The following is a 144,179-nucleotide window of genomic DNA, read 5'->3' on the forward strand; positions in this document are numbered from 1 at the left end:
TTTCCAACTGTATCTCCAGATCTCCATGATTTACCTCACAAACCCTAAGACACCTCCAGAGAAAATTATATGGTAAGAAAATCAACTTTGTTTCTTGGGAAAGTGGGCATGGAGATGTGTGGGTTAGAGATACACATTCAGAGGTAAATATATCTCTAATTCACATTCAGAGGCAAATGACTGGCCTATGCCAAGTGTTAGTAGAATAGTGGTTAAAGACACACACACACACACACACACACACACACACACACATTCTAGAAGCATGATGTAGCTACAGAACTGCTCTCAAGGAAGATTCTACTCTGCTAGCTGTGATATGCTGAAAGTACTTTTCTAATGGATCTGAAAATCTTTTTTCATAAAGTCTATTTGCTATTAATTCTGTATTGTAGCTTACACATAGGGCATATGAATCATTTTTGTGCTATACTTATTTTTCAACTGAATTTAATGTGCTTGACATGATAATAGGTTTCATACATCATTGGAATAAACTGTTATTCTAAGTTGCTTTTTGAACAAAATTTATTTTCCTCATTTTTCAAGTAGCTGTACTCAAAAATCTTAAGCTAATACTTAAGCAAATCCAAATAAAGAAATAAATTACATAAGAAAAGGATGTTTTTGAGAGAATTTCTCTGGTATCTTTAGAAACTAGAAACATGAAAAAGAAAATAATTCTTTTTTTTTTTTAATAATTTTTTAAAAGTAATCTCTACACCCAATGTGGGGCTCAAACTCACATACTGAGATCAAGAGTTGCATGCTCTACCAAATGAGCCAGCCAGGCACCTCAAAATAATTCTCGATCAATGTAAAATTAAATCAGAAAATGTACTAATACAATGGTATTATATAAAAACATAGTTCATTCTCATATGTAAACAAAATTGCACAGTTAATAAATAGTGGTTTAGAAATATGTCATCATGTTTAGAACTATGTCATCAATTTCTGGATCAGGTAGCTTTACAAACTTAGGTTGTTTGAAAAGTATATTACAATTTTCATTGAAAGTACCACATACTTGGCAAACTAAAAATGTCCTATTACAACTCATGTCATTTTGTAAGTTTCTTGGATACTTGCTTATTATAGTTGACAAAGCTTTGATATTAGATGTATTTCTATGTAAATGCACATATTTAGCTAATGATATTAATTATTCAGTGTGAAAGTTAAAAAAAAATTTCCTATACTTAAGTAGTCATAATATGGAAGTGGAACAAATATAATCACTAGATTGAAGGTGATTTGACAATATTAAGTCTAAGATACTCAGGCTTATTATAGTCAGGGCCTCCGGACTATATATTAGGCCCAGGGAAGACAAGACACCCAGCTGCCCTGGCAAGTGCTCTAGAAGGTCTAGATGTAACATTATTTCATCCATGACTCTTACCATGCCCCTCTCTACAGTATAAAAAATTTTAAGTACCAAGGAGATGATACTCCCACCTGAAATCCTGGCCCCTTTTTAAATCCACTCTATGGATGTCCAGAAACCTGGTTTCCTGTCCTAAGGACTGTTGTCAGCACACTCTGACTACTGCAAAGGAATGTATACCTCTGAACTTGAGAGTAGCTAGAGAGTAGCCATCTCTTGATGGGCAGAGGGGAATTGGGCATGGGGAGTAAAGCCTTGGGAATATAAAAATAGTGGGGGCATAGTAGAAGTTCAGAAGAATTTGGAAGCAGTTCTTTAGCATCACACTTTGGCATAGAATCCTGAAGAGTACCAAGCAGTATAAATTCAAGTGAGAACTTCCAGGTTTTTATCAATATATTTATCAAAGTAGAAGGATAAAATATATTTTATATTATAAATTGTTGCTTTAATTCATAACTTTCAAATATTGATAAATATAGTATGTGAACTTCTATGTGTACTCTGGCCTTAGGCACCCCAATATTGGACATGAACCTGATAATGATGAGTGTCTGCACAGTAAATAAAAGCAGGACAACATTGAGAATAAACCATCCTGACAACCAATTTGAATAATTTAGTTCCCAAATATTTATTTTTAGCTTGTTTTCCTCCTTTTGGGTGAGCTGAATTGGAAGTCCACATGGTCTAATAAAATCCACAAAATGGATACATTGTCCAATTTCTCATTCTATTTGAGAATGGATGACAATTAAGTGGAAACTACAAAATTATTCCTTATTCTTTTTAAATTTTATAGTCACATAAATATACATGTATGTCATGAGAGTTAAAACATTTGAGAATCTAGTATATTTTAGAATGAATTTTTCATAAATTTTGTAGTTTAAAATTCTGAATAAAATTATCTTGATCCAAGTGGTAAATGACACTGAGGAAAAAGTCACAATTTACATGAAGCCTTATATAAGAAAATAGAAGAGTCATAAAAGAAGATATTACTAATATATGTCCCAGTAGATACTGAGTTACTCTTTATAAAATAGGATTTTTAAGAATATTTTCTGAGAAATTATTCATGAGGTAATATTTTATTAATATAAGAATTCTGAATGATGATATAAACACTTCTAATCTCAAAGTATATATATAAAGTAATAAGATTTTATTGATCATGAATCATATATGATTATATTTTCATGGATATTGCCTGAGCACCAATTTCATGTATGAATGATTTTCAGAATGTGTTGAACAGAATACATTTTCAAGGTTCATTTATTCAAGATGAGGTTCAATTCACATAAAACATAATTTCTTATGAATTATAAAGACAAAAGAGTCCCCTAAAACACCAGAATTCATATGAATTCCTGTTAGTAGAGTTCCTTTATTAAACAATACAATATTTTAATCAGTTATTTTTATAGAGGTTAATACCCATTTTTTTAAAGTATACTCTATAATCTGATTATTCAACTTAGTTTCCTAAACCAGCATCTAAGAAAGGATTTTTTCCCTGAACTCTTCTTCATTGAATGGATATACCAAGCCCTCTCCATTTCATTCATTCATCTAGTCATGTATATATTCATTTATTGAACAAATTGTTAATTGAGACCCATATACCTGACACTGTGCTAGTGCTGGGATATAAAAACATGTATATACACACACATATAGATACACACACACACCAGATTATTACATAAGCTAAGAATATAGAAAGATAGATAAATATTATAGATCACTAAACCTTGGAAAAGAAGAAAGATTCCCCCCCCATAATGTCTATCTGCTAAAAGGAACCAAGGCAACCTCAATTCTCCCTTCAACATGGAAAAAATTATGCCTTTTGGTATATTAAATTTGCTTCATGGTTATATATGTTCTATACTTACATTCTGAACTTACATGCACATGCCACAACCCCAAAACAAATCAACTGAAACTAACTGACTCAGATTTGACATACATGTTAAATATTAACAAAGGACATTAAGCAGTTATAATAACTCTTTTCCATATTTTCAGAAATTTAGCAGAATATGGAAGGGTTTTTTTTTTAAAGATTGTGTATTTATTTTAGAGACAGAGCTAGAACATGAGCATGGGGAGGAGCAGAGGGACAGAGGAAGCAAACTCCCCACTGCAGGGAAGACTCAAAGCTTCATCTTACAACCCTGAGATCATGACCTGAGGTGAAACCCAGAGTCAGACACAACTGGCTGAGCCACTCGGGCAGCCCCATGGAAGATATTTTTTTAAAAACTAAGCTTACAAAGATGAAATTTTCAATGTCTGTTATTTAAAAAAAAATAAACTAAATGGGATTAATAGATTAGACATTTCAGAAGAAAGGAATTAACCTGAGGACATAGTAATCCAAAATGAAACAGATAGAAAAAACACTAAAAAAAGTTAATAAACACAGCATTTGTGAGTTCTGGGATAAATTGGTCTAAAAAGTGGCCTAAAAATTATGTAATTGGAATCCCTAAGGGACAAGGTAGGGGGAGAGAGATGTCAGAGAGGAAAATATATGAACAATCTTTTTAATATGAAGAAAATTATAAATTTAGAGATCTAAAAAATCCAACAAACCCCAAGCACAACAAATAGAAAGAAAACTATACCAAGGCACATCCTAATCAAATTAATAAAAAATGGTGATGCTGAGAAAAATCTTAAGGCAGGAAGAGAGAAAAAACATAAAGTTCATACATTAAACACAAAGATAAGAGTAGTGGCTGATTTCTTGTAGGAAACACTAAAATTGAGAAGACTGTAAAGCAGCATTTTTTAAATACTGAAAAAATTCCCATAAACTTAGAATTCTATATCCAAAGAAAATATCTTTCAAGAACAAAGCTGAACTAAGGTACACTTTTAGATATTCAAAGCTAAAGGAATTAATCTCTAGCAGGGATCCACTATAAGAAATAATAAAGGAAGTTCTCAAAGCAGAAAGAAAGTTATACCAGATAAAAATATAGATTAACACACAATAATGAAGAACACTGAAAATGATAACCATGGAGACACCATCCCGAGGTGGAAGGATTTTTTACTAATATATATATTTTTTTTTTTAATTTGAAGATGATTATTTAGCAAAAAATTTAACAATATATCATGGGAGATAAACATAGAAAGAATTAAAATGCATAACAAGAGCAAAAAGCTGGGAGAGAAGAAAGAGAAGTATACTGTCTTAAGACTTTCTAATATATATAAAGTTGGATAATATAATTTGAAGGTTGACTGCAGTAAGTTAAAGATACATAAGGTATACCTTAAAGCAACCACAAAAATAGCAAAACAAGAGTTATAGTTTATAAGCCAACAAAGGAGGTAAATGGAATCATAAAACATATTCAATTGATCCAGAAAAAAAGGAAACAATCTATAAGATGAATAGAAAACAAGTAATAAGACTATATATTTACTTTATATAGTTACTTTAAAGGAAAATTATCAACCCATCACATTTAAAAAGCAGATATGATCAGATCAGATAAAAAAGTACGGCCCATCTATATGCTGCCTAGGGAAAAAAGAAACATTAAATACACAATTATGTAAAAAGTAAAAGTGATATATATTGCTGGCTCCTCTGAATCTCAAATGTTTAATAAAATTTGCCCTACTTTCTAACAACAAAGGCAGAATCTGCAGCTCACCATAGAACCCATTCCCAGGGGTAAACATCAAGCACATAACTGGCAAGTAGGTACCATTGACCCTTTACCTATTGTTTGCTCCAGGTGAACTTAAATGTATTTATGCAATTCCAGGTTTGGCACTGAATATACCTAGTGAGTGAAGCCAATGTTCCAATATGCTTTAAAGCACCAGAACCAAAAATATTGTACCAGTTTGAGACTCTTGGGTACCTTTCATCAGATCCAGACACTTACTTTACTGTCTACTCAGTGCAGCATGGGAGAAGAAATATAACATTCGAAGGACTAATGCTATTCCTTATTACCCTCAAACCAATGGACTAAGAGGTAAGTGGAAGAGACAAGTGAATGCTATAATGGTGGTGCTATAAAGGGGTCAGGGGAGACAAAGGATTAAAGAAATGGCCTACAAACCTCTAGTGTTATGTGCTATAGTGTAACATGAAAGTAGCCGTGTCATACAAATTATAAGACAGACGTACATTATATGAATTGTTAGGCTCCTGTTGAAATTGGAGCACAGGGGATGAAAGATGATATAGGAATAAAGTAGAAATCTTCCTTATCTTACTATAATTTCTTTTTCAGTGCAGATCTAATATTCCCTGGACCGAGCTACCATTAAGGATCCCAGAGGCTAACAATTTGGAAAATAAGGTATTCTGTCAATTAAACTGAACTCCTAGCACTCTGGTTTTATCTTTATTGAGAAAATAAAGCAATTTTTAAAAAATGTTTGAACCTAAGTATCCACAATAAAGCAATTAATGCCAAGTGAAGAAATAATCTATTTCACAAAATATGTGACCCAAGTCATAACACTGAAAATCATATGGAAGTAAGTCTGCCTCCATAATACATATTAAGCATCTAATAAAATACAATCACATGGCTTTGGAATGAAAGAAGCAATGCTGGCAGTCCCAAGTCCTTTGCTCAGTAGCTCTTTTCATTCATTTGTAACAATTAAAATCATGATATTTAGTAAATTTTACTTTCCAAATGTGGTTACAACAGAACCTCGCATGGCATGTGCTCTTTTGCAGTATGATTTTGCCAGCTCCCCCTTCAGGAGGTAGGTGGAGATGCATCCCTCTCCCGTTGAATATTGGCTGGTCCTAATGACTTGCAGATAACCAAATCTTGCAACAGAGGTGATGCTATAAGACTCTTGAGACTGGGTCAGAGAGAGGCTTACAGCTTCTGTCTGGGTTCCTTGGAATGCTGGTTGCAGGCTTGTTAGAAACCTGTCTCATGAAGAGACCACACTTGGGCTCTTCAGTAAAGAACCCCAACTACCCCAGACTTTGATTCACCCTAGCCCAGGAGCCAGATAGTTTGAGCGAAGTCCCCGGGTGATTTGCCCCAGCAGTTAAAACCACTGCTGCTGCTCAAGTAGACAGCCACTGAGTCCTCAGACATCATACAATTGAGACAAGCCCACATCCATGCCCTGAATTCTTATTCCAGAGAATTTGTGAGCATAATATAATGGTTGTGGTTTTATATCATCAAGTTTGGAGTGGTTTTGAGGATTGAAAAATTAAAGATAAGGTGTGAAGACACCTAATTTATTAAACAGCCCAACTCTAAGCCTCATTATGGGTTAATTTCTTTCTTTTATTTTCCTTTAGAGCTAGAGCTCATATAGCCAACTTAGAATTCATAATACATTAAAAATGTGAAAAGTCCAGAAAAGAAATGATGACAAAATATAAGTCTTTGGATAAACTACTACACACATGAACCAAAAAGAAAAGAAAAGAAAGAAAAGAAAAGAAAAGAAAAAACTACTGTTTTAATAACTAATAAGACTGTTATTTTAAAGTATATAGAGTGAGGGAAATAAAAATTCAATTTAATGTATACTCAATTTTTCTATGTAGTTTTGCTCCCTTTTTTTTTAAGGACTTTGTTTTCTTTAGAATGTTAGAAGTCAGTAATAATGCCAACTTTGTTAGTTACACAGTTCAGAAAGTAGGCCTTGATTCATAGGAACAGTCACAAGCTAAGTTGGGAGTCTGCAGTTTTCTCAGCATGATCCTTGTGTAGTGAACTCCTTGGGACAACACGCCATTTCATTAAATCATTTCTCTTCTAACCAGCTTAACTACTACTTCCCCACACAGCTTTTCCTAAAACTGCAATCATTCTGTTACTTTCCACTGTACATACTTCTCAATATGCGTTTTGAATTTTCCTCAGAAAAAAAAGAAAAAAACAAATTCAGTGGCACCAATTCTGTTCAAGATGGAGTACCTGTTCTAAGACAAACATGAACCATCCTTTCTATAAGACAAAACATGACAGCCCACACTTACTCCACTTCTTATATTCTGGAGTCACAGTGAAGCTTGTACTTCTCAAGAGAATGTTATAGCAGATCTGAAATTATTGATGTTTATTGAGTTTGAATATTAACATGGATGCATGTTGGAAAAGACTCAACTTCCTAAACATAGGTAAAATGAAATCGTAAAAAGATCAAAACTTACCTTGAATAAAAGGAAAAATAGAGAAAAGACTTTTAACTAATTCTCAAGTTGGAGAATGAATACCTCCCTATAGTTTCTATAGACATCAAGTAATAACTTCTTAATATTATAAACAACTTTATACTGATAAATTTTGAATCTTTGGTGACTTGGACAAATTTCTTGGAAGACACAAATTCACTATGATGCATCAAGAAAAATCCAAAAATCTGAATAGCTTATATTAATAAAAAGTTTGAGGTTCATAATCAAACACCTCCTCAAAAAACAAGGCATGGATGTCTGTTTGCACTATTTCTATTCTGCTTTGTACTGAAGATGCTAGCAGAAATAATAGAGGAAACAAAAGACATGCAGAATGAGAAATAGTTAGTGTCTTGATTGACCAAATAATCACAAGGAAGCTACCAAAAAAAAAAAAAAAAAAGCCTCTACCACTAGGTATGAATTTAGGAAGATCACAATATACGCAATGACTGTCTGTTTTTATACTAGTTGAAAAACTGAAATACGATATTTAAGGGAAAAATGGCACTTACAATAACATCAGAAAGATATAATGGAATGAGTTTAACAGGCATGTGAGCCCAAAACTGAAAAAAATAACTTCGCTAAGGGAAATTAAAGAACATGTAAATGAATGGAAAGTTTTACTTTGTTCATAAATTGGAAGACTCCATCATTAATATATAAATTTTCTGCAAATTGATCTATAGTTTCAATACAATCTTGATTAAAATATCAATAGGCATATCTATAGACAAACAAATTCTAAAATGCATACGGCAGTGAGAAGGACCTAGAATAACCAAAATATACTTACCAAGTAAAAATGTTGAAAGACTTACACTATTTCACTTTTTAAAGATTTTTATCTGTTTGAGAGAGAGAGAGAGAGAAAGCAAGAGCAGGGCGGTGGGGTGGGGGAGGCACGGGTGAGAGGGTTTGAGGGAGAAGCAGATTCCCTGCTGAGCTGGGAGCCAGCTGCAAGACTCTATCCCTCTAACCCGGGACTCAGGAATCATCACCTGAGCCAAAGGCAGATGCTTAACTGCCTGAGCCACTCAGACGTCCCTACCTTATCTCATTTTAAAAATTTAATTAAAGCTACAATATTCAAGACAGTGTGATATTGATGAAAGGATAGATAGATAAATTGAACAGAACAGAGAGCCCCTAAACGAACCTATGTATATAAGGTAAGTAGATTTTGACAGACTCCAATGCAATGCAGTGGGGAAAGAAACCCTTTTCAACAAATGTTGCTGAACCTTCTGCATAAATGCAAGGTCATAAACTGTTCATCAAAAGTCAGTATTAAGGAAATTTTAAAAAATAAGTCACAAACTGAGAGAAATATTTATGATGCTTATAAATGACAAAATACTTTCATCCCACATATGTAAAGAACTTCAACAAAAATTTGAGCAAAATAATTGAAAAGATATTTCACAAAGAAATATATTTAAATGGGAAATAAGTATATGAAAAGGAGTTCTACATCTTCAGTCGTCAGTGAAAGGACATTAAAAATATAATGACATACAACTTCACACCTACTAGAAGAATTAAAATTGAATGTCAACACCCAAACTGGCAAAATTGTGGAGCAATTGGAGCATTTGAACGTTGCTGAAGCAATGTAAAATTCTAAGGTCACTTTCGAAAACTGGTGATTTTTGAATCAAATTAAACATGTATTTACCTTATGACCCAGCAATCCCAAAAAATAAAATATATATAAGTAAAATAATTGCATATAAAATATTCTACTAGCTTTATTATTAATTGCCAAAAAAAAACAAATGTCAATCAACAAGAGAATGGATAGACAAATCCTGATATGTTCACAAAATGAAATATTCAGAAAAAAAAAATGATCTGCTGAATTATGCAGGTGTGCATCTTAACATTGGATTAATATTATGTCGAGCATAGAAGCTTGATACAAAAAAGCACATACAGAATGATTACATTATACAAATTTTGAGAATTGGCAAAATTCATGTATTTAAATAGAATCAGAATGTGATTGCTCATAGAAGTTGAGATTAATTTGTGGAGACAAAAAGGAAAGTTCCTGGGATGAGAGAAATATTCTATATTGTAACATTTCTCAAATAGCATCATATTGTACAATTAAATATGCATTATCACTCAAAGTTAACACATAAAATTTCCCTCAAAAAGAAAAAAAAACATATCAAAAGTTCAGGTGTTGGTGAAGAAGATGAAAAGCTCTACTTCTCTACATTGCTGGTGAGAGTGTTAACTGAACAACCACTTTGGGCAGTCTTTGCTAATATCTACTGAAACTGAACATACACAGACCTTATAACCTAGCATTCCCATACCCATTTACCTAATAAATACAAATACATATGTCTCCCAAAGAGATCTAAAAAATGTTCAAACTACTTTCTTTATAATTAACATAAACATGAAGCAAGCCAAATACCCGCCCAGAGAGGGCTAGAATTTCTCAAGAGTAGCAATGTTGACATTTTAGACCAAATAATTCTGTGTTGTGGAAACTATCTTGTATATTGTAGCAGTATCAGTATTGCATTGTATTGTAGCAGTATTGTATTGTATTTAGCAGTATCCTTGGCCTTTTATCCATTAGGTGTCATTACTAACCCTGCTGTTAGTGACAATCAAAAATATCTTCAGACATTGCCACACATACCCTAATGGGAAATTACCTCATTTGAGAAGCTCTGAAATAAAGATAGCGTATTCACCAACTGGAATATTACTCAGCATTAAAAAGAAATGTAGTATTAATAAAAACAACATGCATGAATGGAAAACAGAGTAGTATATTGGTAAAATTTTAATAATTGCTCTCTAAGATGGGGTGAGGAGAGGCTGATTTGTAGCATTTGCCAATCTCCATGGTTTCCACAACTATTTCAAAATCTAGCTGTTTAGTGGTAGCAGAGTTGTGTTTTTAGGGAGAACATTTCTAAAAATTAGGCTATCCCAAAATATTTGGAAAGGTGGCATACCTTCATTAGTAATTTCACAGGTACTGTGTGATAAGTTACTGAGGATATTACACAAAAACTTATGAATCCATAAACTTTGGGGTCTTCTACTTTTGAAATTTTGTCATACCAATATTTGTCTTCAGTATCTACTGCCCGTTTCCTGTTTATGAAACTAAATGGACCTAAACTCTTAGTGATTTATATTTTTAAACATGTTCTCTTTATATTTATTTGTAAATTCAGTGTATATCTTTTCCTCTCAGAAGAAATTACTGTATATTTTCATAAAAGACATTTATTTTATATACTTTTATGTGTGTAAAAGAGGTCTTTTTGTACTCATAAGTAAGTAAAGGTCATAGGACAAAAGGGTCTCATTTAGAAGCCAAAGATAACATTGAGATCATGGTAATTACTTTTCCTTGAGGCTACAGTGCGGTGTTGCTGATAATAAGGATACAAAATGTGACACCAGATTCGACTACTTAGAGATGCACTAACAATAGTAATAAAGGATTCAAGAAAGATAACATAGCTTTTGACTCTAAAAGATTTGGCATCAATTCGTACCTCAAGTTGAAGGGCCAATAAGCCATTGAATATTCTGTAACATGGGTATCCTATTTAGATCTTAAGTAAATACCGCCTGTGAATTTTTTTTTTAAGATTTTATTTATTTATTTGACGGACAGAGATCACAAGTAGGCAGAGAGGCAGGCAGAGGGAGAGAGGAGGAAGCAGACTCCCCGATGAGCAGAGAGCCCAACGCGGGTCTCGATCCCAGGATTCTGGGATCACAACCTGAGCCGAAGGCAGAGGCTTAACCCACTGCGCCACCCAGGCGCCCCCCCCCTGTGAATTCTTGACATTTGACTACCACTGCTCCTGTCCAGTTCACTACTTTTTTCCCCCGCAGACTTAAGATGGATACAGCTTAACACTATGCTTAATCACTGAAGAATTATTTAGCACATTTGGGGATTTGAAAGGTTCCTGGATTGAATCTTTAGAACTTATCTCATAAACAGTCAATGAAGCTACGAATGTTAATTTCCAAACTGATGGTTATTTTGTTACATAACCTCACATCAATGTCTTTCAGTAATTAGGGGGAAATTCTTCTCTATAACTACATTCACCCACATCATACCATGTACAATTTCTTAGAAAACAAAGGAAATAGTGGGCTCTACCTTTTCTTCGTATTTGTTGGAAAATATAAATTAAACTAATATTAGTAAAATAGACTTCTGAATGACATTTGAACATCTATGTTACATCCTTCAGTAGAATTTAAAAATATTTCATTCCAAAACTATTTTATAAAATTTCTTTAAATTTCAATAATGGTTTGGGCAGTGATTGTGTATCTACTTTCATATACCATAATCTTTAAAATCCTCTAAAGTCTTCATCAGCCTCTCCAATTATATTAGCCTCTTGTGCACTGAATAATAATGTACAATGTTTCAAGTTTTTAAATTTTGAATATATTTTTATAATTGAAAAATATTGAATACAAGAAAATGTTTTTTTATAATTCACCCATAAATCAAAACAAAAGAAAACATAAGAAAAAGTCTGATGATTTGATTACACTGAAGTAAAGCTATCTTTATTATCTAGGATACCATAATCAGAATGAAAACTAGAAGGAAAAAAAATGCAAAGAAAAAATTCTCACAAATCTAATAGCAACTGCCCATAGCTATTTCCAAATCAGCTTTCAATTCTAATATTTTGTTTTACATTCAACAATATCATATGAGAATATGTGTTTAAGTCCTCACATTATTGAATATTCTCAAATTTGAAAAATTTTGTCACTCCAGTAAATGTTAACAGACATTTTTAGTATGCACAAAATTGGATATCTTTTCACCTTTTATTTGGCATCTGCCCTTTATCTTTAGGAAATATTTTTTTCATTTTGAGGTTTTAATTTCATGATTTCTTCAATGTACCTTTTGTTTCTAGATGAATAAAAAGCTATAATTAACAATGAAGTATATATTATAGGTATAATTGTAAACAATTGTATAGTTCAATAAGTATATTATTGGGAAAATTTTTAGAATTTGAATTTTATCTGAATTACAGGTAAATTATATATATATTTATTATATATATATATTTACTGTCCTTTAATTATTTTCTGTAACTTGAAATGAATTTGAAATAAGTAGTAAAAAAAGGAAAACAACAATACAAAATGTTTTTAATGGTCTGGAGGTAACACTTAATATTTATATGTGTATATGGATGTTTAAAGGTCTCAGTCACAGCAAAGCTAAGTTTATTGTATCATGAGAGCAAAGCATCAGCCCCTTCCAAACAAGGGAACATAGATTATTACACTTGCTTATAGATGTGACAGCATGCCCTTGACATGTGTTCAGATGACCATACTATAGCTGTAGCGAGTAGACTGACTTCTTTGAAAAACTTAGTGCCAGGTAATAAGAAATCTTATTTCATGTAGCTTATTATGCACTGTAAATACTAATTTGTACCTTTGCCATTACATGCCTAACATAGTTATTTAGCATTTATTCAAACTTTGTAAAACTCACAATATTAAAATCATCTCAAAACAGTCTCAAAGATACAAAGTTTCTTATAATTCAGCCCTAAATGCAATTTGCTTTTTTGGGGGTCTTTCTGCCTCAGTTCTTCAGAATATGACCATAATCTCCCATAATTATGAAGTATTTCATACATGGAGCAAGTTTTACAGCCCACTAAAAAGCTAATTAATGTTAAGTTCAAATTGGTTCTCTTACACTGACATTGCTATGAGTAGTTGGCTTGGCTCAAATATAAAGTGCACTTTGCTTTTTGACCTTATATAACTGAATGCAAGGGTAGCTCATTAAAGGAATTTTAGCATTCTGGTTGCATGGATATATTACTAATGCTTGGATTTCAGAAGCAAAAAAGAAAGTGGGGGCAGGGGTGCAAAACAGTGAAAGTTCAGACAAGGGCAAATACCACATGCAGTTTAATGTCTCTCTTAGTTTGCACTTGACATTGGGCGGGAAGCAACTTTAGAAGTCAGATGTCATAAAAGAAAGTGCTTATGCTCTCTTCCCTGTACTAATCTTTCTAATTTTGGTCTCAGTGTGTTCAATCTAAGGTTATTTAACCTTACCAAGAATTTACACAAAGCAGTATTCTTGCTGTGCCTTCTAGAGAAATATATTTAAATATATATACATATACGTATAGCCTCTGATGGCCCCTTCAAATTCTCCTGGTCCCAGCCCTTTCTCCAGCCTATTCCTGCTTACCATTTCTTCACAGGCTCTGACCAGCTTTGTGAAGATATACTGGCAAGCCCCTTGCTTCATACCTTTGCCCTGTATTTCTTCTGTCCTCCTCAAGGATGCATGGGTTACCTAGAACCGTGAGGAGTTAACATCCATAAACCACTCTACTTAATGAGGATAAATTATTCTCCTTTCCTTCCAGCTGTAGGGAGTCCTGAGCTAATGTAATAAGATTCTGGAGGAGGTTCACCTGGATAGAGTTCACGTGGCCAGGAGCAAATGCCAACTTAGTATGGCATCCTTGGATGGTTTTCCCATTCCCCGTTCTGTTTGTTTGTTTCTTTAACTTCCGTTCCCTGGGATCATGTTCCAAAAAAGCTATATACTCAACTTTCCCTCAGTTATAGTTTTCAGGAATTGCAGACAGGACATAGAGCAATAGACATATAGAGATATCTTATTAAATATAATTATCATGTGCTTTATTGTATGACAAATATTCTGAAAGTTGTTTCTAAGGTTTTTTTTTATTTCACTGAATGGTAATTTCTTCAAGTTAAGGACTAATATAGCATTGTCGACATTTTTTAACAGGTATGAATATTAAAAATAAATATCTGCTTAATATCCTAGGCTCTAAAATATTGCCTACGTGTGAATCTAAGAAATGCCATTTGCTAGAGGTGTGACTTTGGCAAGTTGTTAATGACTCTGAACCTCTGTTTCCTCATTGCGTAAAATGGGGACAGTAATAGAATGTTATACCACAGTATTCCCCCCTTTCCACAAGGCCTATGTTCCAAAACCACCACGGGATGTCTAAAACTACAGATAGTACTGAATCCTCTATAATACCAATTATAAGGTTTAATTTATGAATTAGGCACAGTAAGAGATTAACAATAATAACTAATAAAAAAGAACAATTATAACCTATACTATAATCAAAGTTATGTGAATGTGATGCTGCCTCTTAAAATATCTTATTGAACTGTACTCACCCTTCTTGTGACAATGTGAGGTGATAAAATGCCCACGGGATGAGATGATGTGAGGTCCATGTCTTAGGCGTCATGACGGAGAGTTAGGCTACCTTCTGAGGATAAGGTCAGAGGAGGATCACCTGCTTCCAGATCGCTGTTGGCCATGGGTAAACGAAACTGCAGAAAGCAAATCCACAGACAAGGGAGAACTGCTGTAGTGGGCACAGGAAATCATGAATGTATTATACAGCCCTTGTTGCATAACAAAACAACCCCATACTAAGTGGCTTGAAATAGTAACCATTCGGTTTGCTCAGGATCCTGCAATATGGGCTGGATTCAGCAAAAATATTTCTTCTGCTGCTGTCTTCGGGGATCATTCATGAAGTTCATCATGTCATCACTCACAGGTTGCAGAGGTGAGTAGTTCAAGATGACCCTACATCTCTGGTGGACCAGACATTGAGTTTCTGACATTGAGGTAAGCAGCATTTCAAATGATAGAGAGCGGAACCTATGTAAGGCTGAGGCTGAAAAGTAACAAAAATGTTACTTCTGCCACTTTCTGTTGGTCATAGCAAATCACAGCGATTGGAAGGAAAGAGAGTAAACTCCACATCTTAAAAAGAGAGGCAACAAATAGTATGTGGCCATTTTTAAAGTATCCACCTCCAGTTAGCATTTATAAAAAGCTAAGAACAGTGCCTGGTGCATAGTCTTTACTATTTAAAACAAAATGAAACAAACAAAAACAAAAACCAAAAAAACCCAGCTATTTCCACTACTTAATTTTTTACTACCATTTTATAAAAGAGTAATTTATTTTTCTTAAAATATAGGAAATTCATTATCTAAAACTAAAGAATAATTCTTATATTTAATAAATGTGAAAACAGTATATTTCCTTATCTCATTTCACACAAAATATTAAGTACATATTTACAGAAACAAATGTATATATGTTAATGCACGTGCACACATGCACACACACACACGCACACACACACACACACAAAACTAAGACTAGTCCCAGCACCAGTGTTCAGTAATTTCTGGTCAAAAGCATCATTTTTCCTTTTAAAAGCCAGTCTGTATGGAGCCCAGTTTGCCTAGTTTTTAAACAAAAGTTCTTATCACAACATGGCCATTCCCAGGATCCCCATATAATTTTCTGCCTCATCAGACCTAGAGCAGCCAAATATAAGAAGAGCACATCTATTCTGCTTGGGAATAGAAACAAATTACAGGGTTGGAATTGTGTGGTTTCCTGTCCCTCAAATGTTCCTGAGCTTCCTGTGTGAGTTCAGGCATTAACTCAATTCTAACGATGAGCATAAGACACATAAGCTTTTGCCTCAGAACACACAATCAAATGTCAAGCTCCATTCTTGTTCTGAATTCTTGCTTCTCCCCTCAGTGTAAGAATAACATCTTCCTTGGATGGTTTTAAATAATGGATGATAAAATTATCACAATGTGTGGTGTCTTTGAATACATTTAGTGGTATATGAAGTAATATATAGATGCAGATATCTGAATGCCAGCTCTTTTTACTATGCAGTAATAATATATACTCCATGCCTGCCTGTAAATGGCTGAATGCTCAGACTGTGACATGTGACATGAGCCTTTGACTAAACAGGGAATGTTGGTTCACCCAGGTTTCCCGTGGGCATTTGATTTCTGCATCCAACTTCCCTAATTTCACACTTCATCTCTATGTGCCTGAGTGCTTGATAACACCTTCCCGTCATGTAGATCCAACCTCTAGCTTAGATAACCTGTTTTACCTGCTAACTTCCCTTTGGTTAAGCTAAACACATCTTCCTGCCCTTTCCACTCCCACCAGATGAGCTGTGTATCATTTGTACTGTGGGAGGATTTCAGTGACTGTGGTACTCAGGGTGGCTGACCTTGCCACTGTACTGATATCTGTTGTATGTATGGTAGATGAGTAAGATTAACTATGAGAAAGATTGACTATAGATGGCAATAAAAATCCATCAGACACTCTAATTCCTATCCTAACACTGTGCATCTTATGGCTTTGGTAGGAATCAGTTGAAATCTATAATCTAAAGAACCCACCTTTTAATTATTTGTGATTCAGAATTTTTCCAGGGCACTTGTATCTGCCTTCCAAAATTGACAGAAAGCTGATAACATGAAAACTCCAAATAATATATGCCTAATCACCTGGTTCTTGCAAAAGAAATTGGAAGAATCATATGACTCTGACTCCAAATCCGCTATGATATTACCTAAGGTACACTGTACTTTTTTTGAGTGCTTATTTAGCAAGACTTGCTTATCCAAAAAGGTGGACTCTGTGAAAAGCATTTAGAATTCCTACAGTTTTTTTGATGACCCTTATTTTATCTGTCATGTATTTTCAAAATTTATAGAAAGGCATATGGCTCAGATTTTACCAAGTATAGTTTGTATTGATGAGGGAATTTTTTTAATATTTAGGGAGTTTTTATCAAATAATACCTATTTTTTTTTATGTCTTTGCAGAGAGAGCTGGGAAAGGAAATGAAAGAGCTAGCAATTCAAATCACTGAAGCACTCAGGTTAAGAAGTCCAGCGATTTATAGATTATTCCTGGTTGTACTAGTAAAGTCTTCCATGGGTGTAAGTTATTGAAAAAAAATTGTTGAAAGCTTTGTGTTATTTTTCAACCATCATTAACAAAGTAGGACAGATAATTGGTATCACGAATAGTCACATGGTCTTATGTAAGAAAGGTGAACAGATGTAAATGCAGGTGGATAACAGAGGATTAAAAGGAAAATTCACCAATTCACCATGCTGGCATTTCTGTCTAACAACCTTTCAACTCCTTATGTAAATGTTCTTGGAACAGAAGGTGGTTTAAATTTGAAGAGGAAAAAAGCCACATGAGGACAGTTGCACTGTTTTTGAGAATTTGTTTTCCTCGCTGGTCTTACTCAAGAATAAAATGTTTCCTTCTAAATATCGAGGTTTTTAAAGGAAAAGAAAAAATCCTTTACAAGAGGACTGGAAACAGAAAATAAAATACCATTACAGGAAGCAAAGTTATAGTGGGAGTGAATGACTGTGGAACAGAAAAGCAAGGAAAGAAAAGTGAATCCTAAGTTATATGGAAGAACAAGAGAGCAACCTTTAAGAGAGAGAGTGCAGAAGAGGTGGAAATCAGGAAAAAATGAATCTGGAGGACTATGTTGCAGCTGTAAGAAAACCTTAGAAATAGTGGCGATAATAGTGATAATAGTGAGATATTTGTGGAAGCAATATTTAAGCCCTCTGAAGCAAGCCAAGAAGAAAGGCTAGAGATAAATCAGGACTAGGTTCTTGAGGGACCATTACCACAGTCCCAGCGAGCAGCATTTGGAGGCCAAAATTTAACTCACCCCTCAGTACATCTGTAATTGGATTTGGAATATTTGCAGTGATATATACTCTACTAAAAATATTGATTGGAAGAATGGTGCAAAACGGAAAACCCTAGGAATGTACAATATGACCCAAAAAACTGGGGCTTAAATTCCAGCTCCAGCTTTTAATAGCAATGTGACCCTGGGCAAATTATTTCAACTCCATTGTGCCTTGATTTCTTTATCTGTGAAATGACATTTTAACTGTCTCATTCTGTTGTGAGTAAAATTATTAAGTCTAGTAAATTGAAATAATTAGAGATGCCCTATCTGGGCACTGCTTGGAAAAGAAATACCTATTCTTGAGGAAATACAATATTCCTTCAAATCAGTACAGTGTTATCCATCACAGTAGACTTCATCTTCCCTCATGTTTCTTAAAATTAGGAAAGTTTAAATAAAAATGATGGAAGTGATATCATTATCATTAGAATATATAAATTTTTAGAATGATAATTTTATTACAGAATTTAAAATAGATTTTTAGAAATGCTAGAGAAGAAAATACTTAAGTCTTTATTCCTTTTATAGTTTAGCCTATAATACAGCAATTTTCTTTTTTATTTTCTCTCCATTTTTTGTGGTATTCTTAAAAGACAAGTGAGCATAAAAAATCCTATTAAATAGTTGCATAATTAAATTTTTTAAAGATTTTATTTATTTATTTTATAGAGAGATCACAAGTAGGCAGAGAGGCAAGCAGAGAAGAGAGAGAGAGAGGAGGAAGCAGGCTCCCTGCTGAGCAGAGAGCCCGCCCGATGCGGGACTCCATCCCACGACCCTGAGATCATGATCTGAACTGAAGGTAGAAGCTTAACACACTGAGCCACCCAGGTACCCCTAATTTTTGAAGGTTATATTCCACTTTCTACTGTAAAACTTTTAGAATATACTACCTTAAAATAATTACAAAGAGACATGTTTTTCCAAATTCATAAACTAAATGTTAACCTTATGAAGAGCTCCTTAGGGTTTAGCTTTTCTTTTGAGTCATCAACGTTGGGTAATCAAGCGCAGAGAGTTTCCTCTATGAGAAAGTACTTCTGTTTTTCTTTACTCACCACCCAGCCCACAGCCCTTCCAGTGGAGAAAATAAGAACAACTTCTATACTATTTATTCATCCATAATGGAATTTTGGTAATTCAGGAAAGGTATATGTGAAAATTATTGTGTTGTGACATGATTAGATCTATATTAGGGGGCTGTCACTCTTGGCAGTCCTCAGGATAAACTACACTGTGTGAAGATGGGGAAAAGAGAGCCAGAAAAGAGGTGACAAAGTAGTCCAGGAGGGAGACAGATTAAGTCATGAGATCATTCATACCATGAGCAGCACATTACTCAGCCTTGTATTTCCCTGTACACAATCAATTTAACAGTTATTGCATTAATGTAATTAAAGACTGAACTAGAACTACTTGAGTGGGATTGCAAAGAATCTGAAATTTAAGAAATGGTAGACTGTTTGCCAAGTGGCACCTGAAAAAACAGTTGGCTATAAAACCTCATCAAACAGGAAAAACAGTTGAATATAAAGCTTCCAGAACGTATAACTAGGAGAATCAAATGAATGAAGAGACTAAGCTTAAGAAAAAATGGAAACGTAGGAGTAAGTTTGGGGGTGGAAATGAACTATTTTTACAGGTTGAATTTGAGGTACCAACACATTGAACAAAAGTGTCTGGCAGTAGGAGTGGGGAAAAGGTTAAGACTGCAGAATTGTCCTTTCAAAGTTAATTTATCTAGAGCTAGTTAGTGACTTAAGCTCCTTTGATCTGACTCAGTGCTCTTGGACAATCTCCTTATATGTCTTGGGATTAATGTCCCTGTTACCATGATTAGTTTCAAACTATCAGTTAATGGAGAAGTTGAAAGAAAAATGGGAACTTATTCTCAAATAATGTACTATGTGGATGGCCCTAAGCAACAGAAATTTCCCTCTGTTTTCTTCTTGTACTACACCCAAAATAGAAATATGATGTTTTCCTGACTGGCACTTTTAAATGTCTCACTCAAATAAAAAAATAAAAAAAAACTCTCCTGTATATTCCATTAATGATTTTTATGAATTTGGAAAGGTCCACTTTTCCCGTTTCTACACTTCTACTTCCTCAATCAATTATCCTTTATTAATAAAGTAAATTATAAAAGCAATATCATTCTCATGATTTCCCCTATTTTCTAAGATAACTTTTCTCAGAAAGATGAGTCATTTGATTTCTGCTTTTCCTAAGTATAAGTTCCAGTAGACACCTATGTGTGGTAGGGCATATTGTTTAAGACCATTGCCTTGGGAGCTAGATTGTCTGGGTTCAAACTTTGATTCCATCCTTTGCTTAGCAAGTTGGTGCTAGGAATTGTGCAATCTTCTGGAGTCAGTTTTTTCTCTGTACCTGAGCATAACAATAACTCTTCTTCCATAAAGTTTTGTGCTGTATATCTATCTTATGTTTGCCCACAAGTTTCCCCTCATCACTTATCCCAAGTCTACTCTGTGCTTAGAGAGGCCTACTCATATGAAGCAAATCATTGCACCCTCTTGCCTTCTCCCTTAGAGCAGAGATAGGGATGGTGGGGTGTGATGTAGGGCATTTATCTCTTCTTGCCAGGTTACTGTAGAATGGCTACAGTCACCTATCAAAGACCACAGCTCCTGGTTGGCAACACTCTTCATATAGTTACATGTACTAGGTCCAAGTAATTCCATTTGCCCCTTCAGACCTAGAGCTGGTAAAGACCCCCTGCTATGCTAGCTAGGATCAACACCCCTTCATGAGGTAGATACAACTATCCTTATATTACCTGTTTTGAATATGCCTTTACATTCCTCTTAGCACTCAGAAAGTAATTGAATGGATTAAATGAGTGCCTGGCACAGAGTAAGATCTACACAAAGTGTTGGGTATTATTAGTATTCCTGGGTATCTGAAGTGCTTCTGACATAATTACAACTATCATTTATATAGAACAGATAAGTTCTCAATGTTTAACATAAAATAAGTATTTTAATACTATAACCTGATGAGGTGCCTTCTATTATTATACTTTACCAATAGGGAAACAGAGGAACAGAGATACTAAGTCACTTGCCAAAGAATGTATCTCTAGTAAGTGGGCAAACCAGAATTTCACTTGTGAGTCAGGCTTCAAAGTAATTTCTCTTAACATGGTCTATTTTATTCCATCTATATCCTCTATGGAGCCAGTAATCCACTGAAATCAGAGTGTGGGCTATAGCAACCCCCTTACCAATCCCCACCCCAGAGATTCCCCTGTGATTCCTGCAGGATGAGAGTGGAGTCAGAGCTCCCAACAAGTAACCCACAACACTGAAGAAGCTGAATGTTTACCCTTGGCTCTCTTTACCCACTAGAGTACCTGTAAGCTTAGAGAAGACCTCAGCCTAGGGGAGGGGCAATGTGGTCAGGTGTAACTATTCCTCTTACCTTTCTTTTTTCTTTTTTAAAAAGATTTTATTTATTTGAGAGAGACAGCATAAGCAGGAGTGGGGGCAGAAGGAGAGGGACAAGCAAACTCCCTGCTGAGTGGGAAGCCTGATATTGGGGCAGTACAGAGTGACCCCAGGGGGACCAGAGGCAACATAGGGTTCAATCTCATGACTATCCTTATATGACCTGGGCCAAAGTCAGATGCTTAACTGCCTGAGCCACCCAGGAACCCCCACACACATACCTTTCTAATATAGTCTGCCTTGGTTTCTGCGTACCAGGAAGGTGCTTCAGCCTCATCTCCAGGTTCTAGGCTTCTCTCAGTGGTATCCATGAATAGTTGTTCTTTATTCTCCACCTAAAGGGGAGCCAATTCAGGAAAGAACTATGTCTTTCACCAACTTGGTGATATCACTGACTTCTGAGCCAGTTGTTCTAAAGTCTAATATCTCTCTGAGTGTCTTTAGTATCACTCTGTTCCTCCCTCATTTATCACCAAAAAAATAAATAAAAATACTTCTTTGTTTCCAGGAACCCTCAGAGTTAATAGTTGTGTGGTATAAAATTTCTTGAATAAATTCTAGATTATCTTGCCTTCTAAAAAATCAGTTGACATGAATGTATTCATACATGCACAGTGCAACAAAGAATAGAAGCAAGATTAAGAATTGTAAGTTCAGGGGCGCCTGGGTGGCTCAGTGGGTTAAAGCCTCTGCCTTTGGCTCAGGTCATGATCCCAGGGTCCTGGGATCGAGCCCCGCATCAGGCTCTCTGCTCCACGGAAAGCCTGCTTCCTCCTCTCCCTCTGCCTGCCTCCCTGCCTACTTGTGATCTCTGTCTGTCAAATAAATAAATCTTAAAAAAAAAAAAAGAATTGTAAGTTCATGTTTTAGTGATGGAGCTTGAACATAAAACAAAAATCATATAACCTTAAATGATGCTGGTACAGGAAAAAGAGATAGTTTTTGAGTTAATTCAAGCATCTTAGAGAAAAATATTGAAGAGAAATCTCCAAGTGCAGAGCACTTCTTGCCATTTCAAAATATTAAACATCCATAACGTGATTTTAGACACAATTCCAAAATTCAATCTAATATCTTACTGTTTTGAAATAAGGACTATCATTGAATTTGTATTGGATTTAGTTTAAATAAGATATAATTATCAAATAATAGCATATGTTTATAGTACATATTCAGCATGTTATTAATTCAAAAGTATAATCCTTCTACTTCCTATGTTGATTAGTGCTGTATTTGTCTTAATAATGTTACTTCTTATGTTTTTCTTAAGTGAAAACAACTTGACATTTTAGACATGAAGGAATACTTGCTCTTAGAAAATAACACTTTCCTTAAAATATAATTAATTTAATATTAATACACAAAGATTTATATCATTATAATTTTTAATGAAAATAAGTATTTATTAAAGGCCTGTCATATGCCAGGTATTTTGCTAATTAGGACTCTGAGATCATGACCTGAGTTGAAATCAAGAGTCCGACACTTAACTGACTGAGCTCCCCGGGTACCCCTCATGTGAGCTGTGTTTTGAAGTTTTAAAAGATTTCAAAAGGAGAGAGCATGGGGATGAAGACAGAAGCACTATAGTAGAAAGAACAGCTTAATTACAAGGACATTAAGGGCACATTCAGCCTAACCCAACTCCCCTTCTTCTGGGGTTTATGGTGTACTAAGTGGAACAGAGGAAAGTAAGCCATGAACAGCAGTGTGGTGACAAACCACCTAGATTCTTGAATGCTAGCCAAGAAGGTTAGGTTTCTTTGTTGAAACCTTGTTAGGTTTCCAGTTGAAAAACTGAGAGTTTCTGCTTTAGAAAAATGTGTAACATCATCAGTGTGTGGAATAAATTGAGGACAGGAGAAAATAGCAGCAGAGAGACCAGTGAGAAAGCTGCAATAAGCTCTTGAATTCTTATAATGTCTTTGTGAATGTAAAGTAGGGGAAATGTGTAAGAAACATTGATATGGCCTGTTCAAAGAGTGCCTAGGGACTGTATGGAATAGACCAGCAAATTCCCTCTCAATGAAGAAGTTGATTATTTGACTAGATGACTTTCTCCTTTTCACTGGAGAACCCTGATGAGTAATTAGTTTGTATTTACTAAGGCAAGAATGAAGAAAAACTGAATAAATAGAGAGCCAAGTTCTGGGAATAAAAGAGTTTCAAATAAAGGGGCAGGTATTACAAAGAATGACTGTAATGTACTTTACCCAAGCACTGAAGAGCTCCCTGAAGTGAGGCAAAGATGATGCTGTAGGAGGACCTATGAATTCATGAGTACCGACTCACCCTCAGGCACTTGAGCTCAGCAGCTTGGCTGTTGCCATTCAGACTCTCAGTATTTCCGCAGGACCACCACCTCATTTATTTTCTTTTTTCTTTTTTTTTTTAAGATTTTATTTATTTATTTGACAGAAAGTGAGAGCACAAATAGGGAGAGCAGCAGACAGAGGGACAGGGAGAAGCAGGCTTCCCACCCAGCAGGGAGCTCGATGAGGAGTTTGATCCCAGGATCCTGGGATCATGACCTGAGCTAAGGCAGCCACTTAAAGGACTGAGCCAACTAGGCACCCCAGCACCCCAGCCCCTCACTTCTTGACAACAGTTGTGACCCGAGTCCACATGCCCTGTATGAGCCCCAGTACGGGCTTCAGTACTGGGTGTCTGCTCTCAACACCTATCTAAAGTTATTTTTCTGGACATCCATCATCTTCCAGCTCTGAAGGAGTTGGGAGTTCTCATGATGCCAGCAGATAAGGAGGTGAAGTCTAGCTCTAGGCAAGTCCTACTAAGATGCTCCGATAAGAGCAAACCCACAATCCTTAAAACACAGAGAGCAAATAAAAATAGTCTTTAGTATGGTTAACAAACAAGTGCTTTCTTGGCATTCAGAACAAGTTTTTATTTCTTAGGAGGGGAGTATGCTTTGGGAGCTTAAAAACCTACTTTAAGAAAAAACCCACCAAGCTGTAGTGCTATTGTTTATTTTCCTATGCAAATGTTTAAAATCATCCAGAATTTTAATGTTTATGGAAAATTTGTTCTAATTTCTTTATATTCATAGTAATATGATGTATGCAGCTGTTTATTCATTAGAGATAGTTGGTTTATGATCAGTTTGGAAATAAATATGGTGATAAACCATAGTTTTAACAACAATAACAAAAAAAGAATATAACATATAAATTAAATTTATGATGAATGCATACTATGGTTTCTTTTGTAAGTAACTTATTTTAATTAGTTGTTCATAATACCAAGAGTATTTAACTTCCCTTTATTATGGAAATAGATGGAGGATAATTTCCATAATTTTGTAAATACTTAACTTCTTATTTTTTCTTCCAGTTATTACTTTATTTTTTATTTATTTTTAATACCTGGATTAAGTTTTACATACAATGTTATATCAGTTTCATGTGTACAACATAGTGATTCAACAATTCTATCCACTACTCAGTGTTCATCACAAGTGTAGTTACCATCTGCCACCATACCATGTTATTAGAATATTATTGACTATATTCCCTATACTGTACTTTTAAAAAAGATTTTATTGGGACACCTGGGTGGCTCAGTTGGTTGAGCAGCTGCCTTCAGCTCAGGTCATGATCCCAGCACCCTGGGATCGAGTCCCTCATTGGGCTCCTTACTCGGCAGGGAGCCTGCTTCTCCCTCTGCCTCTGCCTGCCACTCTGTCTGCCTGTGCTTGTTCTCTCTCCCTCTCTCTCTCTGACAAATAAATAAATAAAATATTTTTTAAAAAAAGATCTTATTTATTTGTTTGAGAGAGAGAGTGAGTAAGAAAGAGCACAAGTAGCGGGAGAGACAGAGGAAGAAAGAGCACAAGTAGCGGGAGGACAGACTCTCTGCTGTGTAGGGAGACCGATGTGGGGCTCGATCCCAGGACCGCAAGATCATGACCTGAGCCAAAGGCAGATGTTTAACTGATAGAGCCACCCAGTGCTCCTATACTGTACTTTTTGTCTCCATGGTTTATTTTATAATAATAAGTTTGTACTTCTTAATCTCCTTTATCTATTTTGCCTACTCCCTAGTCCCTTAACTTCTTATTCTTAAAAGTCTGACTACTCCCAATTGAGTTATTGTTCAAATAGAGTTTAGAATTCAAACACTTTTTTCTTAAAAAAATACAGATGTAGTGAAAAGAAGAGCTATCTGTACCCCAATGTTCATAGCAAAAATGGCCAGTCACCAAACTGTGGAAAGAACCAAGATTCTCTTCAATGGATGAATGGATAAAGAAGATATGGTCCATATATACTATAGAGTATTATGCTTCCATCAGAAAGGATGAATACCCAACTTTTGTATCAACATGTACAGGACTGGAAGAGATTATGCTAAGTGACATAAGTCAGGCAGAGAGAGTCAATTATCATATGGTTTTGCTTATTTGTGGAGCATAAGGAATAACATGGAAGACATGGGGAAATGGAGAGGAGAAGTGAGTTGGGGAAAACTGGTGAGGGGGACACGAACCATGAGAGACTGTGAACTCTGAGAAACAAACTGAGGGTTTTGGAGGGAAGGGTGGTGGGGGGTTGGGTGAGCCTGGTGGTGGGTATTATGGAGCTCACATATTGCATGGAGCACTGGGTGTGTGCATAAACAATGAATTCTGGAACACTGAAAAGAAATTTAAAAAAAAAGAAAAAATAGTTGTAATAATATTTTACTATTATCACCATTATCAAATGTAATTGCAGATATTAAGACAGATGAAAATAACATGTCTCAAATGATCACTTGAGTCAAAAAGCAGTCCCTCATTTGAAAAGAAAGATCAAAGCAAAGGTTTCCACCCACCAAAAGGGATATGTTTGCTTAAATGATAGAAATGAAAGAACAATAATTTTTACACTGATTTTCATTCATCATTCTCAAATTTATAGGAATTTGAGAGTGGAAAATGGAAAATAGAAATTGTATGTAAACAATGTAGACATAAGAAAAAAGAATAGTGTTTCCTAAAAAAGATTAATATAACTTACAGTAAAACCTATAATTTTCTTCAGAATCTTACACATCATATAAACATCCATACCTAATTAAAAACCTAAAAATGGGGGAGGGGTCAAGATGGCGGGGAAGTAGCAGGCTGAGACTACTTCAGGTAGCGGGAGATCAGCTAGATAGCTTATCTAAAGATTGCAAACACCTACAAATCCAATGGGAGATCGAAGAGAAGAAGAACAGCAATTCTAGAAACAGAAAATCAACCACTTTCTGAAAGGTAGGACTGGTGGAGAAGTGAATCCAAAGTGACGGGAAGATAGACCGTGGGGGGAGGGGCCAGCTCCCGGCAAGTGGCGGAGCAACAGAGCACAAAATCAGGACTTTTAAAAGTCTGTTCCACTGAGGGACATCGCTCCAGAGGCTTAACCGGGGTGAAGCCCACGCGGGGTCAGCATGGCCTCAGGTCCCGCAGGGTCACAGAGGATCGGGGGTGTCTGAGTGTCGCAGAGCTTACAGGTATTAGAACGGGGAAGCCGGCTACAGAGACAGAGCCAAGGAGTGAGCTCTCAGCTCGGGGTTACCTTGAACCGGTCAAAGGCTTGGTCAGCTCGGAGCGCAGCCAGCGGCAGGGTGACGGGAGGAATTGGGCACTGTTCTCTGAGGGTGCACTGAGGAGTGCGGACCCGGGATCTCGGCTCCTCTGGGCGGGAGACTGGGAGGCCGGTATCTTCATTCCTGTCCTCCGGAACTCTACGGAAAGTGCTCAGGGAACAAAAGCTCCTGAAAGCAAACCCGAGCGGATAATTCAGCCCGGCCCCTGGTAAGGGCGGTGCAACTCCACCTGGGGCAAAGACACTTGAGAATCACTACAACAGGCCCCTCCCCCAGAAGATCAACAAGAAATCCAGCCAGGACCAAGTTCACCTACCAAGGAGTGCAGTTTCAATACCAAGGAGAGCAGCAGAATTCCAGAGGAAGAGAAAGCAAAGCACAGAACTCATGGCTTTCTCCCCATGATTCTTTAGCCTTGCAGTTAATTTAATTTTTTTTCTTTTTCAATTTTTTTTCTATTCTTCTGCTAATTTTTTTAAACTTTTACCCTTTTCTTTTTTAACATTTTTTAACTAGTTTATCTAATATATATATATATATATATATGTATATATATATATATATATGTTTTCCTTTTTATATTTTTTCTTTATTGGTTTTCTTTTTTTAATTGTTTCTTTTTTTTTTTTTTTCTTTCTGAAGCTTTTTATCCCCTTTCTCCCCCCTCACGATTTGGGATCTCTTCTGATTTGGCTAAAGCATATTTTCCTGGGGTTGTTGCCACCGTTTTAGTATTTTACTTGCTCCTTCATATACTCTTATCTCGACAAAATGACAAGACAGAAAAATTCACCACAAAAAAAGAACAAGAGGCAGTACCAAAGACTAGGGACCTAATCAATACAGACATTGGTAATATGTCAGATCTAGAGTTCAGAATGACGATTCTCAAGGTTCTAGCTGGGCCCGAAAAAGGCATGGAAGATATTAGAGAAACCCTCTTGGGAGATATAAAAGCCCTTTCTGGAGAAATAAAAGAACTAAAATCTAACCAAGTTGAAATTAAAAAAAAAGCTATTAATGAGGTGCAATCAAAAATGGAGGCTCTCACTGCTAGGATAAATGAGGCAGAAGAAAGAATTAGCGATATAGAAGACCAAATGACAGAGAATAAAGAAGCTGTGCAAAAGAGGGACAAATAGCTACTGGACCACGAGGGGAGAATTTGAGAGATAAGTGACACCATAAGATGAAACAACATTAGAATAATTGGGATTCCAGAAGAAGAAGAAAGAGAGAGGGGAGTAGAAGGTATATTGGAGAGAATTATTGGAGAGAATTTCCCCAGTATGGCAAAGGGAACAAGCATCAAAGTCCAGGAGGTTCAGAGAACCCCCCTCAAAATCAATAAGAATAGGTCCAAACCTCATCACCTAATAGTAAAACTTACAAGTCTTAGTGACAAAAAGAAAATCCTGAAAGCAGCCTGGGAAAAGAAGTCTGTAACATACAAGGGTAAAAATATTAGATTGGCAGCAGACTTATCCACAGAGACCTGGCAGGCCAGAAAGAGCTGGCATGATATATTCAGAGCACTAAATGAGAAAAACATGCAGCCAAGAATACTATATCCAGCTAGGCTATCATTGAAAATAGAAAGAGATTAAAAGCTTCCAGGACAAACAAAAACTGAAAGAATTTGCAATCACCAAACCAGCTCTACAGGAAATATTGAAAGGGGTCCTCTAAGCAAAGAGAGAGCCTAAAAGTAGTAGATCAGAAAGGAACAGAAACAATATACAATAACAGTCACCTTACAGGCAATACAATGGCACTAAATTCATATCTCTCAATAGTTACCCTGAATGTTAATGGGGCTAAATGGCCCAATCAAAAGACACAGGGTATTAGAATGGATAAAAAACCAAAACCATCTATATGTTGCCTACAAGAAACTCATTTTAAACCCGAAGACACCTCCAGATTTAAAGTGAGGGGGTGGAAAACAATTTACCATGCTAATGGACATCAGAAGAAAGCAGGAGTGGCAATCCTTATATCAGATCAATTAGATTTTAAGCCAAAGACTATAATTCATGATGAGGAAGGACACTATATCATACTCAAAGGATCTGTCCAACAAGAAGATCTAACAATTGTCAATATCTATGCCCCTAACGTGGGAGCAGCCAACTATATAAACCAATTAATAACAAAATCAAAGAAACACATCAACAATAATACAATAATAGTAGGGGACTTTAACACTCCCCTCACTGAAATGGACAGATCATCCAAGCAAAAGATCTACAAGGAAATAAAGGCCTTAAATGACACACTGGACCAGATGGACATCACAGATATATTCAGAACATTTCATCCCAAAGCAACAGAATACACATTCTTCTCTAGTGCACATGGAATGTTCTCCAGAATAGATCACATCCTCGGTCCTAAATCAGGTCTCAACCGGTATCAAAAGATTGGGATCATTCCCTGCATATTTTCAGACCACAATGCTCTGAAGCTAGAACTCAATCACAAGAGGAAATTTGGAAAGAACCCAAATACATGGAGACTAAACAGCATCCTTCTAAAGAATGAATGGGTCAACCAGGAAATTAAAGAAGAATTGAAAAAAGTCATGGAAACAAATGATAATGAAAATACAATGGTTCAAAATCTGTGGGACACAACAAAGGCAGTCCTGAGAGGAAAATATATAGTGGTACAAGCCTTTCTCAAGAAACAAGAAAGGTCTCAAGTACACAACCTAACCCTACACCTAAAGGAGCTGGAGAAAGAACAAGAAAGAAACCCTAAACCCAGCAGGAGAAGAGAAATCATAAACACCAGAGCAGAAATCAATGAAATAGAAACCAAAAAAACAATAGAACAAATCAACGAAACCAGGAGCTGGTTCTTTGAAAGAATTAATAATAGTGATAAACCCCTGGCCAGACTTATCAAAAAGAAAAGAGAAAGGACCCAAATAAATAAAATCATGAATGAAAGAGGAGAGATCACAACTAACACCAAAGAAATACAGACAATTATAAGAACATACTATGAGCAACTCTACGGCAAACAAATTTGACAATCTGGGAGAAATGGATGCATTCCTAGAGACATATAAACTACCACAACTGAACCAGGAAGAAATAGAAAGCCTGAACAGACCCATAACCAGTAAGGAGATTGAAACAGTCATCAAAAATCTCCAAACAAACAAAAGCCCAAGGCCAGACGGCTTCGCAGGGGAATTCTACCAAACGTTTAAAGAAGAACTAATTCTTATTCTCCTGAGACTGTTCCAAAAAATAGAAATGGAAGGAAAACTTCCAAACTAATTTTATGAGGCCAGCATCACCTTGATCCCAAAACCAGACAAGGATCCCATCAAAAAAGAGAATGACAGACCAATATCCTTGATGAACACAGATGCAAAAATTCTCACCAAAATACTAGCCAATAGGATTCATCAGTACCTTAAAAGGATTATTCACCACGACCAAATGGGATTTATTCCAGGGCTGCAAGGTTGGTTCAACATCCACAAATCATTCCATGTGATACAACACATTAATAAAAGAAAGAACAAGAACCATATGATACTCTCCATAGATGCTGAAAAAGCATTTGACAAAGTACAGCATCCCTTCCTCATCAAAACTCTTCAAAGTGTAGGGATAGAGGGCACATACCTCAATATTATCAAAGCCATCTATGAAAAGCCCACCACGAATTTCATTCTCAATGGAGAAAAACTGAAAGCTTTTCCACTAAGGTCAGGAACACAGCAGGGATGTCCGTTATCACCACTGCTATTCAACATAGTACTAGAAGTTCTAGCCTCAGCAATCAGACAACAAAAGGAAATTAAAGGCATCCAAATTGGCAAAGAAGAAGTCAAACTATCACTCTTCGCAGATGATATGATACTATATGTGGAAAACCCAAAAGACTCCACTCCAAAACTGCTAGAACTTGTACAGGAATTCAGTAAAGTGTCAGGATATAAAATCAATGCACAGAAATCAGTTGCATTTCTCTACACCAACAACAAGACAAAAGAAAGAGAAATTAAGGAGTCATTCCCATTTGCAATTGCACCCAGAACTATAAGATACCTAGGAATAAACCTAACCAAAGAGGCTAAGAATCTATACACAGAAAACTAAAAAGTACTCATGAAAGAAATTGAGGAAGACACAAAGAAATGGAAAAATGTTCCATGCTCCTGGATTGGAAGAATAAATATTGTGAAAATGTCTATGCTACCTAAAGCAATCTACACATTTAATGCAATTCCTATCAAAGTACCATCCATTTTTTTTTCAAAGCAATTGAACAAATAATCCTAAAATTTATATGGAACCAGAAAAGACCTCAAATAGCCAAAGGAATATTGAAAAAGAAAGCAAAAGTTGGTGGCATCACAATCCCGGACTTCAAGCTCTATTACAAAGCTGTCATCATCAAGACAGCATGGTACTGGCACAAAAACAGACACATAGATCAATGGAACAGAATAGAGAGCCCAGAAATAGACCCTCAACTCTATGGTCAACTAATCTTCGACAAAGCAGGAAAGGATGTCCAATGGAAAAAAGACAGCCTCTTCAATAAGTGGTGTTGCGAAAATTGGACAGCCACATGCAGAAAAATGAAATTGGATCATTTCCTTACACCATACATGAAAATAGACTCAAAATGAATGAAGGACCTCAATGTGAGAAAGGAATCCATCAAAATCCTTGAGGAGAACACAGGCAGCAACCTCTTCGACCTCAGCCGCAGCAACATCTTCCTAGGAACATCGCCAAAGGCAAGGGAAGCAAGGGCAAAAATGAACTATTGGGATTTTATCAAGATCAAAAGCTTTTGCACAGCAAAGGAAACAGTTAACAAAACCAAAAGACAACTGACAGAATGGGAGAAGATATTTGCAAATGACATATCAGATAAAGGGCTAGTGTCCAAAATCTATAAAGAACTTAGCAAACTCAACACCCAAAGAACCAATAATCCAATCAAGGAATGGGCAGAAGACATGAACAGACATTTCTGCAAAGAAGACATCCAGATGGCCAACAGACACATGAAAAAGTTCTCCACATCACTCGGCATCAGGGAAATACAAATCAAAACCACAATGAGATATCACCTCACACCAGTCAGAATGGCTAAAATTAACAAGTCAGGAAATGACAGATGCTGGCGAGGATGCGGAGAAAGGGGAACCCTCCTACACTGTTGGTGGGAATGCAAGCTGGTGCAACCACTCTGGAAAACAGCATGGAGGTTCCTCAAAATGTTGAAAATAGAACTACCCTATGACCCAGCAATTGCACTGCTGGTTATTTACCCTAAAGATACAAACGTAGTGATCCGAAGGGGCACATGCACCCGAATGTTTATAGCAGCAATGTCTACAAAAGCCAAACTATGGAAAGAACCTAGATGTTCATCAACAGACAAATGGATAAAGAAGATGTGGTATATATACACAATGGAATACTATGCAGCCATCAAAAGAAATGAAATCTTGCCATTTGCGACGACGTGGATGGAACTAGAGGGTATCATGCTTAGCGAAATAAGTCAATCGGAGAAAGACAACTATCATATGATCTCCCTGATATGAGGGAGAGGAGATGCAACATGGGGGGTTAAGGGGGTAGGAGAAGAGTAAATGAAACAAGATGGGATTGGGAGGGAGACAAACCATAAGTTCCATGCTCCTGGATTGGAAGAATAAATATTGTGAAAATGTCTATGCTACCTAAAGCAATCTACACATTTAATGCAATTAAATCTCTTAATCTCACAAAACAAACTGAGGGTTGATGGGGGGAGGGGGGTTGGGAGAGGGGTGTGGGGTTATGGACATTGGGGAGGGTATGTGCTATGACGAGTGCTGTGAAGTGTGTAAACCTGGCGATTCACAGACCTGTACCCCTGGGGATAAAAATATATTATATGTTTATAAAAAATAAAATTAAAAAAATAAATAAATAAAAATTAAAATTAAAAAAAAAAACCCTAAAAATAAAGTGATTCCTGAAGTCCAGTATACAAAAACAAAACAAAAAAATACTTCATAGTTTGTATTTCTCATTCTCCAGTGACATATTTTAGGACACTAGGCTGTATATAAAAGAATTTTATAAATATACATAATATAGCTCACTAAAATTCTTTGACTCTTTAAAGGGATCATATTATTACATAAAGTAGAGATCTTTGGTATGGCATTATTCAGGGGTAAGTATTTATTTCCATATTCTAATATAAGTATTCTGAGAAAATCCATCTATTAAGTCAACTTTTTCAAAATGCCCTTGTATGAGTTTGTCTAATGTATGAGACTTATGTGATGTCACTTTCTAGAAATAAGCTAGGAAGGGAAAAGTAATATATGATTTGATTTTTAAGAGAAAAAATTAGAAAAAAGTTCAATAATGATGTTTAAAAATAGCATAATGTGGCCACTAATAACATATCTTACAAATCATGAGACGATAAAATAGAAAAGGAAGTTAGAGAGGAAATGCAAGAAAATTAAAAAGTCAAATACTTGAAACAAAATGATAGAAGACCAAGAACAGTTACACCAATGAATGTAAATATGTCCTTTTTAAAAAGCAAAGCTCTCAGATTGATCTTAATACTCAAGTTGCACACATTATTTAAGAGGCAAACCTGAACACTACAGAGTTATTTTTTTTAAGATTTTATTTATTTATTTATTTGAGAGACACACAGAGAGAGAGAGAGCAAGCAGGCACAAGTGGGGGTAGGGGAAGGGTCAGGGAGAGAGAGAGAGAAGATCAGAAGCAGACTCCCTGCTGAGCAGGGAGCAGGAAACAGGGAACCACATGGGGCTCCATGACAGATCCAATGACACTGGGATCATGACTGAGCTGAAGTCAGAAATTTAACCAACTGAGCTTTCAGTGCCCCAATACAGAATTATATCACTATGAAACAAGTGTAAATGAAAATCTGATAAAATATCTAATATCTAATAAAAAGGAATTCATTAAATTATATCACCATAAGATATACTGATTAAAATCATGTCATTGAAGTAGATGTACATTTACAGGAAAATGCCCAAAATACAATGAGTTAAAAAAAAATCCTGTTATATATTATATTATGTAGAAAGAGTTTAACTAGAATATATATCAACATATTTCTAGATACTATAGATAGCTCAATATGTAGAGAGATATGAATGTAAATATTATATGTTTTTATAATAAGGAAAACAATAAAGATAAATACCAAAATATTAATGGTGATCATATCTGAATAATTTAGTAGTAGTCTTCCTCAAAGTTTTGGTAATTTCCAAATTATGCTTCCCACCAAATTTTGTTTTTATAACAGACTAAAAGGTGAGGAAGATACAACACAAGTTTTCTTTGTTTCTTTAAAAAGGAAAAAAAAACCCTAATCCTTAATAAAGAATTACACAGTTATCTCTTGGACTCAAAAATTTAGTGACACTACTTTGCTTTGTAGAAAAACATTAGCTAGGGCCACCTGTGTGGCTCAGCCAGTTAAGGGACTGCCTTAGGCTCAGGTCATGATTCCAGAGTCCTGGGATCAAGCCAGCTTTGTCATGCTCCCTGCTCTGCAGGAAGTCTGCTTCTCCCTCTTACCCTCCCCTCCCCCTGCTCATGCTTTCTCTAGCAAATGAATAAATAAAATCTTTAAAAAAGAGAGAGAGAGAAAGAAAAATATTAGCTAATGCTTAAAACAATTAGAAAGAAGAAATTACATGTTATTTTGCCCCAAATTTTTATTTGTTAATATTCAGGAATGTTAGATTCCATAATATAAGCTGTATTTTCTATTAGTGAGCTTAGATCGGTCATAACATATTTCTACTATTACTGGTCCCCAGTTATTTTCATCCATAAATATCACTTTAAATCAGAGTTTCTCAATACTGACACTACTGACATTATGGACTGAAAAATTCTTTGTCATGGGGTGCTGAGTTAAAGATAGAGTGATAAGTGGAAAGGGTTTCTTATACATAAAAGATTGTGAAAGGAGGATTTGAGAGGCAATGATTCATGTCATTTACTGAACTATGTAAGGGTTTCAAGGTCTCTAGAATTCTTACAACCATACTAGGGTTCAAATCTTGATTTAGGGGACTGAATTTGCCATGAAGATGGATTCTGATTCCAGACAGGGCTTCCATCTGAAAGATCACAAAGAAAGCCTGGTAATAATAGAGTATCATATGCACAGTGTATTTTAATAGAGACTATCTCCTTCAAAATTGCCTAGAGTGCAGGTAACAGTCATATATAAACATTAATGTTTGAGAACCATTACTTTAGAGTTTCCAAAGGTCTAAGCCTCTTTCTTAAGCATACCAAGGAGCTCCAATTTTATCCATTTGTCCTAAAATAATTTTAGAAGCCTTCGGAACACATAACAGGACCACTAAATAGATTTGGAGATGAACCTCATAAAAAAATACAGTTCACAATAATTTGTGTATATTTATTTTATTGCAACATCAGTTCGTTCAGTGATGTTTTGGTGTTATTTTGAAAGATCTAGGATTCAGAGCACCAAACAGCCTATCAGTGGTCCTGAATTTTAACTATGGAAACTTACCCCAAAAATAAAAAGTTACTCTATGCTACTTAACATTTGTACCAGAGAACAATCACTGCAAATGAAAACAATTTATAACAAAGTCTGGTAATAAGAGACCTCCTGATAGTTCACCATCTCTCTACCATCTCTACCAAAAGTAAAGTCTCCTTAAGAGCAGCACCATTATAAAAAGTAGGCCACGTGTCTATCTACTCCAGATAAGTTGGGAGGAATCACAACACCCCTTTTGAGCATCTAAATTCCTTTTGAGTCTTTTCTTTTTAGAGATTACAGAAAACTAATGTAGGCTTTTGGGTCCTTCATATCAGCCCTAAATATCCAATGTAAATAAGAAGACATTGATAGATAAATGAATAAAATGTTTTTCAGTGTGTATAAAAATGGGCAGCACAGAAAAGTTGGCTATTTATCCCAGATAAAAAATACTTGGGTGGATCTTTTAGTTGTCTTTTCCCTACATTTGCTAAGTAGGTCACTGCTTTTTTAAAAAATGGGCTGGTTGCTGTGATGGTTAATTTTATGTGTCAATGTGGCTAGGCTAATAGTACCCAATCATTTAGTCAAACACTAATCTAGGTGTTGCTGTGAAGACATTTTGTAGATTTGGTTAACATCTACAGTCAGTCAACATTAGTAGAAGAGATTACCCTCAATAATGCAGAAAAGTTTCACCCAATCAGTTGCAAGTCTTAAGAGGAAAAATTGAGGTTTCTTTGAGAAGAAGAGATTCTTCCTCAATATTGTAGTATCAGCTCCTGCCTGAGTTTCCAGCCTGCCCAAATGCCTCTACACATTGGACTGGCCAGCCTCCACCCCTCACAATCCCACAATTATGTAGCCAATTCTCTTTCTCTCTCTGTGTGTTTGTATATCTGTGTCTGTGTCTGTGTCTCTGCACAACAGTGTGTGACACCTAGTGATTCTGTAATTCTGGAGAACCCTGACTGATACAAAATTTGGTCCCAAGAGCAGTGTTTCTAGAAGAACAGAATCTTATAAATGAATTTTTCCTAATTTGTTCTGTGAATTCTGGAACTGGTTCTCATTCTGATTAAACGTAAAGGTACTAATGACTACGCTTCCAGTGGTAAAGAGAGCACTGATTAGAGAGAGGCAGATGGAGAGTTACAGGGATATATCCTATTCATTCTGTTTTTCTGGAGAACTCTGACTTGATGCAGTGGCCTAATATCAAGATTGCAATCAAGATTTGTTGGGATGGAAAAATGAATAAAATGATGCAGGCAGACCCAGTTGCCTTTGATAGGCCTTCCACATCCTCCTCCAGACTCTATAATCTGAGATACTAAAACCCTATGGAGAAAGCCTTACAGAAAAGAAGTTTCAGAGAAGAACAATGAGGAAATTCCATTAAAGACAGTGTCATGTGGATTATCAAAAATGAATAAGTATACCGTTCTCTTCCAGACTCTCACCACCTAATATGCTTTCCTCATTCACCATCTTCAATTCCAAACTTATGCAGAAATGCACCAACCAGAGATCAAACTTTAACTCATCTTTGTTCTTTTACTCAAAGGAATATAATCTAACCAGAAAAACTGAGACCTCTGAAGAATAAAACTTCTACAGAAGAAAGACAACAAACTGAGCAAAAATGAAAGGTGAAGAAAATCAATGAACGAGTAAGAATAAGAAGTTAAAATAAGTAAACAAAATATCCTCAAAAAGATCAGAAAAGTTATAATAACATGAAACAAGGTCAGATCTTTGTAAAAAGGGATAAAGTATTATATATAAAACACATAATAGCTGAAATGTAAATATCAAATATGAATTTAGTAGCAGAAAAAGCAAGTTACTAAGTTAAAAGATAGGGTCAAGAAATTCTCCTAGTGACTATCAGAAATAGTTAAAGATAAATAATATTTTAAAAAGGGTTAAGGATATAAATGATAGAAGTATAAGAAGAAAAAATATAAATGATAGAAGTATAAGAAGAAAAAATATAAAAGAGAAAGTATTTTAATTAATAAAAACTGGTGATTTCTAAGAATTAAAGAAAGATTAAAACTTCAAAAAGATTCTCATACACATTCACAAATCTAGATAAATTATAATGAAATTCAGAAATATCTAAAGTAATACGACAATTCTCCAGGTTCCCAGAGAGAGTGGATGTGCCTTAAAACAAGCATCAGACTGACATAGCAAATAATTGACACTGTCAGCAAGAAAGCAGTGTTACATTATTTTCAAATTACTGGAGACAAATAATTCAAATAAATTAATGCCATAATTTTATACTAGCAAATTCTCATTTAAAGAAACACAGAAAATAAAAATGTTTTCTAACACAAAATCTCAAGGTTTTAAAATAAAAGAACATACTTGATATTCTACATGAAATTCTACAGGAAATAGTCAGGAGGGGCAGAAATAAATCCAAGAGGATGTTGAGACATAAATGGTATGTAAGGGTGAGTAATTAACTTACTGAACTGACTACTATCTATATACAGTAAACAAAAAATATTCAAAAGAACACATACCTAAACTCAAAATAATACCAAATGTATGGTTTTGGGTATTGGGATAGAGAATGAGCAATCAGAAAATAAATTCATGCCAGGTTTATAGAGAAGAAAGAAAATTTTATGATGTCAAGAAAGTGATAGCAAAACTTTAAATGACCTTGATTAATTAGACACCAAGTGAAGCACACACACAAAAAAAAGAGGAATTTATAAATTCTGCATACCTGCAAAAGAAAATTGTATCTATTCAGTTATTTGAAATGAGAGGGAAATGGATTTTAAAAGCTTGATAGTAGAGACACCTGGGTGGCTCAACCACATAGGCCTCTGACTCTTGGTTTAGGCTCAGGTCATAATCTCAAGGGTCCTTGTCTCAAAGCCCTGTTTTGAGCTCCACACTCTTCGGGGAGTCTGGCTGGGATGCTTGCTCTCTGCCCCTCCCCCGCTCTCTCTCTCTCTCCCCCTCTCTTTAACATAAATAAATCTTTTTAAAAAAATCTTGATACTAAAGGAATGGAAGAAGACATGCAAGGAGAAATTAACCAAAGGAAGGCAAAGGTAGAAGTTTTACTATTAAACCATCATAAAAAGACCTATAATATAAAGAATCCTTAAATATAAAGCTTCTGTAAATAAACAGTGGAGAAATTTTTGGGACCTTCACTTGTGTAAACTGTAAAAGTTTTCTTACAGGCCACAAAAATCATGAATCATTAAAGTAAAAAGAGTATATAAAGAATTTTTATATTCAGAGTATATAAAGAATTCTTGCATTTCTCTAATAAAGAGACAGATCCAATCAAAATACATGGGGCAAAATCTTTAATGGACTTACCAAAAAAGAATATATAAAAATATCCAGTAAGCACATGAAGTACGTGCAACATCATTAGAAATCAGGGAAATCAATTAAACCACAAAGAGATGTTACTTCAGACCTAGTAAAATGGATAAAATTAAAAAGATTGACAACACCAACTGTTGGCAAGGATTTGGAGCAACCAGACTTTTAAACCACTATAATCCATACCACTTTGTAAAACTCTAGCAGCTAAACATCTATTATATGACCAAGCAGCTTCACTCCCGGATACTTATACAAGAGAAAAGAACGTATGAATCAGAAAACCTCAAAAGGATGTTAACAGCTGCCTTATTCATATTTCCGCAAACTGAAAGCAGACCAAATAAATGTCAACAGGAGAATGGATAAGTAATTTGTAGCATATTCATTTAATAGACAATAAAGGAGGCAGGTTACTACTTCGTGCAACAATATAGATGATTCTCAAAAATATTACCTTGAGTAACAAGACAGATATTTTAACAAACTGTGTGATATCCCTTTGTGTGTCAACTGCCTCTAGTGACAATTCCCAGTAAGGCAGAAGCAACTTCATCAGACAGGGAGCAGTTGCCTCTGTTGGCAAGAAAGGCTCACCAGACTTTTGACTGCAGATACTAAGAAATATCTGAATCTACTGAAACTTCTCAATTCACTTCGTACAATCCTGCTCTTTTTCCATAGACACCCTAAACTTAAATAAGACATTTAGGGAGGCTATGAATTCAACTTCCTTTGGAATTCAGCAACCCCGAGGATTAGACTCTTGTTTCTGGTGCTTCATGTTAACATAAGCCTTCAAGGATAAGATTCTATCACTGGGGATAGAAAATTTCTCATCTTCTGATAATTCAATGAGAAGAGATTTTTAAAGCTTTAAGCTTGTCATTTTTTTTTCTAAGTCTTCTAAAGGAGCTAAAAATATCCAGCCTATCCAATACACAGTCTTCATATTACTTAACAAACTCTTAATTCTAGATGATTCCAACCAGTAATATAAGTAAGTCATTCATAGCTGTGTACCATAAACAACCATTGCATCACTCGCTGATCGTAAATTCCAGAATCTAGAAGGATATTTACTATTGCAAAACCCTACCGGATTGGTTTAGCCATTTCAGCCCTCTATTTTCTTGAGACTTTCTGACCTCCAACATCTCCAGGTAATGTTTACTCTATGAGTCTGCTTTTAGTACAAGAAAGAAGATCCATTCTAAGCTATTTAAACAAAAAGGGATTTATTGCAGGGTATTAAGTGGCTTAGAACATTTTTGGAAGGGCTGATGAGAACTGAGTCTGAGCTGGTAGGAGTGAGCCAAAAGCCACCTCAAAGAATTAGACCTCCAAATGCTACTCTGGCCACGATCAGGTGGCTGCTTGTCAAACTGGAAAGCTGCCATAATATACCCTCTGCTACAAAGTGCGTTTCCATTACACAAATTAGCTTATATGCGAGTGTTCAATTAGGTAATAAGAAAAGTATAGTATAAACATTGCATTGGTTTATAAGTATTTTTCCCAGTTTATTAATCTTTCATACCAAATAACATCTGAAGGCCGAGTACACTAATACAGTCTGTGCAGCAAGCACCAATAGGTGGCACTCTCTCCCTGAACATACTCTTCACCCCACCTTCTTTCTTCTGGGCTCAGTTGGCCAGGTGTTCTTGGAAGGCCTTAACGTATAATTTTCTCCTGTCTGTGTATGTTGCCCTGACTTCAATAACGCAGCATAACACAAAGAATCTGAAGAACACATAGTCACCTTCTATCAGAAAATTCTGTTCAATAGCCTCTGTCAGAAGCCACGTTATTAAAATGAATGTCATTAGACCCGTCATTCTATTCATTTTTTTCAATGACACTTCTGATTGCTGGAACCTGAATCATGTTCAGAGCATGAGAAGTAAGAGAGCTGAGCTAAAGTCATTTTAGCTTTTTTTTTTTTCCCCCCACATACTAGAAAGCAGGGGAATGGTGCTGAACCAACCAACCTAAAATATCTATCAAAGAGGGGGCTGTTGCCAGCTGGAACCAAAGAAATACAGAAAGTCATAAGGAAATAACTTACCTGCCCCCCCAAAAAAATCCCCTAAAATCTTCACAATAAAATGAGCAGGAAAATCTGCATTTGCCTCACTAAAGAATCTGATGCCATATTACTACAATATTGGTTATTTTTAAATCTTTTCTGGCCTATTCCTTCTCCACAGCTTCCTTCAATCCTGAAAGAGCCCTTAAATCCAACAAACAAAGGTAGTTAGCAAGTAAGAGAAACTGGGCAAGAAAGAGAGATGTCAAACCAACTCCTTATACTGCAGACTTCTAAGTTCAAGGTGGTGTTTCTCTACTAAGGAAGGAGAAGATTTCAATTATATAAAGGGTTAAGTTTGCTGTTTTGGTATCTCATGTTAACCAAAAGAAGTGTGGGATATATCTGATACTTCAACCAGAGCCAGGAGAAAGGTTTCTACATATGGAAATCAGAAGACCTAGAGTGAGGGGAAAACATATCTTTTGCTTATACCCTAATGTTTACATCTCATTCAATAAATCTCTTAACTTACCTTAGATGATATTTATCTTAATGACAGAGTGTTTTCAATTCTTCACTTTTCTGTAATACAATTATGCCACTATGGCCATGATATAGCTTCCTTATGGGTACAGTCTACTTGCCTTCATCTTGACATTGGACTTGAGCATGGAATTTCTTTGGTCAATGGGATGTTAGTAGAAGATATACAACTAGAGACTTGAAATGTGGTTGTGGAGTTTGGCTACCTTTCTAACACTGGTGATGAACCATGAAGAAAATGCCTTTAGCAACCCATTTTCTTTCAAGCGGGATCACAGAACAGGATACACAGTGATAGCCACATGCACTGGGTAATTGCTGGAGCCAGAAGACTGAGCATCATGAGGAACAGACCTGAACCCAGTCTGTCTGGAGTTGGGATCCTGAAGCCTAGCTTCTGGTATACAGCCCTACCCAGACTCAATGTTGTCAATCCATGACTCATGCATATGAAAATTATTTTTTCTATCTTTAAACCATGGAGTAGTTTGTTATATAGCATTGTTGTAATAATAGCTGACTGATGCACATCAGTATTTTAATTAAATAATTTCATCTCTCACCATAATACATTGTTATGACTCATCTACTTTATAAAATTAACGTAATGTATTTGGGTAAGGAGCTGATGTTAAAATCACTGTGAGAGAAATAATCAGAAAATAACTTTTCATAAGTAAAAATGAGAGTAAGATTTTAGCACAACTGACAAAAAATATATTTTCTAACCTTGCACAAATTTTTCTTGCTTTTGCAGAGTATCTCATTTTTGTTAGTTTGAAGACCAAGTGTAAATGTCTTCACATATAGAAAAATATCTGAACTAATAGCAGTAAATTTATAGGCAGATTTATTGCTCACTGGGATGAATATTACCAAAAACAGTCTTTAACTAGAACTCATATTACTTATGCCAATCATCAAAAATATTTATGAAATAAAAATATATGCAAATTTCACATATAAGCTAAATTTCCTATATTTTTTGATCTGTTATTACAATGCTGAGAAATTCTTATTTTAATAATCATTCCTTTTACAGAGATAGGAAGACTGAGGTTAAATTTTTTGCTAAAAAATGTTAGTAAACAAAGTTTGTTTACTACTTGAATCAAATATGCTCTTAATATGTTTAATAGATAAAATTGAAAACATTTAAAGATTTTAAAACTGTTAATATTATCTTCCCCTCACCACTTTAAAACTAGCTATTTCAGCCACTTCCTAAACATCAGTACTCCACATGTGTCAAGGTGATGATGGGTAAAATGTAACCTAAAATTTCTATCAGAGAAGTTCTTAGAAAAATCCTTCAACGTAATAATACAATGGCTATCTTTTTTTTAAACATATAATGTATTATTTATTTCAGGGGTACAGGTCTGTGAATCATCAGTCTTACACAATTCACAGCGCTCACCATAGCACATACCCTCCCCAATGTCCATCACCCAGCCACCCTATCTTCCCCTCCCCACCCCTCCAGCAACCCTCAATTTGTTTCCAGAGATCATGAGTTTCTTATGGTTTGTCTCCCTCTCTGGTTTCGTTCTGGTTCATTTTTCCCTCCTTTCCCCCACGACACCCCCTTCCACCTCTCAAATTCCTCATATCAGTGAGATTATATGATAATTCTTTCTCTGATTGACTTATTTCACTTAGCATAATACTCTGCAATGACTATCTTTTTAAAATAAAAAACAACAAAACAGCCTAGAAAAATTAGTTCCTTCAAGAACATGAATGTTCTCTACTGTAAAGAAAATATTTTAAGGAAATTAATGCCGCTAACGCCTTTACTGCTGTCAATGAAACTGACCCAGGTGATCTAAAGAGAAAAAAATATTTAACTCAGAAATTTATAAGCAAGTCATAAAGCCTAACAGGCAAATGGCTCCATATAATAAGAGCAAAGTAAGAGCAAAGGGACACAAGAATGGCAAGTTTTGTAGGACCAGTGTAACTGGTGTGTGTGATCTGAAAATAGTGAGGTCCTTTCCCTTTGAGATGTAACTGCAGCCCTGTCATGCTCTAGTACTCCGCAAGGCAGTAGAATGATTGGAGCTAATATTGACTTGGACAGTTCTAGGGAGTCTCTATTTAGCAACAGCTGTATGACTAACACAAACCTAATATCGTACAACCAGATAGACAATGAAACAACACATGATCTTTTGGTCATGGGGCGCTTGTTAGATAAAAGCATCTATGTTGTTCATTTGAGTGCAGCCAGCAATTATTTATTAGATTAACAATAAAGGGCTAGAGTAGAAACTACACAACATGTGATTGTAATAATCTTCCTTTCGAGCCTACACAGATGTGTTAGTGTGGAGCATCCATCCATAGGTTAAAAGCCCATTTCTATTTCTTTGTGAGGTGGTGTATCAGTGCTTAGGATGAAAGAATTTAGGAACTAAAGGTCTGAGTGCAATTCTCCGCTTAGCTACTTACTACTGATCTGACCTAAGACAAATATCAACTTCCCCAGTCATAAAAGGAGAGAAACAATGTACTTTATTCAAGAGTGCTTTGCCATATGTCAACTAATAAATGTTAAGCCCTTCACAGAGTAACTCAGATGTGGTAAGTTCTTGAATATAGTTTTTCTTCTCTTTTCATTTTCAGTGCTATCATTAATCCATTTTCTTATGCTTTTTCTTAGTATTTGAAGTTTTTCTCACTTCATGTTTTAGACCACTTAATTAGAACACATAGCTGATGTGCTCAGAAAAAAACATGAGATAGTCAGAAATGATGACAAGAGGAGAGAGAGAGAAGGAGAAGTGAATAAAGAACATCAGTGTAAGAGCTGTTAAGGTTTTTGTTGTGTTCAGATTTGCACTGATGTAGTAGTTTAACAAGTCCAGAAATCAATCAGTGCAATTCTCTCATTAAAACCCAATAAAACATGTCTTGTTCTTCCTGCCACATACAGAAGAAAACCACCATTATTGCCTGATGTAGATCAGTGGCTCTAAACTACATAACAACTATTTTCTAAACTTATTTTATTGCCAAAAGACATTTATAGAAAACATAACCTAAAACCACACACTAGAATAATTCCAAAGTCACATGTTATTGATGCAAAATCATACGTTATATTGATTCAGGAGAATCAAAGTAATGCTTTAACTATAAAGGAAAGAAAACCTGATGTTCAGTAAAATAATTGGCTACAATGTTGGCTACTAATGAAGTACTTACATTTTTGTACCTCCTTACAGCACAATTGGTGCAGGGAAATAGAAGAACATGGGTGTGTGTGGACACTAAAATAAGGACTTTGTTAGGCTGACTAATAGTTGCTCTTTGTTGGTAAGAAAATAAGTAATAGTAATAACTAAAACTACAGACCAGTCATGTCCAATATGGTAACCAATAGCCCTGAGTGGCTATGGAGCCCTTGAAATATGGGTCGGTGCTACTGAAGAACTGAATTTTAATGTTATTTATTTAAATTAGACTTATATTAAAAGCTAAATCAGCATTAAGTACCTCCATAATGTTTACATTGATTATGGGTTGAAATAATAATTGGGAGATATAATATATTAAGTATATAATTAAAATTAGATTCCCCGGGGTTTGTTATTTTTTACTTCTTAAAATATGGTCACTAAAACTTTTTAAATCTATATTGCTCACATTTGTGGCTTGCATTATATTTCTATGGCACAGTGCCGCTATACAAACTGAATGGTAAACCCTTGAGGGTAGCAGCAGGATAAAATGAACAGTTAGGAATCTTCCTAATTTGTTTCAACATGTAATCTCTATAACCAAGATACAACATTTCAATAATTAATTTCTACAACCTAAATTTATTTCTGCATTACAAAAATTAAATTACATATATATAATTTTAAAACAATCTTTATTAATGAAATTCAGTGAGAACCTTGAATTTTATCTATACTATTGAAGTTCAAAGTATGTTAAAAGGAATCTCATGTTTCCTCCGTTCTATAGACACATTGGTGGTAACACTTTCGCCAGAATTTTTCCAAAATTACACTACAGACCTGTCAGCTGTCAAAATGTTACTGGAAATCTAGAGAAATTTGCTTCCAAAGAAGTGTATAGGAGTCTTAGCAATATCCACAATTTTTCCTAAGTAGATTGATTAAAGAGTCCTTTGGCCCCAACATTAGATTTCAGTTCAGTTAAAAAATTCTGAAAATTTTGGCTACATGTTCTTCATGTTAACTACTCAATCCAGTTTTATAAATTAAAAAAAATTCTTAAAAAATCTAATCATCCTCTCTTTAGTAGCCATTCAAATGAAAGCAACTTACTTGCATCTATCTAACTTCTGCAAAGATAAAAGCTGTAAAATGTTTGGTGCAAAAAATAGTTTTAAATAATACATGTTTGTTGACAAATCTTATAATTCTGTACACTATGAAATTGATCTTAAATTCTAGGATCCCATAAAAGATCCCATTTAACTTTGCAAATATATAAATACATCTGCAAGAAAAGTCATCATTTTGAGATATGTGAATTGTAATGCCCAATTTTTTGTTTAATGAATCAAAAAATCTTTATTTTAAATAAGAAAAAAATTAACACTGTATACTGAAAAGTCACCTTACTTCCTAGTACAAACTCTATTATCTATTGCAGCTTACTCCTAATTTTATTATTAACACTGAATACATTTACTAACTTTGAAGTATTTCTTCAGCACCCCTGATATCAGTAAAAAACACAAAGAATTATGAAAGCACCTTCAGCCATTAATGTCAACTTTAAACTCCCATTATACACTGATCACAGCTGCTATTGAAGCAGTGATATTTGGAAAGCTGATGTTTTCACATGAGATATTTTTAAGGGCTTTTTATTTGACAATCTCTGTGTATCCATTCTCAATAATTTTGAAAGTTCCATTCTCATCATGATTTTTTACTCTTTACAAACTCTACATATATATAAGCAGTAATGATTCATTTTCACATAGAATACTTCTATGCATTGTATGAAAATTTGCCCAATTGCCATTCATTACACAGATGATTTTCAAAACCTTTCACAATCTCATCAAGCTTTCTTGATAAAATATCATTGCTCAGTGAAACACAAAAATTTTTCCCATTTGAGCTTCTTTCTATAGATAAATATAACTTCTCAATCAGCTATAAAGATTTTCTTTAATATTTTTTATTTTACATATCTTGTGCTATTCTGTAAGAGATAATGAGACCTTTATTTCTCTGATTAGGGTATATTTAAAACAGTCTGGTCATGATAAGACAGTTTTCAAACTTTTCCTATAAATTTCAGTAGTATGACAGGTCCTTGCTAATTGAATCAATGTGTTCATGAAATTTGCACTAAATTTCAGTGGTTTAAAGGTTTCCTTTAAAAATGTGTTTTTAATATTAAAGTTATTGGGCTGCCTGGATGGGTCAGTTGATTAAGTGCCCTCTGTGCAGGTCATGATTCCAGGGTCCTAGGATCAAGCCCGCATCAGGCTCCTTGTTCAGTGGGGAGCCTGCTTCTCTTTTGCCCTCTCCCTCTTCCCTCAACCCCCCTCATGCTCTCTCTCAAATAAAATATTTTTAAAAATAAATAAAAAATAAGTAAAATGTGTTGTTATATTAGAAAGATGAGAAATTGTTCAGTTATCAGACAGACCATAAAACCCAATGTTAAATAATCAACCGAATACCATTGATATATTTCCTTTATATTGACATTTTAAAATAAGGATATTTTTAAATTTTTATTTTTTTTTAAGATTTTGTTTATTTGGGGCGCCTGGGTGGCTCAGTGGGTTAAAGCCTCTGCCTTCGGCTCGGGTCATGATCTCGGGGTCCTGGGATAGAGCCCTGCATCGGGATCTCTGCTCAGTGGGGAGACTGCTTCCTCCTCTCTCTGCCTTCCTCTCTGCCTACTTGTGATCTCTGTCTGTCAAATAAATAAATAAAATATTTAAATAAAAAAAGATTTTGTTTATTTGACAGAGAGCTATACAGCAAGAGAGGGAACACAAGCAGGGGGAATGGGAGAGGGAGAAGAAGGCTCTGCATGGAGCAAGTAGCCTGATGTGGGTCTTGACCCCAGGAACCTGGGATAATGACAGGATAAAGACAAAGGCAGATGCTTAATAACTAAGCCACCCAGGCACCCCTAAAATAGGGATTTTAAAAAATACAGTTATATAATTTCCATAAATGTAATAATTTTAAATACAAATTGACCCAAGTATTTTTACATTGGTGACTCAAATATCATAAGCAACATTGTCATTGTAACCTAATTTTCCAAAATGGAAAGCGACCTCTGGCAAAATTTGATCAGAACAATGGATAATGTCCCTTTAATTTATAAATGAATTCCAGAAACTTTTGGTATATATAAAACCATGGAAAATATTTTGTGTATACATATAATTGAGTTAGGTTTTAGACAATGAGAGACATTCAAAATGTGTCTTCAGATTGAAATTTTTTTATTATGCAGGACTTCTCTATGCTTTATAGCATGTATAACATTCTTGGTCTCTACCTACTAATGCAGCAGCACCTCCTAATAATTTAACAATGAAAGAAATGCCTGCTTCTCCTTCTCCCAGTCCCCTTACTTGTGCTCTCTCTGTCAAATAAATTAATAAAATCTTAAAATAAAAAAGAAAAGAAGAGAAGAGAAAAGAGAAAAGGAAAAAATGCCTCCAATAAGTTTCCAAAATGACCACAAGGGTTGTGCTTCTCCCAAAGAGAGCACTAAGCAATAAAACAGTGAAATCTGCTACCCATATGCAAACTGTTGCAAACCATGTCTTCCATCTGCTATTTAGTGTATTTATTTATTCATTTATTTGTTTGTCAGACAGAGAAAGAGCACAAGCAGGGGGAGTGGTAAGCAGAAGCAGAAGGAGAAGCAGGCTCTGCCATGAGCAGAGAGCCCTGACATGCGGTTCAATCTAAGGACTCTGAGATCACGACCTGAGCCGAAGGCAGATGCCTAATCAACTGATCCACCCAGACACCCCAGTGTCCTTTTATATTTATTGAGTAATCTTTGCTAAATCTCAATCCCTTTCATAAAAGCAGGGGTTATTAAAAATTTAGCATTTGAAAGAGACTTTTGGGTTTGTCACAAAAAGTTATGGGGGAACTTTTTTTTTTTTTAATTTTATTTATTTAAGAGAGAACATGAGCAAGAAAGCAGAGCAGGGGGAACAGCAGAGGGAAAGGGAGAAACAGATTCCCTACTGAACCTGAGGAGGGTGCTGGATGCAGGGCACGATATGGGGCTCTATCCCAGGCACTGGATTATGACCTGAGGATTATGACCTGAGCCAAAGGCAGATGCTTAATGGACTGAGCCACCCAGGTGCGCCTGTTACTGGGATACTTATAACAAGTTCATGAAAATGAATTTTCTTACATGTCTTACATGAAATCTGTAGTGCCAACTTCATATTTTTATACCATTATACAAAATACATAGACTCATCTTTATATATCTTTTAGACAAAGACAACAATTTTTAGCAAATTTTGCAGTGACCACTATGCATTTTAACATAAGAAAAATCAACATAGCCTTCTTCTATGATACACATATAAAAAGGAATCACAGATGTGCTTCTGCAGGAAATACTTATGTCTTTGCTTCAAACAGAGGAAGGAAGACTAACATTTAATGTGTACCTCATATTGGCAAAAATATTAAAATAGTTCCTTAATTCTTACAATAATCCCAAGTTGACATTTTTTTAAAATGGGGGAAAAAGTCTCAGCGAGTTAAATTAGAGTGATGAAGACATAATGAAAATCCAGTTTAGTTCAGTCTTTCTCCTCTACCATTCTGTCCTCCATCTTGAATGCCTAGGAAGTGCTCCAAACTTTTCCTTTTAAAAGGGCCCCTTATACTAGAATTCTTTTTTCCCAGAATATCAAAATACTTATAATACTAGAATTCTTTTTTCCCAGAATATCAAAATAATTTTGGAAGTGGTGTTTTAGTGTATTTAGTGGTGATGATGATGATGATGACTTGAATGTTCTGCCCCTTTACTTACTGTCCTTCCATTCAAGGTGCCCCCTGCTGAAGCATTCAGCCATCCTTAATTATGTCCTCTTCGATACAATGAACACTGAGGTTATAGAATAAGTGATATATGCATATACCCCCTAAATTATGTTTGGTATAGTCTCTGGATTAGCAATATGGATTTTGAAGACAAAGCTAAGATTACTGTGTTTTATATTTACATGTAAATATTGATTTTCCCTTAACAGGTAAATTTAAAAGTTGTACAACAATGGAAAGATTTTAAAGATCTCGATGATTTCATAATTAGGACTGTGGGAAAAATCCCCTTTAAAAAAAAAAAAAGATTTTATTTATTTATTTGAGAGAGAGTGAGCGAGAACATGAGAGGGGAGAAGGTCAGAGAGAGAAGCAGATTCCCCGGAGCTGGGAGCCCGATGCGGGACTCGATCCTGCAACTCCAGGATCATGACCTGAGCCAAAAGCAGTGGCTTCACCAACTAAGCCACCCAGGCACCCAAAAATCCCCTTTCTGAAGGCTCATCACAGCTATTCATGTCAACTAAATCTGTTTACTCTTTTTTAGACTATTGTTTCTCAGTATTTTTTTTTTCTCCTGAGATCCTGCCTATAGTATCTTATTGTCCTGAGATCCTGCCTATAGCCATGGTTACTTTTGAATACCCATAAATCGTCCATTCCATCCGCATTATTCTCATCAACAGGCACATTTATGATGGGATAATTTGGAAGGCTATTTCTCATTTTCCTGTGCTCACTCAAGCTTTCACCCCTCACTTACTCTGGCCGCATTTCTTCTTGCCTTTGCAGGACTGTCTCAGCCCAGCCAGGCTATTCATTAGTCCCCGTACAAACTAACATTTTTATGTGCTCGCTTCTGCAAAAATTTACCAATTTCTCTCACCATTTTACTTTGCTAATTGGTCCAGTCAGTGTTCCTTCCCACAGCTTCTTTCCTGATCATCTTCCTTTAAATTTCCCACCACAGAGTAATTTTCCAGTGTCACAGAATAATTAACAAATCCTCCCTCTGATTCCACAATGGGTTCTCTAGGACCTAAAATACTCCACATTCTATGCCTAAACAAAATTCTTATCCTTTAAGAAGGTAGAGCTAGATCCATTTCTGGGGCAGGGATTGTGGGAGATAAAATATTCCTGGCCTGGGCATGCTGGGATAAATACCTGCTGTCTGTCAGAGTTTAAGATCGTCTTCAAGCCGTGCCTGGCTGGCTCTGTTGGTGGAGCATGACTCTTGATCTCGGGATTGTAAGATTGAGCCCCACGTTGAGTATAGAGATTACTTAAGAAAAAATAAAATCTTAAGAATATTAAAAAGATTGTCTTCAAGATAACTGATTTTCTTCATTATCATGCTCTCTGGTTTCTCATTTTCCTTCCTTCCACAATTTCAACATTTCACCAGTCTCTCAAATCCATCGTGGGGGGAAAAAGGTTCTTAATATAAAGGGAGGAAAGCTGCATAAAATTGTCTTTTCCTCTCTCTTAGTATTGATACGCTTTAAAATTCTATTTGTGCATCTGAACATCATGAGGCTAGATAATTGCTTTTTGTTGATTCTTTATATAAAGTTCTTTCATTCAATGGATGGTCCATAAGTGTTTGATTTTTATTAAGAAATTAATTAGTGGTATAGTGGTAAAATTTCAAAACAGCTTCTGTTATTTTCTACCATAAAAATAAATACTTATAAATTGGATGCTGTGTGTATATTTTGGTTTATGTGACATTGGCTGATGAAAGAAGTGATGTGACAGGTAAAACGTGTAGGGGAAAAGGCAATACCTATGACTTTTAAAGATAAGAGGAAAAACTAATAGGAAGGAAATTAATACAGCCTATTTTGGCCATAACACAAAGCAATTAGCCTGGTTAAAAAAGGAGAAAAGAAGAAGAAAATCAGATTACTGACCTTATAAATTAGGTATAATATCAAATTCTTTAATAGGATCAAAGAGTCTCATTTAAGTTATATAGCAGAAAATAGGTATAAAATTCTTAAAATTAAACTCATTTTTATAATCAAAATCTAATGTAAGGAACTAAAGCAAGAATCAAGGAAAAAAAAGTTATATACATTATACAAGGGTAAATATTCCAAAAGGAAAAGACCTTAAATGTCAATTCATTTTATGTTTGCAAACACATACATTGGGATACTTGCTTTGGCATAATTAAAAATAATAACTGAAAGCAATTTTAAAACATTTTATACTGTAAACAAAGGGCTGTTCCTAAGAAAAGGACTGTAGGAAAATAAACATTCCAGAACAGATCCTCCACAAATACACCTTTTACTAAATCATTTCCAATCCTTGCATTCAGACCCCCTGCAGTTTTCATTGATTTCTGTGAAACAGAGAAAACATACATCTGCCTGTTAAGGAATACCTCATTACAGTGACTTCTGGAAAGAAATGTGCTTGAAAAACCAAACATATGCAATATATTCAATGTTTAACTTCATTAAAAACTAACAGAAAATGATTCAATATTACTAAAATAACCAAGATCTAAATGTTCAGTATCACAAGTAAACACATGTACATTTAAACGAGATAACATCATACCCTATAAAATTAACAAGACTTAAGATATAATTTATTTAGATTATTTAAATGAATTATTTTCTATACAACTCTAAGTAATGTTTATAAAGTATGATAGCACAATATTGCCATAGACATAACAAGTTAAACTGTCTATATTATCAGAGCAAAAAAAAAAGAAATTTTGTGTGAACCTACAAAATTGATGTCAATAAAAATAAATGAGTAACCAAGGAGACCATGCATTCTGGATGGTCTCTGAGTGGCTGTGAAGCACAGCCCCTTGATGATCCATTAGGAACATGTGTCCTCAGAGAAAATTCAGTGTGGTATCGACACACTGAAATTGTGGGGTCTTCAGACCCCTGAGAGTCTGAATGTATATGTGGATATGCAATACTTCCTGAGCCCCTCCAACCAGAATATCCTGTCCTCTCCTCTCAGAGTGAAAGAGCAGGGCTTTATTGAGATCATTGTTATTTCCAAGGAGTTAAAGTTAGGATTAGACATAAATTAAGGGTTTAAATTGAGTCTTACTTTAAGATTCTCACTACTTAATAGGCCCTCTGGGAACAACAGCCTAAGAGGTACCTACTTCTCTGAGTCTGAAGATGATTTAGGATATTGAAGAGAAGTAGAGCTGAGTAGATAGAAGAGTAAGTTTGGAAGTCAAGGACATCTAGATTTAAATACTTATCTCACCAGGTATTGGCCTTGGCCATGTAAACATGAACCAATTATGAAATGTCTGCAACCTCACTTTGCTCATCTGGAAAACAGGGATATTAAGTCTGTTTCTATACAGCTGTTCTTTGGATTGAGTGAAATACACTAGGAAAGCACTTGGCACAGTATCTAGCATGTAATAAGAATGGGTAGTTATCATATGCTTACTAAATAAATAGGAAGTATAGTATTACTAACACACCTTGATTCTTCCACAAAGATACTCTTTGATAATTCATAATTTATGTGTTGTAAAGAATCATTGTTTTACTTCCTGCTTTTCTATTCTCTTTTCCTTAAAAGTTTGAGATAATATTAATTTTTTCATGACATTCTAATCAATATTTTAAAATTTCAGACTTTTATAATTAGATTATTACATATTGGTGATTAAATATTTAATGTGGCCCAGCCATAGCAACTTCTTCCTAGAAACATAGCCAAAGGCAAGGGAAGCAAGGGCAAAAATGAACTATTAGAACTTCATCAAGATCAAAAGCTTTTGCACAGCAAAGGAAACAGTCAACAAAACCAAAAGACAACCTACAGAATGGGAGAAGATATTTGCAAATGACGTGTCAGATATAGGGCTAGTATCCAAAATCTATAAAGAACTTACCAAATTCAACCCAAAGAACAAAGAATCCAATCAGAAATGGGCAGAAGATGTGAACAGACATTTCCACAAAGACAACATCCAAATGGCCAACAGATACATGAAGAAGTGCTCAATATCACTCAGCATCAGGGAAATACAAATCAAAACCACAGTGAGATACCACCTCATACCAGTCAGAATGGCTAAAATTAACAAGTCAGGAAATGACAGGTGTTGGCAAGGATATGAAGAAAGGGGAACACTCCTACACTGTTGGTGGGCATGCAAGCTGGTGCAGCCACTTTGGAGAACAGTATGGAGGTTCCCCAAAAAGTTGAAAATAGAGCTACCCTACAACCCAGCAATTGCACTACTGGGTATTTACCCTAGAGATACAAATGTAGTGATCCAAAGGGGCACATGCACCCCAATGTTTATAGCAGCAATGTCCACAATACCCAAACTATGGAAAGAGCCTAGATGTCCATTAACAGATGAGGAGATAAAGATGTGGTATATATACACAATGGAATATTATGTAGCCATCAAAAAAGAAATCTTGCCATTTGCAACAACATGGATGGAACTAGAGGGTATTATGCTAAGTGAAATAAGTCAATCAGAGAAAGACAATTGTCATATGATATCACTGATATGAGCATTTGAGAAATAAGACAGAGGGTCATGGGGGAAGGGAGGGAAAAATGAAAGAAAAGACGAAACCAGAGAGGGAGATAAACCATAAGAGATTCTTAATCTCAGGAAACAAACTGGGGGTTGCTGGAGTGGAGGGAGGTGGGAGGGATAGGGTGGCTGTGTGATGGACATTGGGGAGGGTACGTGTTATGGTGATGACTGTGAATTGTGTAAGACTGATGATGCACAGACCTGTGCCCCTGAAACAAATAATACATTATATGTTAATAAAAAAAATTCAATGTGGCCAAAGGTTTTACAAAAATTAATCACTGTTTGACTTGTGAGTTTAATATGGTGCCTAGCCCATAGTAGGATTCAAAAAGGGTAGCTTTATAAACAAATCAATCAATATTTTACTTGATAAGCAATTTCAACACATTAACTGGAAAAATGTACATGATATCCTCTGGCTTTCACTATTCAGCATAACCTCAAGATCTCAGTCAAGCAAAACAATAAACCTCTGGATTTCAAGTGGGAGAGAGGGTCGAGCTAAGCAGGAGTGCTTTTTGAGAATTGAGAGGTAACTGAAAAAAATCCTATTGAGCATATCTGTAATCTTGAATCATTTCCTGTGTTGTCCAACAAATTTCTTTCACTGCTTGCCATTGATCTGTGACCTGCCCGAGACCTGCTTTACAACAAAGTGTGTCCAAGTCATTTGTGTCTTTCCCATTTTCCCATTTATGACAATTTTCTTTTTTTTTTAATTTTTTATTTATTTGTTTGACAGATAGATTACAAGTAGGCAGAGAGGCAGGCAGAGAGAGAGAGGACGAAGCAGGCTCCCCACTGAGTGGGGAGCCCGATGCGGGGCTCAATCCCAGGGCCCTGGGACCATGACCTGAGCTGAAGGCAGGGGCTTTAACCCACTGAGCCACCCAGGGGCCCCTATGACAATTTTCAATGAGCTATACATGTCACATACTCCATATGTTACAAAAACTAGCACACTTCACCTCCAGAGCTATTTAAATTCTCACATTATTCTAAAGAGTCTTAAATTTCACTTCCACAAAACACTTCCACAAAAAATATGAAATCTCATATTTCAAATGGGATCACTGAAAGGCAAAAGCACTCGTCACATTATTTTTTCCCTTTTTGTTTTTTTCTTTGTTCGTTTTGGGTTTTTTTTTTTTGGTTTGTTTTTTTTTTTTTTTGGTATAAGAGTGTAGTGGTTCTAGATGGCAGTGTGTTGTCTCTTGAAAATCTGCTGTGTATTGGAGGAGTTTAATGTCGAATGATTTTGTCAACAGAATCTGGCACTGCCCTGGGCTGTGCTGCATGTTTGTAGTGAAGTAGGGCTCTGAAACATTCTGGGAAAGCAATCACTTCTGCATTGTCTGGCCTGAGGAATTTACCCTTCTAGTTCCTCTAACTCACATCTCTTACCTGCTGGGTGTCATCTCAAGAAGGGCCTTGATTGCAAGTGGCCTTCGCTGCAGGATAGCTCTGGAGATAAATATTTTTCTGTTTCTCGTCTATTTTATCTATCTTCCAGTTTTTCTTCATGCTTTGGATTCCTGAGAAGGAATGAATGAATATATATATATACACATTTGCATGCTATGTTGTTGATAGGAAGTTAAATTATCATATCAAAGGTTTTACTTGTTTTTTTTTCCAATCTCATAAAATCAATCTTTTATTTTGACTGACCCTCTTCAATTTGAGTTATTTCACTTCTCTTGTAATACATTTAGAAATCACAAAGCTTCCCAAATCTCCCTTAACATTTTTTTAAGACTCCTATGTAGGAAACATACTCAACAATGTAGCAAATAGGTCAGCTGGAAACTCCCTGGAGGAAGTAGAAAACATATCTATCAGTTTTGTATGCTTATTACTAGGAGCCCATTTGAAATCTTATTAATGCCGAGTATGGGGATTTTTATTTCCCTTTCCCTTTGGCTAATGGTTTATTTACATATTGACTTATTCCATGGGATTTGGGAGGTACAGTGGGGGGGCACTAAATGGACATTCGTCTGGAGTATAAAACACTATTTAAGGGTATTCTTCTTATGAAAATCCTTCTTTTGTTGCATTAACAACTTTAAAACGATCATTGTGTCATGAAATAATCGCTAAATGACATATGGTTCCTTAATCAGCATTGTTCACTGCTGGCAGAATCATAGAATCATTGGACTTGCAAATGCAGGTTTTGACTTATGGTGGCTTAGTGTAATGTATGAAAATCGGTGATGGGGTGTTTCACCAACCAGGAAAATTCAACCCTGATTTTACATGCATGGATAGCACAGCCCTGCACAGCAAAATGAAATCCATTACCCATTTTATTGTTTTCTATTTTGTGTGAAGTTTGCTTCAGATTTTTGTGTGAGATGTTATATGAAATGAAAGATATATCTTAAACTTTTTTTAAAAAATTCTGTATATTTACAGATAATGCTGCTAATGACAGAGCTAACATCACCATAATGTCATTCTCCATTCTACATACATTCCTCATATGATTTATAGAAATGCCTCTCTCTAGGAAATACCAGCTCTCAATATTGGTCTGGCTAAGGTTATCACAAATAGAAACTTTTACTGAGATACAGTAAATATTACAATACATTGAAATATTATCTGTCCCTAATAACTTGGTACTAAATACAGGAACATTATAGGTTTTTTTTTTTTTTTTTTAGATTTTATTTATTTATTTATTTGTCAGATTGAGAGAGAAAGAGAGAGAGAACACAAGCAGGGAGAGGCAGGGAGAGAAGCAGGCTCTCTGTGGGACTCGATTTCAGGACCCTGGGCTCATGACCTGAGCCAAAGGTAGTGGCTTAACTCACTGAGCCACCCAGGAGTCCCTATAGTTTTACTTTTAAATGGCAACTGTATTACCGATATCAATAGCTTTTACAAGTAGATATTATTGATACACAATATATTAAAGATTATTTCAATAAAACAGCACTGCATATATATTTATACAGGTGAATAGAAACTGCCAAGCAAACACACATCAATTTTGTTTGTATTCGAGATACAACAAACAAGATGACAAAACCTCAAAGTTACCTCAATCAAATTGCAGTCATGAAACATTTTTTTTAGATAAACCATGCATTCCAAGTGTATGCTCATTTTCATGTGTTTATCTTGTTTAAATTTTAGTTATAACACCCGGAGATACTTTGTTTTTTAGAAAAATAAAGTAAGTCTCGCTGAGGTTAAGTGGCTTTCAGAAATTCAAACAACTAGTTAATGAGAGAGAGAACATTATCTTCTGTCCTCTTTTCTAGCACAGTTTCCATGAGTCTATTGCAAATTGAGGAGAGTAAAAAAAGCAATCCACGATAAGAATATATCAATTACATCTATATTAAACAAAGCCTATATTTCCATTATAATCTCTCAGAAAAATATCTTTGTGTAATGAGACAAATTGGGGCTTGCTGGCTTCCTGGATTACTTTGTTGGAATGGATCTTAAGAACTCCGTTTATTGCCATGGTTTAGAGTAAATATCTGGACACATATGCTGCTCCCTGGATTTGTTTCAGGGACACAGTTTGGCAGTCTGAGGCCTCGCTGGGAATGGTAACAAATTAAGAATGCCATTCTAGTAAGCTTTGCTCCTAAGCTTAGCACACAGAAAGAAATAAGAAGGCTGTGAATTTTTACCCTTACTATTCTTCTTATTTCTAACTGGTAATCTCTAAGACATCCTGGTTCAAAAATATTTGACATCATAGTTCAAAAAATATTGCTACTTATAAAACCTTTCTTCTGATTTGTTCTTTACCTCCTCAGTTAGAATAGGAGCTTTTTGATATCAGAGCAGTATTTCATGCCCTTTGCCCTTCATAGTACACCAAGACAGAGTCTTTACACAGATGTTGAAGTATTTCCTGATTTTTGATTATTTGATTCATTGGGTTTGACTTCACATTTGAAAATTTACCAATAGTTTAAAAACATTGTTATTTTATTATGTGTATCCAGATAAAATTGTTTAAATAATATTGCTTATTTTTTCCAATGATAATTATCTTTATCTGAACTAATTTCAGTATTTTTATTCTTAATTTTGTTAATTTTGATAATAAAACTTCAATTTACCATCCTTTTGCTTCACTAGGATTTCATTCATGTAACTATCAGAAATGTATTCTGTTAATAAACCAAAATTGTGTACATATCTTCAGAGATTCAATTTTAATTAAAGTCACTATTAACTTCTAAAATTATACTTTAGTGCATACTTTTATATATCATACCTATACATTTTCAAATCAGTATTCATAGTTTCTTTCATTAAATGGCTCCATGTTTATTTTTAAACCATTTCCTACAACTGTATTTTAGACATGGTTTTGAACAATTTGTGTCTTTTGGGATCTATTGTCCTGGAAGGCCCTCTCTTCTGTTATCTTGTTTCTATTTTATAAAACAATGAAGTATTTGGTTTAGGAAAGCAACATTTTGAGCTTCCACAAATAATGTTATAAACGTATTCTTTTTTTCCCCCCTCAGGCTTTTACTATTAGCTCTTGGGTTAGGTTATTCAATTTCTATTAATTTGTGAGAGTAGTGAGGTTGAAGTCAAGGTTCTATTTTTAACATATTGGTGGATTCAGAGTTGTTCTGGCACAATTTGTCGAAAAGAGTTTTGTTTCTACACTGACTTACCTGTTTTAGATACTATTGTATTTGAAGGTAGGCAGAAGCCTCTTTTACTTTTTCTTCTGTTCATTTATTCATCTATTCCTTCACCAGTTTCACACTATCATGATTAGTCTACTTTTATAGTTAATCTTGAAATCAATTAAAGTAAGTCTTTAAATCTGCCTTTTCTCAAAACTAATTTGCCCTTTCCTATATGAATTTCGGAAACAGTAAGTCAATATCTTCAAATGTGTTTACTAAGATATTGATTGAAATGGTGCTAAATCTATATAGCAATTTGGAGAAAATCAAAATGTTAAAATATAAATCCTTTCATCCATGTACATGGTATATCTATTTTATTAAGTCTTTTTTCATTTCTCTTCCATCCCTAAAATGTCTTATTAGAGTGTAAACAATGAGTTTTCAGGGAATAGGTCTTGCATATCTTTCATTAAATTTACAATGAAGTATTTTATGTTTTTGAATGATATTATAAATGATACTTAGTTTTTTGCTTTTTAATTAATCATTACTAATATATAGAAATTTAATTTATCTTTGGATATGTAATTGTTGACCTGAATTGCTGCTGAATTCACTTACTACTTCTAGTAGGTATTTCACAGATTTCTTTATTTTCCAATTAATTGCTTGCATTAAGAAATAGAATTAACTTTATGTATTCATACTGTGATCTGAAACACTGATAAATTCACTTTTAATTCTTCTAAGTATTTTTGTTATTTTTAGAGTTCTCAAGATTTCCTACATATGTAATAATAGGTCATGTAAGAAAGGCAATTTATTGTTTCTTTCTAATATCTGTATCTCATTTTTTTTCTTGACTTATACTAGCCAGTATTTCCTTACAGTGTTGAATTTAAAATCAAAAGAAAAATTCTTTGCTATGTTTCCAATTTCAGGAGGAAAGCATTTACGATTTTATATCAAGTAGGATATTAGTTCCAAAAGTTTTTAAACACTTCATTTAAGGATATCTCCTCATATTTATAGTTTGGTGAAACATTTTCCATGAGCAGATATTGAATTTTGTAATATTTTTAATCAGTTTCAGTAACTACATGACATTTTTCTTTTTTTAAATTGTGATGTTACATTCAATTATGCTTGAATACTTTTGTTCATTAGATGAATCTTACATTCTTGAGCTAAACCATATTTTCTTTTTTTTTATGATTTTTTTTTAATTTTATTTTTTATAAACATATATATATATTTTTTCCCCCAGGGGTACAGGTCTGTGAATCTCCAGGTTTACACACTTCACAGCACTCACCATAGCACATACCCTACCCAATGTCCATAACCCCACCCCCCCTCTCCCAACCCCCCTCCCCCCAGCAACCCTCAGTTTGTTTTGTGAGATTAAGAGTCACTTATGGTTTGTCTCCCTCCCAATCCCAACTTGTTTCATTTACTCTTCTCCTACTCCATTAACCCCCCATGTTGCATCTCCTCTCCCTCATATCAGGGAGATCATATGATAGTTGTCTTTCTCCGATTGACTTATTTCTAAGTCATGATACCCTCTAGTTCCATCCACGTTGTCGCAAATGGCAAGATTTCATTTCTTTTGATGGCTGCATAGTATTCCATTGTATATATATACCACATCTTCTTTATCCATTTGTCTGTTGATGGACATCTAGGTTCTTTCCATAGTTTGGCTATTGTAGACATTGCTGCTATAAACATTCGGGTGCACGTGCCCCTTTGGATCACTACGTTTGTATCTTTAGGGTATATACCCAGCAGTGCAATTGCTGGGTCATAGGGTAGTTCTATTTTCAACATTTTGAGGAACCTCCATGCTGTTTTCCAGAGTGGTTGCACCAGCTTGCATTCCCACCAACAGTGTAGGAGGGTTCCCCTTTCTCCGCATCCTCGCCAGCATCTGTCATTTCCTGACTTGTTAATTTTAGCCATTCTGACTGGTGTGAGGTGATATCTCATTGTGGTTTTGATTTGTATTTCCCTGATGCCGAGTGATATGGAGCACTTTTTCATGTGTCTGTTGGCCATCTGGATGTCTTCTTTGCAGAAATGTCTGTTCATGTCTTCTGCCCATTTCTTGATTGGATTATTTGTTCTTTGGGTGTTGAGTTTGCTAAGTTCTTTATAGATTCTGGACACTAGCCCTTTATCTGATATGTCGTTTGCAAATATCTTCTCCCATTCTGTCAGTTGTCTTTTGGTCTTGTTAACTCTTTCCTTTGCTGTGCAAAAGCTTTTGATCTTGATGAAATCCCAATAGTTCATTTTTGCCCTTGCTTCCCTTGCCTTTGGCGATGTTCCTAGGAAGATGTTGCTGCGGCTGAGGTCAAAGAGGTTGCTGCCTGTGTTCTCCTCAAGGATGTTGATGGATTCCTTTCTCACATTGAGGTCCTTCATCCATTTTGAGTCTATTTTCGTGTGTGGTGTAAGAAAATGATCCAATTTCATTTTTCTGCATGTGGCTGTCCAATTTTCGCAACACCATTTATTGAAGAGGCTGTTTTTTTTTTCCATTGGACATTCTTTCCTGCTTTGTCGAAGATTAGTTGACCATAGAGTTGAGGGTCTATTTCTGGGCTCTCTATTCTGTTCCATTGATCTATGTGTCTGTTTTTATGCCACTACCATGCTGTCTTGATGATGACAGCTTAGTAATAGAGCTTGAAGTCCGGAATTGTGATGGCACCAACTTTTGCTTTCTTTTTCAATATTCCTTTGGCTATTCGCGGTATTTTCTGGTTCCATATAAATTTTATGATTATTTGTTCCATTTCTTTGAAAAAAATGGATGGTACTTTGATAGGAATTGCATTAAATCTGTAGATTGCTTTAGGTAGCATAGACATTTTCACAATATTTATTCTTCCCATCCAGGAGCATGGAACATTTTTCCATTTCTTTGTGTCCTCCTCAATTTCTTTCATGAGTACTTTTTAGTTTTCTGTGTATAGATTCTTAGTCTCTTTGGTTAGGTTTATTCCTAGGTATCTTATAGTTTTGGATGCAATTGTAAATGGGATGGACTCCTTAATTTCTCTTTCTTCTGTCTTGTTGTTTGTGTAGAGAAATGCGACTGATTTCTGTGCATTGATTTTATATCCTGACACTTTACTGAATTCCTGTACAAGTTCTAGCAGTTTTGGAGTGGAGTCTTTTGGGTTTTCCACATATAGTATCATATCATCTGCGAAGAGTGATAGTTTGACTTCTTCTTTGCCGATTTGGATGCCTTTAGTTTCTTTTTGTTGTCTGATTGCTGAGGCTAGGACTTCTAGTACTATGTTGAATAGCAGTGGTGATAACGGACATCCCTGCCGTGTTCCTGACCTTAGCGGAAAAGCTTTCAGTTTTTCTCTATTGAGAAATATATTTGCGATGGGTTTTTCATAGATGGCTTTGATAATATTGAGGTATGTGCCCTCTATCCCTACACTTTGAAGAGTTTTGATGAGGAAGGGATGCTGTACTTTGTCAAATGCTTTTTCAGCATCTATGGAGAGTATCATATGGTTCTTGTTCTTTCTTTTATTAATGTGTTGTATCACATGGAATGATTTGTGGATGTTGAACCAACCTTGCAGCCCTGGAATAAATCCCATTTGGTCGTGGTGAATAATCCTTTTAAGGTACTGATGAATCCTATTGGCTAGTATTTTGGTGAGAATTTTTGCATCTGTGTTCATCAAGGATATTGGTCTGTCATTCTCTTTTTTGATGGGATCCTTGTCTGGTTTTGGAATCAAGGTGATGCTGGCCTCATAAAATTAGTTTGGAAGTTTTCCTTCCATTTCTATTTTTTGGAACAGTCTCAGGAGAATAGGAATTAGTTCTTCTTTAAATGTTTGGTAGAATTCCCCCGGGAAGCCATCTGGCCCTGGGCTTTTGTTTGTTTGGAGATTTTTGATGACTGTTTCAATCTCCTTACTGGTTATGGGTCTGTTCAGGCTTTCTATTTCTTCCTGGTTCAGTTGTGGTAGTTTATATGTCTCTAGGAATGCATCCATTTCTCCCAGATTGTCAAATTTGTTGGCATAGAGTTGCTCATAATATGTTCTTATGATTGTCTGTATTTCTTTGGTGTTAGTTGTGATCTCTCCTCTTTCATTCATGATTTTATTTATTTGGGTCCTTTCTTTTTTCCTTTTGATAAGTCTGGCCAGGGGCTTATCAATCTTATTAATTCTTTCAAAGAACCAGCTCCTGGTTTTGTTGATTTGTTCTATTGTGGTTTTTTTTTTTTGTTTGTTTCTATTTCATTGATTTCTGCTCTGATCTTTATGATTTCTCTTCTCCTGCTGGGTTTAGGGTTTCTTTCTTGTTCTTTCTCCAGCTCCTTTAGGTGTAGGGTTAGGTTGTGTACTTGAGACCTTTCTTGTTTCTTGAGAAAGGCTTGTACCGCTATATATTTTCCTCTCAGGACTACCTTTGTTGTGTCCCACAGATTTTGAACTGTTGTATTTTCATTATCATTTGTTTCCATGTATTTTTTCAATTCCTCTTTAATTTCCTGGTTGACCCATTCATTCTTTAGAAGGATGCTGTTTAGCCGCCATGTATTTAGGTTCTTTCCAAATTTCCTCTTGTGATTGAGTTCTAGCTTCAGAGCATTGTGGTCTGAAAATATGCAGGGAATGATCTCAATCTTTTGATACTGGTTGAGACCTGATTTAGAACCAAGGATGTGATCTGTTCTGGAGAATGTTCCATGTGCACTAGAGAAGAATGTGTATTCTGTTGCTTTGGGATGAAATGTTCTGAATATATCTGTGATGTCCATCTGGTCCAGTGTGTCATTTAAGGCCTTTATTTCCTTGTAGATCTTTTGCTTGGATGATCTGTCCATTTCAGTGAGGGGAGTGTTAAAGTCCCCTACTATTATTGTATTATTGTTGATGTGTTTCTTTGATTTTGTTATTAATTGGTTTATATAGTTGGCTGCTCCCACGTTAGGGGCATAGATATTGACAATTGTTAGATCTTCTTGTTGGACAGATCCTTTGAGTATGATATAGTGTCCTTCTTCATCTCTTATTAAAGTCTTTGGTTTAAAATCTAATTGATCTGATATAAGGATTGCCACTCCTGCTTTCTTCTGATGTCCATTAGCATGGTAAATTCTTTTCCACCCCCTCACTTTAAATCTGAAGGTGTCTTCGGGTTTAAAATGAGTTTCTTGTAGGCAACATATAGATGGGTTTTGTTTTTTTATCCATTCTGATACCCTGTGTCTTTTGATTGGGGCATTTAGCCCGTTAACATTCAGGGTAACTATTGAGAGATATGAATTTAGTGCCATTGTATTGCCTGTAAGGTGACTGTTATTGTATATTGTCTCTGTTCCTTTCTGATCTACTACTTTTAGGCTCTCTCTTTGCTTAGAGGACCCCTTTCAATATTTCCTGTAGAGCTGGCTTGGTGTTTGCAAATTCTTTCAGTTTTTGTTTGTCCTGGAAGCTTCTAATCTCTCCTTCTATTTTCAATGATAGCCTAGCTGGATATAGTATTCTTGGCTGCATGTTTTTCTCGTTTAGTACTCCGAATATATCATGCCAGCTCTTTCTGGCCTGCCAGGTCTCTGTGGATAAGTCTGCTGCCAATCTAATATTTTTACCATTGTATGTTACAGACTTCTTCTCCCGGGCTGCTTTCAGGATTTTCTCTTTGTCACTAAGACTTGTAAATTTGACTATTAGGTGACAGGGTGTGGACCTATTCTTATTGATTTTGAGTGGGGTTCTCTGAACCTCCTGGATTTTGATGCTTGTTCCCTTTGCCATATTGGGGAAATTCTCTATAATAATTCTCTCCAATATACCTTCTGCTCCCCTCTCTCTTTCTTCTTCTTCTGGAATCCCAATTATTCTAATGTTGTTTCGTCTTATGGTGTCACTTATCTCTCGAATTCTGCCCTCGTGGTCCAGTAGTTGTTTGTCCCTCTTTTGCTCAGCTTCTTTATTCTCTGTCATTTGGTCTTCTATATCGCTAATTCTTTCTTCTGCCTCATTTATCCTAGCAGTGAGAGCCTCCATTTTTGATTGCACCTCATTAATAGCTTTTTTTATTTCAACTTGATTAGATTTTAGATCTTTTATTTCTCCAGAAAGGGCTTTTATATCTCCCGAGAGGGTTTCTCTAATATCTTCCATGCCTTTTTCGAGCCCAGCTAGAACCTCGAGAATCGTCATTCTGAACTCTAGATCTGACATATTACCAATGTCTGTATTGATTAGGTCCCTAGCCTTTGGTACTGCCTCTTGTTCTTTTTTTTGTGGTGAATTTTTCCGCCTTGTCATTTTGTCTAGATAAGAGTATATGAAGGAGTAAGTAAAATACTAAAAGGGTGGCAACAACCCCAGGAAAATATGCTTTAGCCAAATCAGAAGAGATCCCAAATCGTGAGGGGGGGGAAGGGGATAAAAAGAGGTTCAGAAAGAAAAAAAGAAAAAAGAAAAAAGAAACAAAAAAAAAAAGAAAACCAATAATGAAAAACATATAAAAAGGAAAAAATATATATATATATTAGATAAACTAGTTAAAAAACGTTAAAAAAGAAAAGGGTAAAAGTTAAAAAAATTTAGCAGAAGAAGAGAAAAAAAATTGAAAAAAAAAATTAAATTAACTGCAAGGCTAAAGAATCATGGGGAGAAAGCCATGAGTTCTGTGCTTTGCTTTCTCCTCCTCTTGAATTCCGCTGCTCTCCTTGGTATTGAAACTGCACTCCTCGTAAGTGAACTTGGTCCCGGCTGGGTTTCTTGTTGATCTTCTGGGGGAGGGGCCTTTTGTAGTGATTCTCAAGTGTCTTTGCCCCAGGCGGAGTTGCACCGCCCTCACCAGGGGCCGGGCTGAGTAATCCGCTCGGGTTTGCTTTCGGGAGCTTTTGTTCCCTGAGCGCTTTCCGTAGAGTTCCGGAGGACGGGAATGAAGATGGCGGCCTCCCAGTCTCCAGCCCGGAGGAGCCAAGAGCTCGGGGCCCCACTCCTCAGTGCGCCCTCAGAGAACAGCGCCCAATTACTCCTGTCTGCCTGGCCTCCGGCCGCGCTCCGAGCTGACCAAGGCTGCGACCGGTTCAAGGTAAGCCCGAGCTGTGAGCTCACTCCTCAGCTCCGTCTCTGTAGCCGGCTTCCCCGTTCTGATACCTGCAAGCTCTGTGACACTCAGACACCCCGATCCTTCTGTGACCCTGCGGGACTTGAGGCCACACTGGCCCCGCGTGGGCTTCACCCCAGTTAAGCCTCTGGAGCGATGTCCCTCAGCGGAACAGACTTTTAAAAGTCCTGATTTTGTGCTCTGTTGCTCCGCCGCTTGCCGGGAGCCGGCCCCTCCCCCCCCGTCCAAAGGGACGGGTCTATCTTCCCATCCCTTTGGATTCACTTCTCCGCCAGTCCTACCTTTCAGAAAGTGGTTGATTTTCTGTTTCTAGAATTGCTGTTCTTCTTCTCTTCGATCTCCCGTTGGATTTGTAGGTGTTTGCAATCTTTAGATAAGCTATCTAGCTGATCTCCCGCAACCTGTAGTAGTCTCAGCTGCTACTTCTCCACCATCTTGACTCCTCCCTAAACCATATTTTCTAATAATATATCTTTTCATGTATAATGTGTCTTATTACACTCAATTTGCTAATTTTTTAAAACATTGGATCCTTAAAAAATGAAAAAGAATGTTTGCTCCATATTCAGGAGGGCTATTTGTCTGGAATTTTCTCTGTTGAACAGCCTTGTCTGGTTTTAAAAGCAAAGATAGACTTGTCTGATAATAAATTCGAAACACTCTTCCTCTTCTATTTTCTAAAATTATTTACATGTTATTATTATTGTTTCCTTAAATGTTTGAAATTCATTAATGAAGCCTAATGGCCTAGAGTTATATTAGCAAGAAACTTTCATAATTAAAAATTCTATTTCTTTAATATATGTAATGCTATTGAGATATTCAGTTTTTTCTTATGGCAATTATGTCTTTTAAGAATTATTCCATATCATCTATTTGAATTAATTTGCACAAAATTGTTTATTACATTTTCTTATTATCCTGTTAGTATACACAGAATTTGTGTTGGTATCCATAGTTTCATTCCTTATCTTTATAATTTATGGCTTCTTGCTATTTAGAGGACTCCAAATTTTATTAATTTTTTTAAGATCAGCTTTTCACTTCTCTACTATTTATTCATTTTTAGTTTCAGCTACTTCTACTTTTATCTTTATTTTTTCCAGCTCATATTTTTTTCCAGCTCATAAATTTCCAGCTCATAAGTACAGTGAATAAATTTTACATATTCTTAACTTTTTAAAAGATTTTATTTTTTTATTTGACAGAGAGATCACAAGCAGGCAAAGAAGCAGGCAGAGAGAGAAAGGAGGAAGCAGGCTCCCTGCTAAGCAGAGAGACCCACGTGGGGCTCGATCCCAGGACCCTGAGATCATGACCTGAGCAGAAGGCAGAGGCTTAACCCACTGAGCCATAAGAAATGCCTGATGCCCCTATTTTTAATTTTTAAACACAATTATTTAGAGCTTTAAATTACCCTGTAATGACTATCTTAGCCACATTCCACAAATTTTTATATTTATGTTATTCATATCTATTCATATCTAAATATGCTACTCCTATCTAAGTATTTTCTAAATTCCCTTGTGATTTTTCTTTCATATAGCATGTGGGTCATTTAGAGGGTTCCATCTAATTCCCCAAAAGTTGTAGTTTTTCAAAATATCTTTCTGTTACAGACTTCTATTTTAATTCCCTTGTGGTCAGAGAACATATTGTGTTTATTTCTGTTCTTTATAACTTATGTTGACATATTTTGTTAGATTTACATCCAAGCACCTCATTATTTGTACTTTTGTAAATGGTATTTCTTTTTCATTTCAAAATATATGATGGTATGCATTTGTCAAACTCCATAGAACATTAACAGCATAAAAGTAAACTAATATATGCAAATTTTTAAAAAATTGGCCAGAAGATTAAATCTAATGCAATAAATACCCTTACAAAAGATTCTAACTGCATTACAAATGTATGCATATCCTTACTAAAGTGGATAGGCAGAAAAGGAGCTGATCTCAGTAACTTTGGAAAATAGTGTTTGATGGAAACTATAGGACTTAAGATTAAAGGACCTGTACATAAATGTTATACTCCAGTGGTTTCTTTCAGGAGCATGGGTTAACTATTCTGAAAAAACTATATCTGTACAGTACGTTTGAACAAATAATAGATGCTGGATGCCAACTTTTAATAGTTTAATTAGAGAGCGAAGTTACATATAAGCAAGGAGATAGGTGACTAGAATGAACCATGTTGTAATGGACTAGTCAGAGACTAACATGAACCCATTCTTAGCTTAACATATATATACCGGAGTACAGAAAAATAATTGTATATATTTGTGTATACAGGAGTTAGAATACATACATGAGTTTTTTAATTCTGACAGGTGAGAGGCCTAGAAGCACCTCTATTTGAAAATTTGAAAATTGAACCACCCCAGAAAATCTGACTTCCAGGTCTTGCTTTCTAAAACCATTCTCTAATAAAATGTATTGGGACTTCTCAGAGAAATGGCTTAATCTGGGGATGGGGCAGGAAATATACAAAATGAACCTGGAACCTCTCATAGTACTGGAAAGTAAGGAAATGAGCAGAAAACCAATAGGATTAGTAACTGCCCAGAGGACACAGTCACCAACTTGAAGGAGCACCCAGTGACCAGAGCAACAAAATAAAAGCTTAGTACTTCAGTTAGATTTGTGATAACACAAAGTAGAAGATAAGTATCAGTGAGTCCATATCGATATAAATAAGTAATTTAATGAATGGAAGATAAGAGATAAATCTACTCAACCTAAGAATTCTAAATAATTTATGTAGATATTCTTCCCTCAAGACGGTGGAGCTTAACTCCTTGAATGCAGGTTGGACAAAACACTCACTCGCTTTCAAAAAAAGCAGAGTATGGAAGAGGAGGGAATACCTTTCTAGTGGAAAAACCTGCCAAACACTATTTTAATGAAGGTCAATATCAATACTAAGTCATGTTGCATGCGCCATTGTTGTGATGTGATATAAATGATACTTCACAATTGGAAGCTCCTTTTACTCAATTAATTTTCCTTTTATCTCTAGTTTTACTGGTATTAAACAAACTTTGGCAACATGAAGTCTTCTTGTGCTTATTCCTAATGACTCTCCCTTTCATTATTCACAGGTATTACCGTGGGTAAATATTTTGAGCTTCTAACTCTGTCTTGAGTAAATTTCCTGGAGGAACCAAATGACATTTGCTTCTAATGTAATAATTGATATGTTTGTGTTTAAGTCTACCAACTGGTATTTGTTTTCTATCGGCCTGTCTGCTCGCTCTTATTCTGTTCATCTTTTCCTGCCATCTCTAGAGTGAATGGATATTTTTAGTATCCCAATTTATACTGTTGACTTTTTAGTCACATCTTTTTGTGTTATTTATTTTGTAGTTTCTCTTATGCATTTTTAATTTATCAAGTCCACCTTCAAATATAATCTACTACTGGGGCACCTGTGTGGCTCAGATGGTTAAGCATCTGCCTTCAGTTCAGGTCATGATCTCCAGGTCCAGGAGTCGAGCCCCATGTTGGGCTCCCAGCTCAGCGGGGAGCTTGCTTCTCTCTCTCCCTCTTCCTCTCCCCCTGCTTGTGCTCTCTCTTTCTCTCTCTCTAATAAAAATAAATAAATAAAATCTTTTTAAAAATGTATAATGTATAATCTACTACTCTATAAAGAAACCAAGAATCTTAAGGAAGTATACTTCAAATCACCACCCTCCTGGGCTTTGTGACTTCATCATACATTTAACTCTACATATGCTCACAATCTATTGTTCTTTTACTTTAAAAAGTGGTGCCTTAAAGATACTGAAAGAGATGGATTAGATCAGATACATTATAGATAGAGATAGATTAATAAAAAGACATGGACATAAGTGTAGATATTTAGAAATAGCTTTAAATCTATGTTTTTTATATTTACTTATTTATTTTCTTTTTCTGGTGTTCTTTAGTGTTTCCTACAGCCTGAAGAACTTCTTTTAACTTTCCTTGTAGTGAAAATATGGAAGCGATAACTCTCTGAGCTTTTGTTTATCTGAACAAGTCTTTATTTTACCTCTATTTCAAAAGGATATTATCTCTGAATTCAGAAATCTCTGTGCATAATATTTATTTTTCTGACACTGAAAGGATGCCATTTCAACATCTGCTTTTAATCATTTCTAGTAAGAAATCAGCAACACTCTTATGTTGTTCCACCATAATGCCTTTTTTTCCCTCTAGGTGTTTTTACTATTTTTTTTTTCTTTTCTTTTGGTTTTAAGTACTTTGACTAGGATATGACTATGTGCAGTTTTGTCATATATATTATGCTTAACTTCTGAATTGAGGCCATGTCCATTTTGAAAAAAAAAAAATTTGCTATCATCTCTTTAAATCGTTTTTTTTACTTCATTCTTTTCTCCTGCTTGGGCTCCAAATAGAGATGTTTGACCACTTTACAGTCCCATAAAACTTGCAAGCTCTTTCTACTGATCTATATTTAAAGACCCTGATTCATGGACTCTTTTCTGCTGATAAGCTCATCATATGAATTATTTGTTTCTGTTACTGTATTTTTCATTTCTAATTTTCATTTTTGAGTCAATTTTATAATATCTATTCCTCTGACGATATACCCCATTTGTTCATGCTTGTCATCTGCCTTTGGTCTAGATCCTTTAATATATTTATCAGAGTTACTTTAGTATAGCTGGCCTTTTCCATGAGATCCTTTACCATTTTTATTAAGTAACTTTTAAATTGCTGATAGATGGGGTGCCTGGGTGTCTCATTGGGTTAAAGCCTCTGCCTTTAGCTCAGGTCATGATCCCAGGGTCCTGGGATTGAGCCCCACACCGGGCTCTCTGCTCAGCAGGGAGCCTGCTTCCCCCTCTCTCTGACTACTTGTGATCTCTCTCCCTCTGTCAAATAAATAAAATCTTTAAATAATAATAATAATAAATTGCTGATAGATAATCCCAACATCTTTTGACTGCTTCTTTGTTGGTTATGGGCCTCTTCTCTTTCTTCTTTATTTGTCTAATAAATATTTTGTTCTTTTTTTTTTTTAAGTGTTTTTATTATAAGAAAAGGACAGGACCTATGGCTAGAAAGAGGAAAGAGCTGCCTAAAGGGAATGAGTTTGTTTTATTCTGTTTTTTAAGCAGGCTCCATACCTAACATGGAGCCCCATTCTGGGCTTGAACTCATAACCCTGGGATGAAGACCGGAGCGGAGATCAAGAGTCAGACACTTAACCAACTGAGCCATCCAAGCACCCCATGTCTAATAAGTATTTCTTAACTGCCAGACAATTTTTGAAAAAAATATGGAAAAATAATATTTACACCTACGGAAGAATACTTTCCCCCTTTTGAGTCGATCTTATCTGTAGATGAGCTTGATCTAGAATCTGTTGCTTTAGTTAGATTTAGTTCACTGGCATTTCAAATGATTTCACACTGAGTTCAGAACCTTTCCTTTACTAGACGTGGAATCAGAGTGTCTTGCGCTATTTCTCTGTTCTGTCCTCAGACTTCAGCAGGCCCCACACTCGTGCACCCTGGGGAGTTCTATCTCCTCTCTCTTTCCCACACCCAGTCACACAGGACTGCTGCCTCATGCTCATCCTAAAACCTAGAGGGTTTGTAGAGATGCCCTCCATTGTTCAGCATGGAGAAATCTCTGTGCACCTACACCTTGAAAGTTACTCCAGCCCTCCCCCAGGCAGAGACAGATGCTTAGCCTGTCTGGGTATGAGGCGCAGAGGGGCTGGGGGCTTTCTCTCTGTTATGCTTCCCCAGCCTTCACATTTTAGTGAGACCTTCACACCACTGCCCAGGGAGTACCAAGTGCCTGGGGGTTTCTCGCAGTTCAATCATCCTCCCCTCAGACTTCAGCAGCCTCTACATACCTGACTCTCCCGTGAAATCTGTCTCAGCTCTCTTGTGCTGTTCTCAGTGTTTCCCAGGAGTGCTTGGTGAAGCTTGTGCAAAAGACTTGGCAGGTAGTTGCAGATTTTGTCTCTGCCTCCCTGGGATTCTAAACTGTCATACCAGCCCATTATCAGTCTTTAACAACTTATTATAAGTATAACTGTTTTCCCTTTAGTCATAGCTCTGATGGCTTCTTCCTCCTCCCTTTGTTTCACAAGACTTAAAGCAGCCATGGATCACTTCTTTTCTAGGACAGGCTAACCACTTAATGGGTTATAATTCTTCTCTCTCATGAGCTTAAGAAACTAGGACTTTAAGGTTCTTATTGCTAGGGTGGAGGGACATTCTCTTGCAACTCTATGTATCCCACGTGGAAGCAGAAATCTTCATTTATTTGGGGGGGGGTTCTGTTTTGTTTAAGACCTATTTGTTTAAGACCTATTTGAGAGGGTAGGGAGAGGATGAGCAGGGGGAGGGACAGAGGGAGAGAGAGAAACAGACTCCCCACTGAGCAGGGAGTCCAAGACACAGGTCTATCCCAGGACCCTGGGCCAAGACCTGAGCTAAAGGCTGACGCTTAACCAACTGAGCCACCCATGTGCCCCCGTAATTTGTTATTTTTTTAATGGACTAATTTCTTCAAAAATATCTTTGAACAATGATAAATAAAACATGTTTTAAATTTAAATATTTGCAATTAATTTATCTAACTCCTAGAAGTTTATCACTTTTAATTTCTCTGACAATATTATTGAGATGCCCACCATTTGGAATTTCTCAGAAAGATATACAATTTCTAGGTCCTGGGTTTATGAAGCCTTAAATCATAAATCCAATATACAGCAGCTGAGTAGCATACACGGCTAACTGCTAAGAGAATCTTTACGAGGGGTATTTCCCTATATGTAAAACTAGAACAATATTGTTATGGAACCAAGAGAAGATTATGAATTCTGAAGTGTAAGTACAAAAGTTCAGGTGAGATTAAGGTAATTGCAGAGACGTTAAAAGTCTTGTTAAATACAAAGATTTATTGCTTAAGTCTAATCCTAGGATAATAGAAAACTACTGTAATTCATTGAAATAATAAAGGGCCCATTTCTTAGACCTTATATAAAGTGATATGTAAAGCTTAAGGGAAGCAAGACAATATGCTTGACATAACCTGAATATAAAACATTGTCTGCATTTTTAGATACAGTCACCTTGAATAGAAGCTTGAAAGCTTCAAGTTGTTAAAAAAAATGCTAATAAATTATTTGGTCATCAAAATAAATGTTATTAAATAAATTTCAAAATGCATGTAATCATCCCAATATAATGACAAATTGATATTGCTGTATTTCAACAATGCATTTCTAGTTTTAAAGATGCATAACTATCCAATTAATCAGGAAAGTTCTGAGTTAACAAATTAACAACCAGGTAATCCAAAAACAAAGAGAAGAAACAAATACTTGATTCAATATGTGGATAAATATACAGTAAATGGTAACAGAAAATTGCATTTATTATTAAAAATCCCTGATGAATGAGTCCTTCAGTATAAAAGGACTAATTATAACTGCAATATGAGTAAAAGGAAAGTTAAAAAAAAATACTGAATTTGGAACACCTGGGTGGCTTGGGCAGTTAAGGGTCTGCCTTTGGCTCAGGTCATAATCCTGGGGTCCTGTGGGAGGCCTGCTTCTCCCTCTCCCCGTCCCCCTGCTCAAGCTCACTCTCTCTCAAATAAATAAATAAGATCTTTAAAAAAAAATACTGAGCTTTACTTAAGACATGTACACTGTGCCTGGCACAGTTACATCAGAGCTCAATGTACTAATCCTATTGTGCATTTTATAGAACTTGGGGCTTAGAAGCCAGTATCCTGGCTCAAGTTAAAGACAAACGGGGCTTAGTTTCAAAATCAAGGTTTATCCACTTTTAATTCCATGTCCTGAGAAAAAGAAAGTGGAGGTGATAGTATCAGAAGGAGCAGCAGAGAAGGCCTAAACTTCAAAGACAGGATGTTTCTGTGAAACCAGGGAAAGCAGACATCAGAATGGGGAAAGCCTTCAAACAATAAAATTCTCTCAGGAACCATTAAATCAACTTTTGGCCACAGAGAAAGGAATACAAATGTTGCAGCAGCTCTACGCACTGGTTATCTAATAGTGAAACAACTTGGGCAGATTTTAAAATATCACCAAATCACTGAGGGTTACGGCCAGAAGCATCCATCAAAAAGAGGCATAAAAATGCCTCTTCATGGAGTCTAGGGACTCTTTATAAAATAAAGTTTGGTTAAAACAGAGCTAGAAATCAGAAAACAACTTAAATATCCTCCAGCAATGCTCAAGGCAATGGAAGAGTTGACTCTGTTCATATACACAGCTCCAAGATATCCGAGTAGTAGTAAGGCTAGCAATTTAAAGACACAGAATGACCCTGAAATACAAATCACCTGGAAAAGAAAACGACCTTTTACTTTTCTGAATAACTGTCTTCCTCCTGCTACTTATTGCCCCCTGAACAGTCTTTATGAAATTAATTAAAAATTAACTTTATGCATATTAACTTTCTAAACTCAGTTCACTAGTCATTATCTTCATAATCCATAAAAGCTCAGAAGAATGCTCTACATTTGGATCACAGATTTTATTTATGCCATTAAAATGTAGATGTTTGAAAAAAATTAGGAGCTTTTTATCTGGCCTATAGCATAGGACAAAAGGCATAAATGACTGGAAGTAGAATTTTGTATATCAGAATTCAAGCATATAGATAAATACACATATGCATATATGAAGTCAAGGACCAAATAGAAAGGAAATTTTCCTGTGAAAGTTTACAACCCTTCCTGGAGATTTCCTGGTATAGTCTGAAAACAGGCCCCACATGCTAAGGGCAAGGAGAGCCTGAAGAAAGAGACAAGCCACTCACTCCATGTTGGTAGGTGGCAATTTTAATAACAGCAAAAGGGACTTACACACAAGGCTTGTCCTGAGCTGCAGCAAGAAGGCTGGATTCCCACACCTGTCCTCCAAATCTTAAAAGCTGATAAAGAGGCACTGACTGGGTTCAGTCACGTGTACTGCACAGGTGTTTCCAACACCACATCACTATCACAAGCCTGCATCCTTCAAGCAGCTTCTGGCTTCAAAAAAGGCAAGTGGAACCAGCATGCCAGCGAAAGAAGAGTGAGAAGCCTCCCAGGGCCGAGGCCTAGCTTGGGAGCCAATCAACCGTCATGATTTTTTTTGGCTAGGTTCCCCAACAAGCTATGAAATAGGGAAGTTTTATTTTTTTTTTTTAATTTTTAAAGATCTTATTTATTTATTTGACAGCAATCACAAGTAGGCAGAGAGGCAGGCAGAGAGAGAGATGGAGGAAGCTGGCTCCCTGCTGAGCAGAGAGCCCCATGTGGGGTTCGATCCTAGGACCCTGAGATCATGACCTAAGCCAAAGGCAGAGGCCTTAACCCACTGAGCCACCCAGGTGCCCCAAAATATGGAAGTTTAAAAACTATTTTGCAAGGAGGAGTATTCTCTTTATAAGCTTTGCCTAGGAAAATCAGCAATATAAATCAGTAAGTTTGTTTTCGAGTAGGGTGTTGTTTCAGAATGTATCCCAGCAGAATCAAACCTACTAAGTTATTGTCTCAGTTCTTTTTCTCACAGAAAAAAAATTGTTAATACAAATAATACTAATTATCAAAGTCAGTGGACATATATGTGAAGATCTTTTATTTTAAACCATGGTAAGTGATTTGCCTGCAAGTGACAGAAAAACCGACCAAGAAGCAAGAAAATATTTCGCTTGGTGAAAAACCGCTGTTAAGCAGTTACTCTTTCCATGATGTAACAAAAGTATCAGAAATCTGAGTCGGCATCAGTATTAGCTAAGATTCGTTTGGATTTAAAGGACAGGAAACACAAAATTAAAATGAGGTTAAAAATATGGCAAATCTTTATGACATAAAAGCTCAGGCACATGGTCTCTGGCCAGAAAAGTGCTTATGGAATTGGGACATCTAGCCTCCTCTTGTCTTGTTGTGCCATTTTTATATGGCTTTCATTCCCAATTCACCTTATAGACAGCTTGTTTGGGCTGGAACCATATAATCTGCATTCTAGACAACAATAGGAAAAAAGAGGACAAAAGAAAATAATCAAAAGCAGCCGATCTTTCGTCAGAGTTCAACGGTGTGACAGTGACAAGCATCAAGAAAAGTTGATAGAGGCTTTATTCCAAGCAGCCACGAGCACAGCTAAAATTCAGAAAATCTGTTATAAAGAAAAGTGTGGGATAGCGGTTCCTACAACAATATTTCAGCATTTTTCGTGTTTTTCCTGAGATAGTAAATGATTGTTCCAGAGGCACACATATGCACAAGATTTCACTTGGGCACTGCCATCACTCAACGGCAGGAGGCTGGAGAGGAAAGAGCTATCTTCGCATACCTCTCCCTCTGTTCTCTAAGCAGGGCAGAGGTATCCATTATCCTTTCTCAGTGCCCCCTCAGCAGACCTCCGATTGCAACTCATTTGGACCGAATGAGGTCACATGCTCATCTGTAACTGCAAGGACAGCCGGCAGAGCAAAGGTCTGTCCAGAGAATGAGGGGCCTGTTTGAGCAAGACCAGTGAGAGTTAATCCTATTAGACACTGGAGTCAAAATTAGAGCTTTGTTAATAAGCAATTTTGGAGAATAACTTTGGCTAAGTAAACCACAGTTTTTGCCATTATAATCTGGTGTTTTGTGTGTCCTGTTAAACATGAAGGTGGAACTTGGGGTGCCTGGGTGGCTCAGTCGGTTAAGCATCTGTCCGCCTTTGGCTCAGGTCATGATCTCAGGGTCCTAGGATCGAGCCCTGCATCCGGTTCCCTGCTCAGCAGAGTCTGCTTCTCCCTCTCCCTGCCTCCTGCTTCTGCTCACTCTCTCTCTTTCTCTCTCTCTCTCTCACTCTCTCTCTCTCTCTCTATATATATATATATAAAATTACAGTGGAATTTAAGACCAGATAATGTGAATGTTCTCCAGCTGCTTTTAAAAATTCAATGGCATAATAAAGCCAAGAATAAAAATACTCAGCACACATATTCAGTTTTGGAAAGTGGTATTAGAAAATGGAAGAGATCCAGACTCTTTCTATGAAGCCAGCATTGCCCTGATCCCCAAACCAGGCAAAAACCCTACCAAAAAGGAGAATTTCATATCACTGATGAATATGGATGCTAAGATTCTCAACAAGATCCTAGCAAACAGGATCCAACAGCACATTAAAAAGATTATCCACCATGACCAGGTGGGATTCATCCCTGGGTTACAAGGATGGTTCAACATTCGCAAACCAATCAATGTGATATAACAAATTAATAAGAGAAGAGAGAAGAACCACATGGTCCTGTCAATTGATGCAGAAAAAGCATTTGACAAAATCCAGCATCCGTTCCTGATTAAAATGCTTCAAAGTATAGGGATAGAGGAAACATTCTTGAACTTCATAAAATCTATCTATAAAAGACCCACAGCAAATATCATCCTCAATGGGAAAAGCTTGCAGCCTTCCCTTTGAGATCAGGAACACAACAAGGATGCCCACTCTCACCACTCTTGTTCAACATAGTATTAGAAGTCCTAGCAACAGCAATCAGACAACAAAGAGAAATAAAAGGTATCCAAATTGGCAATGAAGAAGTCAAACTTTTCTCTTCGCAGATGACATGATTCTTTATATGGAAAACCCAAAAGACTCCACCTCCAAACTACTAGAACTCATACAGCAATTCAGCAATGTGGCAGGATACAAAGTCAATGTACAGAAATCAGTGGCTTTCTTATACACTAACAATGAAGATACAGAAAGGGAAATTAGAGAATCGATTCCATTTACTATAGCACCAAGAACCATAAGATACCTGGGAATAAACCTAACCAAAGAGGTAAAGGATCTGTACTCGAGGAACTACAGAACACTCAAGAAAGAAATTGAAGAAGACACAAAAAGATGGAAGACCATTCCATGCTCTTGGATCGGAAGAATAAACATTGTTAAAATGTCTATACTGCCTAGAGCAATCTATACTTTTAATGCCATTCCGATCAAAATTGCACCAGTATTTTTCAAAGAGCTGGAGCAAATAATCCAAAAATTGGTATGGAATCAGAAGAGACCCCAAATCACTAAGGAAATGTTGAAAAACAAAAATAAAACTGGGGGCATCTCATTACCGGATTTCAAGCTTTACTACAAAGCTGTGATCACCAAAACAGCATGGTACTGGCATAAAAACAGACACATAGACCAGTGGAACAGAGTAGAGATATGGACCCTCAACTCTATGGTCAAATAATCTTCGACAAAACAGGAAAAAATATACAGTGGAAAAAAGACAGTCTCTTCAATAAATGGTGCTGGGAAAACTGGGCAGCCAAATGTAGAAGAATGAAACTCGACCATTCTCTTACACTGTACACAAAGATAAACTCAAAATGGATAAAAGACCTCAACGTGAGACAGGAATCCATCAGAATCCTAGAGGAGAACATAGGCAGTAACCTCTTCAATATCAGCCACAGCAACTTCTTTCAAGATATGTCTCCAAAGGCAAAGGAAACAAAAGCATAGATGAACTTTTGGGACTTCATCAAGATCTAAAGCTTCTGCACAGCAAAGGAAACAGTCAACAAAACAAAGAGGCAACCCACGGAATGGGAGAAGATATTTGCAAATGACAGTACAGACAAAAGTTTGATATCCAGGATCTATAAAGAACTCCTCAAACTCAACACACACAAAACAATCATATAAAAAAAAAATGGGCAGAAGATATGAACAGACACTTCTCCAATGAAGACATACAAATGGCTATCAGACACATGAAAAAATGTTCATCATCACTATCCATCAGGGAGATTCAAATTAAAACCACATTGAGATACCACCTTACACCAGTTAGAATGGCCAAAATTAGCAAGACAGGAAAAACGTGTGTTGGAGAGGATGTGGAGAAAGGGGAACCCTCTTACACTATTGGTGGGAATGCAAGTTGGTGCAGCCACTTCGGAAAACTGTGGAGATTCCTCAAGAAATTAAAAATAGAGCTTCCCTATGACCCTGCAATTGCACTACTGGGTATTTACCCCAAAGATACAGATGTAGTGAAAAGAAGGGCCATCTGTACCCTAATGTTTATAGCAGCAATGGCCACGGTCGCCAAACTGTGGAAAGAACCAAGATGCCCTTCAACAGACGAATGGATAAGGAAGATGTGGTCCATATACACTCTGCAGTATTATGCCTCCATCAGAAAGGATGAATACCCAATTTTTGTAGCAACATGGACGGGACTGGAAGAGATTATGCTGAGTGAAATAAGTCAAGCAGAGAGAGTCAATTATCATATGGTTTCACTTATTTGTGGAGCATAACAAATAGCATGGAGGACAAGGGGAGATGGAGAATAGAAGGGAGTTGAGGGAAATTGGAAGGGGAGGTGAACCATGAGAGACTATGGACTCTGAAAAACAATCTGAGAGTTTTGAAGGGGCGGGGGTATTATATATAATATAAAAAATATATATATTATATAATATATATATTTTTTATACATATATAATATATATATTATATATAATATAAAAAAGAGTATTATGAATTTGAAGAGGTTGGGGGAACCAGGTGGTGGGTATTAGAGAGGGCAACGGATTGCATGGAGCCCTGGGTGTGGTGCAAAAACAATGAATACTGTTACACTGAAAAGAAATTAAAAAAAAAAAAAAAGAAAATGTAAGAGAAATTTTTTAAAAAGAAAGAAAATAATTTTTTTTACAGTTCCTAAATATTGCTTGAGTTAAATAAGAAATCAAACCATATTGTAAACTATTAGAACTGAATGAAACTGGGACTGTAACATGCAAAAATACTACATGATGAGGCTGAAATTTTTCAGAAGAAAATTAGAAGTCTTAAATGTTATGAGAAAATAAGAAAGAATGACCAATAAACATTTCATTTTGGAAGTAATAATAACAATGTATCAAATCAAATTTTAAGAAGAGATACACAAAAGTGAAAGTGAAAATTTATTTAGGGGATAAAAGCCAAGAATGTTTTAGAACTAAACATCTATTAGCCTAATTTAATATATTACTAGGTCAAAAGGTAAAAATATTAAATGTATCTTTAGATGTTACAGGAGAATTTGAAACCATCAGTATGCATTCTTGATTTTTAAAAAACAATCTTATAACAAACTAAAAATAAGAGAAAAATACCTTTAAGAGTATTATGAATCAGGGTGCCTGGGTGGTTCAGTGGGTTAAAGTCTCTGCCTTCGGCCCAGGTCGTGGTCTCAGGGTCCTGGGACGGAGCCCCTTGTTGGGCTCTCCGCTCACCAGGGAGCCTGCTTCCCCTCCTCTCTCTCTGCCTGCCTCTCTGCCTACTTGTGATCTCTGTCAGATAAATAAATATCTGACAAAACCTTTAAAAAAAAAAAAAGAGTATTATGAATCAATAGGAAACCCCTTAAGAGTGAACAAGTAATGCATCAAGTCATCGATTATTTTTCACATTATTCTAATAAATATAGTATGAAAATTAAAGAATTTAGTCATCTAAATGATGGAAAGTTAATTAAAATGATCATTGTTATTATCATTAATAATAAATAGAAGTATATTATAGGTTATAGTATCATCTTGGGGATGATGCTTGTTTTTCCGGGTGTCTTTCTCACAATTTCTAAAGGCATAAACTTGTACACTGCATACTCATGCTTCCAGAGATCCTTGGGAGCACAAGAAGCAGCCAAGAACATTCCGCTAATCTGGTATTGAGTTCCATCTCAAGAACCAGAACTGTCAGCCAGTACCTGGCTATAAATCTGATATTTATAGCCCAAATATCTCTCGGTCTCCAGCTTTATTTTGTGCACCAAACTCAAGCTTGAAATAAAATTCTAAACACTGCAACAAACAAAGAGTTTGATTAGCATAGAGTAGTCAAATTTACAAGCAAAGTCAGAAAGATGCAAGACAAAATACACCATACTCTACACTGTATCCTTGCTCTATACCAATATTATGAGAAATAACCAGTTTTTATAAAGCTAATACAGAAGTATTTTACTCACAATACAAATAAATAAGAGTAAAACAAACTGCACATTGAGATGCAACACTTTTACAAAGAAATAATAAATCTTTACTTTAAAACATAAAACACGATCTTGAATAGGGAGAGATCACGTTCCTACAAGAAAAATTAGTGTGGAAAAGATTTCACTAATCTTCAAATCTATATAAATACAGTACAATTAAGTTTTTTTTGTTTTTGTTTTTGGTTTTTTTTGTGATTTTGCTTTAACGATTTTAATTCATATTCACATCAATTTTTTTAAATTTAAAAAAAAAAATTTATAAACATATAATGTATATTAGCCCCAGGGGTACAGGTCTATGAATCGCCATGTTTACATACTTCACAGCACTCACCATAGCACATACCCTCCCCAATGTCCATAACCCCACCTACAATTTTTTATCACCCAATAAAACCTGGATTTATGGCTTTCCCTAAAATATAAGCTTTACAGAGTTCCTAAAATTTAATTGGGAGGTCCTGGGTAGACTTCAATAGCTGATCTGAGAAGCAACAGAAAACTTCACAAAACAGCCAATTTCAAAAGATATGCATTAACAGATCATAGTTATACAAAATGAGCCATGATTTCTATTATAATGACCATCCCCCACAGAACACTGAAAACCACAAATCCAACGAGTTCATATTCCATGTAATAACTTGAGATATAGCTACTGTTCACTCTATGTTGAGAAGCCATAGAACCTCTTTTCAATAGTGGGTGGTAGTTCCACTGAGCCAAGCCAACTTAGTAAGTTTAACATAATGCCAGTGGTAATCCCAAGTTAATTTTTTTAAGTTGAAAAAAAATGCTTCTAAAGTTAATCTGGAAAGAGTAAATATATACATTCTGAAGAAAAATCATAATGGGCTATTTGCCTTACCTGTTAAATTTAAAAGTAGTCTGTAAAGATATCATAAATGAAATGTTCAGTCACAACACCAGACAGAGGAACAAAACGAAAAGTACAGAAACAAACTCATAAGGAAATGTAGGATTTGATGAAGCATTGAAGATAATGATATTTGTTCATAAAATAGTGTTGGAATAGGCAAATACAAATTCAGGGAATAAAATATTTTATATCTGCTCCTCATACCATAACCAAAAAATGTTTTAAAGTAATAAACACTACACATTTCAGAAATACAAAACACAGGTAAATTTTTAGAGGAAGTTATGCCAAATATTCTGATGGAAGTTTTTCCTAAGCATAGATGATCAGAGACAGCAAAGAGAATACAGTGAAAAGCTATAAATTACCAGACCCTCAGACCTCTGTAAGAAACCTCAGGATAAATCCTTACAGGAGACATCTCACAACTTTTTTCCTTTACTAGAGCATGGTAATTTGAAATTTTCATCAGCCCTTTAAAATACATATCAAATTATCTGGCAAAATGAATATTTGGTGTTAGAAGTGAGGATAACAGCCGCCCATGGTGGGGGAATAGTGACAGGAGAAAAAGAGAAGAGGGGTGCCTGGGTGGCTCAGTGGGTTAAAGCCTCTGCCTTTGGCTCTGGTCATGATCTCAGGGTCCTGGGATCGAGCCCCATACTGGGCTCTCTGCTCAGCAGGGAGCCTGCTTTCTTCTCTCTCTCTCTCTGCCTGCCTCTCTGCCTACTTGTGATCTCTGTCAAATAAATAAAATCTTTTAAAAATAAAAAAAAATTAAAAAAACAAGGCGAGAAAGAGAAGAAAGAAAGAGAGAGAGAAAGGGAGGAAGAAAGGAAGAAAGGAAGGAAACTCTTCTTTAATATTTAGAAATCGTTCTTCTTTTTTCATCTTGAACCCATATTTCTGTTTTACTTCCAGCACTAAATTGCAAGCTAATATGATATCATTTTATGATTAAAGATTTTTTTATTGCAACCCCTTCTTAATTCTGTCACAAAATATGTATATGCCCTAAAATTTTACATTTTATTATAGAAACCTTTGCTAAACCGTATTTCTTTTGGATTAAGTTGCATTATAATTGTTATTAGTACGTAATTGATATTAGTAAAAACATTACAAATCTAAAAGTAATTTTCACATGTAATTAAATATTTTTAGAATGCATATTTTAATGAGATTAATAAAGCTATTTTTAATTACTGAACTTAACCATGGATACCTATGAATTATTGCTAGAATATGACAGTTTGCAATCAATCTTACTGATACTTTTCATTTTATTATCTGAAATAATAAAGAAGCATTGATATGTATGTTGATTAAAATGAAAAATTTTTAGCAATGTCACCTGATTCTCTGAACTCTTCAGAATTACATGCCAAAATAAAATAGTGTATAATCAAAATTATTATTAATCATAAATCGGTTGGCAAATGGATTAGGTAATGCTTCTGATTTGTGGAAAGCAAAGAACATGAAACAACCATTTTTGTTGTTTTTTTTTTCCCTTTTAAACAGGTATCAGTATCATTCCTTGTTTTTATCTGGGGGAAATCTGATGCTTAATTTTAGGTATCAGCTTGACACAGTTAAGGGATGCCCAGATAGCTGATAAAACAATTCTGGGTATCTTTGAGGTGTTTTTAGAAGAGATTAGCCTTTGAATTGGTAAACAGAGTAAAGATCGCCCTCAACATCCCAGGTAGGGACCACCCAATTCTGAGGACCTTCATGAATAGAACAAAAAGGCAGAGGAAGAGAAAATTTGCTCTCTTTGCTGGAGCTGAAACATAACATCTCCTGCCCTCAGATACAGCTTTTCAGGTTCTGGGGCCATGAGACTTGGACTGGGACTTACACTACAGTTCCCTGGTTCTTGGGCCTTCAGACTCTGAATGAATTACATCACAGGATTTCCTGGGTCTCTAGCTTGCTGATGGCAGATAGTGGGACTTCTCAGCCTCCATGATCATGTAAGCCAATGTCTATGATTAATCTTTTACATATATCTATGTATAAATTATTGACTATGCTTCTCTGGCGAACCCTGACAATACACCATTACAAAAAAAAAAAAAAAACCTACACTGAAAATCATCCTAAAATGAGGGGAACATGGGTGGCTCAGTCAGTTGGGAATCTAACTCTTGGTTTCAGCTCAGGTCGTGATCTCAAGATCATGACATGGAGCTCATGTTGGGCTTCATGCTCAGTACAGGGTCTGCTTAAGATTCTCTCTCCCTCTCCCCAACCCTGCAACCCCTCCTTTCTAATAAATAATATTTTTTAAAAATCATCATAAAATGATTATAATTTATGCACTTGGTTAAATTCTTTAGCTATGCACATTGGGTGAGTTAGGTGGGGGAATAATCAGCAAAAGACATTGACAACCAGAAACAATAACATAAACAAACCTTTTATTACATTAGGAATTGTATATGAATTTGAAACCAACACTTAATGGCATTTTGAACTATGAAACACTAGAAGCATTCCAGTTAGAATCTGAAACATGTTATCACTAACATTTCTCAGTTTTGTAATGGAAGCTTCTGCCAGTGGAATCTCACAAAAAGAAAAAAGTGGAGATGCATTACTACTGGAAAGAAGCAATCAAAATTATTATTGCAAGCTATATGATTCCTCACTTGCTGATAAATTTAAGACAGTTAAAAAAAAAAAAGGAAGAAAGAAAAAACATAGACCTAATAACCAATTTCAGCTGGTCATCAAATAAAGTGATTAGCACTTGAATCAATAGACCATGTAAAGAAGATTACTCTCACCAATCAGGTGGGCATCATCCAATCCACTGAGGACCTGAATAGCACAAAAAAGTCAGAGAAAGGGTAAATTCGCCCTCTGTTCCAGCAAGGACATCCATTTTCTCCTGACCTCATATTGGGTGCTCCTAGCCTTAGGCTTCAGTCTTGGTATGGGACTTACACCATTGGCTCCCTGATTCTCAGACTTCAACTCTTAACAGTGGAACTACCCACCAGCTATGGCAGGCCTCCATCTTGTCGACAACAGAAGCTGAGACTTCTCAGACTCCACAGTCATGTGAGTCAATTCCTCATAATAAAACTCTGTCTCATTTCTATTTCTCTATACTATATTTCTCTGAACATACAGATATCCTACCAGTTGTTTCTCTGAGGAACCCTCACTAACACAGGAGGGAAACCCAAAGATGCTTTATTCAGACTTTGCAAAGGCAATTTACTATACTTGTTATTCTTTCCCTTTGATGCATCTTGTTTAACTTGACATGCTAAGAAAGGGCTTCTTTATATTGGGTAACTTCTGTGTGTCCCTCTGAATTTATTCCCTTTTCTTTGCTCTGCTCTCTGCTCCATTGTGTCACGTAGTTGGTGGGCTTTCATGCCTGCTAATTTCTCTCTGCTTCGGTTAATAGGAAGCCCTAGCAAATTATCTAAAAGAGAAAAGTGAGTGAAGTCAGGGTGTTTATTCTTCAGGATCCTTCCCTTCAACGCTGCCCAGGCTGTGTCGCTAGCCAAAGGTCAATGCTCATTTCCAAAGGGCCTTGTCTACAAGATTAACTCTCCTTCCAGGTTCCAATAAGCTCTCTCTTCTTTTGTCCCTTTGGCTAAGTGCTGGTGACAGCTTCACTGCTGCCTGTCCCTAGTTCCCATTTTACTTTCGTGGTTCCTCTGTAACTCCAGTGCTCCCCTTTAATTAGTCCCTTGTGAATCAACAATCCTCAAAAACTCTAAATTCCATGTCATCTTTTGAGATCTTGAATGATACAGAGTTAGAGTAATGAAGATATTTTAATTATGTTACAATTTTATTAACTTAGTATTTTAAAATGTTCTTGAACTTCAAAGATATTTTTGTCAAGATATATTGGAGCTGCAAACATTATTAAATGCATACAGTATTAAATTTGAAATAAGGTTATGCAATGTATAGAGCCAAAATTATTCATTTACAAAGTAAAGGACATGATAAATAATTTCCTTTGATAAACTTGTGTGGGTACATATATTATTGGCTTTTATTTATTTATTTATTTTTATTTTTGGCTTTTAGAATGACTAAATAAGAATCAAGAAAAAAAATCAGAAAGAAATCCATTTAGTTTGTTATAATCATTACCAAATTTTCTCATTTATTTAATGAAAGAAACAATGATCTATTATTAAAACTAATAGATCCGATAGCCAGAATACAATTTAATTTTTGCAAATTAGAGGTAAAAGAAATTAAATCTTTTATAAGTGTGAATAAGATGAGAGTTGGTTGTGATTGGAGATACAGCTATTGATATGATTTAATAAAATGGGTTTTAACTTCCTTATTAAATAATCAGAAACTACAAATCAGAAATCTCTCTCACACACACACACATTTTATATTAAAACTTTTACCTTGAAAAATTTGTTGTACAACATCTCAGATACATTTATGTTGATTCTACAGTTTGAAAATGCTTTCATTATGAGGAAGAGTACTGAGAATAGCTTATTAAAAATTGCTTATGATTAAATACCTAGGGTCAGAAAGGATCGAAGATATTGGTAGCATTCAGTAATTTCTTTGTCTTTTCTTGGGCTCACAGAACTCTCCCTTAAGTATGATGAATTCCTTACTAGTAGCCAGGGGTTGGAAGAGGTGATGTTATTAAAGGAAATTTGTCATCATACAAACCACCCCATTCTGCCATATATCAGATCCATTACATTGTATAAGAGGTCAAATGTCCCCTTACAATGAGCATGTTTTGTGTGCTTCACATACTTCATTCTTAAAAGACGTATTTATGATAGAAGCAGACAGTAAGCCCTGTGGGTTTGGGGTGCATTAATTAAATCATTAAAAGTAGTCATTTTTTTTGGTATCAAGTTTTTATCTAAATTCTAGTTAGTTGACATGTAGTGCAACATTGGTTCAGGAGTAGAATGCAGTGATTCATTACTTACGTAGAACACCCAGCGCTCATCACAAGCACCCTCCTCAACACCCATCACCCATCTAGCCCATCCCCTGCCCACCTCTCTCCATCAACCCTCAATTTGTTCTCTATAGCTAAGAGTCTCTTATGGTTTGCCTAGAAGTAGTCACTTTTATTTGATGTCCTGTTTGATGTGAGTGTCAAACAATACATTTTTGTGGTTAAGTAAGTTCAAAGATCTAAAAGTTCATTTTCTTAAAACTATCTTACAGATTGTATTTGAAATGTGTGTAACAAAAGATTTGACCTTAACCAAATAGAGGTCTGACCTCCACCTTTAGCTCTTAGTCAGTAGAAGTTGATCTCCAGATCCTTAGAATGTCTTCCCCGATAAAAGTATCTTTATTTACTTGGAGAGCTTTAGCACTAGACATCTAACAATGTCAATTATGCTAAGAACTTTGGGCCTTATGGTATCCACTCTGACCCAAGGAGCTTGAGACTAAGTGGGAAGTCAAACTTGGAGCTTCAGTAAAAACTAGACACTATGGCTCAGATGAGCTAACCTGGTTGGCAATATTCTGCTTATACTATTGCATGTTGATGCCAGGAGGGTAGTGTATCCTAAAGAAAATGAAAGCTTTGTGTTTGGAACCCTCCTTAACTCTGTCCTATCTGTCTCTTCCCGTAGCTGATTTTATTTTATTGTATTTTATTTTACTTCATTTTATTTTAGTTTATTTTTTTTAAGATTTTATTTATTTATTTGACATAGAGAGAGCACAAGCAGGGGAAGCAGGGGGAGTGGCAGAGGGAGAAGCAGGCTCCTCGCTGAGCAGCGAGCCTCATGTAGGACTCAATCCCAGAACTCTGGGATCATGACCTGAGACGAAGGCAGATGCTTAACTGACTGAACCACCTGGGGGCCCGACCTTGGCTGATTTTACTCTATGTTCTTTCCCTGGAATAACTGTGTGTATAGCTTTCAGTAAGTTCTATGGGTCCTTCTAGTAGTTTAGTAAACCTAAGTGTGGTTTTAAGGAACCCCAAACTTGTGATTGGTATTGAGTAAGGACAGTCTTGTGGACTATGCTTCCTAGTTTCACAGAAAATATTTCACATATTCCCCCCTTACAAGTACTGCCTTTAATGACATTGTACTATAGGACTTTCAATGCATGGAAATTCATGGCTAACATAGATCCTTAATATGATGTTAAAAAAGTAATAATGAGGAGTCCCTGGATGGGTCAGTCAGTTAAGTGTTCAACTCTTGATTTCAGCTCAGGTCCTGGTCTCAGGGTTGGGAGATTAAGCCCGCTGTGGGTGCTCCACACTGGGTGTGGAGCCTGCTTAAGATTCTCTCTCTCCCAGCACCCCCTCCACCGCTTTCTCCCTCTCTCTATAAATACATACATACATACATACATACATACATACTGTATTGAGCTGTCCAGCTACCAAGAGATCATAGAAGGTAAAAGGATTCTCTTAGAGTGTTGTTCCCAAAGGTACCAGTTCCTGGAGAAAAGAGGAAACACTGGGTCAGAGAGGATCCTGCTGGCAACTATAGCTGTAACTTAAGCTGCTGATATTTATTGACTAGGGCATCCCCCAGGAGGATGACAAGCTAGAGAGACATGGTAGGCTGGAGGAGCCTGCTGACGTCCATCATCCCAAGGTGTAAAACAATGAACATCTGGGGGAAAGGCTAAAGGTAGATCTGTGCTATGAAATATTGCTTCACAGTGGAAAGCTTGACCCTCCAGTAAACCTGGGCTTGGAAGAATTGTAGAAAATCACCGAAACTTGAGATTGTAGCCTAACATTGAAGTTTTTAATAGAAGATGTGGTCTCCTAAAAGAGTCCTTTAGTGCTATTTTCTAATTGGATTTCATATAAAATTAGAAATGCATTCATCTGTAAAATAATTTCCACCTAAGAATTACAAAGCACTTCACACCTTATAATTAAGCTAAAGTTTAAAATTTATATATATACACATATATGAGTATACGGATGTTTAAAAATAATTCTAATAAACTAGTAATAATATTTAAGTAACAATATGAGCTGTAATTTACATTTGGCAGAGAGCCTTAAAAGTCTAGGAAAGTCAATATAAGCTTAACTAAAAAAAAAAAAGTGAACTAAGTTCCCTTTGAATTACCTCACTTGTGTGACAGAATGTAAACATGTAAAGTAGTTTTTGTGGATCCTATTTGACTGTTTCTGCAATGATTGGTTTTTAGTAAGAACCAATTTACTTTGGGCTTTACGGGGGAATCAAAATGCTGTGTCAACTATAAAAGATAGGGCTTTACCACTGTAAGAGAAGTTAAGGAAATAATGGGAGAAATACTTATTAAAGTATGTAAATTTTAAAAATGTAATATTAACTCAGGCAATGCATATTTAATCAGTTCATTGTTTTTGTTGTTGTTTTGTTTTAAAGATTTTGTTTATTTGAGAGAGAGAGTGAGAAAGTGAGCACAAGCAGGGGGGAGCAGCAGAGGGAGAGGGAAAAGCAGGCTCCCTGCTGAGCAGGGAGCCTGACATGGGGCTCCAGTGCCAGGACTTTGGGATCATGACCTGAGCCAAAGGCAGATGCTTAATCAACTGAGCCACCCAGAAGCCCCTAACAAGTTCATTGTTTAAAAATCCTGTGACAGGGGCACCTGGGTAGCTCAGTGGGTTAAAGCCTCTGCCCTCGGCTCAGGCCCTGCTTCGGGCTCTCTGCTCAGCAGGGAACCTGCCTCCCCCCCTCTCTCTGCCTGCCTCTCTGCCTACTTGTGATTTCTCTCTCTGTCAAATAAATAAATAAAATCTTTAAAAAAAAATAAAAATCCTGTGACAATGTATTTCTGACTATTGTTTCTATATAGTAAGGTATATTTGTGCCCAGTGTGCCTAATAAAATGCAAAAGTACAGAAGCATACAGATGAAAGTCATCTATCAACTTATTACCCAAGAATCCCCAGTACCTTGACTGAGTGGGGAAAAAAAAATTAGTCACTGAACATAGTACTCAAGGAACCATAAGGAGAGAAAGAATTGAGAATACATTGGGAACATTCAGCAATAATTGATCTCTGATTATAAGTGCATTCTATGGGTTACACATACACACACACACACACACACACATACACACACACAGTTTATAATGATATCTGATCAAACTGGTAAATTATATGAAGTACTATTTAGTGGCACAATCTCACTCTCCCACTCTCCAGTGGCGGGAAGAAGGCTGAGGAATTTGCATTTGCAATTTTGGGAGCTTTCAGGGAAAATGATCTTTGTCTTTTGATAAAATTAAGAACTGTATAAATTTCTACGATGCGAGGGATTACAGCTATCTTTCTTGGACTTCTGGAAGTTGACATTTTAATTGCAAGGTCATAACCAGGCCTAATACATGTTTCTGAATGGGTGTAGTAGATTTTTGCAATGTTCTCATACGTAGAGATGTAAGGCCCTGAATGACAGCAGAATGACAAAGGTGGCTCAGGAATAGCTCACCAAAAACCTTCAAGACGAGGAGCTAGTGAAGAAATGTGATCCAATATCTCCACTGGGCTCTTAAATCATTGCATTTCGGCAGGAGATTGGGGAGAGAGGGAAAGAAGGACGTGGAGAAAAGAACAATAACACAAAGACCAGAAATAATGAAGCTATAGCCATTTTAAGTGATTTTAAATAACTCCCTTTTATCAAATTTCACCTGTGTATGCAAGGCAGTGTTGTCTGACATAACAGTTGAGAAATAACATTTATTATTGATAGCCGTTCAGGCTCTTTCCGAGGGAGGCAAATCTGAGCACTTCTCCAGTGCAGCCTTATCTCTCTGAGGCAGCGGCCCTGGGAACACAGGCGCTCTGTCTGTGTTACAGACTCTGATCTTAGCAGTTGAGCAACAGCAGGTGAAAGACTCCTAATCTCTGGGGAGCTGGAGCAATCAGACAGCAAAGAAATAAATACTCGGCACAAATAACTCATTGCATCATCACTGTTTACCTATCTAGAGCTCTTTGGAAATTATGCATTATCAGTTTCAAATCATACACCTTAAGCTGCCTGATGTGTGAGGCTGTTGTGTTTGGCCGGAAGCCTGAATTTCAATGGGCTCGAGATTCTCAGTGTTTTATGAATATTGTGCCTTTGATGCTTGTTTCATTTCATTATGATGGACAATGCTCACGTTATTTAATGCATTTTACAAAATTGGCCCTGTGTGAGGAAGCGTGATGTTTGAGTGAATATTTTTGTAAAAGTAAAAGGAAGAACTGAAAAAGAATTTTGGTTTTAAATTGCATATTATTATTTGTTCAGTTGTTGCCTTAATGAGCTGTTTTGTTTTTGTCTTTGCTTTTTACCTATTATTTGTTTTGTTTGTTGAAAAGAGGAGCAGGTGGTTTTTCTTCACACTTAAGTAGCCTGATAAAGCATCCAAGCTGGAACAGGGAGGGAATATAGAATCTCTTGGGACTGAGCAGTGGGTCTGTATAATTATTTCAGGTACTCATTTTACTGATGTTTGTGACATATATTGAATATTTTTAAAGGGATACAGATTGCTATGTGTGATATAAAAATTCTGCTTTCTAGGTCATGAAATATTGATGAATTGGGGGAGAATAATTGTTAACTATGAGCTGGTGATGGTGAGTAAAGGATTTTTTAGTATGTTAGGACTGGTGTGTCAAGCCCTTCCCCAGCTGAATGTACATATCTCACTGGCTTCCCTCCACACACTAGCTCTGTGAACTTGGGCAAGTTCCATAATCTTTATGTTATCTCAGTATCCTCATACGAAAAATATGCAAAAGGAGATTAAGCAGGACTTTTGTGAGGAGTAAATGAGATAACCCCTGTTAACAGCCTAGAATCATACCTGGAACAAGGGGAGTGCTTAAAAAATGCTAGCTATTATCTCTGTCCAAAGTCCCTTCAGCAAGTCACCAAGTAAGAGACTGACTTAGCTAAATTATAAATCCAGTCATTCTAATTCTTGGGATTTGGTTACTGGAAAAATGTTCATTTTGTTCGCTTAAGTCTTTTTTGTTATGCTGTTCATAAAATGTGGGTATAATACCTAGCATTCTATGTTCCTTCTAGTTTTCAATGACAGTTGTTCAGGTTTTAGGGAGTATAACATGACATTCACGAGGGAATAAATTTTGTGTTCAAACTGGGAAACATTTGGCATATGAAGAGATTTTTGAAGTCTTTTGTAGTATTGGCACACATTGCCTATTTTGGATTTAATTAAAACTTCAAAAATGTAATTTTCTTAGAAGTAGTCTTCTTAATGTCCACTCCAAATACATTATTTTTAAAAATAAAACACTTGACTTTGTAGGGTAGCTGAATATGCCACCCCAGAGTACACCACACTGGCATGAGCCTTATTTTGAGCACAAGGCAATGGAGAGGAAGTACATACAAGTGAAGCTGTCTGCTCTCGCACTATATGCCCAAAGGCAGGACATAAGCTTGCAAAGGTGCCCTCCATTTCCCTCTCTACCAGGAAAGACAGAATTATCAGAGGCAACTCTATCATTACTGAAGAAACGAATTAACCAGAATTTATTTATTTATTTAGTCTTTCCTTCCTTCCTTCCTCTCTTCTTCCCTCTTTCTTTCTTTTCTTCTTTCTAATCTCTAGGCCCAAAGTTGCATGCTCTCCTGGCGGAGTCAGCCCCACACCCCTGTTAGAGACAACTCTCCCCTTATCCACCTGAAGGCTGCACCAGAGGAATCTCCATCACAATCCTTCCTAAAATGAGCCCTTATCTACCACTGGTTTTCCTTATTTATACATTTGCCTTCTCACAATTTGAATCCCTAGAAACTTAAAGTCCTTTTCTTTTGTCTTCTCCCTTCTCTAAAAATGTATTATTCTTTTGTTAAAATGCTATGGAGGCCCAGTTAGCCATGCCTTAGAGTTACTCAACTCTGGCTGTTCTCACGTGTAAGCAGGATGCACACACTAATACAGTTGTGTTTTTCACTTGTTAATCAGTTTTTGGTCAGTTCAATTACAAGACCCTCACCGGAGATCCTAACTGGGTAGGAGGGAGAAGAACGGTTTCCTCCTCTACAGCCTTCTAGGAAAAGCCATTGTGTGTTTTTAGTTTGTTATATTCTCAAATTAACTTTATGCAGAGTTCAAGAGAAGGTAGCTGTTACAAAATTTTAAGATGCTATAGGAATTTATTAAAGGTTTAACTGTTCACCTACTGGCTGATACTCCAGATTTAATATTTAGTGTTTTATTTTGCTAGCAAAACTTTGATGTTTATAAAATAGAGACTCTTTCTGTACAGAATATGTAAAACCCACTTAGCTGATATCAACTATTTATATGTCAGAATGAATGAGCTTATTCCACGAATTTCCTCAGTATTTAAAGATGTTAAAAGGGAAAAGTACCATGAAAACATGAGCATCCATGAGAGGGAAAGGGACATAATTAGGAAGTAAAGTGATATAAATACAAATCTGAAGTACTATAAAACATCTTAGCCTAGTTCATAATCCCCTAGGGTTAGCCCTTTTGTACTTAGAAGTTTGGGGAAAGGAGACCCCAGCAGCTACTGCTGAGTGACAGTGAGGGGAGGGAATGAAGTCCCCTCAACTTCAGTCATTGTGGTTTAAAGAACAGACCATGGAGGTAGACCAGGACTGGGAAAACCCAGGGACCAGAAGAATTTAACTCTTCGTTTGTGTCATGCTGAGACATACCTGTGCTTGACAGGCAAAAGAAAAAATGTGCTCCCTGATACTCGCTTATCCAAAATAGTACCAGATCCCACTTGTTAAACCAGTAAGAAAAAGCAAATGAAAGCTCTACAATTTAAATATATATATATATTTATATATATATATTTATATATAAATATATATATATTTATATATACATATAAAACTAGATACAAAGCCCTACATTGCCCAATGTGGCCCTGTGCTATTGTCAACCCTCATTAGCCCACCTCAGATCATGTGACAGATCTGCAGCTCTGGTTGGAACCAGGGGCTCATTAGAAACAATTATTTCTCCTCGATAACACAGGATGCTGAAACAAGCAATAGCCCATCTTTATTTATAATGTGTCCACCAGAGATTTTTTTCACTAACTTTTATTTGTAAAATGTTACCTTAAAATATTATTTCTCTAATTGCCAATTTTTTTGGTGCCCCTGTGCATTTTAGGACAAGTCGAGAGCCTCCTGTGCCTCACCCTGATCAAGGCCCAGCTGCTCACACACAGGTTTCCAGATCCATAGAGGTAAAGGTAACGGAATAGGACTGAGCAATTATATAATTTGTGACAATTATACAACAAATATACAGAGAGAATTTTATAATGTGTGATACATGTTTTCTTTCTCATCAACCCTTTTGGTTTTTTATTCCTTTTTGTTGTATTTCTACAGTGATTAGGACCCCTATTACCTTATTGATTTGAGGTACACTTATGTATTTTTACCATATTCACAATATTAAATGTTTCTAACACTTCCCCATTAGGAATCATTATTACTGCAGGATATTGTTAGTTATTGTTTGTCAGGTTAAGGAAGTTTCCTCTTATTTAGCTAAAAGTTTTCATCAGACAAATTGCCAAATTTTATAAATTGCTTTTCATATGGCTACTAAGTGATATTTCTTTGTTTTATAATATAAATTACAATAATTGGTTTTGTAATGTTAACTATCCTGTCATTGTTTTTGAATTATGCTGATTAAATTTCCCTGTGTTTTATTTAGGATGTATCCTTCTAATCAGCTTGTTATTTTCTTTTCTCATACCTCATCTGATATTTGTATCAATGTTACACTGTACTCAATAGGAGTTGGTAATGATGGGGTCAGGGAAGGCTGCCCTGGTAAATTCTACTTTGGCATGCAGATTATTTGCAGCTGAAGACAATCAAGGCCCATCAGACTCCAAGAAGAGCCCTTTACCTCCCCTTTAATTGCCTAAAAGAAATTAGATGGAGGGCCTGTACCAGGAAGAGAGCTATTATTACTGAAGATCAATTTTTTTTTTTTTTTGAACACCAGAAAGACTTCTCTCCATCATTTCTTCTCCCATCTTCCTATGAGTTGTTTTCCTCCCCTTTGAGGTCCCAGGCATCAGTCCACCAGCTTCCCCTTAGGGTGCCAGAAATGCCTCATTTGCCTACCTGGGGTTCTAAAGAGAAGAAGGGAAAAGTTTTCCTCCCCTACAGAAAACGTTCTACCATTTTCTCTCTTCTGGAATTTTGTAGACAATTTAAATTATTTATTCCTGGGGTGCCTGGGTGGCTCAGTGGGTTAAGCTTCTGCCTTCAGCTCAGGTCATGGTCTCAAGGTCCTGGGATGGAGTCCCGCATCAGGCTCTCTGCTCAGCAGGGAGCCTACTCCCCCCTCTTTCTCTGCTGCCTCTCTGCCTGCTTGTGATCTCTCTCTGTCAAATAAATAAATCTCTTTTACCACTTTAATCATTTCAAGGAAAGGATTTGTTGCTTTGTTGAGTCTCACTTTTGTGTGTCTGTTTTCAGGTTTTAATGTTGCAGATCATGCTCCCTGGGAAGCAGACTACATACAGGTGAGATTTAGCACAGGAGGTTGATTGGGCATGCTCTTAAAATTACCAGCTGCAGGGGAAGGGAAAGGATAGAAAGACAAAGAAGTCGCCTTCTGCTTCTTCCATGGCAAAGGCTTCAGCCAATCCCACAGAGAGTTCTGGATGGCTTTTAGAGTTCTTCTGAGTTATTAAGACTGAGCCAGGACTTTATAGTCTGCTTTCCACAAATGTTGGATGCAGTGTGCTCCTGGGAAGTAGAAAAGACTTCTAGCAAGGCACTCTACCAGGCAGCAGTGATCCAACAGCTCATGGAGTAGTAATTTTTTGGTAGACGTGTGGTGAAGTACAATGTCCACTTTAGAATTAGAATGTCCATTTTTATTTTTTTAAAAGACATTATTTTTTATTTGAGAGAGAGAGTGCACATGAGCAGGGGATAGAGGCAGAGGGAGAGGGAAAAGCAGACTCCACGCTGAGCAGGGAGCCCAAGGTGGGGCTCGATCCCAGGACACCAAGATCATAACCTGAACCACAGGCAGACGCTTAAAAGACTGAGCCACCCAGGCGTCCCAGAATGTCCACTTTTAGAATTTATTCTGCTTTACTCTATCTCCACATGTATGTTAGAAGCGAATAAGGGGCAGGCTGGGCTAGGTAGGGAGAGATAGGTAGGAGGCTACTGGTTCAGGCTCACAAAAATAAAAAAATGCAGAGATGTAAGGAAACCAGAGATAAGTGACAAACCAGTCCACCCCACCCTAGGTGTCAGAGGTGGGCTCTTGTTATAATAGCTACTTTGGACCAACAAAGAATTACAAGACCCTAAAAAGGAAGTAAGCCATTAAAGGTGTTATCACAGTCCTTACTCAATGGTGCTATCAATAGAGATGTTAAAAGGATTTAAGTTCCCTGGTTAGCATTGAATAAAAAAACCAACCCTTAAAACCCTCAATGGCACCCCTCTTGGGACCCCTCTCACTCCTGAGAGCTTTTCCTATATCCTCACTTAATAAAACTCTATTGCTTTACTCACTCCCCTTTGCAAGATTCATTCTTCGACTCCCTGAGACAAGACTCTTGCTCTCCCACTTCAGAAGCAGCGGCGTTTCCATGGTTCTGGTGTGCTTTTGTTTTTGTTTTTAAACATTTATTCATCTATTTGAGAAAGAGACCACACATACATTGAGGGGGTGGGCAGAAGGGTGGGAGAGGGAAAGAATCTCCAGCAGATTCCATGCTGAGCTAGAGTGCTATGGAGGCTTGATCTCAGGACCCAGATATCACGACCTGAGCAGAATCCAAGAGCCATCCAGGTGCCCCAGTTTATGTTTTTTTCCACACAAATTCAGGAGCGAAAGGAACCACAACAATCAACTTAGCTGCAGAGTGAGAGGCTACAACTGATACTCCACATCTCCCTCATTGTTATGGACTGAATGTTTGCATCTCCCCCAAATTCATATGTTGACACCCTAGCCCCAGTATGATGGCATTTGTAGGTGGGGTCTTTGGGAGATAATTAGGTTTAGATGAGGTTGATGAGGGAACAGAAGGCAAACTGAGGACAAAGCGGAAGCTGAACCACCCCCCAACCCCACAATGGGATATATGTGACATTCCTCAGGCTTTCCCGGCTGCCCTAAAGGAAAAACAAATAGTCAACTTGTAGAGATCACAATCCTGCAAAACAGGAATCTCCCCCAGTTTACTTACAAAAGCCTTAGCAGTAGCTTCCAGAAGGGAATGCAAATACAATTACATGTCTTTATAATTTGCAGCCCATCTGCAGATACTTCAAGTGGGCAGAGTGTAATGTTCTTCCAGGGAATCTCCCAACTATCTTCATGTTAATGCATTGCTAGAGGGGTAAACAACCTTAACTTGTAATTGCAAGGCCTCTGGTATCTTGTAGGTCCATTTAACATATGAAAGTACTTTCTTGAAACCTCCCTTTTTCCTTACCTCCCCCAACATAGTATATAATCAGCCACCCCTCACAGCTCCAGGGCAGCAGCTCTTTCTGCCCACAGGTCCTGTCCCCATGCTTTAATAAACCACCATTTTGCACCAAAGATGCCTCCAGAATTATTACTTGGTCACTGGCTCTGGACTCCAACCCACTGAAGCTCACCTATAGTCCAAAACCACATCAAAATAATGAGAGTAGGGCCCCATGAAGAGGTTAGTGCCCTTATAATGGAAGAAGAAAAGATCAGAGCTCACTGGCATTCTCTCTCTCTTTTCTCTTTTGGTCATGTTCTCTTTCTTCCCTGATCATGTGAGAACCTAGCAAGAAGGTAGCTGTCTGCTGTTGTGGCTGGTGTGACAAATCGACCAGGGTCGAGAGGGTAAGAGGATGCTGAAAAGAAATTAAGAGACAAAGAGATGGGGGCAGGAGGAGCACCAAGGAGGATGTCCAATAGTGCCAATTTTATTCAAGGCAGCAAGGCATTATATAGCTAACAGAAACAATCATAAGAAAGTATCTATTTTTAGCTGATTACTAAAGAGTTTGCAACATGCACAGAAAATCCTTCAAGCTTTCCCATTATCTATTTCCCAAGCACCAGTAGCAGACCCTCTAGTTCCAGATGTACTGACTTCAAGGCCACTCAAGACATAGTTTATGCAAGCACAGGACAGTCTTACAGTGGTGTAGTCTGTAGCCTGTGCAAGGACAGCAAGGACCAGCCAAGAATTTCTGACCCCAAACAAATCGTCTCTATCTGACTAGCAAATGTGTGGGAAGTCACGTAGGCGAGCGCACAACACATAGCACAGACCCTTTCTCAGGGCTACTCGACTTTATCGACCTAAGCCTTTTGTTCGGCTCTTCAGCCTTTAAAGGAGGCACAAGTCAGGGCATGGTTTGGTTCTCGTCTCAAGCCTTACCGTGGCCTCCCACAGTCTGCAAACCAGGAAGAGGACTGTCACCATCAGCACCTTGCCAAACCTAACAGCACCTTGACCTTGAACTTCTGGCCTCCAGAATTGTTAGAAATAAATATCCGTTGTTTAAGCCACCCAGTCTAGGGTATTTTATTATAGCAGCCTAAACTGACAGATACTCCTCAACTTTCCATTTGCATCCCCTTCCATCTTAAACAGCACCTCAGTTGGTCCAGATGGCAGAACTCCAGATGACTTAGACCTTCGCCCATGAGGGATCTGTAGTCCTGGTTACAGTATCTTCTCAGGCCATGGTGGATGTATTATTACATGTGCTCTCCTCTTATACAGAAGCTTTACCTTTTCCTGATGTTCAGATCAATTAGCCTTATCAGTTTGGGAGATTCTCATTTGGCCCCTTGAAGAAAAAATTGCCTGAGAAGAAGACATAGCTTAAGTTCCTTGGCATTCTTGTAGGGTCCTGGGGTCATTGGATTTTATCTTTATCAGTCAGTACTTCTATAACCTGTTTGAGCTCTAGGACTGTTCACCTTAAAGCTCCCAGCTTATTGAGTTTCCCCCAATAGAAGTGCAACTTAATATTTAGCAACATACTCAAGGGGACCCTGTGTGTGGTCCTAGAGTTCCTCCTTCAGATATTTACCTTCTCTTTGGCTATCTGTCTTACACATTCCTCATTCTAGGTACTTCAGCATTCCCTTATTCTGATCTGTGTCTCTGCAGGTCAGTGAGTTCAGGCTGGGGAATATACTCTTGCACCACAGTTTGGAAAATGCTTCCAGGCAGATCCTAGGGCTCACTTTGTTTCCTTTTCCCTTGGACCACAGTTTTGTGTTGCTTATTGTCTTGTTTCTGAAAGTGCTTGACTCACACATTTTACATGTTTTCTAGATATTTATAGTGTTGGGAAAATTGTTATACATCACAACCAGAAAAGGATTCTGTATCTTCTCATTCTCGATAGTATTTTGTCGTTTACTGATTTTGTGATTTCACCCATTGTTTGTTTAGACAGTTTATACGTGGTCATTTTATGTTCCATTTGCGATCATCCCAATATCTGAAACCCTTAGGAATCTAAATTAGGTGTTTGTTGTTTCTGCTGTTTCACCCACTTTGGCTTAATTTATTTAATCTCAATCTTTGGGTATTGCAGGATCAACTTTTTCTCCAGGGATTATTAGAAATGATTTCTTCTGGAGACCTGGTCCCAGCTTACTACAGTAATGCCAGGTTCCTTCAGACTTAGTCTAGAACATGATGTTGATAACAACTTTTATCTCAGTCTGGCTCTAAATTTCCCTTTTGTGTCTTAAAGGTGGTTCACTATTGATTCTTTCTCAGGATTCAGATCATTTTTTCTATGTTTATTAGGTGATCTAATTTTAGAGATTTACTTATTTCCATGTAAGCACAGTAATGCATTGAAATGTAGATTTTATGAAGAATCTAAAATGTGAATTTATTGCACTGTTGCTGGACCTTGTGGTATATCTGTCCCTAAATAAGTGTTTTCTCTTCTTCAATCTGACTGTAAACAATAGCACCCATTGTAGCATATGTTTGATTTGTTTTTTTTTTTAATGTTTCATATGAAAACTACAAACTACCTTAATTTTTACATGTGTTTTCCTCACTGTAGATAAGCCTGTCTTGCTCTCTGGATTTTTTTTGTGTATATGTGATCTACCAATTAACTACTTTTGCAGTTTTAATCTTGTATTATTTCTTCTACTTTGTTTTGTGTCAAAGGGGAAACATTTAAAAAGCTGGAATCCCCCCCCCAAAAAAAAGACTGAGCCACCCAGGCGCCCCCAGAGCTTGTTAACCACTGTGCTTAAGACTGTATCACCAACACAGAATTCCTTTTTCTTTAGATACAATGGATCAAACGCCTGGAGTCGGATTGTGTTCATTATCTATTGCTGCATAACCACTGGCTGAGAACAATAAACATTTATTATCTCAAAGTTCCTGTTGATTTGAAGATTCTTTTGTTGTTTATAAGCAGATATCACTTGAATGATATGTCATTTACCTTTTCCTGATGTTCACACATATACAAATATGGAGAATAATTCTACAGTATAGAAATATTTATTTTAATGGAGTTTCAGTTAAGGCATAAATCAGTGTTACAACTCTTGGGAAGGTGGAGGGTTTTTGTTTTTTAAATGGAAAACTGTCAAATACAGTGTTTGACCATCTGAAATGGGAATTGTAATAGCACTATTTTGATGTAGCTCTACCAATATTATGTGGCAATGCTATTTTTTTTTACCAACAAGCTCTGGAACATTTAGCAGTCATTTTCACTGGCACAAGAGCCTTTTGTATGTCATTCAGTTTAAACTTTTAAACCAAAAATTTTGTGGTCCAGTGTCTTTGGCAAAAAAGATGCTGAAGGGAAAGTAACAAACAATTACTATATAACTATAGAGAAAAAGACACAAATTGCCATGTTATGGTCCTGCCTTGAAACAGCACAATGAAGTATATCAATGTATTGTGTGATTCTTTATGAAACTTCCATGTTGTGTTGTTTTGTGTCGACCATAGCCTGTCCTTTGGGCCAGATGTGGCACACTTAAATGCAATTATCATCTCATTCAATGCAGATGCATATAAAATGTCCTTTAGTGCTGCAACATTTTACCTAACTTTTTGTACTTTATGACCGTGGGTTGTTTTCCAAAGCTGTTCCTACCTCACCAGGAGGCTTTATGGATTGTTATGTATTATAAATGTTCTTTATGAGACAGACTACTGTGTTTCTTCTCATTTATTAAAAGTTAAGTAGAAAAATTTAAAAAAAAGTATTCCTCATTGGTTATTTATGTTGATTCTAAATACCTTCTCTTTGTCTTGGGTGTTTTGGTTTTTCTGCATGATATTTATATGTAATTTTATTTATTTTATCTTGCTCCAGATTCAGTGTACCTCTCAAAGCTTAAGATTCATGTGACTTATAAATTTTGAAAAAAATCATAATCTTTTCCTTTCCCCTCTTGTATCTATTCTATTTTAATCTGTTACTTTTCTTCGCGTCTTTCCCTGCTTTAGTCTATGTAAAATTCTCTGCTGTGTACTAATGATCTCTTTCGAAGTGTCTTACCTGCTTTTTAACCATTGTGTCAGAGACACAATATTCACATTCTCCTTTGCAGTAATGCAATTTGTATACGAATAATTGAACACCTACCTTAAGACATTTGCGAGGCTCCATAGCAACTATTTATGGCCAGATCAATGGGAAATAAGTAAAATTGATGTGTGTAACTTTTGAATCACAGCCTTAAAAGGAAAGGAACAGGCCTCTCCTATTTTTTTCTATCACTCTGGTACAGTCGGGTGCAGATGTGATGGCAGGATGTGAAGCAGCCTTGCAGGACACAGATGTAAAAGCTTAACGAGGATGTTACACAAAGAAATCTGGTTTGTTTGACAATGTGGAGATGTGTTATTAGCCACAGGAACCCCGAATTGCTGGCATTTATGAGACAGAAATAAATATTGATCTTATTTGAATTACTAATTATTTGTTATAGTTTCCTATATCATGTTCAAAGTCTATATCTAACTATTAAACCCATATATTGGAAGGTTCCTCTTTATTTAATGTTTTTCATTTTTATAACTTCCATTTGGCCTCTTTTCAAAGTATTTGCCTTTTTATGCCATCTTATCTCTTACAGTAATTGATTTCTTCTTTCCTGCTTCATTCAATTTAAAGCTACTTATTTTATAGTCTCTGTGTCAGTCAGAGTTTGATCTGAAAAGCAGAACCACCAGATTTGGGTATAATAAGGGATTTTATCATAAGGATTTGCCTTCATATATTTGTGGGAGTTGGTTAAACAATCTTGGTGAAGCTATTATTTCTGTGTCTTGTGCTATGCCTGAAGTCATCAGGACATGCAGTGAGGAAGAGAAGATGGGTATGAAATGAGGGAGTAGGGACAACCAGGTACCTGCAGGAATAAGCCAGAATCCATCAGGACAGACCGAGGCCAGGTTAGTCTTTCACTGCTTCCAAGTCTCCAGCCTCAAAGTTGGGGTGCACCACAGGAGGCACTGATACCAGTTCTAACATGTCTCATCTAGAAGTCAGAGAAGTTTCAAGGGGGAATCTGGCAGGTGTGGCCTTACTGTGGGTCCAGCTACCATTCCAATTCAACCGGATAAGATAGCACATAAATGACAACCCACTTAAATGGCAACATGGCCTCCCTGATTTCTGAGAATAAAGGGAATACAGCTCCTGCTTCATTTCATCCTTCCAAATCTCATACAATATATCTTTCCTGGTCCTCACTCACACAGAACTATGCTGGGAGAAGGAGTCTGGGGAAAATATTTTTTTGAACATAATTTGGCATAATACAAAGCTATCACAGTTTCTGGGTTTCCCCAAGAATCATTGCCTCCTGGTGTTTACACCCCTGTGAAATCTCCTCCCACATTTAATAGGACTGACCTATGTGACAAAAAAGGTACTGCATAAATCGCAGTGTATGATTTCTGAGGTTAGGTCATCAAATACATTACAGCCTCCTCCTTGGTCTCATCTCTTAGACTGACAGCTAGCTACCACATCATGAGGATGCTCAAGCAGCCCTATAGCAAAGACCATTTGGAGAAGAGCTAAAGTCTCCTGTCAACAGAAGCACCCATTTGCTAGCTGTGTAAGGGAGCCATCTTGGAAGCAGATCCTCTAGCCCCAATTAAGTTGCTGTCATGTGTGAGGGTTTGTGTCCTCCAAAAATTCATATGTTAAACACTTAAAGCCCAAAGTGATGACATATGGAAAGTAATTTGGTAAAGTAATTGGAAAGTAATCGGGTAATGAAAATGGAACACTCACAAACGGGATTAGTGCCTTTGTCCCCTCTACCTAGTAAGCATACAGGGAGAAGTTGCAGTGTAGTGGGTCCTCACTGAACACTGAATATGCCAGCACCAATATCTCGGACTTCCAGCCCCCAAACTGTGAAAAATAAATTTCTATTTTTATACACCACTCAGTCTACAAAAGTCTACAACTTTTGTTGTAGCAGCGCAAACAGACGAAGCAAGTCTTCAGGTAGTTCTAGCTAGTCAGCCCTAAAGTCTTCCAGCTGATATCACAAAAAAACATGGAAACAGAAACAAATTATCCCCTCCTCACTGTGTTTGTGACCCATAGAAACTGTGAGATAATATGACAGCATTATTTAAGGCTACTCAGCAACAGTTAAAGAATATAATCCTTAGCTCTTCATACTGCTTTGAATAGATGATTTCTTCTCATGCTTTGTAATTTTGTATTTGGAACTCATTTTTGAGGGGCTTTATCTGAAATGACCCTAGATGTCTTGGTTTGAGGGTATATACCACCAGAGTGTTTTGCATTTGTTTCTGTCAGGTGAATGAATGACCTGAGTATAACTTGACATTGATACTTTTAGCTTGAGAATTCACATGGATTACATAAATTTGAGCCCCAAATTTACATGAGGTAAAAATCCGTTGTTTTAATTTTTATTTCTCTGAAAGCATTACTTACAATACAATAACTTGTGTATTGGTGTCATATCTGGGAGGTGATCCCAGGAAGTCAGATTGAGGAAGTAAATACAATAAAGCAGGGCAGGATGTGATATATCTTCTTGGGGTGGGGAGTGTCTTCTAAGAAACAATGTGCGATGTTCCTCAGAATCTTCCCTTAGAAGAGAAGGAGTAGAGAAATGTTTTTCCTGGCTCTCCATCTTCCATTGATTGAGGGTGGCCCAACATGTTTTAGGGACTTCAGAGAAAAACTGGGGGTGGGGGGCAGTAATATGAGATGGGAAATCTGCTAAATGCATGGAAACTGAATAACACAGCTGAAGGTGAAATTGCAGATGGGCCCAGAGCATGAGATAGAGAGCCTCAATAGCATCTGCTATATATATGGTTTCAAATTCTAAGGGGAGTATTTCTTCTCTCCACACAGAGACCAAGTCATAATTTTAAAAGTTTTTGGATTATCTTACTCTGTCAGGTAGAAGATTGTTTTTCAATTCCATCATTTCATTGAAGGTTTGGCACTTTGTGGATCCCAGCTTTACATGGCAGGCCTGGCTGCATTTCCACTACCGTCATCCCTACTTAATCTATTCTGATGTTGACATTGGAACCAAGATACTAAATAAAGTTCTTTTGTTCCCTGACAGTAAAGCTGCAACATTGGCCTGTAAGTTTACCACTCTAATATTTTATCCCATCATCAGTCTGAACCATAGAGATTTTCTTTACTGAAAGGTCAGCTATACACTTACAAGATTTGTTTCCCAGTATTTTTATTCAGTATTTTAGATATTTTACAATAGGAAGATATTCAATACCTCTAGTCCAACACGTTAGCAAAATGGAAAACCCTGGTCTTCCTGCTTGATGGTAGTGTGGAAATTGAGGAAAGAGATATTAGTCTGTCTGTCACTAAATTCTAATCACTCTTCAGTTGATAGGGAAGGCATTTTGGATACAAAAATCCTAATACTACCCATGAAATAAAATTTTGTTTTTGGGGGAAGTTGAGAGGGGATGGACAAAAGCTGTTTTTGCTGCAAAGCATTTCCCTAATGTTTAACCTAAGATTGAAACTATACTTAACTTCAAGCTAAATGAAGTAGAGCATTGCAGTGATTATCTAAACAATTCACACCAAAATAAAACCCAAGTATGTTTTACATATATTATATATCTATTTCAGAATAGATATATAATATATATTCAGTATTTATTTTATATTCATTATATATATAATATATATTCAGTATTTCAGAATACTATCTATTTTTAGGAAGTAATGGCATAGGGAAAAATTATTTCATCACCCTAAATTTCTACAATTATATTCTATAGTCATATTTTTTATAGTTATACCCTCTAGTTATATAGTTATAGTCTATATAATCACAGTCCATAGTTATATTTTATTTCCTTCTATCAGGGTATAAGTTAAAGAAGCGCTTAACTTTTCTCCACTTCATTTTATACTTGCCCAGGGTTCCTAGCCAAGTTTCTATCTTCCCCTTTTCTTTCTGTAGCTAAGGAAGCTTAGATCTCTTTACCAGGTTTGAGAGGTTATCTTATCTAAATTGTTAATCACAGTTGGGGCTCTTCTTTGAAGAAAGGCATATCCTTGATCCCATAAATTGATGCAAATTTACTTTTCAAGATTTTTTCTAGTTCTTACTCACTGCTTCTAAAGAAGTCCTAAAGTTCAAAAATGACCAATGGTTCCTAAGACTGGCCACACATTAAGTATCAGCCCAGGAAATCTTTTAGAAAATGAAAAGAATCCCCACCCCTGACAGGAATTAGAATTTACAAGGAAGTGGATCAAGTAATGATACTTTTAACAACCTTTCCAGGTGATACATCTAATTTTTGATTAGTCCTAATCCTCAGATTAGCAGTGAGAAGCACTGAGTTAGAATAAGCAACCTATTGTCCCTCAAGGATTTAGACTAAATCAGGTAGGTATTCTAAAATTAGAGGTTCCCTATGGGCTTAAAATGTCCTGGTATAAAATATTTTTGAATGAACAGGGGAACTGTAGCTTAGAGGAAAGGAATCAAAATTATTAAAGTCAGAAAAGAGTCCAATCACTAAGGAAATAGACCACCACTACCCCCAACAAAAAATTCAGGTCAAACTCCAGTCATTTTTATATGATCAAACTGGATTTATATGTGAGTACAATATATGCATTTTTAGAATTAAAAGGCTTCGATTTTTTCCTTCAATTTTAATTGAGGTATAATCAATATATATCAAATACACATATTTGTAGTTAAAATTTATTTTTTAATTAAGTTTTTTATTTTTTAATTCCAGTATAATTAACATGTTTTGTTAGTTTCAGGTGTACAATATAATGACTCAACAATTCTATACATTGCTCAGTGCTTCATCACAATGGGTGTACTCTTTAATCCCCATCATCTATTCCACCCATCCCCCCCACGCACCTCCCCTCTGGTAACAACCAGTTTGTTCTCTCTAGGAAAGAGTCTATTTTTTTTGTTGTTTGTCTCTTTTTTTCTTTGTTGGTTTGTTACTTAAATTCCACATTGAGTGAAATCATATAGTATTTGTCTTTCTCTGACTGACTTATTTTGCTTAGCATTATGCTCTCTAGTTCCATCCATGCTGTTGCAAATGGCAAGAATTCATTTTTTGTGGATGAATAATATTCCAGTGTGTGTATGTATCACCTCTTCTTTATCCATTCATCTATTAGTGCACGCTTGGGCTGCTTCCATGATTTGGCTATCGTAAATAATGCTACAATAACCATAAGGGCACATGTATCCCTTTGAATTAGTGTTTTTGTATTTGGGGGGTAAATACCCTATAGTGTAATTACTGGATCATAGGGTAGTTCTATTTTTAACTTTTTGAGGATCCTCTATACTGCTTTTCACAGTGGTTGCACCAGCTTGCATTCTCACCAGCAGTGCACAAGTGTTTTTTCTCCACTTTCTTGCCAATACCTGGTGTTTCTCATGTTGATTCTAGCCATTCTGATAGGTGTGAGGTGATATCTCATTATAGTTTTGATTTGCATTTCCCTGATGATGATGTTGAGCATCTTTTCATATACCTGTTGGCCATCTGTGTGTCTTCTTTGAAGAAATTTCTACTCATGTCTTCTGCTCATTTTGTAATTGGTTTATTTGTTTTTTGGGTGCTGATTTATATAAGTTCTACCTATATTTTGTATACTAACCCTTGATTGAACACATCATTTCAAATATCTTCTCCTACTCAGTGGGTTGCCTTTTAGTTTTATTGATTGTTTCCTTCACTGTTCAGAAGTTTTTATTCTGATGTAGTCCCAATAATATATTTTTGGTTTTATTTCCCTTGCCTCTGGAGACATACCTAGAAAAATCATATCTAGAAAAATGACTGTCTGTGCTCTCCTCTAGGATTTTTATGGCTTTAGGTCTCATACTTAGGCCTTCCAACCATTTTGAGTTTATTTTTGTGTAGGGTGTAATAAAGTAATCTGGTTTCATTCTTTTGCATGTAGCTATTTCGATTTCCCAAAACCATTTGTTGAAAAGACTGTCTTTATCCCATTGTATAATCTTTCCTTCTTTGCTAAAGATGAATTAACTGTATAATTGTGGGTTTATTTCTGGGTTTTCTATTCTGCACCATTGTTCTATATGTCTATTTTTTTAAAAGATTTTATTTATGGGGACGCCTGGATGGCTCAGTTGGTTGGACTACTGCCTTCCGCTCGGGTCATGATCCTGGAGTCCCGGGATCGAGTCCTGCATCGGGCTCCCAGCTCCATGGGGAGTCTGCTTCTCTCTCTGACCTTCTCCTCGCTCATGCTCTCTCTCACTGTCTCTCTCTCAAATAAATAAATAAAATCTTTGAAAAAAAAAGATTTTATTTTTTTATTTGATACAGAGAGAGAGAGATCACAAATAGGCAGGGGGCAGGCAGAGAAAGGTGGAAGCAGGCTCCCCACTGAGCAGAAAACCCAATGCAGGGCTCGATCCCAGGACCCTGAGATCATGACCTGAGTCGAAGGCAGAGGCCTAACCCACTGACCCACCCAGGCGTCCCCCTGTATGTCTATTTTTATGCCAGTACCAGACTGTTTTGATTACCACAGCTTTGTAATATAACTTGAAATCTGGAATTGTGATCCCTCCACTTTTGTTTTTCTTTTTCAAGATTGCTTTGGCTATTCAGGATCTTTTGTGTTTCCATACAAATTTATAATTGTTTTTTCTAGTTCTATGAAAAATGCTGTTGCTGTGTTCATAGGGATTGTATTAAATGCGTAGATTGCTTTGGGTAGTATAGACATTTTAACAGTATTTGTTCTTCTAATCCATGAGCATGGAATGTTCTTACCATTTCTTTGTGTTGTCTTCAATTTCTTTCATCAATGTTTCACAGATTTTAGTCTTACACCTCACAGGTCTTTCACCTCTTTGGTTAAGTTTAGCCCTAGATATTTTATTATTTTTGCTGCAATTTTAAATGGGATTGCTCTCTTAATTTCACTTTCTTCTACTTCATTATTAGTGAAATTATTAGTGAAATCTGTTGCATAGGAATGGTTGAAATCTGTTGCATAGGTACCTTGATTTTGTATTCTGGAAGTTTTTTGGGAGTCTTTAGAGTTTTCTATGTATAGTAAAACTTGATCTTTTTAAAAATTGAGATATATTTTTCATACATTACGTAAGTTTAAGGTATATAACATACTGCTTTGATACATTTATACTGAAATATGATCTTCTAATGGGAGCTCTAGTAAATGTGGATTATACCACTATAACTCAGGAAATCTCACTTAAACATGTGTCTTAATAAGTTTGGAAGAGGGACAGTAGAGAAAGGCCAATATATTAGCATTATTAATCCCTGAGCACTATTAATTTAATAACTGTAGAAATTTAGGAACATCCATGTCGGGTTGCTTTGAGAAAATTTGGGGGAAAGCAAGACAGGTAAATGTGGAAGGGCTGACCAAAAAAATGGGTTTTAGGAGATTTAGAAAAACATAGAATTTTAAAATGGTCAGTAAGATTTCTCATTTCCTAATAAGAGTTAAAGGGGAAAAAAATGGGTAATTCTGAGAAGTTCCTCACCATTTGGTTATCTAAACTATGTTATTTACAAAATTACAGAGTAGTTCAATTCTATTAGTAATTTACAAGGTATTGTAACATTTCCTTCATATTGGCATCATAAGATTATTTTCAGCTAGGAATATTCAAAATTATAAATATGGCATTAATTACAGGTCCACATAACCATTGAGATTATGTTTCAATCTTACTTAGACACACTTTAGAAATAAAATGTTATTTTCATTCAAACAAACTGAGCTGATCAGCTCATCCGGGAAAAAACCCTTCATCTGCTTAATTATTTGATAATCACTACAATTATTCCTTATTAAATGTTAAGAAAGCTCTATAGTGTGATTGATCCATTCTAACTAAACTCTTCATGTAGCAAATATTCAACATTTTTCATGCCATGATATTTACTGTCTTTCATTTTTCTTTATATCCCATGTAATCATTTCAACTATATTCCTTTTCCCCAACATATTTTTCTCATTAAAAAATAGCCATATGGAGGCATACCTGTGTGGCTCAGTAGGTTAGACATCCAATTCTTGGTTTCAGCTCAGGTCAGGATCTCGGGATTTTGAGATCAAGCCCTGAGTAGGGCTCTGCACTCAGCAGGGAGTTTGCTTAAGATTCTCTCTCTCTCTATCTTTGTGCTTCTCCCCCATTTTCTCTCTCTCTCTAAAATAAATAAATCTTTTAAGAAATAACCATATGTAAATCCAAACAATATTGAAAAATATAAGGGAAAATGTTAATACATAAATATAAGGAATAATGTTAAAATCACCCAAAATTTCACCCAAAATTTTCACAAAATTTCACAATTATATATATATTTTTGAAATATACATGTAAATATATATAAACTCTTTTCAGAGCCAAACTACTTTCAAATAACTTGACCTTAGTACTAAGTCTAGCTAAAATGTCCTGTCTTCTTTACAGTAATTTTCTTCTGATAGGCCTTTTGAGTTTTCTTACTCATGTCATTACAATTCTAAATATCAAATATAGTATATTTGAACCTCTACTGGGATGCAAGAGAGTGTCCATTTTCTAGTCCAGAAGTCTTATGACCTTCACAGATGCAGAGACAGAAGACAAGTGCATCCACACTTCACATGGCAAGACCAAAGTCACCAAATGCCACCTATAGAAAACATGTCTAAACCATGCCCAGGCAATGGTGGAGAGGAGCAGGCAATAGAATCAGTGTCCTCTTCTCCACTGCCCATCTCCCTCTATTCCTGCCAATCTCAAAATTGCAGTCTCTTGGAGCATCTTTAATGACCTTGAAAGCAAATACATTTGTAAGTTGCAAATTTGGAGCTTACAGTTAATAAGCATTTTCCTAAAAGACCACAGAGAAACACCACAGAGAAATAAACCTCATTTTCTTTAACTATCTTTGAATGATAATTTCAAACATGAAAAAAGAAAGAAAAAAAGAAAGAAAGAAAGAAAGAAAGAAAAGAAAAGGAAGAAAAAAGAGACTTTCTGTTTTGCTCTCTAATCATAACATGAAGATTTGGCCAATTTTTCCCTAAGGATGTTTATTTTCTTAGGGAAATAAAATTAAAGGGTCTTTCTTTTTGGCTATACACATAAAATCCGTTATTTAATTTATGTTGAATTTAACGAGGAATTAGCCAATGTGTTATAACACAGTCTGCTGTTAATAGGGAATGTCAATTCTGTTTAATGATTATTACATAGCTTTATTGCCAAAATGTGTCATTAATACACATTACTAAATTGGCATGGAATCTGAAACACAAACTGCCTTAATCGTTTCCTTTTCATCTTCCCCATATTTTCACTCTGCACCATTGCAAACAGGTGACACCTACAGAGAGCTGGTTGCAATGTCACTAATTTTTCTGAAGCAGAAAATACTGTCCACTGCAGCTTCATAGGAACAGTATCAGTCAGATTCACTCACGTATCGTATTCCAGAAATTAATCACAGAGGATGGGAAAGCAGATTATGTGGGTTTTTTTCTCTCTGGAAAATTTAAGTTCAGAAAGAGAGCTCATGCTGGCATCATGCATCACCCACCCAAACTAAGAGAGAAGACTAATAACTAAATATAATTTAGGAAGTGAGTTGATTCTGCCCTTCAGCACAACTGCTTGCTAGTAGCAGGAAACTATTTCCAAAGTATAAGAGTCAGGACAAAATGGAGTTGAAATACTAATTTCTTTATTCTTATTGTTCATTATTGGTACTCTGTTAGAATTCTCAGTATTTTTTTTTCCCCAGTGCTGCCATATGTTCGTAAAATGAAAGCAAATAAGATTCAATCATAATAGAATAAGCACCATGACAGAGGGTAGCTAAAATGATATATCACGAATGACATGGAAATGTGATTTAAGGAGAAAAAACTTAGTTGCTTTTAAGCCATCATTGCAGATATATTAGTGAACAAGGACAGCTTTTCAGTGTTTTCCATGGCTCCCCTTATCAACTTCATTTGAGCTCTCCAATACTCCCAATAGTTCCTTCCAGTGTTATTGTTACTTAGCATGTTTCTTTATTATGCGACAGAGGGCGGAATATACACCATTCTTTACTTTTCCCCTAAGATATAAAAATGCAAAGATAAAGTTGTCTTATTATTATTTTAAGCAAATAATATATATAAAAGTTGAAAACAGTTTCTTTGAGGACCTAGACCTGAAATCTTAAGTCAAAAGAAAAGCAGTCTAAAATTGATTGCTGGAAAATAGTAAATTATGAGGTATTTATATCTCTCTCTCTCTCTCTGTGCATGTGATATATAAAATTGTTTTTAACTTTGCTTTCTTTTCATTTCCATATTTCCATTAAAATGAAGCAGTATTTTCCCAGAAGACTCTATAGTTTGCTGGGAACTCATAAAATTGGAGACTAGAAAAACTGAAAAAGAATGAGGAGAACCACATTTAGCTCATCTTTATTGCCTATAACAGCATCACATAATATCAGTGATGAAACAGCAGTTCTCATTTCAATCTTTTGAAGTCCTATATGTGTAGTGTTTCTCAGCTTTGGCAATCATAGTTACGTTTGCTAAAGATTCATTATGTTCTTTTGAGTAAATAAATACCATAATTTGACCTAAAATGTTACTTTACTTGTATTCAACTCTTATTGTCTTCAGTGATATTCTATAGCTAAATGGAAATCATATCTCTGGGTTTACTGATGCTCCAATGGTAGTATAAAAAATACTAGGCATATTTGGACATGAAGTGTAGCTCAGGGATTATTATTGTATTTCAGATCATAGAACGCCCTTTGTACACAGAGCAACTCATAAATGTTGTGAACACTTTTACACATAGGTAACTGGATTAATTGCCATTTGAGACCACAGGCATGGAGACATGTTTCTAAAAAAAACTAAAATTTGTCTTCTGAATGATAGCAACTAACTACTATAAGATAAAGGAGAACAATTAAAACACCCCTTAAGATTAATAAGGTAGATAAATGAGTTTGATGTAGATATGTAGATGCGTAGATGATTGCTAAATAAATGGATAGATAGATAGGTAGATAGTATCCATATGTGAATTTCAAATTTAGTCTCTTAACTTGGTAACTCTACAATTGCTTTATAATTTTCTACCCAGCTTAAGCAGTTGACCTGTATATTTAAATGAAATGCAATCCACTGATCAGATACCTGTTACCTGCCCATGTCTGCTTAGTTTCTGAGTGGTACCAGAGAGTGAGATCTTGCCTTGACTCCAGGAACTACATACTGTCTTGAAAGTACAAATTTCCATGAATGAGTATCCCAGTACCTGTTGGAAATCTCTCTCTCTCTCTCTCTCTCTCTCTTTTTCTTAAAGATTTTATTTATTTATTTGACAGAGATCACAAGTAGGCAGAGAGGCAGGCGGGGTGGGGGTGGGGATAGCAGGCTCCCCGTTGAGCAGAGAGCCCGATTCAGGGCTCAATCCCAGGACCCTGAGACCATGACCTGAGCCAAAGGCAGAGGCCCAACCCACGGAGCCACCCAGGCGCCCCGAAAATCTCTCTTGCTTTAACATATGCCTTTCTGTGGCTTTTCTATGGCCATTTTATTGCCTACTGATTGATTTGACAAACTATAACAGCTGAGATTCCACCCAGAGTTAATGGTTCTCTCCCCACAGAAAAAAGCTCCAGATTCTGTGTGTTATTCATATTACTTTTGCTAATTAACTACCGAGAAGGTAAAAATTCTCTCTAGACTAGTTTTTAGAGACTTCTATTCTATAGCTTTCCTTTAGTTGCAGACTGAGTGTAAATTCTGTTTAACTATCACCATGCTTGTCATTACAGTCTTTTATCTTATGAAGATGTTAGCCAAAACAGACCAAATGATAACAAATGTTTATGTTAGCCCTTCTGTTTTAAATATAATTTATTATGGAAAAGGAGACCTTTTTTTTGGAAGTATAATCCCATTGCAGAAACTCTTCTATACTGCAATGTTTTGTCTCCACATTGTACTTCCCCAATTTAAATACAAACACTTTTAAGAAAGAGACCATAGTAGATGGATATGAAAAAGCACATGTTTTGGATTGGGTCATATGGAAAGGCAGATTCCAGACCACATAAGAAGGCAGATTTTAATGGCTGATCTACTCCAAATGGAATAAGATCATTGAAGAACAAGTGGGTAAAACTGAAGATATTAAGATATAGACTAACCAAGTACTAAATGGTAATGCTATATGTGAGTCTTAAAATCTAAGGGCTAGAATAGTTTAGGATATGATCTTTAAGATAAATCTGAATTTGATGATTCTATAATATTATGGAATGGTGAAAGTGCAACCAAGTTTATAAACCCAGCTTTCTCCACCTGCCATGGTCCCTTGTTCAATCTGCTAAATTTTTCTGATCTTCTGCACACTCATGGCAAAAATCATGCTTGCTTTCAGGGCTGCGGTGAGGATGAAAGAGTTTGTAAACTTCTAAGATACTTTATTTGTAGGCAACATTATAATTTCATTACAATTCTTATTAAAACAGTGTTTGAAGGTGTTTAAGGGCCACCTAATTCAAATACTCCCTTAAGTGCTTAAATTTTCTTTATAGCATTACCACCAGATGGTTATGTAATTCAGTAGTTGTAAAATTTTGAACCACAGTTTTTTTTTCCTTTTGTAATTAATCTTACAAAGGCTGGATACATAAAGTATATAAATGTGGGATTGTTTTTATTGAGTTAGGGATGGAGATCCCTTGTCCTACTAATTTCCCTCCTTGGTTCTATAGTATCTTCTAAACTTGAAAATCACTGCTTATTAATATATTTTCACAGCAGTATAACACTCACTGCTTTTTAAGCTAGTCCTTTCCTTATTTGAATAGCTACCAGTATTAGAAGGCTTTTTCATGTGGTGAAAAAAAAAATCTGCTTTTCAGACACCTCCTCTTCATGATGGTGGCTCAATAATTTAGGCCCATAAAGGGCAAGTCTACATGTCCCTCCAGTGATCATTCTCAAATGTTTGTAAACAAAAGTTAGTTTTCCCCCCAGTCTATTTTTCAAAGATAAAATTCCCCAATATTAAGGAACACTCTTCATACACATTTGTAAATGTCCCTAAACCTATCAACATTCTTTTGTTTTATTTATCTTATTGTTGTCACTATAACACCCAGGTTATTATATGATAAAGTATAATAAGACTATGTCCTCTCTTGTTCTCAAAATATAATGTAAATGTTTATTCTTTTTTTTAAATGATATACCATTATTGAGTAATTTTGAGGTTTCTGCCAATGAAAAGTCCCAAGACTTTTTATTTTTACACACAGTGTTGCTAAAATTCAGCTACCTCATCCTAAATAGGCAGGTTATTTTTTTCTTTTGACCTAAATCTACTTGATTTTCTTTTTAAAAATCTGTCAAGGATAATAAGTATGATGAACTATTAATCCTAATATTGATTAAAAGTGTAAAGATAGATGTGGGGCACCTGGGTGGCTCAGTGGGTTAAGCCTCTGCCTTCGGCTCAGGTCATGATCTCAGGGTCCTGGGATCTGGCTCTCTGTTCAGCAGGGAGCCTGCTTCCCCCCAACCCTTTCTCTCTGCCTACTTGTGATCTGTCAAATAAATTAAAAAAAATCTAAAAAAGTAAAATAAAATAAAATAAAAATAAAAGTATAAAGATCGATATAAATGCAAAGCTTGGCAACCTTTGTCCAGGCTGACAATAAATAGTCGTTGATTGTGGTTGAACACAGTTATTTCAGCCATCCAAGGCTACTATAAGCATTCAGCTTTTATTTCTTCATCTTATGCATTAAGGACAAAAAAATACATGTTCATAAGTCGATTTTAAAAATGTTCATGTATTAAATTTGTTGTGCCTTTCTTTACTTGTACTATGATTGTTGATGATGACAAAAGGAAAGGTCAGCCCAAGTAAAATCTACTAACCATTTGTTAAATATTCATATCTTTGACTCCCACAGAGTCAGTACATTTTTTTATATATAAAAAGCAAGGAGGTTGAACTTTTGACATCTATAGAATCTGAGGCATGATCACTGGATGATGGTACTAGTGCATATTTTGTATTATAGCACAACATTCAAATTCAACCATTTATTCTTATATTAATAGTTATGAGAAAGGGATGTATTTATAAGGGAATAATTTTGTAGTTTGTATATTTATAATAAAAGCTTCAAGTGAGACAATTGCCTTGTTAAAAAGATGTCTATAATATAATTTCAAGAATGAAAGTTTTTACCATTGCTACAGGATTAGAAATTATAGAGGATGGTCAATAGGTACAAAACAACCGTCAAGTTAACTTTAGTGCTGATGAAAATACTGGAAATGTTGGATCTCAATCCCTGAGTAAGATAATAGGCTGTGAGAGCGATGGTCAGTCATTTGAATTTAGATAAATAGACTAGTTCTGAAAACATCATGAACATGTAGAATATTTCCACAGAACATCATGCTTCATATTTTGAGTGATAAACATTCATTTTCTTCTTCTAAGGGGAGTAAAGCAAAGCATTTTTAAAGAAAATAGTTGTCAGGATGGAAATATAGGTGTCTGGGCTTATGCAAAAATGTATGTCAAAATCCAGGAAGAGAAATTGAAGATGTCTGATGCCCAAAAGGATATATGCTTTAAAATCACAAGTGAAGCCAATAGAGTTTATTTCCTCTGCATTAATGATGATCTTTATGCATAATTCATTTCAAAAGATCAAAATGTCGATCAAGCTTAGTATGTAGAAACTATTATTTCTGAAATTCAGAATGATAAAACTTTACCATCTTTGAGTCTGCTTTTTAAAAAAAATGTCACAGGTTCTGAATATAATTTCAAAAAAAACATTTAAAATGGTTAGATCAACAACATTCTTTATATTTATGTATAAATACATATATTTAATTTATTCTTTTTTCCTTTTCCAAAAATCTTTAAACCCAGGAGTGACATATTTTGAAGAAGTGAGCAGTCTCTCAAAGTGCATGATATCGTGAAAAACAGTTTTTAATGATACAAGCTTCTGGAAAATTTATTCATAGACCACCTTACACCAGTTAGAATGGCCAAAATCAACAGGACAGGAAACAACAAGTATTTAGAGGATGTGGAGAAAAGGGAACCCTCTTAGACTGTTGGTGGGAATGCAAGTTGGTGCAGCCACTTTGGAAAACTGTGTGGAGATTCCTATCATAGGGTAGCTCTAAAAACAGAGCTACCCTATGTCCCTGCAATTGCACTACTGGGTATTTACCCCAAAGATACAGATATAGTGAAAAGAAAGGCCATATGTACCCCAATGTTCATAGCAGCAATGGCCACAATCACCAAATGGTGGAAAGAGCCAATATGACCTTCAACAGACAAATGGATAAAGAAGATGCGGTCCACATATACAATGTACTATTATGCAGCCATCAGAAAGGATGAATACCCAACTTTTGTATCAACATGGATGGGACTGGAAGAGATTATGCTGAGTGAAATAAGTCAAGCAGAGAAAGTCAATTATCCTACAGTTTCACTTGTGGGGCATAAGGAATAACATGGAGGACATTAGAAGAAAGAAAGGAGAAGTAAATTGGGGGAAATTAGAGGAGGAGACAAAGCATGAGAGACTATGGACTCTGAGAAACAAACTGAGGGTTTTGGAAGGGGAGGATGGGTGAGCCTGGTGGTGGGTATTAATGAGGGCACATATTGCATGGAGCACTGGGTATGGTGCATAAACAATGAATCCTGGAACACTGAAAAAAATAAAAGTTAAGATGTTAAAAGAATCATTAGCATTATTTCATGAAAGTATATTAATTTCTTTAAATACAACTTAGAAATAGTAAACACCATAAAGAGACAATTTTTATGACTGGATTAATATGGATTTCTTCTTTTTTCTTATTATATGGATTAATTTATATTGTCAGCAATTCACTTACTCTTATATTAAGAAATTAGAAAAAGAGTTTATGCCATTTAAAAATTATGTAACTTCAATAACTGTTTATCTTCCTTTATTTAAATAATTCCTGAAATGGAATTATTTATTTTAATGGACTTCTGTAAAATTAGTTTTTAATAATCTATTTTTTAACTACAACTGAAAAGATTTTATTTTCAATTTTATTTTTTAATAATCCACAAAATAAAGTTTCAACATAGTAATTATTCATGTGGCATTTCATTATATATTCCATTTTATAAGAACTGGCTATTTTATTCTGATGGGCTATTAACATTAGGACAGATAAATTGATTGTTATTAATAAATGTGTGTCTCCATGAAAATGGGGTGGATGAAGGAAAAAAATGTTATGACATGAATATTTGATATTTTTATGCAGTAGTTCCAAGCAAACTATTTTATAACCAAAGTACTTCAAGCTGCTGTACTTTGTGGTATGTATTTTTTAACCCTCTAAGTTACTATATAATGGGACATAGGAAAACATTTAAATTGCAGAGTTTACTTGTCTTGAGATTATATATTATTGTGTTAATTGTTTTTATTTTAATAATCAAGAAGATTATATTTTAAAATCATTCAACAAATCTTATCACTATCTGCTATGTTTTAGGCAACATTCTGGGATCTGGAGATAACTCAGTGAATGAAACATTTGGAAATATTCCTGTCCTCATTCTCACATTCTAGCATGCATGTTTGAATAAATGGGCAGGAAGTGAATGTCACCTTCCTTGTACACAATAAATATTTTAATGCTGTTGACAATTCCACCTTCTTGATAGAGTCTCTCTTGGCTTTACTTCTTTGCCAAGTCCCATTCATGGTTCTTCTTTTCTCCCTACTTGATCTTAGTCTCCTTTGGTAAGTCTTCCTTTCAGTACTTTAAATATTGGTGGTTCTAAAATTATGTCCTTTAGGACCTTTGTCTCTTTCTACTCTTGCCCCAAACATTTCCATTTACTCCCAAGGCTTCATCTAGCATCTTTATGTATGTGATGTCCATTCTAATCTCTGCTCTAACCCATGCTTTGTAATTCCAGATCATTATTTTAGCTGCTTCTGGATCATCTTCCCCTATGCGCTCCACAGTAAAGTTCAAGGCAAAAGAATAGTGTGAGGCAAATAGGGTAACTTTAACTGATAAATAGTAAATTTAAGAGAGCCTTAGGTACCTAACAACTATGTAAAATGTAAAAATTGATAGAAATATATACATATATTAAAAGCATAGCAGTAAAGATAGCTTTTAACACATCCCTCAGCTTGTGATAAGTTATACTAATAAATGATCAATACGATTACCAAACATCAGAATGCATTAACTAGTAGAAAGATAATGATTTGTCAAATATTGTAATCAAAAGAGACTAGATTTTTTTCAAGAACTTGCAATGCCTTTATGAAATTTCAAATGTAGAAAGTCTGTTCAGATAAAAATCTGTAACTACAACAACAAAAACAGAAATTCTATGTGAAAATTAATAATGAGATTCTGCTACATAGAAAGTTTTAAATATTCTCTAAACAGCATTTAAATCATGGTTAGAAAACCAAAGCTATTAATAATAGTTACAAATTAAATACTAACAAATTTAACTCAATAATAACTTAAAACATTAAGATAACTTTATCAATTAGGGTTCATTATTGAAGTCAAATGAATTTATTAATGTTATTGATCATATCTACAGTGAAAGTAATTATATATTTTTAAATCCTAAAAATTAAGTTTGATTAAATTTATCATCTATTCCTCATAAATCTCTTGACCAACTTGAAGTGGAAGGTACTTCCATAATATGTTAAGGAATAACATTTAAGACAAGTAATTAAGATTGTACATAATGGCAAAAATATTAAGACATTTTCATTAAAATTAAAAGAAAATAGAATTCCTTAAGTTCCATAGGAAGAATTAAAAATGCATTTTTATTAGAAAATAAAATTATAGGAACTTGAGAAAAAACTTTGAAAAACTGGGCAAGAGCTCTATGAAGAAAAATTTAAAGTTAATATGAAAAACATAAATGAAGATTATACAATAGTTTTAATAGATATAAATGTTGCTTATCTCACAGGACCACTCCATTCCTCGGGTAACTCTAACTCATACTCATCATGGGGCTATGTTCTTTTGTCTAACTGGGACACTTTGTTCCTATCACCATTAGTAGCTTCATCTTAGAAATTTGGATTTAGCCTCATTGTTGCCTCCCTTGGCTTTTTTTGACAATCAATTTAACCTAGAAATTCCAAAAGTCACCTTTACCCCAAATCACCACCAATCATTCTTAAGTTTTCATAGTAATTATCAATATCTTCAATAATTCTGAGTCTAAAGTCATTTTCTGGTTTACTATTTGTTTCATGAATACTGTTTTTGCATTTCCCCCAATGAGAGTAGAAGTTCTAAGAAAGCAGGCAACACACAGTCTTGTCTTCTCCTGTGTCCCCAAAGCTAGAACAGGGCCCAACCCAAAAGAGGTGCGTAATAAAAATCTGTTATAGTCATTGATCAGCATGTCTAGACACATCTCATCTCATAGCTGGTTGGTGCAGCTTCTAAAAGTTGATTTGTAGATCCACTAGTTGAATTAATGTTTATAATATCTAAGCCTAGGAAGAAAAAGTAGAGACTGGAGAAGAGCTGGGTCTGTTTTGAAGACAGTTTCCCAGCCATTCCTCACCTCTATAGGAACCTTAAGGAGAGAGAACCTGAATGCTGTGTCTGAGACTACTATGGCCTCAAGGGGCTCAGAAACACAAGCTTAGGAATCAATGCTTCAATATTATGGTGACAATGTGTGTGAGAAAAAAGAGAAAGGAGTTGTCCTCGTGTATGCAAAAAGAAAAAAGAATACCATGTGTCCTTGGCAGATTGAGAACTCTCAGTATTTGAATATTCTTTATAGTGTCGTAGGCTTTTAAATTTTGCAAGACATAGTAGACAACATTCTTAGAGTGGCTGTCAATGTTATCAAAGCAGACTTTAGACAAAACAGGAATGAACACATATAGCAGTTAACAGCCATCAACAGCTTCTAGTGAGTGAGGTAGATTTATGGCAAAGAATCTAAGAAAGCTGAAAAACATTATGCCAAACATTTTAAAAGTTAGGTGCAATTAACAAACTCCTAGAAAAAGTTCAGTTAACAAATCACTTCAAAAACAAATAGATAATTTGCATAGCCTATACCTACTAATAAATTAATTCATCAGATTACGTCTTCCCACAAAAATGCACTAGACTTACCTGGCTTTATTGGTGAATCCTACTAAGTATGAAAAAATAAATGATGAGCTGTGCCACAAAGAAGAAGAAGGGAAATATGTCACAACTCATTTATGGGATTAGTGTAACATTAATACCAAACCAGATCAGGACAGGATGGGAGAGAAAATTTTCAGATCAATCTCATTCTTGAATAGAGACACAAAAATCCAAAATGAAAATCAGCAAACAATAGAGAGCATTATGAAGAATTTAAGGTTAACCCAGAATTTCAGGGTTGGTTTAACACAAAGAGTTTGTTAATGTAATTCACTACATTAAGAAACTAAAGGAAAAAAATCTAAATAATCATTTGGATAAATGCAGAGAGAAAAATGTAAAATACAAATCTATATTCTTTCATGTTAAGTCCCTTAACATAAGGAAAAAAAGGAAACTTTCTCAAAATATGATAAAGAATACTTACCCTAAACATACACATGAAATATATTAAAATAATTTATTCCAGACATTATAAATCCTGACTATGTATATCCACTATGAACAACTGTATCCATCTTTTATAGAAGATTCTAGTCAGAGTAAGAGAAGATAAAGAAATAGTATGCAAGAATTGAAAAAGAAGAAACAAATATTTCAAAATGGACACATTATGATACTTTGAATAAGAAACAAAAATCTATAGATAAATAATTATAATTAATATACAATTGGTGTCTTCTGCCTGCTTAGAGATCCAGAAGTGTATAATCCTACATCTCAGGCTGATTTCATAGGTGTTCGGAGTGTTCTGGTAGATATTTTGCTCACTTCGGGAGACCAGTTGAAACAGGGTCTCCTACTTCTCTGTCATCTTGCCCCTCTCCTCCCTACAATTCAAGTTACTGTCAGGAGAACAAAAATGACAAGAGGGGTTTAAGTTATTAAATTGTTGGGTGGAGTGGAGAAGCAATGGAGTTTACATGGTATCATGGAGAGACCAGGGAGGACAGGGAAGGAGATCAGGGACCATAAGAAGCAACGACTGCTCTAGAAGGAGATCTGGTGATCTACCCCAGTGTCAGGCATTCCTTGAGGAGACTCCAGCCTTGCCAAAGCCTACAGTCTTCTGAGCCCAAGTGCCTCTGCGCCAAGTTACTACCTACTCACCACAGAGCCAGAATGTGCTTCCAGTTACCACCACCACCTTTGTTAGAATCCTCAGTTTCCTAAAGTAATTGCTCCTTTGGTTGTTACCATTAGGAAAGCCCAGAGTTGCCTGTAGAAGCCTATGGCTTCTATTTTACTCCTGCATCCTTCTCTCCCCCTTTTTGAGAGTGTTGCCTTTGGCAGAAGCTAATCATAGTTGAGTTCTCACTGGGAAATATATTTTTAAAGCACCTAGCTCCAATGGTAGAGAGAGAGTACAGGAAGGTGAGTATGGGCCTAGAACCAGTAGAAAATGACAGATGGAGTTAATAAGAGAGATGAGGAAGTTTGCTAGATATGGAACTAGATTTAGTCATTATAGAGGGGTGCCTGGGTGGCTCAGTGGGTTAAAGCCTCTGCTTTCAGCTCAGGTCATGATCCCAGGATGGGTCCTGGTATCAAGCCCCACATGGGGGGGGGGGGTCTCTGCTCAGCAGGGAGCCTGCTTCCCCCTCTCTCTCTGCCTGTCTCTCTGTCTACTTGCGATCTCTCTCTCTGTCAAATAAATAAATAAAACCTTTAAAAAAATAAAGTCACTATACAAAAACAAATTAAATTTTAATATAAATGATCAGCCAGAAATTAAGTACTAAAATAGAATTTAAAATATTAATAAAAATGGATAACTTTGGAAGATGCTAAAGCATTAAAATAATAGGACTAAAACTAAAATTATGAAACTTTATCATAAGACATTAAAGAATACCTGAATGAATTTCAAATTACAGCAAAATTAGACTCTATTACTAATATGTCAAATTTCTCTAAATTGACATGTAGGATCAATGCAACTTCAATCATCACTATATCCTCTTTTTGTCATTTTGTTTGTTTGTTTTAACAACTCTAAAATTTATATGGAAGATCTAGGTCCAAGTCACACCTAGAACAGAATTACAAAATTGCTCTACCATATGTTGAGACTTGAGTGTATATGCGTGTGTGTATAAAGATCAAGTTATGATAAGTGGAACAGACTGCAGTACCCAAACTTAAATATATATGACAAATTTATATATTATAGAACTATCACTATCAATCAATAGGAAAATTATAGACTATTAAAAATATGCTAGCAAAATTAGTTGATGTTATTTTAAAAACTAATTGGGATTCCCATCTCTCATCCTATACAAAATCATCTCCATGAAGACTAAATATATAGCAAAATTAAAACTTTTAGAAGGAAACATGAGGTAGGAAATAATGATATCTGTTAATCATAAGTCAGTATTAGACAAAATATAAATTGAAGAAACAAGTATTTTAAAAATAACAGCCAACAAATACTGGTACCCAGAGACTACAGATAATTTTTACATTTTAAATACAAATAATTCAATAAAAAATGAAAAAAAGCATTTCATGAAAAAGAAAATATGTCTGTTCCAATAAACACATGAAAAGGTACTCAGCCTAATTAGTCTTTGTAAAATGCCTCTTACAACCACAACATAATACAATTTTGCACCCACCAGACAGAAAATATTTAAAAGTCTGGCAATATTAAATGTGAGGATGAGGAACAAATGTTGGTAAACTGTAATTTGATAAAATAACTTTGGAAAATGATTTGACAATATCTGGTAGAAATCAAAGATGTGCATATCCTATGACACCAATATTCAACTTCTGAAATAAAGCTTGAGAAACTCTTGCACATATAGAGAACTCACATAGATGTTCACGGAGGTCTGGTTTGTCTTAGCAAAACCTGGAAACAATCAAAGAGTTTACTGAAAGGAAAATGATTAAGTAAATATTTATGTAGTTAATGTACTGGCTTACTATAAAGCATAGAATATTCCAGAAATCTAAGACACTCGGGCACCTGGGTGGCTCAGTGGGTTAAGCCTCTGCCTTTGGCTCAACAGGCTCTCTGCTCAGCGGGGAGCCTGCTTCCCCCTCTCTCTGCCTACCTCTCTGCCTGCTTGTGATCTCTGTCAAATTGAAAAAAAAAAAAAAAAAAAAAAAGAAAGAAAGATCTAAGACACTTAAATGCAGGGGAGAGAAAATATATTTCTCAGACACTGATAGTGGAAGCTCATGTGGTGAAAGAATAAACTTGGAATACCTTATCCTGTGGTATAGCCATGCCAGATAATTTACCCCAGCTCCATCCCCTCACATACTCACGCCCTGATCTCATCCCAAAATGTACTTTCTCACTTGTGGCAGAAACAAATTCCACCTAAGTTTGCAAAGGAAGAGGACATTTACCAGTCTCTCTTCCAGGAAGGTTAGGGACAGTGTGACTATGTTCTTGTCAAAGTCCTTATACTAATTTTCAGGGCTGTACATATTCTAACCACCATCTATCTCTTTGGTCCTGATTTCAACTCCAGCTACTCCTTACTTTGCTTTTTCTGTTCTATATGACTCCTCAAACCCACCCGGCAAGCTGCCAGCTCAGGGCCTTTGAACTGGCTCTTCCTTGTAGCTTAAAAGCTATGCACAGGCTCACTCTTTCACTTTATTCAAGGCTTTTCATCACCACAATAATTCTTCCTTGATTACTTGATATAGAATTGTAACTTTATTCTTCATCCTCGGGAGTCCATATACCTCCATCAATGCTCTATTTTTTTCAACAATGCCAATCAGCTTCTATATTACAGTTTTGTTTGCTTTATTACCTATTTATTCATTGACTCTCTCTTCCAAATACAATGTATCTGCCATAAAGTCAGGCGCACTATTTTTTCCCTTTTGTGTAATGATGTTTCCTTGGTCTATTTTAAATAGTATCTTAATGTTGAGCGCATGACTTATCAAATAGATATGATTTTACTCTTAGGAATTCTGGCTGTTACTGTCAAGAAACACCCTCACTGTCCCTACTGCAATGAACAAACACCGCTATGTTATATAAACGTATTCCCACATTCGCAGAATATCCCCATATTCTGGGAATGTGCCCTTAAATTACAAACTCAGTGCAGCCATTTTGCAATAAAAATTTCTGTTTATTTCAGTCTTACCATGAATCACAAATCCTTTATCCATAAAATTGAGCCAGAACATATTACCATTAGACAGATGCTTGCTGGTTTGCATGCTTGTTGAGACATATAATACTGGGCTACAATGCTTTCTCTTCACGCAAAACATTTATTCCAGTATAAGAAATAAATATTCTGCTTAATATTTTTGAGATAATAACTAGATCACCACATATTATCTATCTTTCCATGTACTAGAAAAAAAACCTCCTAGAAAAAAGTTCACTACAGTTTATTCTAGCAGTAAAAAATATCCTTGAGTTTATTTTTTATAGATAAGAGAAATGAAACCTAAGTTATCAAAAACAGAAATGCTAGAATGACAAGTTGAGAACAAAAGTATAATAAATCTGTGGCATATGGTGGCATATATCTGAGAGTTCTGAAGGTTCTAAAGTACAAACCTCTCACTGAAGATAATTAATATTAAAACAATAATTTTCTGGAAGCACTCAAAGTTGTCTAACTTTGTTTTGGAACTTAATTTTTTATAAAGGATTTTATTTATTTATTTGACAGAGATAGATACAGCAAGAGAGGGAACACAAGCAGGGGGATAGTGAGAGGGAGAAGCAGGCCTCCCATAGAGCAAGGAGCCCAATGTGGGGCTTGATCCCAGGACCCTGAGATCATAACCAGAGCCAAAGGCAGCTGCTTAATGACTGAGCCACCCAGGCGCCCCTGTTTTGGAACTTTAAAGATGAGGGAATTATGAACCAGTAGGACTTATAATTACTACTCCCTTTTCCCTCAATAAAAATTACAAGGTAACTGAAAGAAAAAATAAATCTAGTAATAAAATACATAAGTGAGTGTAATTACCCAGGAATAAACTATTATGTTTCTTATGAAGGCACAAAAACATTGGCCTCAATAGGTGGAAACTAACATGTAAGCCATCTCAAAACTACAACATATATGTGAAAGAGTTCAAAACAACAATGAATCAAGAAAGGAAAGTTAGCCTTTTAAAAATCAAAAGAAATTTTATAATTTCTTAGTGAAAAGATGAAAAAACAATTAACCATGCATTATAGAAAGTCATAGATTAAATACGAAGTGAGAGCTACAACACAAAACTAAAATAAGCAACTAAACCCAAACCGGGAAAAAAAAAATAGTTAACTTTAGAGTCATATCTCTATCTTAGGACTGCAATTCCTAAAAATGTCTTTAACAGCTATATATATCTCTCCACCATGTATATTGAAACTTTTAAACATATATGGTAATATTTCTTTAAGGACATTATATAAGATTATTTAGTTTCTCTTCTACGCATTAACATTATTATATAAAATAAAGAAAATAACAAGTTTAAATATTTCTTAGGTGCTTAGTATAGATAGGTGTGGTAAACAGTTTTTTAAGATGGTTCCCAAGGACTCCTGCCTCATTATTCGGGTCCTTCTATAACTGTGGACCTGAACCCAGTGACTTGAATTTAACCAATGGAGTACAGCAAAAGCAATGGGATGTCACCTCCGTGATTAAGTTACAAAAGATTGTGACTTCCATCTTGCTAGCACATGTTCTCTCTCTATTGCCTTCTTGGCTTGTACAGTTTGATGAAGCAAGATGCTGTGCTCAAGAGGTCCCTGTGTCAGTCTCAGCCCAACAAGCAGCAATAAACAGAGACCTTCAGTCCATCAATCCTTGAGGAGCTGATTCCTGCCAACAACAACACAAGTAGGAGGGGAAGTAGCTCCTTTCCTAGTCATAGCTCCTTTATGTAAGACCGCCACCCTAGATTCCATATTGAATGCAGCTTTGCCAGAGAAGCATGGGGCTCTCTGCTCAGTGGGGAGCCTGCTTCCTCCTCTCTTTCTCTCTCTCTGCCTGCCTCTCTGACTACTTGTAATCTCTACCAAATAAATAAAATAAAAATCTTTAAAAAAAATAAAACATATACTTAAGGTCTGTGCATTTTTCTATATGTTAATAACACAAGAGAGAACAAACAAAAAAAGCCCTTCATATATGAAAAAAAAAAATTAAACTCTGGTAGATTAAGTAATTTGCCCTGGGTCATACTGCTAAAACATGGTAATGTCTGGCCTGGGTCCTAGGTCTGCTGCTTCTAATTTATTGACATTTCTTATTATGCCAGTTGTTTTCTAGTGTGCTTTAGAATAAACACTCTTTTCTTTTCAAATGAAATCTTTTTCTAACAGTTTGGTAATATACAATGTTTGAGAGGAAAACATAGCTCTTAACATGTATATTATTTATGTGTGTGTATGTGCAGTGTGTAAACTAGCGTGACCTTTTGGTGGGTATATTCAAAACACCTATTAATAATAAACATGCATAAAAACATCAACTAGAAAGTCCATTATTAGAACTTAATTTCATAGAAAACAATAAAAAAGAAAAGTTATTGATTATACCTTCCTTATAACAGCAAAAGAGTATGAGTAACCTAAACATTTATCATTGGGGAATTAGTAAATAAATTATGTAACATCATTATAACAGAAACCAAGGCATTTCTTGAAACAATGTTATAGATCTATATATGGTGCCATAGAAAGATCCTTGAGACACAATAAGTGAGAAAGCAGAGTGCCTAAGAATTTGTGTATCACAACTCTATTCAACTGAAAATATGAGCATACAGGTATATCTAAGTGCACAGAATGCTTCTAAGAAGACACAGAAGTTATTAAGGAGAAAGGGTTGTAAGAAAGGGATAGAAGGAAGATTCATTTTCACTGGATGATTTTTGACCTGTTAAATGTTTTTTTAACAGACTGTGTATATTTTTCTTTTACAACCAAGAAAAGAGCACCCAAAGTTTATGTCAACTCATAAATGGCAGTTCCTTTTCTGCAAGTAAGTGTGTTGAGGTGACTCAAGGGCATAACAGCAAAGGGGTCTAGAACGTAAGCCATGATGACATACTCCTTTCAAAAACAAATTGAAAAATATGTTAAAGATCAATTATTCTAAATGTGGAGAATAGGACAGATTGGCATTTGACATTCTATTGTTCTATAGTTTTTTTCTCCAAGCTCAGGAAGAGAAGGAATAAGAGAGAGAAGAAGAGGGAGGTGAGAAAGGGAGGACAGAAGGAATTAGAGAGGGAGAGCGGAAGAAGCATACAGAGCAATGGAAGGAGACATAAAGAAAGGGAGGAAGAAAAAGAAGAGGGGAAAGGATCTTATATGGAACTCCATGCAAAACAGGAGAGAGCAACACCACTCTTGATGAAGCTAGGAGGAATGTAGATTCCCAGATTCCTGACCTGGTTCTATTGCAGCCCCTGTGTATCTTAGAATTTTTGCACTCTTTAGAACACAGTAAATAACTTCTATTCTGTATCGTAGCAGGCCTCTGTGTTTGCAGTTAGCATTCGTTCTCTGGACATGCTAATATCTACAACACTGGGCAATCTCCAATGAGATCAAGACTTGTTTACATGCAAATTCTGGTCTTGAGAGCCATACTGGAGTGTGATCTTACATACCCTCAGCATGTATTAAGTTTTCCATTTTAAAGTTAATAAGGGTACACAAGGATACACACTCACCTCATAACACTGGGGCTGGAGTAGAGAGGGAATAACATTAGATATAAAAAAATCATAAATTCTATAATATGACATCTATGGAAAAAATGTCTGCCTTTGGTTGTGAGGGATATGTAAGTGAGCATTTATTCTTCATGTGCAGTTTTTGGGAGAAACTACCATCTGCTGAATTTTTTAACACTGGATAGTTGTAGAAAAGTAAAGAGAAAGAAAATCTATCTCAAGTAAGTGAGTTAACTGCTGACTTAGCTGGATCATAACCTGAATAATCCTTAGATTTGGTCATTTTTAAAAAACTTGTAAGGAAAGCTTTCCTGGAGTCCATTTACTTAAGAGTCTGAGAAACTTCCCTGAAAAGGAGTCATTCTATGATAACATGAATTCAATTTGTACAACATCCTACAAGGTAAGTAGTGGCCAGTACTGGGGTATTCTTGCTTGAGTCTTAGGGCAAAAAGTCTGCAGTAAAAACACAGGTAGGGGCACCTGGGTGGCTCAGTTGGTTAAGGGTCCAATTCTTAATTTCGGCTCACTTTATGATCTCAGGGTCCTGGGATCAAGCCCCACATTGGGCTCTGCACTGGGTTGGGTGTGTAGCCTGCTAGAGATTCTCTCTCTCTCTCTCTCTGCCCCTCTCCATCCCCATCCCCTACCCCCACTCTTGAGCACATGTGCACACTCTTTCTCTCTAAAAACAAACACAAAACCACAGGTAAAACCTTTTTACTCTGATACTGAAAAAGCAAACTATACAACAAAAAATGGATGCAAGCGCCTTCTGTGCAGGAATATCTGTGGGGATATTGATAGAACTTGCTATAAAGAACTGTGTCCAAAATAGACAAGAACAAGCCTCAGTTATAGACGGACAGCAAGAGGGGAGAAGAATCAGTGATGGCATCACCCTTAGGCTCTGGCAAGAGTAGCTGTTTGTTTACATCACTGGAAACCAAACATATCACTACAGAATGTTGGCATGACAGAGGAATAAAATGGTAGGTGCTAAAGGGAAATTAAAAGTTCACATCCAGAAGATTTAAGGTCTTGAGCACCATTCCACAGAGAAGATAAAGATACATAGATATAGATATATTCCCTCACTTCACATAAGTATATGGAAATCAGGGGAAGACTAGTATATAATAGACAACAAATAATGTTAAAAATGAAGTGTTTGGATAATAACATAAAAGCAATATTAGCTTACAGTACATAGAAAAGAATTTGTTAAAAGCCCATAAGAAATAAAGCATCAATGAGTGGTGCCATTTCATGTATATCTGATATATTTCTCCAAAACAGACAATGTTTTCACTTAATGTTAGAGTTCCTAAGGCTCTGGTGTCCCCTTTTTTCCTCTTCACTCTTTCCATAGGGAAATGCCTCCATATATCCCTGCCCCATTTTCCATCTGTCCTATGACTTTAAAATGCATATCTTCATTCCAGACCTCTCCTCTGGGCTCCAGATCCATAAACCTGAATATCTATATTTCAGATACCTAAAAAGTATCATAAAATGGTATGTGGAATAATTAAGATCCCTACCATACCTTGAAGATAGACATTATCCAATGTTTCTTCCTTCAATTACTGATGTCACCGTATTTCCTGCACTTCATGCTACAAATCTACAAGTCACTTTTGGTGCCTCTATCATTTTCATCCATGGCAAACTCCCTCAGTGCCTTTCGGCCTGTCTTCATGACTACCTCTTTAGTCCAAGCTAATAGCAAGCATCTCTTATCAAGAATCTTTCTCCAGCATCCTAATTCATCTGTCCTCCCCCTATGACCAATTTTTTACTAATTGCAAGATATAGGATGATATGTTCAAAATTCAAGTATAATCATATCACCCTGACATTTAAAACCCAACAGCAGCTTCGTACCATTTTTTTGGATAAAGACCAAAATCTTCAACCTGGCATGTCATGGCCTTGCATTGTCTGGCCCCTAACAACTTTTCAAGATTTACCAACATTTCCTCATTACCTGCTTGCTCCAGACACTGTGGCTTTCTTTCAGAGCCTGAGATTCAACACTTTCCTCTCTATTGCAAGACCCTTGCTTAGGTTTCCTCTTCTGCTCAGAACACTCTCCCCTTCCCCAAGCCCACGGTTGTCCCCTCCATGCTTCTACTTCCAATTCACTCTCAGTCTTCTGTAAGCTCTGGCATAAGAGAGAACATTCCTTGAGCCTCCCCCATTCTACACTGAATACTTGAGCACACATTTTCAGCAGGCAACATAACTGTCCTCTCAAACACTTGGGCAAGTGTGAATTATACATTTAACAATGTGGCTGTAGGTTTAATGTGTGCCTTCTCTCATGAGACTGTGAGCTCCACAAGGCCAGAGACATTCTCTGGTGTTTATCTGAGCAGCAAATCTACAACATTGCCCCAAATCATTTTTTATATAAATTATAGACAGATACCGTGAAACTACTTTGTATTAGTCCTCACAGCCTCTAGAATTGTATACTAACATGAAATAGATCCTCTCTTTCTCTCTCTTTGAAACAGAGCTGTATACACAGTAAAGCTTACAGCATACTTCCTTCCCACGGTACCTGGTGGCTTCCCTTTACTCCTCTCTATGAACCAAATACATAGTTCTATGTTTTGTAGATTTATATATTTCTTGAGCCATTCTAAATGAGATATGCACATAGGGTGATTCGAATGGTTCTCAGCAATTCTTAAAATTCAGGCAAGTATTTCTTCGGATGAACAATTTGTAAGCAACATTCAGGTAGTTGTTGATGATGGCTATCTCTGGGCACAACCAGCACAGCTATCATGACTCCTCAGAACAAGCAAAATATAGCGCTAGTGTCCATGACACTGGACAGTCTACAGAGGTCTTACGGATATCTCATTTTGCTTGACTTCCTGATACCGAGCAAAGCAACGTAGAGAAAGTTCTCCTTGTTGACTTTGTCTGCTTCAATGGCCGATCAGATTCAGTCTCTTTACTGCCAGCCCCACTGACCATACAGTCCTTGCCCCATCCCAGGCTAGATGATGCTTACCTACTCTCCCTGAGGTCAATGTGGTATTTATCTTACTACTCTACACTAATTTCAAATCTCTCAGATAATTTGACTTTTTTATTTTCAAGGGCATTTTTTTTCCTATATTTGAATACTTGTGGTTTTGTTTTGTTCTGTTTTTGAGAGAGAGAGAGAGCAAGCTCACATTTGTGAGCAATGAGGGAGGAGGGGCAAAGGGAGAGGGAGACAGAGAATCTTAAGCAGGCTCCACACCCAGTGCAGAGCCCGACTCAGGGCTTGATCTCACAACCTTGAGATCATGACCTGAGCTGAAACCAAGAGTTAGACACTTAACTGACTGAGCCACGGCAGGTGCCTCCAAATACTTGTTTTTTTTTTTTTTTTTTAAATGAATAGTTTTGACTTTTAGAATGATTGTACTGATGTGGTTTTTGGAACTCACTTTGGAATTCTAAAGATTTCATTTATTTATTTGACAGACAGAGATCACAAGTAGGCAGAGAGGCAGGCAGAGAGAGAGAGAGATGGAAGCAGGCTCCCTGCAGAGCAGAGAGCCCGATGTGGGGCTCGATCCCAGGACCCTGGGATCATGATCTGAGCCAAAGGCAGAGGCTTTAACCCACTGAGCCACCCAGGCACCCCTTACTTTGGAATTCTAAAACAAAATATTGACTGGATCTTTCTCTTCATGTTCTTGCCATAACAATTTTATTTTCCTACAGATGATGTAAATGTCTTTGATTGCACAGAAAAAGAAAAGTACATTCGCAAGTATTATAGTGTATCATCTCACTACACATGTTCATTAAGTACCTACTCTATGCCAGGGAAATGGGACATGAATCTCGGGAATTCCCTCTCAATGAGTCTGTTCTCCTTCAGTCCCATGGTCAACAAGGAAATACTTGCGTAAATCACTTGAAAAGTGAAAGCAGCCAGCCACATGTGTCACACTTACAGCATGAATAAGTGGAATATATGAAAAGAGTATTCCTCCAAAAAGAAACCTAAAGACCATTTAAGTTACCATAAACAGGAAGAACTGTAATCATCTAGAACATTATATTTAGATTACGAGGTGGCATGCTTTACGATTCTTTTTTTTTTTTTTAAGATTTTTATTTACTTATTTGACAGACAGAGGTCACAAGCAGGCAGAGAGGCAGGCAGAGAGAGAGGAAGGGAAGCAGGCTCCCCACCAAGCAGAAAGCCCGATGCAGGGCTCGATCCCAGAACCCTGGGATCATGACCTGAGCCGAAGGCAGAGGTTTTAACCCACTGAGCCACCCAAGCGCCCCTATGATTCTTTTTTGTATTAGCTTCATTTTGGTTTCATTTTCTGTTCCTTCCTTTGTTTTTTCATATTTTTCCTGCCTCACACATTTCTAAATTATGTTGTATATGTTATATATGTATGTTATGTGGTGTATTTTCTGTATTATTATAAATTATCGATTTCCTTTACATATTTTTGGAACAAGAGAGTATAAAAATAACTAGGCATAAGGCGTAAAGAGGTCATTTCAGAAAAAGTTAAAGATATATACATGCATGTTAAGAGTGGAGAAGCAGATCAGCAGCTAGTCTAATCCAACAATACCATCTTACCCAAATAATTATTGTCTCTGGAGGGTATTTTTATCCTTATAAAGTACATTCTCAACCAAAAGTTCTCAGTATGCATGGGTGCCTGGGTGGCTCAGTTGGTTAAGCATCCAACTGTTGATTTTGGCCCAGGTCCTCATCTCAGAATGGTGAGATTGAGACCCTGCTGGGCTCCCCTCTCAGTGGAGAGTCTGCTTGAGATTCTCCCCTCTGTCCTCCCCACCCATGCTGTCTCTCTCTCTCTCTAAAATAAGTAAATAAATCTTTTTTTTAAAGATTTTATTTATTTATTTGATAGAGAGATCACAAGCAGGCAGAGAGGCAGGCAGAGAGAGAGGAGGAAGCAGGCTCCCTGCTGAGCAGAGAGCCCGATGCGGGGCTCGATCCCAGGACTCCAAGATCATGACCTGAGCCGAAGGCAGCGGCTTAACCCACTGAGCCACCCAGGCGCCCCAGTAAATAAATCTTTTAAAAAGTAGTTCTCAGTATGCATTAAAAGCAGATGTGTTATATACCCAGTAGTGCAATTTATATAACGGAATATTACTCAGCCATCAGAAAGGATGAATACCCAACTTTTGTATCAACATGGATGCGACTGGAGGAGATTATGCTGAGTGAAATAAGTCAAGCAGAGAAAGACAGTTATCATATGGTTTCACTTATTTGTGGAACATAGGAATAGCATGGAGAATATTAGGAGAAGGAAGGGAAAAAAGGGGGGGGAATCAGAGGGGGAGATGAACCATGAGAGACTATGGACTCTAGGAAACAAACTGAGGATTACAGAAGGGAGGGGTGGGGGGATGGGCTAGCCCAGTGATGGGTATTAAGGATGGTACGTATTGCACAGAGCACTGGGTGTTATATGCAAACAATGAATTATGGAACACTACATCAAAAACTAATGATGTACTCTATGGTGACTAACATAATATAATAATAAAAAAATAAAGTTCATTGAGGGCAAAAAAAAAAAGCAGATGTGGACAAATTCACATGGGCTGAAATATATGAAATAAGTTGAGAAGAATGGCTCTGCATTGGGAACATGGCAAGCACTGCTGTCATGAATATAATATTTGGATAGAAGTTTAGGTCATGGAGAAAGTAAAAGAAATATTGATATCAGATTACCAAGAAGAGAGATATCAATGTAGGGCATATACAGGAATAACGAAAAGAGATTCCCAGACTGCTGGTCAGGAAGATAAACACCATCAGAAAAAGTGCAGAAAAAACAGGTGGAGAGAAGAATAAAAGCTCTATTTCTACATATTGGATTAAATGGTGGGAGATACAGCACAGGGTTAAAAAAAGGAAAATGAAAAATAATTGAAAATATTTAGAACATGTCTTAGTTCAGACTGCTCTAACAAAATACTACAGATTGGGTGACTTAAATGGCAGACATTAATTTCTCACAATTTTGGAGGCTGGAAAGTCCAAAATCAAGGTGCTAGCAAATTCAGTTCTTGGTAAGGACCCTCTTCCTGGCTTGTAGAAAGCTGCCTTCTCATGTATCCCCACAGGGCAAAGGGAGGAAGTTCTGGGGTCTCTTTCTCTTCTAATAAGGGCACTAATCCCATGCTAGGGATTCCACCTACAGGATCTCATCTAAACCTAATTACCCTCCAAAGGCCTCACTTCCTAATGTAATCACACTTGTGATTAGGCTTTCAACAAATGATCAAGGGCACAAGCCTTCAGTTTGTAACAGAGCATGGTGCAAGAAAATGAAGGGAAGATAATGCAATCAAGGCAAGACCACTTGAGACATTCACAGAAAAGAGCATGGGATAAATGCCAAAAAGGGGTTAACTTGTTGTAAGATACTGACCGCATGTATTTTCCAGAGGATGAAAGGCCTGTGGACACAGTGAAGTCTTTCAGTTTGCAAAATGTTCAAGAATGAAAACACTGCTTCTGAGCCTAGACTTCCAGAAGGTAACAAAGCTGACTTCAGCAACAACAATTTCCCTGGAAGTAAGCCAAACTGAACAAAATTTTTAACTGTCAAAGAAATTTAGCAACACAGAGAAGGATAGAAATGGGGAGAAGTACTATTTGCTAACATCCTTGTGCCATGTTCTGTGTGTTTTCATTCCTACCTCAAATACTGTAGTGATACAAACGGGGTGGGATAAAACAAAGACATTTATAAACTAGATGTTAGGAATGTCACCTATCAGAAAGCATTTCTATCATTTAAAAGAAATTATCAGGCAAACCAGGTTGAGGGTTTACAGAACAACTGACTTAGAATCTTTAAAAAGGCTAAGGTTATAAAAGACAAAGACAGATGAATGGCTCCAGATTAATGAGGACGAAGGAGACACAACTGCTAATGGTATCAGACGGTTATATGAAAGTTAAATAACAATACCAGAATTTTTCTAGGTTATGTGATACTGGTAGCATTTTTCAACTTTTTAAAGTTTGTCATGTGTTATGACTTTTTATTTTAAAATAAATATTCTTTCACCCATTTTATTTTGTAATGCTATATTCTTTTTCTTCTATGGGTCCCCTAAAAATATCTGAGCTTCAAGCCCTCCAAAGCCTTAATCTTCTCCTAGAAGATGAATAAAAGAATATAATAAAAGAAAAGGGGGAACGTTTTTATAAATAGTCATGTACTGTAGTAAAGAAAAGAAATGGGGGTGTTCATCGAAAACATGTGTTCATCTTCTGGCTGAAGTGATCCCAGACCTTAGATGGATACAGTTAAACTCTAATCTTGAAGATCAATGCACAATATTTAAATCATCAGTTAATGTGTACAGAGAACTTACAGATACAGTAAAGAATTACTTACCTATATTACTAGAGAGTCATTTTACAGAACGGTGTTTTCACTTAAGCAGAATGAATTATTAGGTCTCTACTGGAGTGTTTAAACTGTGACAGAAAAGAACTAATTTAAGGACTGCAGAAGTTAAAAATGCACAACTTTAAAGCAGGATTACCCTAGACATTTGCCTTTAATTTTCTAGGCTCCCTTTTCATCCTGTTCACCTAGTATTAGCCAATTCTGTAAGGACAATGTGAGCATCAATATACACAGGCTCCAGGCAGAGGTTTAGGTACCCAGTGTTTAAAAACCGAAAAGTTCTCATTAGTGGGTACAACTATTAGCTTTCTTTTCATACACGTAATCAAAAGAAGAAGATCTGGCTTTCTTCTACGACAGCTACATTTTAAAAATCAGCACACATGTCCTTTAACTATTATAATGCTAGTATTGCTCAGTATTTTTTTTGTCCATTTGGATTCTCAAGCTATGTCTTGGTGCTATTGTCCTAAAAACTAGGCAGCGTTTATTAGTCATTGACAGAATCGCATATTACAGAATCTATAAAAGTAAACAAATAATATATTTTATTCAATTACATATTTGTACACAGACTTCTGTGTTCTGTCCAAGTGAAGGAATGCTTTGAGTTTCAATAGCCTCTTCAATGCTTCAGAATAACATGTGAGATGTTCTAACATGGTATTATGGCGTAGCCTTCTGCGGGGCATTCGAAAGATCTGAGTATAGTTTCTAAGTCACAGTCACTGATTATGTTAAATACATGGTGCTAAATTTTAAATTCATCAGTCACTCCTTGAATGTTGTCTTAGTCAAAAAATGTCTTGTTGCTGGCTTTTCCCCAGAGTATACCAATAGGGTATTAGTACATTTATTTGTGACATCAGCCATTAAACTCACCAACAAACTGTGACTCGCAAGCAAGAGATGGGCCTTTAGAAAAGAGCATTAAAAGCCTGTCAAAATTCCATTAAGTACTGACTCCTCTGGGAGGGCTGCCTTCTTAGCATCCACTCTCTGACATTGATTAGAAGCATAGGATCCAAGGGCAGCTCACTGTTAGTTAGCCCGAAAATTGCACTCTAGAAAGAGATACACAGCATCTGGCTGAATTCTATCAGAAATTCTTTCAGAGCAGGGCCAGAAAGAAAGATTCTGTATCTTATTTCTGCGGCCAACCCACTGTTAATTTCTAATCTGGTACAAAGATCTGATTAGTCAATGAACATATTTTGTTGATAAAAGTTCCAGAAAACAATTAAAATGCAAACTACTTTGTTTTGGAAACTACTGATGCTGTCTAAAAGACTTGCATCTGGCACCCTAAACATTTCAGCTTTCATCAGACTCCGCATGTCCCAGTTTTTGGCCATCTCAATTCATGATTATTCTCAAAATTTTTGGAAATAACCAAAAGACTAATTAGGTCATTTGTAGCTTGGCTTCAGTGCCAGGTCCAGAATCCCAGCTGGAAGTGAAGGCACTTAGGAGAGCAATCACCATGTCTAACACTGCCGCCTGGCTCTGGGGATGATTGACATCTCAAGAGCAGAGCAAGCTTAGCATTGAATGGAATGCATTGAGGCAGAGAGGACAGTAGGAAATGAACACATTTGTTCTACAAATACTTGCCAGGCATTTGCTATGTGCTATCCATTGTTCTAGGTGTTTGGAGATAGAAAGGTTAAAATGAAATACCCCTAACCCCCCAAAACCATAGCCTATGGATGCAGACAAGTATGTGATTTACAAGATAGTATGACAAATGCCACAACTGAGGCACAAAAAAAAAAAAAAATTAGAAAAAGGTAAAGTGTTGCTAGAAAGGAATAGCACATTTGCAAAAAAAAAAAAAAAAAGGCATGACAATGGAAAACATGGCATCTTCTGGGAAATCAAAGTGTTTAAAGTATGGTGTACAAGCACCTTACCATGCGTTTCAATGCTCTGCATTGTTTACCAGCTTCTCCCATTTTTAGCATCCTTCAGCTGTTTGTTGTTATTGAGTCGCTCAGGCCTTTGTGCAGATCCTCCAATGCTTCACGCTCTTTGCCCACATACTTCTGCCACGACTGAGTCAATCTTTTTTTTTTTTTAAGTCTTTTTTTTTTTTTTAAGATTTTATTTATTTTTTTGACAGACAGAGATCACAGAGAAGCAGGCAGAGAGAGAGGAGGAAGCAGGCTCCCTGCTGAGCAGAGAGCCCGATGTGGGGCTCGATCCCAGGACCCTGGGATCATGACCTGAGCCGAAGGCAGAGGCTTTAACCCACTGAGCCACCCAGGCGCCCCACGACTGAGTCAATCTTATCCTTCAGCACAGCTTCTGTATCACCCCTGCAAAGACATATTTAAAGGATAACATCTCCCTTACATGACTATTCTCCATCATGGCAACCTAAAGAATCCCCATATGACTAGGCATCTCATTTTGTAATTACTTCTTCTTGCATTTACTTGTTTATTGCCTATGTAATGAAAATCTCTATCTGAAACTTGGCCATGTTGCTTTCTTTCATGCCTCTAATTTAGTAGTATTCAGATAAGTTTTGAAGGCTGATTTAATGGTCCCAGATGAAAGTGAGCTAACGTTTTATTATATCTGATATAGATGACTTTCTCATTGTACAGTATACTTAATATTAAGTACATTTCATTATTCACGATAACAAAAAATAGTGATAGGTTCCCCAAAACTTTATCAAATTTTTTTATATCTAGATAAGCAGAAGATAAAGTTATAAGACTTTTGGTCATCTTTAATCTCTTTTTAGGATACCATGTATATACCACATAAGTGTGGTATATGACCAGAATTTCATAAGAGATTAGCAGTAGAGGTCAGGTTTGAAAGCACAATATTTGTACATAGACTTTGGTTTGGCCTTAAACCAGGCTTGGTTTCTTTTCATCCCTCTTAGCTTGGTATTTCTCAGATTCATCAGATGAAAGAAAAATAAATGTGTCTCTCAAAGCCTTCCTTATTCAAAGAAGTTTTTGCTTTGCAGATCTTAAGTTCTTTTTGTGAGCATCTTGTACGAGCTTGTGCCTAAATAAACTGCAGAGAACTATGTATTTATAAATCTCATTGTCTCATAAAAATTCACAAGTCCTTAAGTGTGGCTCAAAAACAACAAGTAATCAAGAAAGAAATTTTTAAGTAAACACTAAGGAAAAGTGACATAGCAAGTGACTAACAACAATAAAAGAGTAAAATTTGGCCTACCAAACTAAAATAAAATTGAGGACATCTTAAAGAAGATAATAATCCTAATAGCTTTTAATTGTTAGAAACCTTCTACTAACAAAGGGTATTTACTCATTTTTTTTAATCCCTGCTTCTATGATCCATAAAATTAGAATCTGCTTTCCACAAGCTAAAAAGAAGACATCAGGGCATGAAAATGTTGTGACTATGCACTTCAATGTTCTATGACCTTATTAGAATATTCTGTTTCTGAAAGGTAATTTATTTTTATTTACTTCTATTATTTATACATCATTGATTTCGCTTGTCAAGATCAAGTTCATTGACAGAAATCTTTACAGGAAGGCTGAACACTTCCTAAGGAACACAACGTGAAGTGTATCCTACAGTTCTAAAATAGTGCCTACAAAGAAAAGATTGGACCTAAATGTCTAAATGTCTTTTGTCAGGGACAAAATATCATAAGGCAGTTTTACTAGAGACAAGAAAATGAGTTATTGAAGCAGTAAGCCAGCCATGTCTCCCTTCCTTACAGACAATCCACATTTTATAGTCTGTCCAAATAACTACAGAAGCAGTAACCTGAATTGGGGCTCATGATCTATTTTCTTGTTACACTTACTTTCTGGCCTTTTGTAGTAAAATATAAACTTTTAATTCCACTTAATGAATAACTTTCTCGCTATTTTTTTAAAGATTTTATTTATTTATTTGGCAGAAAGAGGGATCACAAGTAGGCAGAGAAGCAGGCAGAGAGAGAGGGGGAAGCAGGCTTTCCGCTGAGCAGAGAGCCGGATGTGGGGCTCGATCCCAGGACCCTGGGATCATGACCTGAACTGAAGGCAGAGGCTTTAACCCACTGAGCCACCCAGGCACCCCACTTTCTCACTATTTTTAAGAAAACTATTATTTGCCAAAAAATATTAAGGAAGAAAGTGTTTTTTTTTAATTGGATATTATTTCTAGTTTTTGTGATATCATTGATTATTAGCTTTAAGCAAATTATTAGCATTAAGCAAATCAATTGATAATATGGTTTGGGTGGGGGGAAGAATTTCATAGCATTTCTAAAGCCTGTATGATGAATTTATTTCTATGCCACAAGAAAATGTGATTGACTGAATATTTACAACGGTTAGGGGTGGAATCTGAAGGGGCAGAGGGCAACAACTGGACAAACGTTTTCTCTGCGAAGTCTAAACCCCATTCTTTTCCCTGAAAGTGAGGCAGAGCCAAACCACCATGGTGCTTTATTTCTTGTATACTTCCTCCCCTTATCTGTGGAGGATATGTTGCAAAATCCCCCAGTGGATGCTTGAAGCTGAGGATAGTACTGAACCCCACTGATGCTACGCTTTTTCCTACACATACATTCCTATGATAAAGTTTAACTTATAAATTAGGCACTCTAAGAGATTAACATCAATAGCTAATGATAAAATAGATAGGTAACAATATTCTGTAGGGAAAGTTATGTGAATGTGGTCTCTTTCTCTCTTCAAATCTTACCGTACAATACTTACCCTTCCTGTTAGGATGAGAGATGATAAAATGCCTACATGAGGAGTTGGAATAAGGTAAATGACATAGCCATTGTGATGTAGTGTTAGTCTGTTTTTTACCTTCTGACAATACATCAGAAGGAGAATCATCTGCCTCTAGACCCTCAATTGCTTGGAAGTAACTGAAACGACAGAAAGTAAAACTGTGGATAAGAGGGATGGCCATATTCTGGGGCTATTTCACTTCTGAGCTTCCCAGCCAGCAGAGTACCATCAAACACGTCCATGCTGGCAAAGTTCTCTGAAGAAACAACTGATACACTTCTACCTGCTTTCACAACTGCTGGGTATTTTACAGGTACTTTCTTTTAAGCCAAAGGGAATATTTAATAACATTTTTATGTATTACCCAATATGTATTCTTCCCTTCCCTCCCTCCATCACCACTACCTACCCCCCCAACACACATACAAACACACACACACACACACACACACACCACACACCATTATTTTGTGGCCCATTTCAGGTTCCATGAATCGGAATTTTAGTAGGCTCAGCTGAAGGAATCTGATATTTTATTAAGGAAATAAAAATTTGAAGATCCACGGCTCTAAGCTTTTAATAGACAATAGGCTATCCACCCATATACTTTAAGAATTTTAATGATTCTCAAAGGTTTATTTACCACCAGACACAAAAGGAAGGCATTATCTTACCTCCCTAGTTAAGCTCTGAGAATATTCTAAAATTTATATGATCAATGAAAAACTACAACAATTTAAGCTATGATAGAACAAAATTTATTATATAATCTTAGTGACAGTACTACATAGGTTGACTTTATGACAGTTTTCCCAAAATAATAAGGTGTTTAATCATAGTTCTTTAAGTTAATAAGAAATGTGAATGTTTATGTCTGTCCTACCTACTAACATCTAACAACTAACATCTAACAACTGACTCCAAACATTGACTCCAATCTAAATGTAGTCAATGTTTTATTTTGCACATTCAGATGTGATCCCATCCTTTCATCTAGCCACTGTCCAGCATCAATGCAGTACTCCTAAATGAGCAACCTTAAAATATCCTTTTATAACTTTTAACATCACAAAGTTCATTTTATTTATGACTACATATGTTTTGAGTGAGTATAGAAAGAGCTGCTAGCAGATATTGAAAGTTTCATAAAACAGAGCAGTTGGGGAAATGGTTTTAAAGTCACTTGATTTGACTTGATTTAGATAAATAGGGTAGATTAAAAATTAAAAAGGTGGCTTTTATGTATATGTGAATTGGCAGGAGAGGTGAAAGGTAACTGACCTGTTTTACCTCCTTTCTGAAATAGACTTAATAACATGCTGTAGTTGAAGTAATACTTGGCAGACACAAGAGGCTCATAAACATAGGATGACTTGAGTTCTTCATTTTAAAAAAGCAAATGGCTCTGTAAAAACAAACTCTTCAACTTTTAAATTTAGAGTATATAAAAGATCGAGAAATGAAAAACATGCCTTGTGTAGAAAAAGAGCAAAAAGTTGCATTCAGAAATAGTCTGCCTCAAAGCAAACTGGGTAACACCTCAAAATTAAAAAAAAAAATGTAAAAAGCCAGGTAATAATTCTTACGAATTGTGGTGAATCAAATAATGCTTTTTATAATTTATATATTTGTATAAGGCATTTTATGTTTGTGTAATGTTAATTGATTATATATATTTCATGTTAGTGAATGTGAGCTATAAAAGAATTGTCATCTTAGTATATTCACCATTGGTCCTTTCTTGTTTTTGTTTTCTGTTTGTAAAACTGGGGAAGATGACTGAGCAAAATTAAGTCATTTAGAAATTCAGTAAAGGAGGGGTGCCTGGGTGGCTCAGTGGGTTAAACCTCTGTCTTTGACTCAGGTCATGATCTCAGGGTCCTGGGATTAAGCCCCCTCCATCGGGCTCTCTGCTCAGCAGGGGGCCTGCTTCCCCCCACCCCTTTCTGACTACTTGTGATCTCTCTCTGTCAAACAAATAAATAAATAAAATCTTTAAAAATTAAAAAAAAAAAGAAATTCAGTAAAGGAACTAAGAATAGAATAGTTTTTACTAGAGTTCTTTTTTTTTCCTAATTCCTAAAAGAAGTCAAATTTTGAAAATTATAATTTAATTATAAAATTGAAATTTTTGCTCTGAATTGTAAAACACTAAGTATGATAAAGATTAGCTGTGATGCATGGATTCCCACAAAGTCATGTGCTAAAACAATTTTTGGGAAACTCTAATTTCTTTTTTTTTAGAGAGAGAGAGACAGTGAACGAGTGAGCATACACGTGTGAGTGGGGGTGAGGGTCAGAGGGAAAAGGAAAGAGAGAATCTTAAATGGGCTCTGTGAGTGTGGGGCTGGATCTCACAACCCTGAGATCAAGACGTGAGCCAAAACCAAGAGTTTAATGGGTTAACAGACTGAGCCACCCAGGTGCCCTGAGAAACTCTAAAATACAGCAAAAACAAAAACATCCAATATGAGAATTATGTTTTGGCTTCAAGGCCCACAGGTTATGAAGATTTCCAATAAAGATTCTCCATAGCCAATCTGATCAGCTCATTCTAGGTTTGGAGGATGTGTTTCAGTGCCATCAACTTTGATCCCAAGATCTCATCCTCTTTGAATACAAACTAAATCAGGCTTGCCATTGGTCCCATATTTTGTACCTTCATAACTACAGAACTTCAGCCCCTTTCTGGGAGACTTTCTCTTCTAAAATCTGTCAACCACTGGATTATAGACCCAATGAATCACAGAATCATCAAGGCCAAGGCTAGCTCCACTGAGTTGCCTTTCATACTCTGCCAAGCCCACTCCTCTGTCTCCTTCTGTTGCCCACTTAGGTGACTATTCAGAGCACCATTCAGGCAATGCTCAGGTTTTAATGGAATTGCCCCAGACAGTGGCATCATCTCTGTCGTATGAAAAGGACAGTGAAATGTCTTCCTTATTTTTATTGTGCTTCTGTACAGGAGAGCCTCAAATTAATACAGACTTTAGGGACATGCTCTTCCAGAATTCACACAGCAGATTATCCCCGTGGCATATGCCTGCTTCCAAAAAGTCTAGGTGAAGACTGCCTCAGGCTGTGTTGTTAAACCTGCCTCATCATACAGCACCTCACACGTTCCAAGGTAGAATTCTCTCTGAAAACTCACAATCCTGCTGCCTATCTCCACTCTTAGGTCTCAATCTATTTACCTGATAAGTCTACACATACCACTTTCCTATGAGGCATTTCAACTTCCATGTAAATCAGGAGTAAACACACTCTAGGTGTCGAGAGGATAGGTGAGAGCAAGTCATTACCTATTTCTATAAACCATTCTTCACATTAAACAACCCAACACAAAAGAACTTAGTTGCTATGATGTGCAGAAAATCATTGACAAAT

General features: G+C 36.2%; 1 long non-coding RNA gene across 1 annotated transcript; it reads left to right on the top strand.

Moving 5' to 3' along the window:
* Positions 1-41,486: 41,486 nt before the first annotated feature.
* LOC116875668 lies at positions 41,487-95,649 on the top strand. The gene is made up of 3 exons (XR_004384240.1): positions 41,487-41,576; positions 94,269-94,344; positions 95,603-95,649. It is a non-coding gene; the product is annotated as an uncharacterized LOC116875668 (long non-coding RNA).
* Positions 95,650-144,179: the final 48,530 nt, after the last annotated feature.

Source organism: Lontra canadensis, unplaced genomic scaffold (genome assembly GCF_010015895.1).
Source record: "Lontra canadensis isolate GAN:19392208 unplaced genomic scaffold, GSC_riverotter_1.0 scaffold42, whole genome shotgun sequence".
Taxonomy (NCBI): domain Eukaryota; kingdom Metazoa; phylum Chordata; class Mammalia; order Carnivora; family Mustelidae; genus Lontra; species Lontra canadensis.